Raw genomic sequence first — 115,000 nt, forward strand, 5'->3', positions numbered from 1 at the left:
CACGCGCTTTGCGCGTGTAACCCATGAATGTATTATTTCTTAAAAGATAATACTACTAAATAATAAAATATGTCTAATTGAGATTTCTTACTTTGTTTTACTACTAATTGCGACACTCCAATTTTCTGACCTCCAAGTGAATGCATCGAGATAATAATATGAGAAATTAATAAAATAAATTTTGTTTGTAAGTCAAAAAATAAGTTTGGAAAATTAAAAGGAAAAATAACAATTATCTAAATTAAATTTCTTGATAGTTCCGTTTTATTTGTAGAATAATGCTAGATAGTATAGATTAACTTTGAGTGAAGGAAAACAAAACCTTTCAACTTTTTTAATGAATGTGTTTTAAGTATTGAATTAAATTTTTATCCACAAATACTTTAAACTAATTAGTTAACTATAAATATTTAAAACTAAGATGTAAAAAGTTTTATCATTTATATTTTAAAAATCAGGATATTTATGAATAACTACTATTTTTATATAAAATTTAATTTTGTCATACATAACTTATCCACCATTAATCTAATATTATATGTTTCACCTTTTTTTTTTTCCATAAAAAGAAAAGAAAAGAGTAAACATCCTATTTTATCACATTCATTCTTAAAGATGAAAATTAATGTATATGTAAAAATTATAAGTACGGAGAAAAGAAAAAAAAAGTACACATGAGCAAGATAATTAGGCATTTTATTTTGTTTGTCTCTATAGTGAAACTGAACATTTGAGCATACAAAATATAAATATGAATTTAGAGCAACTTGCTAATAAAACAAGAATTCAACTATAACTATATGAAGAGAGACAAAAAAAAGTCTTATTATAATTCTTACTACAAATAAGTATAAAACTAACACATCAAGCTCCGAAGCTTCAGTAATTGAATTCTTATCTATTCTCGTAACTGCATAAGGGAATCTCACAACTTTCACCTCAAATTGTGACATTATTTCACATGTTTAGAGTTCCTAGATACAAGAATTGTAGGAGTGGTAAATAAAAGTTCTTCTTGAAAAAGTTAAATTTATAGAACAAAATTATAGAAACATGAAAAGTCACATGAATTATTGTTAAAATAAATATAAAAAGATAGAGATGAAATTTAATTTTATACTTAGACGAGTCAGCCAAAAAGAAAGACCACCAAAAGTAACGACCACCAAGATAGGCATAGTAATTCGATCTTTTGATCACCCTAGATACATGAATCTACTTTAATTTCTTGATAATTACTCATGTTTATTTTTATTTACATTTATGTTAGAAATTTTAAAGGTCAAGATTATGAAATGAGAATAAGAAGATTATATATATATAAATTATATAACTTTTAATTTATTAGAGGGGCAAAATGGTAATTCAACTTTTAAGTTTTGAGCTTCATGCTTATAATAATATATGATATATAAATTAAACTCCCACCCATCCTCCTCTAATAATGCGTGTAAATTTGTGAAAGTCTTTTATAAATATTTTATCTTAACGAATATTCAATAATTGGTATATGAAATTTAAAATAATTTTATCAGAAAGTAATCCATATGAAATCTCAAATCTATTTATATGAACCTAATTTGATTTATTTAAACCTAAAAATTAAAAAACAAATAACTATTTATTTTGATAACAACTTTAATTATAATCTCAACTCTATTTATTGATGTAAGCAAAATAGGACAACCCCCACCCCCTAACCAAAACACTCACAGAAATAGAAGAATAGAGTGATTGAAGTTGAGGCTTAGAGGTATACATACATATAGATAAACAAGGTGTGGGACAAAAGGGCCGGTCAACAACTCCCACTAGCTCACCAACAAGTGAAACGAATGTGGAAAAATGGGTTGTCAATACTGCTAAAATTATTAATCCATCTACGATGTTTCTAATCTTCCTTTTGTTTTAGCTTAAACCTTTTAGTATTCTGTTTGAGTCACCATTTTTATTATTCCTCCGAAATCTCTGACCTTTATCAACTCTTTATGGTCAAGTAAAATATACCTACTTTTGGATACCTTTGACATTTTTGAGCTTTACTAGGGAATACTCTCTCTTTTTTTTTCAGTGGAAAAAGCTCTCTTCACCTTCCCCTCTATTGCACAAAGCTATATTGGGAATGTGGGAGTAACAGATTTTTGGAGCAAAAGTGAGCATCTGCTACTTACACTTTCAACTCCTGGTCAAAAGGAGGGCTGCCTTTTCTTGTCCATTTGAGACTTTATGCAAAGACAAGTTGGGGGTTTTATTTCAAGCTGAGGTTTTTGAGGCCTGTTTTGGGTCTTTAGGACCAGTGGGTCTGTTTCCATTTTCCAAATATTTGATCTTTCATAGTTACCTGTTTGAAGTATGTACTGGTAAGTATACTCTGATCCAGTTTTGCTGTTCCCATTTACGAAAAATTGGTTCTTGATGGCTAATGGCAAGCTTTTCATTCACATTGAGTGAGCTGCAGATATGGATTTTGAAGGGTTTAGCACCAGTAAGTTTACAGAAAATAGAGTGACATCATCTAAACACACGCGTTCCAAGAGGTAGACTTTGGATTTATTCTTGTCTAGAATTCTCTCTCTTTCTTCCTTCATCGCTTTGGGGTCTGCTTAACTAGAAAAAATTGCTTATTGGGTGTGTTCCTCTTGGTAGATTTTGTACGAATAAAAACCCTCTAAATCACATCTGTGCAACTATGTGCTTGCTTGACAAACTGGTGTTTCGTGTACCAATGTGCTCTGCGTTACTGCAAAATTGGAAAGCTCTGTAGCAAGAGTGGGAAAGGGGAAAGGGGCTTTTTCTTATATGACATGGAGTACTGAATCTAAACATTCACGCCGTTTACTTCTGTTCTTATATCCTACTACTTCTTTAGTTCCTTTGCACAAAGCAATTTGTTTATTTTAGAAGTCTCCCGTGGCTAAATCTTTCCCACATGTGATTTGTTGAGTGCTGTCTACCGTTTCTTTCAATCTTAGTCTTTTTGTGTGATTTCTGCAATGGCAGCTTTCCAGTTAAACCAGAACAAAAGGAGAATATCGTGGATCATTCTGTAGGGACCTCTAATCGATTGAAGTTGGTAAGGACGCTTCCTTCTCGCGTTTTGATGTTAAAAGTAGCCCCTAAGCTATACTGTCACAATGTCACATGTTGGAAAAGGGAATAAAAGTAGATCAGAATGGGTGATCTTCTACCTAGCTTCCTATATTCCTTTTCCTTCTCTGTAGTCTTGTTTTCTGATATCTCTATGATCCAATTTGCTAGTTCTATCTTCTGAAAAGATAAAGAAGAACAAATCTCTCAAGTACCGAGCTTTTGCAACTGTCTGAGAATTTTTTTTTTATTTACACTAGGATACGAGTCACGGGAATGACTGTGACGTGAGCGAGAAGAAACAATCATCCTCGGCTGAAATACAAAGTTCTCTGAGGCAGGAGGTAGTCTAACATAGATGATATGTCTTCTCATGTTGGTAAATTGGAAAGATTCGTTAATGTTTATAGTGGGTAAAACCATATCACTTTGCAGATAATGCAGCTGGAGAGAAGATTACATGATCAAGTTGCAGTTCGATGTGCTCTTGAGAAAGCATTAGGTTATAAATCTTCTTCTCAAGATGTCAATGAAGTGACCGCAATGCCTAAGGTACCTCCTTCTGCTCTGTGTATTTTTAAAATGAACTATACTATGTTGTAATCTTTAGCATCCTCTAACGAAGCTTCTCACTTTAGTTGATCTCAAACAAGAACTAAGATATGCTATATATATGTGGTATTTTTCAAGAGGTTGATTTTAGATATGTGATAATGCACATATGTTAGCTTTACATATATGCTCTCTGAGTTAGTGTAAACTTGGGAACTTCACACATTAAACTCTCTGTGAAGCTGATTTAGTAGTGTAAGCCTCAAATAGTCTATTTTTCGTTCTGAGTTTCTGCTAGGCTCATTGTTGTGGTTGGGTTATTTTCGTATATCTTAATTGATTTGTTAACCTTATTTCTGTCTTAACTATTTCCAGCCAGCAACGGAACTCATTAGAGATATTGCAGTACTAGAATTGGAAGTTGGGCATTTGGAACAGTATCTTCTCTCATTATACAGGAAAGCGTTTGATCAACAAGTCTCATCCTTATCTCCTCCCACAAAAGATGATAAACTAAAATCTCCTATAAGTACCCCAAGGAGGCGTCTTGATTTCTCCAATTCTGATGTGATGTTGAAAAGGGAAAAATCTACTTCTCGAGTTGATAGTCAATCAGAACTATATCCACGGAAAGAAAACAATAGTATGGTGGAAGACAAAATTAACGAATCTGGAGTTCATCGAAGCCATTCGTCGTTGTCTCAGCGTTCAGCTCTGTCGAGCAGAGCTTCCCCGCCGGAAGAGACACTGGGCAAAACATTGCGTGCGTGTCATTCTCAACCATTATCTATGATGGAGGTAATTTGCAATCACGGAGATGAATTTTCGTTGCACTTTCTGCTATTTGAGGGACAGATTATTTTTATCATTGTTGCATCTAGATATATAATGACTCAGAAGTGTTTTCTTAAAAAAACAACTAACAGCTTAAAAATTTGAGTCTCTCTTTTACGATTTTTTTGCAGTATGCGCAAAATGCTTCTTCAAATGTAATCAGTTTGGCAGAGCATCTAGGCACCCGTATCTCTGATCACGTTCCTGATACACCAAACAAGCTGTCTGAGGATATGATAAAGTGCATGTGCACCATATATAGCAAGCTTGCTGATCCTCCACTGACAAATCCCGGTCTTTCATCGCCAACCTCATCCTTGTCTTCCATAAGTGCATTTTCCCCAAAAGACATATGGAGTCCAGGATTTAGGAATGATTCATCTTTTGATGTTCGGCTGGACAATCCTTTTCATGTAGAAGGGTTGAAGGAGTTCAGTGGACCTTACAGCACAATGATTGAAGTACAGTGTGTATATAGAGATACTCAGAAATTGGGCGATATTGAACCAATGTTACAGCACTTCAGGTAAGAACATATGAGATTCAGGCACCTCATGTCATGAGATTAACCTTTATTGACGTATGGTGCTCATTGAGGTGTCATATTGCAGGTCACTTATTTCTCGCCTGGAACAAATAGATCCACGAAAGTTGACTCACGAAGAGAAGTTAGCATTCTGGCTTAACGTACATAATGCATTGGTGATGCATGTAAGGTTCCTCATTAATTTAGAGCATCAGTGTTATAGTTTTATAATCTATGCAGTCAATATCTACTTTTAGCTGATGGTGGAGTATTACTATTTCCATGTAGGCATTTCTAGCTTATGGTATCCCCCAAAACAATGTCAAGAGAATATTTCTACTCTTGAAGGTTAGTAAATAAACCTTTTTATTTGGTTGAGTTGCATGGTGGGGATGTTGTCTTACCTTATTGCTTAATCAGGCTGCCTATAATGTTGGAGGCCATGTAGTAAGTGCAGATATGATACAGAACTCTATCCTGGGATGTCGAATGTCCAGACCAGGACAGGTATACTTCATGAACTATTTTCTTGTTGGATGTCCATTTTAGGTTAATGTACACATGCAACAGTCATGGCCTAAGCTACACAATCAATGAATCAATCAACTACCTACACCTGAAACATACTTTCTCCTCCAAGTATATCCCAAGAGCTTTAGCATCTTTATTTACTTCTGTTGTCAAAATGTCTGTACTCCAGCCTAGTGCTTTTTATTCTTGGCATATTTCTAGTTATGCTGGTCTTGGAGGATTTAATAGTTGAGATGCTGATAAAGTTCATTCTGGATGCAGTGGCTTCGCTTGTTACTTTCTTCTAAAGGAAAATTCAAGACTGGGGATGAAAGACAAACATATGCTATTGAACATCCAGAACCCCTTCTGCATTTTGCACTCAGCTCAGGCAATCACTCAGATCCCGCGGTAATGGCCATAATATTCTCCTCACTATCTTCTCCATGAGCATGTTATTATCACAATGCTAGAAATATTCTCCGTGGTAGTTGCTCTTGCTATGCAAATGCATTAGGCATTTTAAAAAAAGACGATAAATTAGTAGTGATCTGGAGGCCAATTTCTTTCTAACGGGAGTGAAATGTTTTTGTCAGGTTCGAGTGTATACACCGAAAAGAGTACACGAGGAGCTGGAAGTCGCAAAAGAAGATTATATCAGAGCTACCTTTGGTGTGAAGAAGGATCAGAAAATAGTGTTACCAAAAGTTGTGGAGTCCTTTGCTAAGGACTCTGGCCTATGTCCTGCCGGTGTGTTAGAGATGGTCCAGCAATCTTTACCGGAATCTCTTAGAAAGAGCATTAAGAAGATTCCACAGGGAAAGGGCCGCAAGAACATTGAATGGGTTCCTCATAATTTTGCTTTCCGGTATCTAATAATGAAGGAGCTGGTGAAATGATGATGGTATGTTAAGATTAATCGAAGAATGTGGTTGTTTCTTTCTTTTTTTTCTTTGAAAGAAGTCTCAATTCTTTTTCCCATCACTTGTGTATAAATGAATGGTAGTTTTCAGTTAGAATGGACGATGATCAAAGTTCCTGTAATTGTGTCTCTGTGGAAGTGCCCCTCAATTCTTTGGCTATTTCTATTTGAGCAAAGCCTAGTTGTGTGCTCTAAGAAGAAGCAAATTCTGTGTTTCAGGCACGTATATAAATCTAAATCTCATCTCCATTGGTTAGGAGTTCTCTTATTTTAATTTAAACTCTTTATTATCATTACTACACTAATTAGTTTCTCATTTTTTTTTATATGTCCAATAAATCTTTTATCTGGTAAGTTTAAAAACTTGAAAAATAACATCATAACTAGTAACAAAATGGTGTTATAAAATATGTTAAATATGAAATTTTCTCTAAATCTAAGTCATATTCATTGGACAATCCAATCTCAGAGCTGGGCCTTCTCTTATGTTGGTCAACTTACTTTTGAAGCCCAATTGACGGTGAATCCTTCGGCAAAATTTCATATTCACACTCATTTTTGCATTGTACAATATCAAAATAAAATGTATGTGCGCATATACAATATAAAATCTTAATCAAAATTGTGCGAATATATAACCCTAACTGAAATCGCGCAAATACAATATCTTTATTTATGTGTATTTCCAATCTTTTAAAAAGTCGAAGCTGAATGTATGTAAAGAAATCAATTGTATATAGAGTCCCGTAGATCCAATGTATATGTTTTCTTAAACTGTATGTGAAGTGTACAGGGAACCAACAGCTAAAAATATATGCTACTCGTATATTATACATGTGTATAAGATATTTGCTATCGTCTCTCTATTGAGAGAATGCTCATTGCTAGAGTTTATAAATACACAAATACATAATACCAAAACATTTTTTTATTATAAAAATTTAGAAAAATACCACTACAAAAAGTAACAAGGGATCAGTAACCGCTTCAGAAATTTTGTCAATCAATCCTTTTAGCATATCGAGGCAGGTAGTTTGACTTATCAAAAAAAGATGATTTTTGATAGTTTATATAAAAATTGGAGTCACATATAACAAGTCAAATATAAAACTTAATTTTGAGCTGCTGAAGTTTCTTTTCTGTGTGAGCTGCAATTCAAAACTGCACCATCTTATATTAAAGGCCCAACACATCCTTTCACGCTAACTACTAACTAGTATTCAGGTCATTAAATAAGTTCAACAGATATATTTCTTTGATTTTCTGATATAGATCGGAGGTAGACTCATTATCACTTTTATTTTTTAAAGAAATTGTCAACATGAGGTTATTTTGGACCGTTTAGTTATCGTAATGTATGTATTAAAGGTGTGTTTCATGATAGTTTTAATAGAAAACTCACCGTTCTAATACATCAGATATGAAGCTTTAGTGTTTTTGACTTTTTAACTGTTTTTTTATGTACTCATAATGTATCTAATAGATATTTACTAGCTAATTTCGACATTATTAATTCATAACATCACTATTCTTTATTTAATATTTCCTTCGTTTAAAAAAAAATGATCTGATTTGATTTGGCACAAAGTATTAAAAATAAAGAAGATTTTTGAATCTTATGATTCTAAATTAAAATTATGTTAAATGTACTAAATTGTTCTTCAATCTTGTGGCTTTAAACATGTCACATGCTAAGCTGAAACTAAAGTGTGACTAAAAAGGAAAAAAGTCAATTTTTTAAAAGACTAAAAAAGAAAAAAAATCATTTTTTTAAACGGATGGAATATGTGTAAACTAAACGGTCCGGATATGGATTGAACTACTGAAGATTAACCAGTAATTGGACAAGGACTTATTAGATATTTAATAGTAACTAAATATGATGACCTACAATTAATGTAGCAAATTATGAAGTAGGTGATTTGGATGGGAAGAAAATGAGTTGGTGTTTTGAGAAGATGAAATATGCATAAATTAACTTTATAATTTTATCAAACAAATTATAATTTAAAATTTATAAACTTCAAGTTTTGACGTTGATGGTAAATCATTTTTTTACGTATGTAAATCTAAAGTGTGTTCGCATATACATATGATATGATGTTTCAATTTACAAACATACCCAACTAATTAATATGAGAGAAATTGAAATCTTTTAGTTAGGTGTGGGATAAGGAAGGACCACCTTGTATATATTATATTTATACCCCATACTTTTGATGCAGCTAGCTAACAGGCACATAATGGCAATTAAAGTCTCTCAACAAGTTGGAAAAACATACTCTGATTCAAATCTTCACATTCATTAATAGTAAACATTGAACTGTTTTACGTTAAAAGAAAAACCAAAAAATACGACAAGACATGAAAAATATTATTATTGTTACTATTACAACACGGTGAAATAAAATCTGGCAAGTGAAAAGGATGTTTGATCCTTCAGACGCATTAATCTTTGGGACCAACCAAAGAAATTGCCTTCATTTCTATCAAGTAAAGTATGATAAAAACACTCCTATTTTAAGTATGATTGTGCGTTTGAGACACAAAAAACATTTGAAAAGATTATAAGATTTCGATGAGATTATATTCGATTTAATTATATGGTTACCAACTTGGACTGGATGTTATATATATCTCCATTTAATAAAAGTAGATATATATATATATATATTATTCGCGATAAGCACTAGAAACATTAATCATCGATCCCATCAAAGGCTCAAACATATAGTACCTACTTTACTATTATATATATATTCTCATGAAAAAAATGAAGTGTGACGGTGCACACATTTTTTGCCTTACGATTAAATTTAATAAAATAACCACAAGTTGCACTATCGAACACTATAACATTTACTTACAATTTCTTGGATTTTACTTTATTAATCTATGTATGGCATCAAGCTTGCAATCCGTGTTAAGCAGTATTTAACTGAAAATATTAGTTTGATGACATACGGATTTCTTATTCCGATAGCAGATTTGCAACAATTATTACTTGAGTCATCGATCGAAAAAAAAATATGTATTTCCCTAATAACCGTCATAATGTACTTACACATTATAAACATACTATTCATAATTATAAAAACATTTAGTTTAGACAGTAAGATTTATGGCAACAATCTAGATCTACTACGTGCTTGTGTGATTCACATGTTGTGTTTGTCCCAAAAGTACAGTGTTTGCACCACTTGTGATGGATTCAATGGTATGGGCCAATTGTATATATATAGAGTGAAAAACGTGCCATGAAATTTTATAAGTACTTTGAGTAAAATTGCATGGTAATAAAAAAAACTCATTTAGAAACCCCATCTACTTGAAATACGTGAAGCATTGGATTCTCCTAGCTGGCTTTTTGCTTCTAAACATTTGATCAATGGGATGTCATGATAAATAATACTTCCTCCGTCCACAATTGTTTGACAGGTATACTAAAAGTAGTTGTCCAAAATAAATTGTCAATTTAAATAATCAAAAAATATTTAGTCATTTTTTTTCAAATTTACCCTTAATGATAATGTAGTTCAATTGGAAAGTTAGGTAGACTTTTGATATTCTTGATAGGGTTATATTAGTCAAATTACACATTGTATTAAGTTTTTCTTGAAGGATGTGCATGACCTTAATATAACAAACAATTATGGACGGCGGGAGTAGAGTTAAGGCATATCAACAGAAATGGGTCCAGCTTTAATTAACCAACCACATTTGCTTAATTAAATTTTCTACCTATATTGTAGTGGAGTACTAATTAGTCTCACTACCATATTGCAACATGCTTTACTAATTATGTGAAAATATCTCATTTTAACGTATGTTAGTGAATAATATATTAGTTGGTTACGTACTAAAAAGTCAATATTTTCCAAACTACAACTTGTATGGGTGAAAAGTCATGTATTGTCGCATTGTTTGTTGCTTACTCACTCGAAACTTCAAATTATATTAAGTTATGGTAATTTTCCAATCAAAGGAATAAAACAACTATTAAATGTAGATAATGACATTGACATGGTTCCAGCTGTGAGAAAGTTAAGATTAGCTAGCCTGCTGAGGCAACACTTTTTTTAAAAAAAATAACTAGAGTGTTCGAAATTCATATTGAAATCTCATTAAATTGAAATTTATATCGAAAAGTCTCATATTGAGGAGTAAAATACTTCTTAATAAAAATAACTTTATACGTATAGCGATCAAACTCGAAATATCTGATTAAGGAAAAAGGAATAGTTTTAGTTTTCTTATTATATTAGCACGATAATTGTAGTGGTGGGAGAAAGTAAAATATAATTTATTTTTCCATGATAGTTTTTGCAAATCCACTTTTCATACAATATTTTTCTCTCTTTGACCCTACAAATTATTGCAATAATTCATCCCATTCATTTAGATTAGTTTTTTTATTCCTTCATCAATAGTTATGACTTGAGAATAAGGAACATAAAGAACAAGAGCACTGGAGTGAGCTAGCTAGCTTCATAACCTGCAAATTCAAATCGATAATTAATCGTAATTTATTTTTTAATCATTGAACTGTCCCTTCACAACATACATATACATTAGTTTAACATGGTTCAAAACATTCAAATTATTACTTTGTTAGCTAATTATAGCCAAATTTATAATCCTTGATTCCTTTTAATACCTGTGATGTTTACAATTCATGTGCTTCAAAGTCAAACTATGAAATCGCTTGTATCATCGACAACAAGATCCTCTTCATCTTTTTTCGTTAACTTCAAGTTAAAATTATTTTTCTCCGTAAATCATTTAAGCTAATTTTTGAGGTTCATTACACATTTGAAATACACTATGAATAACAATATTCCTCATTTTAATCCATGCTAGTCGTTATGATAAGTCAGACGATAGCGTACGTTGCGTAGGTGGTGTGGGTGAGAAAGTTCAGAAGACGCCAACCTTTGTCTTTTATCATCTCTTGATCTAAATAAAATCCTACTAATCCTTTTTTTAAAAAAATCAATTACTATTAATTAAGAAAAAGTATATTTTAGCTGTAGTACTTGATGATAATAAATGATGCAAATTAATGGAGATCTCATTTAGGTTTTAATCCAATATTTGCTAATCAATCGAGCTAGAGGTAAAATTGTGATACAACCCCATATTAACTGATGACAACTACACATTATTCTAAAAAATAAATAAAAAATTTGATGCCGAATTTCGAACTACTCACTAATTCGAGCAGATCTTGAATATTAACCTCAACTAATTTTCTACTATATTCACAAAAATGAAAAAAAACTATTAAAATGAACAGTTTGATTTTCCCCAAAAGTTAAATCTACTCAGGTATTGCAGTTAACCTCGCCGTAAACTTCCCTCTCCTCCCACTACCACCACTACTCCTCGCTCTTCTCAATTCCGCAGCGGCGGCAGCGGCGGCGGAATCGTTATTATCTCTCCTTTTCCCCTTTTTTTCTACTAAGAAATCTGAACCTTTACGGCGACAACCGTATTTCTCAGTACCACAATTGTTCAATGCAGAACTAGCTTTTACAGCTAATGCTGCCATTTCCTCCGCCTTAAGCCTACGTTTCAGATTGCTTAACGGCAACGCAAAGTAAAGTTGACCGGGTTGAAGCTCTTCATCAGCGCTTATGGCGGAAACTACATCACCGAAATCCATTTCATCGGAATTACATATGAATATTGACGGATCTTTCTGTAACAGGTACGACGCCTTTACTGGATAAGGAAACTCTTGTAATCTTCCGTCTTGTAGTATCAATTTTGCTGTAGCAATAGATGTAGATTCACAAGAACTGCAAATACCCATATTTGGTAGATCCGATTTGGATTCAATGGAGATGGAAAAAACTTGTTAGAGAAGACTGGAGGAGAGAAAAATGAGGGAATGGGAGGTATATATAAATAGGAAGTGATAATAAAATTGTACTCTCGAGTAATGAACCAGGAAGCCACGTCAGCATTTTTATTTATTAAAAAGAGAGAAGGGGAAATGGTAAAAAGGAAAATAAAGAGGTGACTTTTGAATTAAAGAGTTTGTTATATTTGGCATCATAGCAGCATAGGGCAATGCATTGCCAACCTGTAAACTTATGGGTGACAGGTTGTATACTTCTTCCGTTAAATTTTACCCCTATTTTCATCTTCAAATTACGCAAGTAGGGACTATGGATTTTTGAGCAAGTCTCGTTTTCCTTGCTCATTTCGGGAGTATTATTTTAAATGAATTACTTTGAAGTAAAAAAACAAACATAAGTTTAATTTTTAAACTTAATACTTATAATCAAAAGTTAATAAGTTTACTCAAAGTTAAATTAAGCCCTAAGAATGAAAAGACTTTCGATAATAACGCTTCTCTCTTAATAATTTTACTTGACGTACAGTTAAGTTAATGTGCTTCGAATATCTAAAGATATACTGATATTTCCTATACAAATTTTAATTAATTTGGACACTAGATATCAGATATTGAAAGTTATTCTTAAAGAAATAGCCGTCTTTAGATATTATCATCCAAATATTAATGATAGATGTATTTTTATTGTACATTTAATTTTACATGATATTTTTTTAAAATTTAAATTCTTTTAGTTTCACGTGTATTCTATCCATATTGATTCAAGTGGTAGAGGTACATATCAAACTAGTAGTAAAAGTCCGGATGAAGTTATATTTATTGAAAGATCAGTTTAACAAGAATTGTAACGAAAGAATTTGTAACGAAATGGTAAGTAATTTTTTTAATTAAGAATATCAAGTTCAGATAGAAAATCATTTTTGTTCGTCTTACTTTTAATGTGACCTATTTTTTTTTTTTATAAAGTTCAAACTTAATCAGACTTTTATATAACTGTGAAAAAATGTCAAATAATTTAAAATTAAAAAGCAAAGAAGATGGTAAACGGTGTACGGTCAATGTACTACTGCACATAGGAATCACGAGATGTTAAATAAAGGATGGAGAAAGAGCGTAGAATTAAAAACGGGAGGGTAACATGTAACCAACCACCCATCCATTTTCTTGAATAATGGTATGTGCAGGAGTTTTGATAAGGCAAAATTAGGACTTATCTGTAGAAAAGAAATAGCAAAGGAAGGTTCTTAATTCTTACTCATGAGATGACTACAAACAGATCAACAAGTAACCTGTGCATCTTGATAATGATATTTGAAGGCTACTATACAATAATTCAAAGAAGATTATCATGACACTTTTTCCCTTTTCTTTTACCCTTTTATCACTTTTTTGGCAAATTGCCTCTATATACTTTATATAAGCACATACATATTACCACCAACTAATTTTTCTCTACCAACACATAAAGATTATCGAGCGATAACTTATCTAGATCGCAAATGAATTGATAAACACAACGATCAAAATTCTCTAAATCGATGAATATGCACCGCCTAGATGCATGGCTCGATAAATATATGATGTAACATATAATTAATTTATTCAATTACGTAATTTTCATACTGTTATGCATACAATTAAGATGGAGGATTCATGTCTCAAATTATTAATTAGTATCCAAAAAAAGATGCCTACTTTACTATAGAAGAGGGAAAACTCAATTATGATTATGCTATGATGTTATTTCTTTGTTTATTAGATTAATTATAGAACCTCCCTCCTTTCTTCCTTTGTCTCTTCTTATTCCCTTGGAAGATTTGTTAACTATAATGATGAACTCTTACATTTATACTAATTTGGACTAATTGTTAAAGTAATACATTAATTAAATAGAGTGATCAACATTGATTGTGGTTACATAAATTTTTGGCGCACCTCGAGTAATTTTAGAGAATATTTATAACTAAGTAAAACCTATCAAGTAATTTTATCTGCCAATAATAGAACAAATGAAATAATTTTTTTTGTGTGTGTGTTTAATGAGATTTGAACTTTAAATTCCATAACTCTTAACCACTTTATTGATCACTACACAATATTTTTACGTATAATTGTGGATACATGTTTTTTTCTTAAACCATTGTTTTTAACTCGTGAATTATTAGCTAATATTTAATTTAGTTGATCGACTGTCTATTTTAGTCAAACTAAGTAAATTGGGCGGTTGAGCTGAAATAATGGGAAGATTAGAAGGGTAATATAGGTAAGAAAAGAAAGGGACGTGGCAAGGTGAAGGAGAAACAGAGGAGTGTGAATAAAAAGACACGTGGAAATGAAGGAAGGCAGGAGAGTGTAGATAAATAAATAAATAATTAAATAAATAGTAAATAAATAGCAACAACCCGACAAGAGCTTACATGTAATGATCTGTTTTTTTGTTGTGGTGTTTTGAATCGTGGAACTTCTACTAACTGTTCCACACAAACAAAACACTATCACTCTTCCATCACCTTTCTCTATTTTGTTTTCTTCTTCTTTTTCTAATTTTCACTTCTATTTTCCTCCCACCTTGGAAAATATATACATTCTTTATTCATTATTTTCTTGTCTCCTAGTTTATGTTTCCTTCAATTTTTTATTTATTCTCTTCTTTGACTAGGCATATCAAATTATTCAATACCTTATGATAAATATTATATTATTATTAACACTTTGATAGGATAATTGGTTTGCATTATTTTATAATATATCTTGTATTATTTTAATAAATAAAATTTTTGAGTATATTGTATATTCTCTATCATTACATAATATAATACGTCTCTAATTTGAATAATAGATCTAAAAAATGATAGAGTACGCGATAAAACTACTATGAAAAATATTACTATAAAGACAAAATAAAAAAAATTAAGATAAATACAGAATCACACCAAATCAGACTCCATTCGCTACATAAAATTAGTGTTTTCATGTTACCTAAAAGATGAATTAATATAATATCATACGATATAGTAAAATTTAAGTAATAATCAAAAACAAACATCGTATTAAAACTAATACAATATGATAAAACTGACAATCATCCAAACAAGATGTAATAGCTCTATATAAAATATAAATACCGAAATTAATTAACATTTCAATTTAAAATCAAACTAAAGACAAAAATAAGGTTAGACAAAGTAAAAGCCATTATTTTCATATTGGTTGACTTGGGTCATTTAAAAAATTAAAATACCAAGTAGTAGTATTATTTAAGTTGTTGAATATAAAAGAAAAAGAAAAAGAGTCGCTTTAATTTTCATCCTATTTTGTCCCTTTATTGCTTACGAAACACATGCTTAGTGCACAATAATAAAGAGATTCGTTTTCTCTTTTCCCTCTCCCCCTTCCCTTCCTGCTTAAGAAATACTACTTTTTTTCCTCTTTAAGTTGGTTGGCATTATTTGAAGGTTAACATCAAATTAAGAAAGATCATGACAACTCTTGTAAGAATATTTTCTCAATGTTCCACTACATATTAGCGTCAATTAATTCTTAATTATCGTTAAATATATATTTTTAATGATAATTAACACTCTTTATATATGTCATTAAAGCTTGTAGCGACATTGATTCTAATGACACTTGACTAATGTCTGTAAAGACTTTAACACTATTTATTAATGATAATATTTATTGGTGTTAAAAGTTATTTTTGTTATAATGTTGAAACGAATATTTAATTGTTCTATGACTAAAAAAAATGTTAACGTTCTTGTACGGACTTATAAAGATACAAATTGGAATTCGTTGTCACAGCAAGTGTTTAATTACTTCTTTTATCTTGAATTAGAAATGTTGTGATTGAGAAATTTTTGATGCAAATACAAATTTAATAAAGAATAATTTATGATAATTTAACGGTGTGTGGTGTTTAAGATAAATTTTTTTATAAAATAAAGACATTGTGAGATTATATATCAGAATAAAATAAGAAGTTACAAAATATAATAATATTACTTTTTTCTAAAATAGACTATAAAAAAAGAAAAAGTTATGTACCGTATATAAATGGATTGATAGAGAAGACATTTCATGAGTAGCTTTAACCTGCTTCTTTTTTTTTTTTCTAGTTAATTAATTAATAATCAATCTTTCCTAACTTTATTCTTTTAATTAAGTTATTACAATATAGATTTTGGGTTTCTCTTTTGGACCCATAAAAAAATAGAATCAAAGATTTTGATAATCATTGGCGTTATATAAATGATAATTGTAAGTTGGGACAATGAAGCTTCCCTCCACATAACATAGCCACCGAAACAGTTTATGTATACAAAAAAAATTTAAAAAATGGAACTTTTTCTTTAGACATAATTAGTCCAACATCTATTTGCTTTTTTAGGTCCCCATATTTTGTAGAATTGGCAAATATTCACATGGTTTTGCCTCTTTGATTTTGGACTTTTAAGGCCATTCTCCCACCAACTCTGCCCCCACAAAACTCACCGTCAACAACAGCAAAATTAATGTGCAAAACAAAAATTTATTAGTGGCTGGTTTTGAGTATTGGTTGAGGCTTTTTTTATTTTTTTGGTAATGGTTGAGGCTACTCATTATTCAGGAAAAGACTTATTCAATTGTTTGTTTGATAATAAATAAGCATGTAAATGTATTCCTATATTAATTTTACCATTCTCTGGGTAAATAGCTAGTTTGGGTTCATTTCAGACTTTTTAGATTATTTTGAGTGTTGAGAGCTTGATTAAGCTTTTGTCAGAAACGTTGGTTGCTCGGAATATCGATTTCGTTGAGATCTTCGTAAGAGTTAGGTGTTTTATATATTAGTTTATGTTTTATTTCTCAAGAGTCAAATGTTATGAATTTTAACTAATATTTCAAAATATATTTTCTCATCAAATTAACGTAAGAAAAGTTATTATAGTCCTTTGTTGTACTACTCATCAATATTTAAATTTTTAAATATAAAATATTAAAGTTGATCTAATTAATTTACTAATATATTTTTGAAAATAAGAAAAACATTACTTATTGATTACAAGTGGACTATGTATATCCCAACTGTGATGCCGAGTGAGAAAGAAACTATGCACAACACACAGCTTGTCAAAATAGACTGAAGATTGAAATCCAAAAACATGACAACAAATCAACTAAGTATAATTTGGTTCATAAACATTCAATCAAATATATTATAATATATATGCATGTCAATGTGATGCTTGTATTATTTTCCCCAAACAGATGCTCATAATTTTATTTTTTTTAATTTTTGGTGACAGAAACTGAACGATGCAATGCACGTGCATCTCATTGATCGAGCTGTTTAATAATTTTTCATTTTTTTTAGATTTGATGAAGCCGCATGTCTTTGAATCTTCTATTTTGACACCAAAAACCTAAGAAATAATTCTTGAGCTGAAGGTCTATCAGAAATAATATCTCTGTCTCACAAAAAAGGTATGAGTGTGGAGTTAAAAGGGTAAAAAAGATTGTCAAAAATTCCAAAAGGGCATATCAATTTTTTTTTAAAACCAAAACGGTAAAATCGCTAGCGACTTGTACCTTTTGAAAAAGCGAAATCGCTGCAATAGCAGCGATTTCTTAAATTTGCCTTTTCTTTTTTTTTAAAAAAAAAATTTAAACAAATCGCTCCACACAGAGCAATTTTCAAAATAAAAAAAAAATTCTATAAGTCGCTGCAGAAGCAGCGACTTCCATCAAAATTTTTTTATATTTTTTTTATTTATTTTTTGCTTTATTTAAAAGAAAAATTGATTCAATTTTTTTTTAAAAAAAAATTGAATCAATTTTTCTTTTAAATAAAGCAAAAAATAAATAAAAAAAATATAAAAAAATTTTGATGGAAGTCGCTGCTTCTGCAGCGACTTCCATCAATTTTTTTATTTTTTTTTTAATTTTTTTTTTTGCTTTATTTAAAAGAAAAATTGATTCAATTTTTTTTTAAAAAAAAATTGAATCAATTTTTCTTTTAAATAAAGCAAAAAATAAATAAAAAAAATATAAAAAAATTTTGATGGAAGTCGCTGCTTCTGCAGCGACTTCCATCAATTTTTTTATTTTTTTTTTAATTTTTTTTTTTGCTTTATTTAAAAGAAAAATTGATTCAATTTTTTTTTAAAAAAAAATTGAATCAATTTTTCTTTTAAATAAAGCAAAAAATAAATAAAAAAAATATAAAAAAATTTTGATGGAAGTCGCTGCTTCTGCAGCGACTTCCATCAATTTTTTTATTTTTTTTTTAATTTTTTTTTTTGCTTTATTTAAAAGAAAAATTGATTCAATTTTTTTTTAAAAAAAAATTGAATCAATTTTTCTTTTAAATAAAGCAAAAAATAAATAAAAAAAATATAAAAAAATTTTGATGGAAGTCGCTGCTTCTGCAGCGACTTCCATCAATTTTTTTATTTTTTTTTTAATTTTTTTTTTTGCTTTATTTAAAAGAAAAATTGATTCAATTTTTTTTTAAAAAAAAATTGAATCAATTTTTCTTTTAAATAAAGCAAAAAATAAATAAAAAAAATATAAAAAAATTTTGATGGAAGTCGCTGCTTCTGCAGCGACTTCCATCAATTTTTTTATTTTTTTTTTAATTTTTTTTTTTGCTTTATTTAAAAGAAAAATTGATTCAATTTTTTTTTAAAAAAAAATTGAATCAATTTTTCTTTTAAATAAAGCAAAAAATAAATAAAAAAAATATAAAAAAATTTTGATGGAAGTCGCTGCTTCTGCAGCGACTTCCATCAATTTTTTTATTTTTTTTTTAATTTTTTTTTTTGCTTTATTTAAAAGAAAAATTGATTCAATTTTTTTTTAAAAAAAAATTGAATCAATTTTTCTTTTAAATAAAGCAAAAAATAAATAAAAAAAATATAAAAAAATTTTGATGGAAGTCGCTGCTTCTGCAGCGACTTCCATCAATTTTTTTATTTTTTTTTTAATTTTTTTTTTTGCTTTATTTAAAAGAAAAATTGATTCAATTTTTTTTTAAAAAAAAATTGAATCAATTTTTCTTTTAAATAAAGCAAAAAATAAATAAAAAAAATATAAAAAAATTTTGATGGAAGTCGCTGCTTCTGCAGCGACTTCCATCAATTTTTTTATTTTTTTTTTAATTTTTTTTTTTGCTTTATTTAAAAGAAAAATTGATTCAATTTTTTTTTAAAAAAAAATTGAATCAATTTTTCTTTTAAATAAAGCAAAAAATAAATAAAAAAAATATAAAAAAATTTTGATGGAAGTCGCTGCTTCTGCAGCGACTTCCATCAATTTTTTTATTTTTTTTTTAATTTTTTTTTTTGCTTTATTTAAAAGAAAAATTGATTCAATTTTTTTTTAAAAAAAAATTGAATCAATTTTTCTTTTAAATAAAGCAAAAAATAAATAAAAAAAATATAAAAAAATTTTGATGGAAGTCGCTGCTTCTGCAGCGACTTCCATCAATTTTTTTATTTTTTTTTTAATTTTTTTTTTTGCTTTATTTAAAAGAAAAATTGATTCAATTTTTTTTTAAAAAAAAATTGAATCAATTTTTCTTTTAAATAAAGCAAAAAATAAATAAAAAAAATATAAAAAAATTTTGATGGAAGTCGCTGCTTCTGCAGCGACTTCCATCAATTTTTTTATTTTTTTTTTAATTTTTTTTTTTGCTTTATTTAAAAGAAAAATTGATTCAATTTTTTTTTAAAAAAAAATTGAATCAATTTTTCTTTTAAATAAAGCAAAAAATAAATAAAAAAAATATAAAAAAATTTTGATGGAAGTCGCTGCTTCTGCAGCGACTTCCATCAATTTTTTTATTTTTTTTTTAATTTTTTTTTTTGCTTTATTTAAAAGAAAAATTGATTCAATTTTTTTTTAAAAAAAAATTGAATCAATTTTTCTTTTAAATAAAGCAAAAAATAAATAAAAAAAATATAAAAAAATTTTGATGGAAGTCGCTGCTTCTGCAGCGACTTCCATCAATTTTTTTATTTTTTTTTTAATTTTTTTTTTTGCTTTATTTAAAAGAAAAATTGATTCAATTTTTTTTTAAAAAAAAATTGAATCAATTTTTCTTTTAAATAAAGCAAAAAATAAATAAAAAAAATATAAAAAAATTTTGATGGAAGTCGCTGCTTCTGCAGCGACTTCCATCAATTTTTTTATTTTTTTTTTAATTTTTTTTTTTGCTTTATTTAAAAGAAAAATTGATTCAATTTTTTTTTAAAAAAAAATTGAATCAATTTTTCTTTTAAATAAAGCAAAAAATAAATAAAAAAAATATAAAAAAATTTTGATGGAAGTCGCTGCTTCTGCAGCGACTTCCATCAATTTTTTTATTTTTTTTTTAATTTTTTTTTTTGCTTTATTTAAAAGAAAAATTGATTCAATTTTTTTTTAAAAAAAAATTGAATCAATTTTTCTTTTAAATAAAGCAAAAAAAAAAATTAAAAAAAAAATAAAAAAATTGATGGAAGTCGCTGCAGAAGCAGCGACTTATAGAAAAAAATAATATTTTTTTTAAATTTTGAAAATCGCTCCGTGTGGAGCGATTTGTTTAATTTTTTTTTTTTTAAAAAAGAAAGGCAATTTTAAGAATTCGCTGCTATGGCAGCGATTTCGCTTTTTCAGAAGGTACAAGTCGCTAGCGTTTTTACCGTTTTAGTTTTAAAAGAAATTGATATGCCCTTTTGGAATTTTTGACAATTTTTTTACCCTTTTAACTCCGCACTCAAAAAGGTATGCTATGTGTATGTATATTAGTAATTCCATTCTTTTTAGACTCCACTTGTGGAATATATTGTAAATAAATGTTGTGTTATGATTTTAGAGGTAAAATATTCCACTGCTATATTATTAATTAATAACGATATATGGAAACTTTAGACATATATATGTTTTTTTTTTTAAAGAGTGTGGAATTTAATTATGGCTTGATGAAAGCTGGCATTGACAAAATGAAAAAAGGAGTGCAGCAGCCGGCAAAATAACACTTTCTGTATTATTAATTAACGTAATCCATTGAACACGGAATTAATTAGTAATAGTAATGCACTTGTTTGAAATTTTTAGTGGACCAAAATGCCAGCCCATTCTATATTTATGATTTCTTCCCTACTTCATGAGAATAATGCACAGAATTTAAGTTTGAAAAATATAATAATGTGGAATCTTCTGCATTATTCTCGTTGACACAGTCATAGTATCGTCTCGAAATTATCTATTGTAATTTCTAAGATTAATTATTTTACATTTGAAACGGAGATGGTATTTTGCTTTAGAGAAAGGATTGAGCAAAAAGTCTTGTTTAAAAGCAAATATCCCATAAATCAATTTTTAATTATTTGAAGCATTACTTTACTTAACCTAATACAAAACGATCATGATTTATGGATACGCTATCTATTTATTTATTTGTACAAAAAAGCATAGAGTAATAAGGTATTTTTTTTGGATCAAATAGTTATATATTTATATATAATATTTCTTTTCTTTTTCGTCAAATTCGAATTTTATTAGAGAATCTTCTAATTATAATGGAGAAACAATTAATTATAGAACTAGAGTTGATAATTGAAGGTAATAGCGCCGAACTACAAAGCAAAAAAAATGTTACATCTGACGGAATGAAGGGATATTTTAATTCCAAAATGAGTGGATAAAATAAGTTTCACAATCTATAAATTTCTCATTGTTTCTGTCACATCATTAAGATCAAGGGATATTTTAATTCCAAAATGAGTGGATTAAATAAGTTCCAATGTATATAAATTTCTCATTAATTTATGCTGTCACATCATGAAATAATAATTAATCATCAACTTTTAAACGATTTTTGAATTTAAATAGGGGACTATATGGAAAAGGTTAGCCTTTTTGTTTTAACACACGATTAAATTAAAGGTATACATCCAAATAATACCTAGTATTTTCCTCCAAAACAGATACAGCTCAGAATTCATAAACTTTAATTTTGTGAAATGACCTATTCCTACATGAATTTGGAAATTATGTTCAGATCAAGTTAGGAAACTTTGTATTTTCATGTTCAGAAACGTCAACCCCTGCGTGAAGACGAAATGCTGAAGCAAATATACAATCCCTAAAATAAAATAGAACATAGAAGTAAGAACTAATCATGAAACTTTAATTTAAACTGCTTTCACCATATAATAGACTAACGCAACAAGGATGAAAGTAGATTTTGTACATTTAGTCCAGCAATGGATCACTGGTATTACTTCCTTCTATAGTATTGCATCTTTTATTCTCGACTTTATGCTTCATCTACAATTAACTTTATATCAACTCCAAGAGACTATACGGAAGTTGTGCCATATACAAATTACCTCTGGGTTATTCCGGATTTCACATTGCACCAGAGAGATACAAGTACTAAACGTTTAAGCTGGGAAGAAGCCAAAGATTGAAGAGGGACGACGAAAATGTCAGAAACCAAGCCAAGAAAGCCATGGTAGCCGAGAGTTGGTAACGCGTGCATAAAGTTCCCTCGCAGAATGAGCTTCTAGAATGAATAAGAAAGTCAGCCGCACTAGCTGTTGAACATGATGCAGCTAGTGCTAGAAATGATAGGACCTGTTAGATGCAACAACGAGATGGTATTTGATTAGAAGAAGATTATATAAGGTAGATTTTTCGGTATACTGAACAAGGTACATACCCAATCTCCTAATACGACAAGTGAGAGAATTCCAGGCAGGCGAGTTGGGAGTTTAATAAGAACTGAGAATGCATCCACCATTGCTAGTGTCACGCTCCACGCCATAAGCAAACCCATTACTGTCACCAAAAAGCTGCAAGCAACAAAAGTTGAAGTAGGTAAATTAGCACATAAATTTGCATCTTCACAGCTAGAAGATAATGTTCTGATACATCTTTATGTCTAAATATTTCTGTACCAGCGCAATAACTTATTTATTTCCGTCACAATCTGTTTTAAGGAGAATAACCATAAGCAGCAAATTGGCTCTTAATGCATCTGTTGGCAAATACTGGGATTCTTGTAAAAGGGCAGAGAATGAGATCATGAAGTGCAATCCCAACCCCATATCAACAAATGACTCATTACATCAGTTATAATTTGTTTGGTTATACCTATTACTACTGTGACCAAAGCGGTTCGAGAGACTATGTGCAAGAAACCCCAACTCCTGAAAGAACAAAAAAGGTAGAAGAAATGCAGGAATAGCACCTTACAAACAAAAGAGACGAACAAGTGTATGATCTGATATCATCATCAACCAATAGGAATACGGAACTGTAGCCTTAAAGATATGATGTCTATATTATTTTTAATGAACAAGAACATGAGTTCAATATGATATTTTAATGGGTAACAAATAAGGAAATGCTGACCCCAAAAACGCTTCCGACTTGCAGCTCTTAAGATTAACGCCAAAGACAGTATAAGTAAAAGCTGTTATTAGCTCTACATCTCCAAATGTTCTTTGGAAGATAAGAGAGCTACCAAATGTTAACTATAAACAACACAATTGTATATACACTCCACAAGATCTCAAGTATGTGTAACTACTTGTTCCCTGCTTCCCACACTGTAACATTGAAAATCAATCACAACATTTACATCTGACTAGCTTCATCCTCATACTTTTTGTATACATAAGCTAACTTCAATGAGTCATGTAAAGCACCAGTTAATAGCTGTCAGTTCTCTCACCTATTTATCATGGAAACTGACAACCAAAATCATTTGGCAGCCGTTCCATGAATGTAACTATTTCTTCTGGCAAAGTTTCGGTAAATGCATTACAAATAACCGTCCACCCAGGATTTGTTAACGAATTAATGTATAAAACTGAAGAAAGATACGCCTAGCCAAAACAATAAAACAACAAATACAGAGACCATATATGCAGCAAATGGCAAATAAAACACCAAAAAACAATGTGTCTCGTGTCTCAGCCTAACACGACAAAGGAAGTTAATATTCGTTGTGACAGAAACATAAATGATGATGAGGAGGAGGAGAAAGAAGTGGATCCATCTCAATCATGTGTCTCGTGTTTCACCCTAAAGCGACAAATGGAGTTGATATACGTTACAAGAGAAACATAAAAGATGATGAGGAGGAGGAGAAAGAGGGGGATCTATCTAAATCAACGTGTCTCGTGTCTCACCCTAACGCGACAAATGGAGCCAATATACGTTACGACAAAAACACAAAAGACAATGACGAGGAGGAGAATCAATGTGTCTCGTCTCACCCTAACACGATAAATGGAGTTGATATACGTTACGACAGAAACATAAATGATGATGACGAGGAGGAGAAAGAGGTGGATCTATCTCGATAATGAGTCTCGTGTCTCACCCTCATGCGATAAATGAAGTTAATATACGTTACGACAGAAACCTAAATGATGATGACAAGGAGGAAAGGAGGTGGATCTATCTCGATCAATGAGTCTCGTGCCTCATCGTCTCGCGATAAATGAAGTTAATATACGTTACGACAGAAACATAAATGATGATGACGAGGAGGAGGAGGAAAAAGAGGTGGATATATCTCATTCTTAAATAAATTTGAACAGTATCAAGCTCGTCTATAAATGCATACTAGTTGTCACCGCCAAATTGAAAACTGGACTTTCCTAGTCAGTAAATGGATCAACACGTGTTACAAAGTCACACAAACAACGTTTCCAGGAGAAAGAACAGCTGACATTCCAACAGCTAGTTGTTCTTCCATATCACAAACAACATCATCCAGATGACCTACAGAAGCTTATTATCTTATTGACCTATTTTACTCATTTTCACCTTGTTCTTTCCTTTTTCCTTTTTTTTTGGGGGGGCTATTTTTAAGTATTAGTTTCCCCTTGTGTTTTTCCTTCTAATCCTCATTCACCTACTCCATATCTATTTAATAGTTTCTTCTAGCTACTCAATTTAAAAGCAATCTGCCGCCACTCACTTTGTGGTCATCAACATTTCATAACATAACAATCTTCCAAGTTCCAACCAAAAAAGAGACTCAAACATAAAATTCAATTTTCGTTCTTCTTGTTCTCCTTTCAGACGTATGCTCGGTTAAAGCTGCCAAATGACTATATGATCATCAGTCAATTCTACCTCAACTCACCTTCTAATTTCAACTAAGTTCCAGTCCGCAGTGGCAATTGAGCTGTTAAACTAGTTTTTCTTCTGGCCATCAAGGAATTAAAAAATACCTAGTTGTTATCATAAATTGCAGGGCTAGGTCAAAAAGTGAAGACTATACCATATAAAGTACTTAATTCAATCTTTTATCGAAATGCACATGTAACATACAAATGCATCAACATAGAAGGTTACCGATCAGAAATCTCCTAAAACTAAAAGAAAGTAGCAAAAATTCAAGAATTGACACAGATTAAACAAAATAAAAAAATAAAAAAAAAGGAAATGGAGAAAGAGAAAATTACCAGAAAGCAGTGTAGCTATAGAAAGGAATATCGTAACACATGAATAGAAGTGAAGCAACGGAGAAGATAGCCTGTCCTAATCTCAAAGCCAAGCTACCACTAGAACCCAAAGCCCCTGGAAGTTCATCCATGTCGTTACAGACATGCCAGAGACTTGCACAAATTTGCTAATATAATGAACCGAGATGTTTGTCATATCCAATTCCAACTTTCTACGCATGCCATGCCACGTTTACATCAAAGAGGAAGAAGCAACCGAACAGAGGAAAAAAGGAAAACAATTTTGGGGAAAAAAATTAATGATAAGAAGAGGTAGTTGTGACGTATGAATGAGAAAAAGATTGATCTTTTCCTCTAATGTCTTTTGTTAAGCTTTTAATTTGGGGCAAGATGATCTTGTCTGGCTTCCAAAATAAACAGGTTCAGTGGTTGCGGGGATACAAAATTGAAGCGGTGGCGGTGGATTTTTATGACTTTTAAGTCCTATCTTTCTTCTCTTTTTGGCTTAGAATTTCTTTTTCTTCTTTTTTTCACACAACGATCATTTATAGATTTTACAGGAAATTTCAATTTCTCACTATTAACAACTTACATATTGGAAATGAAGAATTACAAGTAGAGCCAATTAGATATGGTGTCATTAATGAAATTGTTCTTACGATACAAATCTGAATTAATCAAACTCTAATGTAGATATCAGATATTTAATTAAAAAAAAGTAGAGTTAATTTGACTAGATTTACAAAGAAAGTAGACTAAAATTTTTTTCTTTTCCTAGCAAGTAAAAGTAGAGCCAAACTGAATCACGAACCTCTACTTTTTGTATGGGAATAGATTTCTCATTTGTACGATATAGTTTTATGATGATGGTAATCCTGGCAAGGAAAATTTTTGCAAATCCATCAAGGCTCCATTAGACAGAACATTTTAGGATCTTTCATGAATGCCATTTACTGGGCAGTGAGCTAAGTTCATTGTTACTACACACTCTCAGTGTTCCATACATTGCAGATTCAATGATTTTAGCAAGAGAATTTTGTTCTTGTATTATTAGGGAATAAAATAACACAGCTTAGTAATATGATCACACACATAAATACAAGTAAAATAGAGTTCCGATAATTGCAGTTCAGGAACTGAGTTAGCCTCCACTAATAGGAGGTATAATGGCCAATTCATCTCCATCTTTAACAGTGGTGGATTCGGCTGTGTATTCCTCATTCCGGGCAAGAAGCATGCACCCACGTAACTCTTCCAACCGTGGAAAGTGAGAAATGACCTTATTCAAGCAGTCACCGGCAGTACTACCATAAGAAACTTCCAATGGCATTTCAGTCATGCCAGTCAGATCTCTAGCACGGGCGAAAAAAAGAAACTTTATTTGAAGAGATCTACTCTCATCTCCATTCATGACAATTGCAAATAACCTGTCCAGTATATTCAACAGTAGGGGTAACGTCTATCAGTTATGCTCCGACAATGACTAAATCATACTATTCGCCCTCTAGAATTAAAGAATAACTGAGTATTTAAAAGAATCTGTTACTTTTTCCTAAGAAATTACAACTAAATAATTAAACAAACACAAGAAGTTGAAATCTATAAGTAAGTTAAACACTGACTATAAGTAGACTAACTAAAGACACAAAAATAGTATTGAATTTAGAACTATGTTAACATGGCCAAAAGTGACCAACATCTTATGTAATGGAAAATAATGCATTTGCAATTGACCAAAACCATTAACCCATGTCCACACACTTCACACTGAAAGAAAATGATGTTCCTTCTTTTACAACATTAAGTTCAATGCAGAATTAACAGTCATTTTAAAATGAGTCAAGAGAACTAAAAAGAAAGGGTAAATTCAAGCCAAGTTCACTACATCCATATGTACTTACATTATGGTTAAGATAAACTTGTAAAGAGTATAGAAGAGTTGGATTTCCAAGTAATGGCAGAAAGTCACAAACTTATTTAAGAAAGAAACGAGAAAAATGACACAAACTAAAAGAGTATAGAAGTATTGGATTTCCTAGTAACAGCAAAATAAAACTTAAGTAAGAAAGAAACTAGAAAAATTGGCACAGACTAAAAGAGTATCGAAGAGTTGTATTTCCTAGTAACAACAAAAATGACAAACTTACTTGAGAAACAAATGAGAAAAGATGACACAGCATATTCTTTTGGAAGCTAAGATCAATTTATATGATTCAGTCAAAACACAGCCCCACCCCCACCCCCACCCCCAAAAAAGAAGGAGAAAGCAAAGCAAACAGCTAACCACATCAGGAAGTAGATAGGTGTAACGATTCAAAAAAAAAAAAGAGAATTATATAAATAAGAATAAATAGGTATTTAAGGGCATAATTGTCCTTTCACGTTTTAAATGAATAAATAAATAAATAAATAAAACAGATTGGTATTTATTTATTTTAAATGTTATTTGACTAATTCTTGAATTAGTCTCCTAATCCAATTAGTTCTCTCTCTCTCACGCTTCTTAACTCCCTCTCTCACGTTCTCCATCTTCCTCACATTATTTCTGCCAAAACATCAACAGTTTTCATGCTTGAAGAACTAACAAAAATTTTTAAGCAAAAAGAAAAAGTAATCAAAACGTCAAGGCTAAGAGAGGTTTGTCGAGAGAGGTGTACGTTGAAGTGAATTGGGAGTGGTTTGGAGGAGTTTTCCGGGCAGCAACATTAAAGTTTGAACATCGATTAAGGTATGGGTTCCCTTCTCTCTTGGCTCCTTTCCCAAGAGGTCCCTTACGATTCAAACTATTCATCTCGAAACTAAGGTTGTTCCCCGTTGCATGTCCCTGTCACTAGCTCCCTATGATCTTAGGTTGGGTATTCTTGTTGATAGAATTTAGGGATACTTGTTTGTGGTGATAATCTCGTTTCGAGTATGTGTTCATGATGATGTGATTATATTTTATGTCTTTCGGAAAATATGAATGTATATATGTATGTATTTGTGCAAGATTTTGATCATGACTTTGAGTTTTTATTTAGCATGTTAATAGATTTGAGATTACTCGTGTTTTATGTGCAATTAGAGGCTCTTAAAATCGTAATATTCACATGGTTGAAAGGCTATAAATTCTAGTCAAAACAAATGATCAAATCATCCCCCTAAACTTGTCTTAAGAACATTAACGAATGTATAAGAAACAAATGCTAAATTAACCCGTAAAAATGATGTGCAAAATTATGGAGTAATGTCCCAGAACCTGTAAATAAGTTCTAGACGCATTCTGGAAAATTTGAGCAAAAAACGAATTAAAAAAAAATAGGTGAGGTCTTCAGGGATCGAACCCGAGACCTCACCAAAACATGCCTTAATAAAATAAATAAAGGGGAGTGCTGAAGGCGGGGCTCGAACTGGGGACAAGGGGGCTGGTGAAATTCGCAAAGAAAAAGAATGGGGTAGGGGGGAGTCGAACTCGCAACCTAGGGGGAGGAGGAGGAGAAAAATCAAGTAAATAAATAAATGGGAGGCGTGGGGTTCGAACCCACGACCTCCCAGAACGCGCGAGAAGGGAGAAAAAAAAATAATTAAATTTTGCGAGGCGTGGGGATCGAACCCACGACCTCAGCGCTGAAGGGAAAGGCGCAAATAATAACGTGAGGCTGTGGGGATTCGATCCCACAACCTCACTGCCATTCCCCTATTTAATAAAAAAAAATAGAGGGGCTGTGGGGGTTCGAACCCACCACCTCACAGCCTCCTCTTCAGCGAAAATGAGAGGAAAAATAAGGGGGCTGTGGGGGTTCGAACCCACAACCTCCCCAATGAGGCGAATTTAATGAATAAATTAAAAAAAAAAAAAAAGAAAAAAAAGGGGATTGAATTAGAATTCTAATTAAAATAGAAAATTAATTCTTTCATGTATTGATGGAAATTTAATTTAGAATTCTAATTAAAATAGAAAATTTATTATTTTATGAAAATGTTGAGATTTAATTTATAGTTATAATGTTAAACCTCCGTATTGATACATAAGTCATACGTGAGTAAAATATTCAAGAATAATGTAATCTACTTTGATCAAAAATCAAGATCTTGGTATATATACATGATACATAAGTCTTGTAATACATAATCTTAGGAAAATAAGAATCACTTAACGAACTATAAATGAAGCCCCATGGCTTGTATGTATAGACACATAAGTTTAACATACGTTCAAAAATAAGTGAACCTAAGATGTACGTAATGAAATGAAGAATGGGGTGACAATCATGATGTGAGGCTAACGTATATGAAGAGAGCAAATCTCAAATGAGCCTAAGTAAATGTTACCAATACGTACTCATCAATGAGAGTGTAAGATAATGAAGAGACCAGTCTCTATAAATACTTTAATGAAAAATATTGAGTTTAAAACACTTAATACTAATAATGAGATGAGAAATCATCTATTGAGCTATGATGCCCTCATACTAGAAGCCAGCTTCCATGATGTATGAGTTGAATGTAATGGAACTTTATACTGAGCACCGATAGGCTAGCTATGAGCGGTGATGCCTTCTTTCGGGAAGGGCGGAGGTTCACGTAACTCTCATGAGATGAGACTGTCCGGCTTGCCGGGTATGGGTCTCCATACATCTCCTAGTCTTTAAACCTATATTGCCACTATAGGGATCTGGCGGGGTTAAATTCCCATATACGCTAGCATGTTATTGAATCGCTTTGGCCGGTGATTCCACCTCTTTTCGGTGTGGGGAAGACACTGGATTTCATGATGCTCACATGATCTATGTCGGTTAAAGTTAAAGTTCCCAATGAATGAATGAGGCCAGCCTCCAATGAATCATATAAAGAAATGAATGATACCGAAGGTGTTAGGATAGGATAATCAAGAGGTGAGCTAGATTCAGGTAATGACATTAGGTCATTCCTGATCATTGCACAGCAAACCCGATGAAAGTCTTAAACTACATCCTAGGTATAGCTGGTGTTCGCACTGGCCTATGAATGAATTGAAATGAAATACGAATGAATGAGTGAAGCAGACTCTGTGTTTGCTAAAGAAGGCTCCCTAGTTGAGGTCCCATATGTTGAGCCCTCATTTTGGAAAGTCTTAAGGTTAAGTCTATGATAATAAGGTCTCATGGTATATGAATGAATAATATGAAAGAAACTATGTGTTATATGTTATGTGATAGGTGAAGATGTTATGTCTTGTGTGCAATACGATGATTATAATGATGCATGTCACTCTCATGGCATAACTTTCCTAATCTCATTTTAGCAAGTCCACTGACTTGACTTCCAAACATCATGTTGTTAGGGAAGAGCTCTTCTTTCTCATGCATGTCCCTGGTGTGTGCTTGCATATACCCATACTTAGTACAAGTGTGTACTAATTCCATACGAACATCTACTTTTAGGTGCAGGCACAGGTGGACGCTAGAGCTACAGGTTCGTTGTTGCAGCTATCCGGACGTCAGTATTCATCCGGAGTTTGGTAGGTCCTCATGCTTTCGAGGATGCTACTGTTTTACATTCTAGCGTAGTTTTAGAGTTGAGCTAGTGGAGCATGTTCCGCTAGCGTTTCTTTCCTGTTTTGGTTCAGACTTTGTATTGGTGCTATTTTGGCCGATATACAATTAATACTTAATGAATTATTTCTTTCAGTTGCCTATCTCTTAAATGTTAGATGGTTGATGATGAACGATTACGAAATGTTAAGAATGTTTAGCAAGTATGATTAAAGAATCAAAAATTTCAAATTTTCCGCTAAAATTAATCTATGTAAAGTAAGAATGACGTAAGTAGGCTTGTCTGCGACCTCTGAGAGGTCAACGACGCCGGTCTCGTCTGGGGTCTAGATTCCGGTCGTGACAAAGTTGGTATCAGAGCGCTAGGTTAAATTCCTAGAATAACGAGTTCACATCAACCACATTGAGTAGTTTCTAAGTCATGGTAGTGAAGTGCACCACTATCCTGGATTAGAGACTGCATGATGCGTAGGAAAGACTTCCCTTCTTCTGATCTTATTGTGCTTTTCCTAATGTTTGAATTCTTGGTGTTACGAACGTGTCTAACATCAACCTTGTTGTTTTCAGAGAATGAACTCTTGGGGAACTAAGGGTCGGAGGACGGGAGCAGCAGCAGCTAGGGGTAATCAGAATCCACCCCAGGCTCCAGCTGAAGGAGTGGCCATGCCAGTTAACCCAGCTGCGTTGACTGATGCGGAGGTGAGGGCATCTCTAGCCCAGATGGCACAGGCCATCACGATGCAGGCCCAAGCTATGACTGCCCAAGTCAACCGGCAGGATGTTCTGAGGGAAAACCCACCGGTTCGCAGCATAGCTGACAGACTGCGAGACTTCACGAGGATGAATCCTCCAATTTTCACAGGGGCTAAGACTTCAGAAGATCCCCAGGAATTTATAGACGAGTTGCATAAGATACTGGTGGCCATGGGGGCCACTGATATTGAGAAGGCTGAGTTGGCTTCCTACCAGCTCAAAGATGTTGCACAGACTTGGTGCAAAATGTGGCGAGATAGCCGTGTCCTAGGAGGGGTGCCAGTCACCTGGGAGCTGTTCAAGACAGCATTTTTGGAAAGGTTCTTCCCTAGAGAGATGAAAGAGGCCAAGGTTGAGGAGTTCATCAACCTCAAGCAAGGATCCATGACTGTCAGGGAGTATTCCCTGAAGTTTGTGAAGTTATCTAGGTATGTACTTCCCTTAGTATTTGATAACAAGAATGATGAGAGTACTTAACTTTGTTGAAATTATCCAGGTATGCTACTCCCTTGGTTTCTACCAGCAGGGAGGAGATGAGCAGATTCCTCACAGGAATCAATGGAGACCTGGAGGAGGATTGTCGGGCTGCGATGCTCCATGATGATATGGACCTTTCTAGATTAATGATGCATGTCCAGCAGGTAGAGGACAGCCGAAAGAGGAGAGGTGTACGTGATGTTAGGAGGCCTAGGCCTCAAGATCAGGCAGGTCCCAGCCATGGAGGCCATAGAAACAATTTTGGCGTCCGCGAGCAGCCCAAATTCAAGAAGGGGCAACAGAGTGCTGGAAATTCTGACCCTCAGAGAAATACAACGCCTAGAGGAGGCAGACCCGAACCCAAGAGGGGCAATGGAGGTGAGATGCAGCGTCCAAGGAAGACTTGTACTAAGTGTGGCCGAATGCACCTTGGAGAATGTAGACAGGGCACTAATGCCTGTTTCGGTTGTGGTAAGAGTGGACACATGGTCATAGACTGTCCCCAGAACAGAGGTCAGGCTGGGGGTAATGCTCAGCCTAGGCCTACCCCACATAATGCAGCAGCAGCCGAGCCTCCGAAGAGGAACAGATTTTATGCCTTGAAAGGTAGGGAGGAGCAGGAGAAGTCCGCTGATGTGGTCACAGGTATGCTGCAAGTATTCTCAACTTCTGTTTATGCTTTACTTGATCCAGGGTCTACGCTTTCCTTTGTGACTCCTCTGCTTGCCCTTACCTTTGAAATACTACCTGAAGTTCTGCATGATCCTATAGTGGTTAGTACGCCTTTAGGAGAAAATGTGAGAACCGATAGGGTATACAAGAATTGCCCAATAGTTGTGAGTGGCAAGGCTATGTGTGCAAACTTGATTGAGTTACCCATGCGTGATTTTGATATTATTCTTGGCATGGACTGGCTTCACAGCTATTATGCTTGCTTGGACTGTCGTAGTAGGGTGGTGAGGTTTCGCTTCCCTAATGGAGAAGAGTTAGTCTGGGAGGGGTACAATCCGATTCGTCCTAACCCCTTGGTTTCAAATCTCAAGGCCAATAAAATGATGGCCAAAGGGTTACTATGTCATCTAGTGAGTGTTAATGATTTAGATCATGACGTTCCTTCCATAGACTCGGTGCCTGTAGTAAATGAATTCCTAGATGTGTTTCCTGAAGATTTGCCTGGAGTCCCTCCCCTTCGAGAGATTGACTTTGGTATCGACTTAGAACCTGATACTAAACCAATCTCAATTCCTCCTTATAGAATGGCTCCAGCAGAACTCAAGGAGTTGAAGCTGCAGTTAAAAGATCTCACGGATAAGGGTTTCATTCAGCCGAGCATATCCCCTTGGGGCGCTCCAGTGTTGTTTGTAAAGAAAAAGGATGGGACCCTTAGAATGTGTATCGATTATCGGCAGCTCAACAAAGTTACTATAAAGAATAAGTACCCACTTCCCAGAATTGATGATTTGTTCGATCAGCTCCAAGGGTCTAGTTTCTTCTCTAAGATTGATCTTCGTTCAGGGTATCATCAGCTTAGAGTTAGGGATAGGGATGTCCCAAAAACAGCTTTTCGTACCCGTTATGGTCATTATGAGTTCTTGGTTATGTCATTCGGTCTCACGAATGCACCTGCTGCATTTATGGACCTCATGAACAGAGTTTTCCGTGAATACCTTGACTCTTTCGTCATAGTATTCATTGATGACATTCTCATCTACTCTAAGACCAAGGAAGAGCATGAACAGCATTTGAGACTAACCTTGCAGGTACTTAGACAGCATCAGTTGTATGCCAAATTCAGCAAGTGTGAATTCTGGCTGAGATCAGTGACCTTCCTAGGCCATGTTGTGTCCGATCAAGGTGTAGAAGTGGACCCCAGAAAGACTGAAGCCGTTAAGAAGTGGCCAAAGCCTCTTACACCCACCGATATCCGTAGCTTTCTGGGATTGGCTGGTTACTACCGCAGGTTCGTGGAGGGATTTTCTTCCATTGCTGCCCCACTTACAACCTTGACAAAGAAGAAATCCAAGTTTGAATGGACGGAGACTTGTGAGAAGAGTTTCCAGGAGCTCAAGGACAGACTCACTTCAGCCCCGGTGCTTACTCTGCCTAAGAGTGGCGAGAATTACACTGTCTATTGTGATGCATCTAGGGTTGGTTTGGGATGTGTTCTTATGCAGGCTGGTAAGGTGATAGCCTATGCTTCCAGACAGCTCAAGGTTCATGAAAAGAATTATCCCACTCATGACTTGGAGTTGGCAGCCGTGGTGTTTGCATTGAAGCTGTGGAGGCATTATCTGTATGGGGTACATGTGGATGTGTTCACGGATCATAAGAGTCTCCAGTACGTGTTCACGCAGAGGGAGCTGAATCTACGGCAACGCAGATGGTTGGAGCTGCTGAAGGATTATGACATGAATGTGCACTATCATCCAGGTAAGGCTAATGTTGTGGCTGATGCTTTGAGCAGGATGAGCATGGGGAGTACAGCCCACGTTGAGGATGAGAAGAAGGAACTAGTGAAAGAGGTACACAGACTGGCCAGACTGGGTGTGCGGTTGGTTGACTCTACTAGTGGAGGTGTTTCAGTTCACCCTAGTTCTGAATCATCCCTGATAGTGGAAGTCAAAAAGGGTCAGCAACTTGATCCTGTGTTGATGGAGATGAAGGACTCAGTGTTGTTAAAAATGAACGAGTCTTTTGCTTTGGGAGGTGATGGCATACTTAGATTCCAGAACCGGTTGTGCGTACCAGATGTAGATGATTTACGGACCAGGATTGTTACAGAGGCCCATGGTTCCAGATATTCCATACATCCAGGTTCCACAAAAATGTATCATGATCTTAAGCAGATTTATTGGTGGGATGGCATGAAGAAGGATATTGCAGACTATGTGGCTAAGTGTCCTAATTGTCAGCAGGTTAAGGCAGAGCATCTTAAGCCTGGTGGTCTGACTCAGATTATTGAGGTTCCGACTTGGAAATGGGAGGCCATTAATATGGACTTCGTAGTTGGTCTTCCGAGGACTAGGAGGCAGCATGACTCTATATGGGTTATTGTGGACAGATTGACTAAGTCTGCCCACTTTATCCCTGTGAAGTCTACTTACAGGGCCGAGGATTACGCGAGACTCTACATTGATGAGATTGTGAGATGGCATGGAATTCCTTTGTCTATTATTTCAGATAGAGGAGCTCAGTTTACTTCGCATTTTTGGAGATCTTTCCAGAAAAGCTTAGGCACGCAGGTGAAACTTAGCACTGCCTTTCATCCTCAGACAGATGGGCAGGCAGAGCGCACTATTCAGACATTGGAGGACATGTTGAGAGCGTGTGCGATTGACTTTAGAGGTAATTGGGATGACCATCTACCTTTGATAGAGTTCTCGTATAATAATAGCTATCACTCCAGCATTGGGATGGCACCGTTTGAGGCATTGTATGGTAGGAGGTGTAGATCTCCAGTTGGGTGGTTCGAGGTTGGAGAGTCATCTATTTTGGGTCCAGAGATCATTCATGAGGCCTTGGAGAAAGTTAGAATGATTAGAGACAGGTTGTCTACCGCTTACAGCCGACAAAAGTCATATGCAGACAACAGAAAGCGACCCTTAGAATTTAACGTTGGTGACCAGGTTTACTTGAAGATATCGCCTATGAAAGGGGTGATGCGATTTGGTAGAAAAGGGAAGCTTAGTCCGAGGTATGTGGGGCCATATGAGATCCTACAGCGCGTGGGTGAGGTGGCCTATGAGTTAGCATTGCCTGCGGAGCTAGCTTCTGTTCATCCAGTCTTTCATGTCTCTATGTTGAAGAAGTGCCTAGGTGATCCAGCATCAATCCTACCTGTAGAAGGTTTGGGGGTTGGTGAAGACTTGTCCTATGAGGAAATACCTGTTGAGATCTTAGACAGACAGGTCAAGCGGCTGAGGAACAAGGAGATTGCCACAGTGAAGGTATTGTGGAGAAACCATCTTGTTGAGGGTGCTACGTGGGAGGCTGAGGCCGACATGAGATCCCGATATCCACATCTTTTCAACTCTTGAGGTTAGGCTTCCTACTCGTAAGACTATAGTTCCTTATCTCTTCGTATTTGTTGCTATTGGCTGATTGTACATAGCAATTAAGTTATGATCTCATTGGCATTATGAGGTGTAATGGTAGTGTCATTCGGGGACGAATGTTCCTAAGGGGGGGATAATGTAACGATTCAAAAAAAAAAAAATAATATAAATAAGAATAAATAGGTATTTAAGGGCATAATTGTCCTTTCACGTTTTAAATGAATAAATAAATAAATAAATAAAACAGATTTGTATTTATTTATTTTAAATGTTATTTGACTAATTCTTGAATTAGTCTCCTAATCCAATTAGTCCTCTCTCTCTCACGCTTCTTAACTCCCTCTCTCACGTTCTCCATCTTCCTCACATTATTTCTGCCAAAATATCAACAGTTTTCATGCTTGAAGAACTAACAAAAATTTTTAAGCAAAAGAAAAAGTAATCAAAACGTCAAGGCTAAGAGAGGTTTGTCGAGAGAGGTGTACGTTGAAGTGAATTGGGAGTGGTTTAGAGGAGTTTTCCGGGCAGCAACATTTAAAGTTTGAACTTCGATTAAGGTATGGGTTTCTCTCATGGAATTCTTTCTCCAAGAGTACTTTCTTTCGAACGTTTCTTAAACTCTTGAAACTAAGGTTGTTCCCCTTCGTATGTCCTTGTCCTTAGCTCCCTAACGAATTTGTAGGATGGGTATGTTGTGCTGCTAGATTTTTGCATGAATGATGTGTTTAAATTTTGTGTCTTTCGGAAAGTATGAAAGTATATATGTATGTATTTGTGCAAGATTTTGACCATGACTTTAAGTCTTTCTTTGGCATGTTAATAGATTAGAGATTACTCGTGTTTTATGTGCAAATAGAGGCTCTTAAAAGCTTGATGTTCACTTGGTTGAAATGCTAGAAATTTTAGTTAAACAAATGACCAAATCATACTTTTAACTTGTCTTAAGAATCCTAACGAACGACAAATAAAGAGGTGCTTAAAAGTCCCGTAAATTGCTTCATAAAAATGTGTAACAAAGTTCCAGAATCTGGAAATTCGCTACAGGTGAATTCTGGAAATTTTGGGTGTCAAAAAAATTAAATAAAAATAGGCGAGGTCTGCAGGGATCGAACCCGAGACCTCACCAAAGTAAGACAAAAAAAAAAAAATGTGCCAGGCGGGGCTCGAAATGGGGGCTGGGACCGGCGAAATTCGCCAAGAAAAGAAATAAAAAGGGGGCTGGGGGGGATCGAACTCGCGACCCCCAGCCACACGCGAAAAAGAAAAAAAAAAGAAAAAAAAAACGTGAGGCGTGGGAATCGATCCCACGACCTCAGTAGGAGAAAATTAAAAAAAAAATATATGAGGTTGTGGGGATTCGATCCCATAACCTCACTGTAGATGCTTTTTTTTTATGAATTAAAGAAGGAGGGGCTGTGGGGGTTCGAACCCACAACCTCCCTATTCAAGCGAATTCAATAAAAAAAAAATAATAATAATGATAAATTAAAATTCTAATTAAAGTTGGAAAATTAATTCTCTTATGTAAAATATTGAGATTTAATTTAGAATTCTAATTAAAATAGAATATTAATTCTTTTATGTAAATATTGAGATTTAAATTAGAATTCTAATTAAATTAGAAAATTATTCTTTCATGTAAATGATTGAAATTTACTTTAGAATTCTAATTAAAATAGAAAATTTATTATGTCATGAAAATGTTGAGATTTAATTTAGAGTTCTAAAGTTATAAATGTTGGAAATAAAATCAATGAAAAATATAAATGATATCCAAATAATTCAAGATTTGGGTTCCCGTGCCCAAAACCTCCGTATTGATACATAAGTCATACGTGAGTAAAATATTCAAGGATAATGCCATCTACTTAGATCAAAAATTTAGATCTTGGTATATATATATATAAATACAAGATACATAAGTCTTGTAATACATAATCTTAGGAAAATAAGAATCACTTAACGAATTATAAATGAAGCCCCGTGGCTTGTATGTATAGACACATAAGTTTAACATACGTTCAAATTAAGTGAACCTAAGATATACGTAATGAAAGGAAGAATGTGGTGACAACCATGATGTGAGGCTAATGTATATGATGAGAGCAATCTCAAATGAGCCTAAGTAAAGGGTACCAATACGTACTCACCAATGAGAGTTTAAGATAATGAAGAGATCAGTCTCAATGAACACTCTAATGACAATATTGAGTTTAAAACACTTAATACTAATGATGAGATGAGAAATCATCTATTGAGCTATGATGTCCTCATACTAGAAGCCAACTTCCATGATGTATGAGTTGAATGTAATGGAACTTTATACCGAGCACCGATAGGCTAGCTATGAGCGGTGATGCCTTCTTTCGGGAAGGGCGGAGGTTCACGTAACTCTCATGAGATGAGACCGTCCGGCTTGCCGGGTATGGGTCTCCATATATCTCCTAGTCTTTGAACCTATATTGCCACTATAGGGATCTGGCGGGGTTAAATTCCCATAAACGCCAGCATGTTATTGAATCACTTTGGCCGGTGATTCCACCTCTTTTCGGTGTGGGGGAGACACTGGATTTCATGATGCTCACATGATCTATGTCGGTTAAAGTTAAAGTTCCCAATGAATGAATGAGGCCAGCCTCAAATGAATCATATAAAGAAATGAATGATACCGAAGGTGTTAGGATAGGATAATCAAGAGGTGAGCTAGATTCAGGTAATGACATTAGGTCATTCCTGATCATTGCACAGCAAACCCGATGAAAGTCTTAAACTACATCCTAGGTATAGCTGGTGTTCGCACTGGCCTATGAATGAATTGAAATGAAATACGAATGAATGAGTGAAGCAGACTCTGTGTTTGCTAAAGAAGGCTCCCTAGTTGAGGTCCCATATGTTGAGCCCTCATTTTGGAAAGTCTTAAGGTTAAGTCTATGATAATAAGGTCTCATGGTATATGAATGAATAATATGAAAGAAACTATGTGTTATATGTTATGTGATAGGTGAAGATGTTATGTCTTGTGTGCAATACGATGATTATAATGATGCATGTCACTCTCATGGCATAACTTTCCTAATCTCATTTTAGCAAGTCCACTGACTTGACTTCCAAACATCATGTTGTTAGGGAAGAGCTCTTCTTTCTCATGCATGTCCCTGGTGTGTGCTTGCATATACCCATACTTAGTACAAGTGTGTACTAATTCCATACGAACATCTACTTTTAGGTGCAGGCACAGGTGGACGCTAGAGCTACAGGTTCGTTGTTGCAGCTATCCGGACGTCAGTATTCATCCGGAGTTTGGTAGGTCCTCATGCTTTCGAGGATGCTACTGTTTTACATTCTAGCGTATTTTTAGAGTTGAGCTAGTGGAGCATGTTCCATTAGCGTTTCTTTCCTGTTTTGGTTCAGACTTTGTATTGGTGCTATTTTGGCCGATATACAATTAATACTTAATGAATTATTTCTTTCAGTTGCTTATCTCTTAAATGTTAGATGGTTGATGATGAACGATTACGAAATGTTAAGAATGTTCAGCAAGTATGATTAAAGGATCAAAAATTTCAAATTTTCCGCTAAAATTAATCTATGTAAAGTAAGAATGACGTAAGTAGGCTTGTCTGCGACCTCTGAGAGGTCAACGACGCCGGTCTCGTCTGGGGTCTAGATTCCGGTCGTGACAATAGGATAAAGATACACCAATTTGTTGAAGGCATAACACCCGACTATGCTATGTTATAGATACAATCAGACTACGCTTCCAGATTTCACACATATACTAATCCATTAACTTGTTGAATTCCAAATAAAGTTTCAAGCTTAATTTACACAAAATTTGGTCAAGAAACATTTCAAAAGAAGACATGAATATTTTTCTTCATTATAGATATCACTGTTAACATATCAATCAAAAGTAACGATAAGGAATACACCCAACTGTGTCACTTTTCGATTTAAAGATATTAAACAATGCTAGACACCATCCTACAAATGATTATATGAATACAATTTTCATGAGTTTTAATAAGTCAAATACACTTACCTATTCAATTTAACTTTGATTTGGATTGAAAGAAAATATAAGTTCGATAACTGTCGTAAAGAACTAATCATCCTGGTAAGGCTCACTGGGTACGTTGTTGTTGTCATCCTGATAAGGCTCATGTCTGCTGTCCTTGTTTATAGATCAATGGGATTCATGGCAGGCTTCACCTCCCCTCAGCCCCCACAAACCTCCCAAATAGGGAAGTAAACACTAAATTAAGAGAGCACCGAAAAGATTCTCTTCTTAGTTCTTAATTTATTTTTTATTTTCTTTTAATCTGTTGCCTAAAACCGAGTATATGTGTGTTTATCAGCTAAGACATTCGCACAACTACCTACGAAATTTCTGTTCCAATCTGATGATCATCTTTTCGATTTCTTTCCTTTTCTTTTCAATTTCTTTTTTTTGGATGTTTTGTCTCAAACTGGTAAATAGATTCAAGTTAAATCCATAAACAATCTACGTGACTCCTCAATGAACATTGTATTCTCCAAGTAACTGGAACATGTAATTCTGTTTTAGGCATCTAACTATAAGCAAAGTATATAATAACAAGAGAGTAGTTAATTAGCATCTTTCAGAATACGGTCAAATTCTCTGGAACATGTGATTTTAGCAAATTGTCCAATTTTCTAAGAGCTGAATCAACTTATAGAGCAATTTTCATTGCCTCTTCGTATGATAATTTGAGAATTCACCCAAAACCAAAAAACTGTATTCACATAAGAACTGGTCAAAGAGGAATTACAGAAGGTCGAATATACCTGAACCCACAAGTAGAAGAGGGAGAAGCCTCAGATGCTTTTCTCTCGAAGACTCAAGCAAAGAATTAGCCCTAATTTCCGATAGAATTTAAAGAAATCCGCAGAAGTGAGGGAGTGGGCAAAATTGAAAAGAGGGCACAAAAACAATTAAATTAAAAAAAAAAAAATGCTTAGGGATACTGGAGGCTGGAGCAATACCTTTTTTATTGGAGAAACTTCTAAACGGTAAAGTGTCTAAGATGAAAATATATATACTTATATTTGTATATAAATTTATACAGATACAAACATATTTTATATGTTAATTTTTATATTAAAAGTGACTAATTATATACTGAATTAGATGATAAAAGGATAAGATGTTTTCTGCGAATTAAAATTAAAATAAATTATAAATATAACATTTAATTTAAACTAATAAGTTGTTATCTTATATAATTTTCATTTTTTATTGTCTCAATCACTACTATTTCAATCTTTTTTATTCAGTATTAAATAGTGAGTGTTAGAATTTTCCATTTAGTTCAACTAAAAAGAAAATTTAAGAAATTTTAGTGAATTTAAAATTTTATATATTAGAGAAATTATTTTTTAATCATTTTATCCAACATAAAATCAACTAAAATCAATTTATATATAAAAAAGTTCATCAACCAAAACAGGACTAAAGTTTAACCACTTTTGGAGGCTATATAATTAAGATATATATATATTTTAATGGGTTAATTTAGCTTAACGAGCTTTTAAGAAAATCAAAAAGTTTTAAAGTTTGAGTCTAATAGAAACATATTGTAATTCAAATATGTAAAAAAAGAAAAAGAAATTCACTATCAGGTATAAGAGACTTGTCATTGTATTTTGCCTAAATTGACTTACATGAGTTTACACTTTTGGTCTCATTTTAACCGTTGCCTTTAGTTAGTTTAGCGTTTATTAAAAAAATATGGGATAATGCACGAGTATTCCTTTAATCTATGTCTGAAATTTCAGAGACACAATTATATTATACAAAAGTCCTATTATCCATCTGAGCTTATTTTATTAATAATTTTCTACCTCTTCTCAGCCTACTTGACACTATCTTGTGGGCTCAACGCTGGTTCATTTTTTCTTTCAAGCTAGTGCCACGTAGGCCAAAAAGGGATAGAAAATTACTTATAAAATAAGTTTAAGGGGGTAATAGGACCTTAGTATAGTATAAGTGTGTCTCTGGGATTTCGAGCATAGGTTAAGGGAATACTTGTACATTTTCCCCCAAAATAATAAATATAAGATATATAGTTTACTGAATTATTTTTTAAAAATCAAATATTGTGCATATTTCTTAATTTTTAGGCATGTAATTTTATAAAATAGCTAATTATTTATTTAAAATAAATTTTATAACCGCAATTTCATTTTATTATGTAGCAAACATTTTATTATTGGCCTCTCCTTCCAAAAATCTCACTCGCCACTCTCCCTTGCTTCTCTCACCTTATTCAAATATAAATATATAAACTATGTTTGCATAAAACAAGAGAAAACTGTATATATAAATGCAAATAAATATCTCTTCGTCCTATACACTTATAATTATCCAATACATCAATGTTCATTTTTCTTTGGTTTTTCTCTCTTTCTCGCTTATACAAACACAAATTATACAAAATACAACATATAATTTGTGTTATATAAAGCGAGAGAGAGATTTAATATACATACATATACGTTTTAATTCGATTCAATTGTATACAAATTCAAATTTAGATATAAAAACATAATCGTTGGTACATATACATAATAATTACGTATATATAATTATCTAACCAAAATACATATATAATTATTGCATTTTTATTCAAACAAGCTGTCTGCAATTTATACAAATAAGATGATCTATAGCAAATTATAGGGTGTCAATATAATTTTTATGATTGCTGAGCATAAAATTCTAACTCTTAACTTAATATTGAATTTCAAAGGAGTATTATATTTGGAGAGCTAAAATGACGCTAATGTGTAAAGTTAATAGTGAATTTGAAAGGAGTATTATTTTTGAAGAGCTAAAATGATGCTAATGTCTAAAATATAAGAGGTAAATATATTTGATCTTAATTTACAATAAACATATCTACAAATGAGTGACAGGGATATTTAGTGCAAGTTATCCTAAAAAGTTTAAGCCAAATAGGACGGGAGCCTTATCTTCGTGTGGCTGAAACTGTAGAAAGCTTGTCTATTTCACTGTTTGTTTTTAATTAATTATACATTAATTCTGTAGTTTGCAGTTAGTTGAATGGGGAGTACTGCTGCATATTGTGGTGGATTGCTATGTTGTTCGCAGTTACGATCGAGCAATTCAAGGATAGTTTCGGGCTTATCGGTGTTGGAACAGGTGGATAAGGAGTTGATGAAGGGAGATGAAAGGGCTGCTTTGTCTCTTGTCAAGGATTTGCAGGGAAAACCTGGTGGCCTTCGGTGTTTTGGTGCTGCTAGACAGGTTCGTTTTTGCAATGTTCTCTTCATCAACATTTTTTTCTTCGGATCAATTCAGTGGGCACAGTCCCTACAAATTCATAATTCGGAGGATATATGATAGGTTTTCACTGTTTTTATTCGACCTATTACAAAGTTTTAAGCCGATGGATCTATCGGGAATAACTTTGGTATGGGTAAGGTCTGCTTATACACTACCCCACTTGTGGGTTACACTGACTTAGTTATTGTTCTAATTTTAAGGCATTGTTGTATAAATGAGTATAACCTACTTTCCTTTTGTTGATTAATCTTTTTGCATTTGTTATAAAGTTTTTAGTTATATATAGATATAAATGGTTTGTAAGAAAGGGTGAAATCTTACTTAGTTGTTAGTGATTAGCCGGGCTTAGTGGTAAACTACATCTAGTTAGGTTGAATAATTAATCGTTATGATTTTATTGGACAGACATTGGTCTTGTTATTCTCAGAAATCTGCCTTAAGTTTACAAGTTTATTGAAGAAACATTTGCCTTGTTTCTCTGAGCTTATGTAGGAAAACTGGTTTAACTTTATGTGTAGGCTCATGCAGGTACCACAGAGGCTGTATTCCTTAGATGAATTGAAGTTGAATGGAATAGAAGCCATATCTCTTCTATCACCAGTTGATGCTACCCTTGGAGCAATTGAAAGAAATCTGCAAATTGCTGCTATATTAAGTGGTTCTGCAGCATGGTATGCGCTTGATTTGAGCCCACAACAGATCCTTTTTGTTTCTCTGGGGGTTCTGTTTCTGTGGACTCTGGACTTGGTAAACTCTTAAGATGCCTGTCAGTTTGTCTTCTGGAATTTCTCTATGGCTGTTCATAGAGCAATTTTTGTATCTTTTCGTTAGAATTTTCTTGAAAATTTGTTCCAAAGGTTAGAGTCATGTTATTCACCAAGCAATTGATTTGCTGTGAGTTTTTCAAGATTGATGGCTGCTTTTCTCCCATAGAAACTCAAAATTTGGTTTTACTTTAAACAAATTGCTAGGAACAAAAACCGCATTTCTAGTAGTTACCAGCATTAATTTTCTTTTATAGAAGATATTCTGAAAGAGATAAATCTACAACAGAGAGGTTAAAAAGAAAATCTACATCAGTAGAGGGCAAGAAGTGAATACCAACTGACATAAGAAAAATCACCAATATGAGCAAATTCTCCAATATAGTGCTCCGATAGCTTTACTCCCAAAAGGGTTGTCAAAGACTAACTTGTCACATGCATGTCAATTTATGAAATCACTCTGTAAGAATTAAGCTTTCATGAAACAGTTACTATTGACATATCCATATAAATAACACTTTTTCTTTCCCTGTGTTGCCATTTCTCTATGATTGAAAATCACACTGGGGACATGCTCGTGATAATTTGCTAGTTTCATGTTGCGTCATATTTCAGGAAAATAAAGGAGAACATCTTACCCCTGTGATAACAGTTTACACTCTTGTTTATGTATAATTGACTGTTAGTCTACTTAGTGAGTCAACAGAGGTGAAAGTAAGAAGTGTAAAACATGGAATTATGTCTTCTGAGACATTTCAAACATGACTACTGAGTTATCCATATTTGTGCATAGGTTTCTTTCAATGGAGGAGTTGGTACTTTGGTCCTTGACACAATTGGCCATACATTCAGTCAGAAGTACCATAACAGGGTTATTCAAGTGAGATTCATCACTCTCATTCTCTCTCTGTCTCCCTCTCTTCACCTACGCATACGAACACACACTACAGAGTATTTAGTTTTCAACTTTTTCTCGAAAAAACAGCTAAATAGGTCCTAGATTTCAACTTCCTTTGATTGTAACATCTTGCAAAAGACTTACAGATTGATTGATATTCAGAATTTGTTTCTTCATTTTCACTTTCTTGCTTTTCTCAAAAGAAAAAATAATAATTGATGTTCCTGCTAATTGCAATGTCCTTGATACATAAGTATTTAATTTCCTTATCATTTAGCTCTTCTTTTTACTCTCTGAAAGTCATTATTAGTTTGGTTTTTTTTTTCTGTGACTTGTCTTGTAACAAGCTGTTCATTCCCCAATTCTGATCTAGCATGAAGCTGGGCATTTCTTGATTGCCTACTTGCTGGGTATTCTTCCCAAAGGGTATACACTCACCAGTTTGGATGCTTTGAAGAAGGAAGGATCGTTAAACATCCAAGCAGGAACAGCCTTTGTGGACTTCGAATTTATTGAGGAAGTAGGTAGTCTCCTATCAATTTTTTAACCTCCAGTAAAGCTTTTCAGTGTTGGTTGTTCCTTGAATATTACTCTTTCTTCTCCTTTAAGCTTTCTGGGCTGGGCAATAATCATTTGTGTATAATTATTCTTTCTCTAGTTTGACCCTGATTTATTGCCGTGCAGGTAAATAGAGGAAAAGTAACAGCCACGGTATTGATCTCTGTCATAATTATCACGTATGTTTATTTCTGTGACCTGGTATATGATTCCTTCACTAATAATGCACTTCTAACAGATGCTGAACAGGTTTTCATGTATTGCGCTAGCAGGTGTAGCAACTGAGTATCTTCTGTTTGGGTATGCTGAGGGAGGTCTGTCTGACATTAATCAGGTTTATGTTATTCCTATGCCTCCTATAATCTGAAGAAAATCTAACTTTCTAGGTTTATTTTGCTCAGTTCATATCTCAACTGAGTGGGACATTTAAAGACATCATATGGTACACTGAGAATTTTACTATTTGAAGTGCAATAAACAGCTACTGCAGTTCTTATATACTCTTGTTCTAAGAAGAATAAGAGCTATTAATATGAGAAACTGCTATATTTCCATTAAACAATAGTGCTCCTACCTAGATTTATCGTAGATTGTTATTCACTTTCATGCATAAAGAGCTCGGTCTTCCACCTGCTACTTTTTCTTGATGCAATTGTATAAGGCTGAGATCCCTACATCCTTTCTCTAGATATTGTGCATTTGTTCAGTTTTCACCAAAATGATTGATTTTATATAGAAATAAATAGTGATGAGATAAAGTTTTTGTATCTTGTTTGGTTGTCATGTTTGGGATAACTTATCCTACCATTTATACCATAGTGATGGGATAAGGTGGGATAAGTAGTCCCAGGATGACTTATAACTTATCCAGGGATAAATTGTTCCCAACCAAATGGCCCCAAATGTTAAACAAAGGCTAATAAAATTTTCCTGCTTGACAGTTGGATGCATTACTGAAAAGCTTGGGATTTACACAGAAGAAAGCAGATTCTCAGGTGAGATGGGCTGTATTGAACACAATCCTCATTTTGCGACGCCATGAGAAGGCACGATCGAAGCTTGCAGAGGCAATGACTCAAGGGAAATCTGTGGGCGTCTGCATTGACATCATTGAGAAATCCATCAGCGATGATGATTTGTAGCTTCATATTTCTTAAGATCCACCATATAATTCTGATATCCCCTATGATACTCCTTCATTCTCTATATAGATTATAGAGTGACCTTTTGTGTGAAATTAAAATGAAGTTATTGCTTCTCGCTATAATTCTTCATACGCAAAACCTTGCTCGAGAAATATGCTATAGCCAACCAGTAACTTCACCTGAGCGCTTATTCTTTGTAGGAATGTATAAATATTTGTAAATGCTTTGAGAACATGAGAACGACAATAATGCAACTTTAGATAAAAGGCATTTTTTTCTGAAATACTAATAGATATAAAAACTATAAGCTATATCTAAAGTTTATGCGATAAATGGTATTCCATATGAAATTAACAAGATAACTGTTTCATGGAAATCCATCTTAAAACTGTGAATTGAACCGTGCTGTCCATTTCATAACCTTATCTGGATGTAGTAGTATTTGACATCTCTCAACTGGATGGCTAAGTGTTTGAGACTCATTAGATGTATCACTCAACAATACTTACCGCTGCCAAATACAGAGACAGATTCGACGATTATATCAGAGTCTAGGCAATATAGTTTGCATACAATTTTTTACTTTCTTGAGATGGAACACTTTGCAAATCTAAGTACATATCAGCATTTTGCAACTCAGTATCTTAATGGATTATTACTTATACTTGATAATATACAGGAAGATAGTTGTCTCATTACTTATCCAATTGGGTCATAGAAAGTTGAAACCTTGTAGTAACTTATAACAAAATCAAAAACGAAGAAATGATCCACAAAGTCTAAGATCTGTCTATGATTCAAGCTGGGCATACCAGATACCCTGGATTTTTACATCCTTAGGAGTCTTTGCCCCCAGATCAGTATCAGATGGCTGAATGCTCTCAAACACTCCAATCACCTCACCAGTCTGTGGGTTGCTCTTGGTAACAGTAAATGTGATCTTTCCTGTTAAAGACGCGGTATTCTTTACGTTCTCTTTCTGGAGCTCCTCCTCATCTCCTCTGCCTCCAGCTGGCAATGCAACAGCATTGTCGTAACCAGTGGATCCACCCCTGCCTTTTGGGTCAAGAAACGATGAACCTCTGTAGGATGGCACAAGGAAGTCACCACTGAAGCTCTCAGGCTTTCCAGATGCCACAAGTTGTTTGATGGTGAAGAGGAAGGGAACACGCTCACCACCAGGAAGCTGGACAGTAACAGCAGCGTAATCAATTCCATCCTTCTCCTCAAATTTAACAGTGCCATCAGGAGATACTTCAAAGGGTCCCTCAATCTCATCCAAAGTGTAGGTTAAGCGAGTCATAAGCTTGGTCTTTTGGAAGTCTGGGGCTGAATTTTTGCTTACGCCCTCTGCCTTGACGGTGAACGATGTTGGCTCTAAGCAGAACTTCTTGGCGTTGTATTTGCCTGGCTTGAAGGCAAAGCTATCAACACCTCCATCTATGGTAGGGCACTGGTTGGCTGTTCCAGTGCCCTTTACTTCCATGTATGTCTTGCTCTGAATCTCATCAAAGGTTAGACGTTTTGGAACTCCTTCAGCATTAGCTCCCTACATGATTAAGTTGCAAATTTCTCTCTTAGACACAGGACATCAAAAGAAAAAGGGACACAAAACTAAAGGAACATGAACTATAATAGATCACAAGATAATCATTCCAAAAATGAGCAGTTTTAACAAAACACTATTAACTTACTGAGACAACAAGGGCAGAAGTGGCAAGGGCAAATCCAGCAATCTTGGCAGCATCAGTGCATTTCTGAGCAAAATCTTTAAGATCAGCTTGCAAAGAGCAAGAAAGCCTGGATGCAGATGGTTCAAGACCAAATGCCTTGCTCACACTTTGAGATGACCTCAATGGCAAGTTGTTTCTGGGAGAGCCACCACCAACCTTAGTTGGTTGCATAAGAGTAGCAGCTGCTTGTAGAGAGGCTGCCATTTTGTTTTGTTTTTCTGATCAGTTCTCTGCTGCTGTTTGTTTCTGTTTATTAGAAACTAACAAGTGTGACAGTTGGATGGTCAGATTGCAGAAATAATTTTTGGTGGTTTTGCTGTGAGTAAGATAAGATATAGGATAAGGTTTTCTTTCATTGGTTTGTTGGATTGCCATATGGCAAAATTAGTACTTAGGATAAATCGATACACACTCCTTATACATAAAATAAACAGTAAAGAGGCAAAATTAGTACTTTAGGATAAATCTACACCACACTCCTTATACATAAAATAAATAGTAAAGAGTATAAATGAGAAGCAATTCAAAAAAAAATTATGGCCCATGCAGGTCTCGAACCTGCGACCTTCGCGTTATTAGCACGACGCTCTAACCAACTGAGCTAATGGGCCAGACATTCAAAATACTATCGTATTACTATATTACCAATAATCAAGAGTACACTTCCGTTTTTTATGACCGGTGCTTCGCAAAATGTCATAGTAGCCCACCTTCCTTCTCAGCCTGCCAAAATAAAACGTGAACCAAAATATAAAATTATCGTAGCATGGTGGTTTATCAGCAGCACTTATGCGAAGTTTGTCTAATAATTTTTTAATATTCAAATTTAATATGAATTATTCTCGATAATTTAATTTTGAATGAAATTTCACTATGCGTTTAAACATAAACTTTGATAGTGATATTAGATTATTTTAAAAATATGATTTATATTTGTAAGTTCTATAAATTATTATAAATACCTTTTTAACTTTGTATTGTTAATTTATAATAAATATGTTACCTTAAAAAATAACTTTATAATCAAATTGACAACAATCAACTACACCAAAATAACAATATGGACAAGACTCAACCGCAATACATCAATCACATATTCAAGCTTGTCACGATGAATTATAAATCATTAAAAATATATTATTTTTTTTTGCCATGTTTTACATAAATAACAAAGATGAACGGTTATTAGTTATTAATGGAGTAATATGGTAGATAAATACTAGTTGAAATTAACAAATGATGAATTTTCTTTTATATAAAATATAAAAGTTTGGAATATTTTTTAATATTTCCAAGAGAAAATAATTAATTTTCGTCCCTCTGTTATTGTCTTATATTGGTTTTGGTCCCTATGATATTTCACTAATCATACTTAACCATTAATTAATTAAAGTAAGTGATTTCAGTCCTTCTACTAACAGTGAATGTTAATCTAAACAGATCACTTATTGATGTCAAGGGTAATTATGGTATTACAACAAAAAATACTTCTATGCAGAGAACAAAACCTAAAGCTAGAACAAGTTTATAACTTCTTCCGTAATATCCTTTCTTATACACAACTATATCTCCCTATTGCCTTCTTCGATTTTAATGTGGATTTAATCCTCTCATACAGTACTCTATGTTTTCTTTTGTTAATGAACAATTTTTCTCTTTAGTTGTCTCTCCATTTATATGAAAATACAATCCAGACACACCTGCAATACTGAAAACAACTCATCAGTATAATTATTAAAGAGAAATCGGGCTTGAAGCTCTCACCTTACCAACTAGCCGAGAGTTGATAATTGTTGATCTTGATGTAAACATTAAAAAAAAATCAAACTACCAAATCAATTTTGTCTACCTTAAACTTAAGCCACCTTGTACGATTTTTTTTTGTAAGCAAAAACTTCATATATCAAATAAGATAAACCATTAATCATAAAGTTTAATCGTAAATTCAGATAAAAACAACCGGATTTAAGAAACAGAAAGGCTGAACCGAAGCTTGCAAGAAAAAAGATCGAAAAGGGATGAAAAAAATACCTTTATCTCAAACCGAAAATAGTGAAGAAAACTCAAAAATTAATAAAATCTGAGCGAAATTCCTTCCGATATGAGCTCTGCCTCGAATTTTCTCTTAAAATTTCATCAACAACTTGTTGAGTTCATCCATTCTAAAGCTAAGAATGAAAAGGGAGGTAGATAGAAATATCATGTTGAGAAATGGGTTTTATTTTGAACCTTCACTTTACCTAATGAATGACATTACTTTGGGAAGTGCCATTCACTCTGAAATAGGCTAATTTAGGTGAACTCTGACAAAAAAAATTTATTATTTATATATATGATTATTGTAATATCAAAATTATTCTTGACAGCAACAAGTGATTTGTTTAAATCAACATTCACTGTTAGCAGAAGGACTGAAATCGCTTATTTTAACTAATTAAAGATTTAATATGATTAGTGAGATATTATAGGAACCAAAACCAACATAAGACCATAACAGAGGAACAAAAGCAATTATTTTCCCTATTTCCAAATATTAGAACTTGACAATAATGCTGAAGTTTTCCCTAGTATTTCGGTATTTGTGTTTTACTTATTCACTAATAGACAATAGTTTTTCATGTTTATGAAGAATCAATTGGAAAGAAATGTACTCCATGACTGTATATTTTAGAACTATGAACAATTGCAATTTAAACTACAAATGACTAATTATTTTAAATATATAATGTGTAACATCTTAAATTATTGTAATACTCAATTATAAAAAAAATAATTCAATTTATTGTTGCGAAGCACAAACTGTTTTATTAATTTAAAAGCAACTTTCACATATAGCAAACACAAAATTTATATTTGTATAATTCGCGATACATATATAAAGAAATCGACTGTATAATTCGATATACATATATAAAAGAAAGCAGTTGTATACAAATTGTAAAAATTTTGTAGGTATAAAACGAGAAAGAGAGAAAAACAAAAGAAAATTGGGAAGGGAAATATTTGAATTGTATAATTATAAGTGTATCGGACGAAGAGATATGTATTTGCAACTGTATATACAATTTTCTCTCGCTTTATACAAACAGAAACACAATTTATACATTTCGTTTCTGTTTGTATATGCGATAGAGGCGAGGGTGGCGAGCGAGATTTGGGAAAGTGGCGAGTGAGATCTGAAAGAGGGGAGAGAGGGAACAAATATATATATATATATATATATATATATATATATTCTCGCTTTATACAGATACAAACACATTTTGTACATTTGTGTGTTGTATAAAAGTGAGAGAGAGCGAGAGTTCGAGGGAGAGAGGTGACTGACAAACAGTTTGCTACAGCGCACACTTAATCAAAGTGTGACTATACTATTTAATTTGATTTATTAGTTTGCCATTATATATAAATTTCCCTAAATTTAATATACAAATTATTTGAGCTACATTTTATATTTAATATATAAAAAAATCTTTTTAATATATATAAAATATTAATTTATAATCATTTAAGTTATAACTTATGATTAAAATTTTGAATGATAAATTTCACTGAATTTATTTATGAAAATTACACAATTAAAAATATAATTTTATATGATAACAACAAATTTCACATTAACAATGTAATATATATATATATTTTTTTTACAAAAGTAATATACTTTGTGCGTATTAATTACCCCCGCGTATCAAATACGCAAGTTTTAATAACTCTATAAAAGAGCACGCATTTTTAAAACTCAGCAGTCAGCACCATCTATAGGCGGAACTTGCACGCTACCGGGCGAGTTCTCCACCGGATTGCCGCTCTTAACCGTCCCGGCGACTGATATGCGTTGAAAGACTAAACCCTAAATCAATTATCCCGATCTTTATTGGTATTTTGCTGTTCTTCCCATTATCTTCTATTCTCTCACAAAAAAGAATAAGGAAAATTCAAGAACTCGATTGAATTTTTTAAAAATTCAAAGGAATTGTTGTTTTTCAAGAAAATTTAATAAACCTTTTTTTTAAAAATATAAGTTATGTTGCCACCCTGGCGGTGGTAGTGTAGTGTAGGTTAAGGATGTTCTAGAATTTCGAATGGCTCTAGCAGCAAGTATTTATACAGTGTCGCGTGAGAGGAACTAAAGAATATTTCAGAACAAATTGAGGCCAGTTGGTGTTCTTATACGAATGATTGTCGAAGAAATTCACGTTAGAGGAGGAAGGAAGGCAAAACTAGTTAGTGCTTTGAATAGTCTAGATAACTATCTATAGCTAGTTTGAATGTGATGAATGATTTGATCTGTAAGGCTGGGGCTGTCCATTTGAATTTTCTTTGTACTTACATGGCTCTTTGGTAATAATATCTACTATTTACCCAAAAAAAAAATTGTTATTCTTGAAGGCCTAATCGCACAAATATAAAAGCATAAGTATTTTAATTATAAGTAAGTTGTGATTTGTAGTATTTTAAATGAAGATAATAAATTGGACAGAGTTTCATAAACCCCCAGTGGCCATTTTCCTTTGCATGGTTTAGACTTTGATTTTGATTGTTTCTTAAAAATGGAAAATTGTGCCACGTAAGAGAAGTGAATTATATGGTTCGTCTTCTCTTATTTTTGTTAATGTTTGAATCAGTAGAGGTGGGCTGCTTATAACATCATAGTTAGGTGACAAACGATGGCAAGTCGTGCTATTGTTTTGATTAATTGCACCTGCGAATTTGTTTACTACTTGCACAAACAAACAGTCACAGCCTGTTGAGGTTTTTCAATGAATTCTTGTGTTCATTTGTTTGCTACTTTTGATGATGCGGGCATATGCTTTATATGAAAATTGATACTATTTTTTCTCCCTAGTATGTTGCTCCATTCTAGTATCATTATTTTCTTCCAAATAAATATTTCAATATCGCTACCCTATTTCTTTTTTCCATGAAATTTACTTCCTTAGGACTGTTCGTTTTATGTTTGAACCTAACCTAGTTTCTACCAGGTATCTCTCCAATTGGCATTGGAACCTGCTATGTTAAGGTGGATGACAATGGTAAGTTTTAGTTTCTTTTACATTGATCTAATGCATTTTGATGAGCAGAAAGTTCAGTTCAATTTATTATTTTACTTCATCACCGAAGTTGTAATTTCTTTTAAAGGATCCAGTATCTCACGATATGGACTGGTGCTGATGGGAGAAAGATATGGTAATCTTTTCTATTGCATTGATGCTGCTGTACATAATTTATTTTGCCTGATTGCTATGATGTTCATCACTTGGAATGGTTGTTTAGTCTGTAGGATATTGATCAAATGATAGACTGTTTATTGGTTTGTGTTCATTAATATTTTGTTACAGATGTTCTTTTATCTTTAATGTTGTGTTTTTACCTGTAATTGAGGAAATTTGTATAGCTGTAGCCTGTAACAAAACAAAATATTAAGGCTTACATTTTGGAGATAGAGAGATGAAAGATGTTTGTTGTTGATCACTACTTTATGTAGAGGTGTTTTGATTATTTATTGTGGTTGAAGTTGAGTTGGAACATACATATTGGTGCTAAGTACTTTATGCCCAGCTTATGGAGACAGTATATGTTTCTGTTTCTTTCATCTTCTGTCTTCATTTTTGTCTGACCATTTTAATATGGTTTCTTATGCTTCATTTACGCTAGCGACATCAAAATACAGCCATTCAGACGACATTCGTACTTTCCTAGCAAGCTTTGGCGTTAAAGGAGAGGTTCAGAGCTCTATTTCTGTCGTTCTTTGGTGGAAATTGTTGCTAAAACTCACTGGAGACGAAATGAATATCGTAAGGTTTTGAAGGTAAAGTTCTTTTGAGATTTAATTGGTAATATCCATTAGGATATGTATAAACTACTAACTTGGTCTTTGTTCTTGCCATTGTTTACAAGACAAGTAAAACTACTGCTCTTCCCGTACCTTGGTATTCTTCCATCCAATAATAAAGAAAGAAGGAAAATTTGAGAACTCATTGTTATCATATTATCTTGGAATTCTTGCATGTATTCTCTTTAAGAAAAATTCCAGAACTTCATGGCTTTTTGAAGTTACATTGGTATTCTTAAATGCATACTTTTAAGGAATGAAAAGAAATTTTAGTTATCAAGAATATATTAGCATTGCACATATAAAGGAAATTTCACATAATATGATAGCCGAGCTTACTCTTTAGTACACCTACTTAATCTTATGTACTCATGTGTGACATCTGATGGACTCATCTGTTAATTGGGGGCGGATGTTATATTAGTTCCGGGAGGGTTTGGTGATAAAGGTGTGGAGGGTAAAATAGTTGCTGCCAAATATGCCCGTAAAACAGGATACTTTACCTGGGCATATGTCTAGGCATGCAAATTGCTGTTATTGAGTATGCTAGATCCATTCCTGGGTTGCAAGATGCAAACAGTACGGAGTTTGATCCCAACACTCACAGTTGTTGTGTAATTTTTATGCCGGAAGTTTGTTTCTGATATTTCCCTGTCATCATGATTTTCCCTCACGATCTTCATGTGTTTTAGCTCTCATTTTAGTAGCGGCTACATTAACCTGTAGATCATGTTCACAGGGTTCAATCACACATATGGGTGGTACCATATGTCTTGGATCAATAAGAATGTATTTTCAAGTAAAAAATTCTGAACCTGCAATACTGTAAGTGCTTCCTTTCCTCCAACCTCACTGCATTGGCTGTATCTTGATAATTCTGGATGATTTCTCCAATTGATATTACCAAGTGGATAAACTATATCTTTTCTCAGATTTGGCAACCAGAGCTTTGTAGATGAGAGGCACGTCATAGATATGAGGTTCAACACTTTTTTTTCCTTTAAATTTGGAACTGTGGTGTAACTATTGCACATCTAGGTGGACTGGTTTTATAATTATATATGGACCATGTGATAGCTTTAGTAAGAGATGACTGCTAAAAACTTATCCGGTGCTGTGTAGGTGAATCCTGTTATGGTGTAGCAATTTGAAGATGCTGGCCTTTCTTTCACTGGAAAAGATGAGTGTGGTTGCTGCATGGAGGTGAACCTTTTATGTAATTGAATTATGAAGTCATGATAAATACTCGTAGTGTTGTTATTGGTTTAATTATAATTGAATTATGAAGCCATTGAATGGAAATATGTGAAGTTTTTCTTGTTTAAGGCCCCACTCACACAACTCTAAATAAAATTAAGTAGTTTAATTTTAAGAAGTTGTGATTCGTAATACTTTGAATGAAGACACTTAATTGGACAGACTATCATATACACCCTCAGTGGTCATTTTCTTTTACATGGTCTAGACTTTTTTTCTTCTTTGAAATGAACATGGTCTAGAATTTTTTATTTTGATTGTTTCTTAAGAGTTGAAAATTGTGTCATGTAAGAGAATGGGGAATTTTATGTTTTCTGATTTAATTAATGTCTTGAGGATCAATAGATGTGGGCTGCTGAGGATATGGCAAGTCGTGCTTTAATGCAATGTTAATCACTTGGACTAGTTGCACAAAAGGTAGTGATCAATGAGGCTCTTTCATTAATTCTTATGTTCCTTTGTTTGCTAGTTCTGATTATGAGGGCATATGCTTTATATGAAAATTGATATACGTTTCCTCCTATTAGCATGATGCTCCATTCTAGTATCGAAGTATTTTTTCCCCAAATGAATACTCTTATATCACAATACTATTTCTTTTTTCCATGAGATTTACTTCCTTGTAGGACTGTTCTTTTGATGTTTGTTATTCTTATAAGTTGTGTTCTCCTAGGTGAACTTTAAGATGGATGATAATGGTAAGTATTAGTATAGGCGACATGGATCTAATGCATTTTGATGGGCATAAAGTTCTGGCCAATTTATTATTTTCCTTCATCCCCTGAAGTTGTAATTTCTTTTGAAGGATCTGGTGTCTCACAAGATGGACGAGGAGAGAAAGATATGGTAATTGTTTTGCAAAATATTGGACTGACAACTCTTATGTTCATAACTTGGAATGGTTGTTGTAGTCTATGGGGTTGCATGCATTACTCAACTGATAGGCTGTTGACGGTTTGTGTATGTTAGTATCTTTTTGCAGATGTTCTTTTGTTTATTGTTTTTCGGTTTTACTTGTAATTGGGCAAACTGGTACGGCTATACGCAACACAAAATATTGATGCTTACATTTTGTTTTTGCTTTTACTGTATGATGTTCATGTACTTCGCATTCCTAGTGCCTTGTTTGCAATAAAATACTTTCTTTACCTATACCCCGCATATGTGTGTGATAGTATATGTCCCTGTTCCTTTCATCTTCTTTTGTGTTTCCTTGTTGTCTGGCCATTGTTTCTACGTGTCATATGCGCCTTCACAACAACGACATCAAAATACAACCATTCAGATGATTTGCATCCTTCCCCAGCAAGCTTTGGCTTTAATAGAAACCATTTACGTGGAGCTGTTCGTTGCACAGAAGCCTGATACACGATGGATCATCTTTGTTTATTCCAGCTAACTTGAGGATATTTCCTGTCTTATTCTCTTCAGATTTTGTTCATTTGAATGCAATGAAGATGACCTTTGCACACGTGCTTGTCCTTCTCTGTTTCTGCTGTTGTCCAGTGGGTTCGGGTGTCATCTGAGTTCCCTTAACAAATTGAATGCAAGTGATGGTTCATATAAACTCTCAGGATATATCTCTGGTATATGATTTTGGAAACCTCGAACGTAATCTCTTGGTCCCTGCCATAAATAATTTGGAGAAAGAGGACTGCCAAGTGTGATCTCAATCTCATGGTGAAGAGATTCTTAAGAATTATTTGATACCACGAGCAATGCTCTCCTCTAGGGTGGATGGTGACTCACATAAATGGATTGATGCTGGAAATCGAGGTAAAACAGATGAGCTTATTAGGAAGAAAAAGAGTATAAAAAGTCATTCAGCTCCTCCATTTTACCAAGGCAAGAAGAAGTTCTTTGCCACGGCTGAGTGTTCAAGAAAGGCAGCAGAAAATAAGAATATTATGACTGTTCATGATGTGCCACTCATGCCAGGTAATTTTTCCTTGAGTGCTTGTTTGTGTTAATAATGAACGATGATAGAAAATGTGTGCCTAATTAATGTTTTTTCTATCGCGCGTAAAGCTGTAAGGAGACTGCATGATTCTGTAGAAGCTATCTGCTTGGAGCTTCACGACAGTCATCCCATCAATGTGATCAATCTTCCACCCCAAGTTGCGGTGACAGTGAATTCTCTGATGAAAGGTAATGTTATCAAACTTCTTGGGAGGATTAGATTTCTTTCTGATATTATCTTAATCAAATATGTAAGTAATTTACACCGGCTGATGTTTCTCTCTTCAGTTCAAGTGTGAAACTGAAACTTGTGGACATTGGAATAGCAAATTACAAGCTCTAGGGGAGTGCACAAGCACACGATGGGGAGTCAAATAAAGTAAACTTATCCTGCCATTTGTTCCTGACATGAATAAGAGAGCTAAATTTTTCTACTGCATGTTTAAGTTAGTAGCTTCATTTCTTTCACCCACTTTTCAAGATTATCTTAGAGCATTTTATTGATCCTTAAAGCATTAGAGATTATGTCTTTTTCTAAGTCTCTTTCAAATGCCATCTTGCTTATGTTCTGATCTTGTAATAGAATTGTCATGCCTGACATTTTTTATTCAAATTTTCTGAATTTGCACCAACGATAACTGAGTTTCTTACTGAAGGAAAGGAGTGATATAGGGTGCTTTGTCTTTTGCTTCATCACTTTGTGGCTGTCTGGCGGGGTTTATTCTTGTGTAGAAACTTGGGCCCATGTTGAAATAAATGTGTGCCCCTTTTTACATAGTCAAGGATTAGGATCTTTTGTTTGATTCTAGCATTTATCTTCGTTGAACATTATACTCATTGTCATGTTCTTCATCAGGCTACAGATGACTGAATTCGTTTGGGAAGAACTGTGTGAGAAGGTAATGATTGTCTAAAAACTCATTGAAGTGTCATTTCAACTTGGAGTCCGGAACTGACTGCATTATCAGGTCTTTCTGGAAAAATGAGGACAACAACCTATCTTGTTTCTGAGCAAGAATTCTTATCTTTATTTTGATAAGAGGTTTCATTGGTTTTGAGTCTTTGACCATGCAGGTCACTCCTGAAATTGGTTACCAATTACTACACAACTATGCGGACCAAATTCAAAACTGGGTTGGATCTGCAACATTCATTCTCAAGCTTCAAGATCATTTACCAGGTAAGTTGCGATCTTTGTTTAGATTTTCATCACACAGCCGGTCTATGGAACTTGCTGAAAATGCCATTTACCAAAAATTCCATTGCACTAAATTTTGCAACATTCATTAAAGTTAAACCTGACTCCTGAGCATGAAGTTATATGTTTTGGTTAAAGCAGTATCCACAAGCAGCCAACATCTCCCACACTTCTTGCGGTAACATTCTCTAATACTTGTCTCTGTCATATTATACATTCAAAAAGTAAAGTACATGCAAACCATATTTGCAAATCAGTCTTAGAAGGGAAAGGTATTGCAGTACTAATTGTAGTTGTTTATACATAAGTAGTTGCTCGATTCTCAAACCTTTTACTCCATTTAATTCTAATCTTGCTTAAGTTCTTGCTTAAATGTCGTGTCATGTTCTCTGGATAATGTATTAGCTTGCTGATACAGATGGATCATCAATAATTAGATTCTCTCTCCCATGTCCTTCTGTCTCCTAGCTTGGTCACATCAGCGAGCCAAAATACCCCATCAGTGAATATGGTCCTGAATAACAAGGCTTGCAAGGAGTAAGTTAATATTACTATTTAATTTATGAATTTGGAGCTATTTTGATGCTCTCTCTCCTCCACCCACCCCCACATAAGAAGCAAAAGAACAAGGAATTAGAGCCAAAATTCATTTGAAATATTTTTCTTTATTCCTGATGTCTTTGAAGTCATGGCATCGAGCATCGGCATGAAATCAACCTATAATGTGCAGCGTAGCGACTAAGATCATCTGTATCCTAGTTTGGTTCTATGCCTACCTACAAAGCACTAATTTTGTGCTGAAGATATGTAGTCTCTAGTTTGCGATCATAACATTGAAGGATAATCTGGATCTGGAGCACGGTACATCTATACAAAATCAAGAAATAAATTGTACAGTTGCTTTTGGTGGCAGCAACTCTCTCCCTCTCTCCCCTCAAAACAGACACATACATACACCCACGGAAAATAGGAAAAGGGAACGGATTGTACAGTTTCCATGTAAAGCCAGAGTAACAAATTGTGTATAGAATTTGAGCTAAATGAAAGAAAAAAGGTAACGCAACAGAAACAAAATCCTAAATAACCTTGGAAAACATGTTATGCTCTATAAATACAGCATGCCTCTTTAGAGCTTTGCATTACAAACTAATTACTCTGCTACTACGTAGCCCATCTTCTCTTTTCCATTACTCATTCCTGCTTCTCAATGGCTTCCCTTAGCAGCTGTCATTGTTTGTTGCTCTTCTTATTACTCTATACCTGTCTTCTTTCTTTCTCTCTTGCCAAAGGAACTGTACGCTTTGGTCCCTTCAATTCTATATACTATTTTGGAAATAATGGCCATTCCTCTTCATCAGCCCCTGATCATATTGCTGCAATCCTCAGTTTGACTTCTCCACAACCATTCACCCATCGAGGCATCTTGCCTTAGCTACCTACTGTCATGGGACCCTTTTTCTTCCTCAAGAATGGCATCCCACTGCCTCCGCCGTCTCATGATCTAACACAGATTATCACATTCATGAAGTTCTTTTATAAATACTGCTCCTTTTTATAGGATTGCACCAAAAACAAACTTCTTCAGAAAGTCCCTCGTCTTTTGATGGATCAACCCGGCATCAACGACTACAAGCATGGCTTCTTACATGGAAAATCTATTTTTGAGGCATCCCATCTTGTGCCTGAAGTGGTAGAGACCGTTAAGAGTTCAATTGGAAAGACCTATCAAAGAAGCTAGAGCTGAAACTGTTATGTTATCGAAATTCTACCCTGGGCTGCTTTCTGGGTTATCCTCTTATCGGACTGAGGACGATTCAATTGGAAAATGCAGATGCCACAAGGGATTGAATATGTCATCGAAGCTTCACAGTGATCACCTTTGGCAAGCAATTTTGGAGCTGCGTTTGAGACACCCTGATGCTCACGTCATATAGGTATATTACTATAAAGCGCTCACGGCTGTTCTCTATAGCAGTGGTTTGCATTGACTTTTTTTTTTTTTTTTTTGAGTTTGCATTGACTTATTGCGGAAGTCATGAATTTTGTTATGTCAATGTTTTTTATCTTGCTATGTAATACAAACCTATAATTAATATATTTTTTCCAAATATTACGGCCTAACACAAAAAGAATTATTCAAAATTTTCACCCAAATAATATTTGTCAAAAAAATTTAAAAACCTAACATTAGGCAAGCTAACATTTCTCCTGTCAAGCAATTAACTATTTACTAAATGAGAAAATGGTCTAAAACCTTCTGAATTTATATTCAAAATCTCTACACACTCCAACTTACGGGTGTCCTATCAGGTGTCCTATCACCTCTCTAAGCTATTTGAAATTGAAATTATTTGCTCCCTGAATGCTTAAGTGGTTAGAGTGTGTAGTTCACTCTCTCAACAAGTGTGGAAGACAAAAAAAAAATTAATTAAAACTTTAATATTTTCCTTATTTCCTTATTTTTTTAAAAAAATCTTTATGCTTTCTTTTATTTATTTGTTACTTTTTAGTTTTTTCTCCATTCTTCTTCCAGTAACTACACCAGCACTAACAGTAACGGCTTGGTTGATTTACCAAGTGAACTTGATTTCTCCACTACCAGGTCTCCTCCCTCATAGTTCTTCAATCACTAAACTCCCTCTCATTTACGAATTACACACTTCTCATAGTCGCTCTACTAAAAATTCATCACAAATGATGTCTGTTTTTCCACCATGTCAGAAGACACTCATCAACGACCAGTTCCGATGTAAATCGCCATCACCACATACTTCGTTTTTATAGCTTCAGGGGATGCAAATTCAAGCTCAAACACCAATTTTGCAAGTAAGATGGGTTTTTTTTAATCTTTTTTTTAGATCTAAAACGATTTTGATTATCAAATCTACAACTAACAGTATATTATACAAAAATCATACTAAATTTTCATTTTTCAACATTCCTACTAAACTAATTATAGCTAAAAACTTGTGTTGGGAAAAACGCGAACAAGCACAAAAGTATATATGGTAAAAGTAATGAAAATAAAATGGGAAAATAACGACACCAAGAATTTTACGTGGAAACCCTTCTGAATAAGGGAAAAAACCACGGGCCAAGAGGAGCAATTGATATTACTATAGTAAGGAATTTTACACTGTGTAGTCACGAATACAATACTCAAAGTGACTACTACACACTCAAAAGGAACAACACTCTTTTGGTTTTCGTCTTACTAAAATATCGCTCACACTCTATTTTTCTTCACAGACTATTTTCTTGTATAGTCTATGGAATACCTCACTTTGCTCTCAAAATGATTTTTCTTTCTAACTTGGTGTATTCTACAAATGAGCAAGAATGCTCTATTTATAGGAGGATAAAACCATGTCTATGTCACTAATGACATATGTAAACATAGCAAAGTCAAGAATGGTTGCAAATCTTACCAATTTGCCAACTACCAAATCTTTTATTTTCAACTCCAATTACTATTCCTTTTTAACAATTGCTTGTACCAATTGAATAGCTAAAGTTGACTAAAAAATGGGATGGATTCAACAACTTGAACCCTAAAATTGATACAAAGAAATTTTTGGGCGTTGATTTGTTAATGATTTTGGGTTAAAATTTCATTAATCAAAAGAGAAGAAAAAAAAAAGATAATACAAAAAAAGAGAATTTGATGGTTGAATCAACTATTATTAAAAGAAGATTGAAAATTTCCAAAGATTGAATTGAGATGAATTTAGAAGAAAACCCATGAAAAACGGCTTATCATCAGGTTGATGAAGGGCCAATTTCTATTCAACGAAACTCAAGGCGGCAAGAACAAGTGGAAAAGACAGAATTTTCCTTTAACAATATCTAGTTTAACTAGTCAATTAGAAAACCTTGATATTCTCTTGGTCGATTGAGTTTTTGAGCTTGGGTTTGATTGTGTCTTTTTTTGGTGAAGAATCTTGATAAATTGGCTGTAGAATAAAGAAAAAGAATTAGTGGAAGAACAAAGATTACATTTGATATTGATGATAAGAATTAATTTTTTTCTCTTAACAATATTTTAACTTAATTTTCTAAAATACTTTTTAGAATAAAGAAAAAGAATTTTTTTTTATTTTAAAAAATGTGATGTGATGTGGCCGGAGGTGCATATCACTGCTCAATGAAAATTCTGTGAAGTTGGAGTATGTAGTTGGAATTTCAAATATAGATTGTAAAGGTTTTAGATCTTTTTCTCTTATTAAATTCTAACATTTATTTGATTATGGGATCCCACATTTTCAAGCTAATTAAGTAGTCCCCTCTTACGATTATATTTGTGGTCATCTTCATTCATTTATATTTGTATTGCCCTTCCATTGGAACTTGTTTTATAAGTATTAAATCCAGCTGCTGTAGGGATAACCAGCGCCCATTTTAAATTGATATATGAAAGTTATGATGTTAAAACACTCACACAAAACAAATAGTAGCTAGTTTAAATTCAAATTATGAGAAAGACGAGTTTTAGAAAAAATCTTAACCAAATATTAATAGTAGCTAGTTTAAATTCAAATTATGGGAAAGACGAGTTTTAGAAAAAATTTTAACCAAATATTAGTGTGATGAAGGGAAGTACATGATCGAATTATAATGGCTCTTTAAACATACGTTTTTTGGAGGGAAGCCCGAAAATCACCCATTGAAAGCACAGATCTCACAAAGGTTTAAAAGGAAAACATATTTGGAATTGGTAACATATTACCACGCATTTCAAGCGCAAATCTTAATCTAAACTCAAAAGGAACGACAGAATGAAACTTTTAAATCTCTTTTTTAAAAAATGAAAACTTGGTTATATAAACAAGGAATAGACTAAATTAATCAAGAGTGATTGCTATACCAGATTTAAAATCTCATAAACAACCAAAAACCAAAAAGCGAAGTAGTAATAACGAGGTAGAAGTAGCAGATAGGATTTCCTCTCAGACAAATGCCTCGATTGTCTTCATTATTTTTAAAGAATGGATTATCAGACTCGTCATCTGTTTGTTCATCATTGAGGAACTAATACTTCAACATTCTCGATTTAAACACAAAAACAGAAATAAAAAAATATAATCATATCCCTAATGCAATGTATGAGAACTACTGAAGAACAATTACCTCCTTGGCAGAAAAAGTAGGTCATTGATATAATGAAGCTGTTCTACTTATAGGCATTGGTAGGTTTAGGGTTTAGCATTAGGGTTCCCTTATATTAAAGGGATAGGCTTCAGGCCCAATCTATACTTCTTCTTGGAGCCCAACTGACTACTACTGGGCTTTTTTGTTGTCCTGGCCCAGTGAAGAAACTAGCTTAGACATTGTCCCAGACGGACCAATGCACAAATACTCGTTTTTAAGGCCTCTTTTTAATTTATAATCGATTTTTTGCAAAAAAATTATCGAGTTTAATGAACACAATCAAAATGAAAATATGTGTATAACCATGGATATTTTACTGAAGACATGGTAAGGCTTTTTTTTATCGATATTGTGGATTCAGATATTTTGGCATGTATCAAGACATATATATGTCCCAACGTTAGACATAAATGACTAACAACCAAAATATCAATTGAAGAAAAATTTGAGAATAATCTGAACAGTACACACACATTTTTCTTTTTAGGTATCTGAATTTTAGATATAAATATTAACTTAATGTCTTTGACTTGATTGTATATAATAACTTTGTTATTTTACTGATTAGAATTATATGATGACGGGTGGTGTCGCCCAAGGAGCAGACTTGTCTGAAGCTCGTTAAAATTATGGGGCTCGTGAAATTTTTACTGTTGTCCTTAGGATGACCAAAAATAATATTATATTTTTTTTGGTTAATATACATGGCATTGTTTGATTTGATAATTAAATTTACATGTTTGAAAAATATGTATTACAAGTCACAATAATTAACAATGCTTACTTAGCATTTCTCATAAATAAAACTTTTAGCTCATACTTAACAGCTAGCTAGCTCTCTAATATGTACTCCAGTACATAATTTTTACTAATTGAATGACCAAACCAAGAGTGAGTTTCTTTAGTTTCACTGCACAAATTAGGATTCATTTTTTTTATCTTTCTACGATCTCTATTATTCTGTTTACCTTCTTTCATAAAGTTCAAGTGAAGTGTTGGTTCTCAGTGGTGCATGATAAAATAATTGAGCTGCTTTTCGATTAGCAAAGGCAAATGAGAAAGATAAATTGTTTTAAAAGGAGAAGAAACACTTTATCCTTCTTTAATGAAAGGGATTCGTTCGACACATCTTTTCAGGACAGCAATGCTCATTTTGTTGCATTATGATGACATAATGGCTAACTGTTGGGCCTTACTGGACCACCCGATGATTAAACAGTCCAACACGAATTTCCCTCTCCATCAAAGTTTTTTAGTACCATGCAACAAATAATACTGCTATTGCACTCTTTAATTTTGCTGTCCAATCAAAACTCCAAATTCCCAAGGTAAGTGAACTCTATTAGTATATATAAAGCTACTTTAAATTTCATCAAAATAAAAAGTAGTTCATCATCATAGTCAGATTAGTAGATACGTGGAGTACTATACGTAGTAGTTCCCCACCTAATTAAGAGCAATTTTTAAGGAAGTGGTGAAATTCAAATTTTCAAACACGTTACATTACTGAATTTAATTCTCCAACTACCTTTGTCATCATTGAGAGCTAAATATAGAAAACAGCAACAACTTACAAACAAAAAAGAATCTGTTCACTAAAGAATGGAGTAGTAAGTTGGAAAAAAAAAACAAATTTCTCAATTACGGCACAACAGATGTAGTATAATTTAACACTAAAAGTAGAGACCATTAGGTAGAAGAAAGAAATTGATTTGTTTCTTATTGTTGATGTTGATGACGCTGTCCCCGTCCTTTCTTGGCCTCCACCACCGTTGGCTCATGCGAGTCACATACTTGTGTCTTGAATTTACATCCCAACTTCTTTCTCCACCCACCTCCTCCTTCTCTGCTGCCGTGTTTGCCTACCTTATCTATCTTCTGGATTACTTTCTTCATTGACGAGCATTCGCGTTCTAGTTCTTGTACTCGCGTCCTCATGCTATCCATATCCAAGCGTAGCACTTGATTCTCCCTCACTGTTTTCCTCCACGTGTTACTACCTTCCTGTGCACGTCCCGTTCCAACTACTCCTGTCCTTTCCTCTTGCTCCCCACCTTCACCCTCCTCTTCTCTCACGTCCATAATTGACAGCCGCGGGATTTCTTCTGGATTCACATCGGCGACCATAAGAGTTCCAGCAATTGCTTGCCGGAGTTGGAGTTGTTCGAAGAATAGTACCTGAACTACGGCTCTAAGTGGAAGCCGTTCATTCTGAGCTGCGTGTGTACACGCTTCTAGTGTTAACTTTTGGCAATCCATAACTCCGCATATTTGCTCCCTCTCCGCTTCCGATATCCATGGATGCGCCTGCATAAGGAATTAAGTTAACAATATTAAACACAAATTATTGAACTAAACAAGTGTATAACTTCTATAATTAAGAAAATGTCATTACCTTGAGATACACATCGACAGCTCTGTATAGGCCATCATCAAAGAGTCTTGCTTGGTCCGGCAATGCAACAGCTAATTCACAGAACTTTTCCGGTAGTAAATTATTATCAGAAGCGATTTCTGATAAGTAACCGTCGATTAACTTCCCGACTAACATTAACGCCGTGGATCTGACACTGATGTTCTCTTCTTCGCCTTGAATTCTAGCGGTAGACCTCTCTTCCAATCCGGTTAAAAAATATCCTAATATTCTCTCCACACAAGCGACATCGTATAACGTTTCATTCAGATAAGAGTAGCTTGGAATGAGAAGATCGTCTAATGTGGCGTGCTCCAGTTGAGATCCGATTTTCCGCTCTAGTGCAGCTCGAGCAGCTTCCGAAGCATTTAGTATGTTTGCTGTTCTCAATAAGCCGAAGAGAATCCTTGTGGTTGTTGAAGTTCTTGAGCTAATCTCTGTAGGAAGGTTGGTAATTACAGTCTCCAAAAGCTCTCTCTGTTCAGTCTCCGATGGTATCGAAGACGACGATGTCTTCCTACTTGAGCGTGAAATTCCTGGAATGTACTTCTTCGCATAATACATTAGACAGCTCTCGATAACTTCTGAACTCAAATCTCTACTTTTCATTGCAGAAATCAAACGCTTGAACAAAGGCAAGCTCAAGTGCCCTAGCTCTTCGAACCATGAATCCATACCACCTCCTCTGTTGGCACCTTTACGGCGAGTACTTGCTTCAACTCCATTTCCAGGGCCGTGATCATTCACCGGCCAGCCAAAGAGAGACGGATCGGCAGCTGAAGCTCTAACAGCAACGGCATCAATGCATCTCTGAACAATGCCGAGTGTTTCTGCTAACGGCAAGATGTTCTTGCACGAGTTTAGGGTTCTAATGGAGTCCTTAATACTCTTTAGCACTGTCTGTGAAAGAAACCTCTCCGTCTTGGAAATGAGGTTATCCTCAGAGTACTCTTCAGTCATCTCCAAGTACTCACCCGCACAGCGGAGTGGAGCAACGTTCAATGCAGACAACTCGATTTTCACACCATAACAGAACTTGGCAGCCGTCTCAAATGTCTCTGAACCGCCCGGGAAATCAGGGAACGAAATACAGTATTGCTGGTCCTCCTCATTATCCTCTTCTTCTTCAATCTCCTCATCACCATCACAATCGTTGTCTCGTTCAGCAGATTTTTGGATTTTACTGCTACTTGCATTTGTCTCTTGCTCTGTTATCATTTCATGAAGCTTTCTACTTTTTGACATCAGGGGAAACTGAAACAACCGACACAAAAATAAACAAACGCATATTTATCATTTCAGAATCTATTCATTCAACACACAACTGACCAACCTTGTGAAGATGGAAGGTCATATCTTCCACTTCAATGATGATATCACTGGGTAATCCTGTAGTACAAAACCTGTAAAACAGTGAATCTGAGTTAACAATACGTGAAGAAGAAGAAGAAAATGGAAAATATACTATTGTTACTCACCATGCTTGGCCTTTGGTGGTGGGGTGCTCAGTGTGCGCCATTTTTCTTCAATGTAACAAAGAAAGTTGAAACTTCAGTTATATCTTTCACCAAGGAAGTAGGACTATGATAGATCCATGAAGATAAGTTGTTTGTAAGAAAGTCTAGGTGAAATGATTATGTAGGTTGAAAAACAGAAAAAGATATATTGATGATGATGAAATTGATGTGTTTTCTTTTCCAAAATCTCTGTCTTCAAACTTGTATCCACTTTCCTTTTGATGATGAATCAGATCAGAATCTTCTCTTTTTTTTTCTCTCTCTAGGGTTTGAAGGAAGAAGAGGATTCAAAAAGCACTTTGAAAATCCACTTTGTAAGAATACACACAAGCAGGAAAAATTATTACTGTCATCATTAAATTGTTCCCTTTTTTCTCTGTTTATAAGCAACAAAAACACACTTTGCTTGCCAACTATTGTTATTGCTTTTTTGCATCAACACTACCCTATGATATTACTATAATGTATTTGGGTGGGCCTAATTAGAGATTATAATCATACGCAACTTGATTAAAGGAGTATTCACGTTGTTGTCATAATTAACATTTAAATTTACTTCGTTTCATTGGACGGGTATGCTTGATTAGACATGAATTGTATCTCATTCTCAAATTAATTAAAGCAAACATATATACAAGATCTCTACTTAAAAAAAGATTAATCTCATCCACTTCGCCACACACGTTTAATAATAATAAGTTAATGGAGTTAAAAAGGTGAAAAGGAGACTAGTGAAACAAACGATTTCGAATCAAGATTATGGAGTTATAATGACTTAAATATGGATGGTCCCAAAAGGGGCCTCCAGCTAAAAGGTGGCCCATATATGCTGTGTCCAGTGATCGTACCTTTTAAGGATCCATGACGATTTGAATTTTACTCAATATAAAGCCCACATTTACTGCTCAAATCAAATTAAAAAATAGCACAACAAATTTATAACAGCTTGAGAGCAATTTGACACTCCAGAGTTAGGTAGCTCACATGTATACCATGATGTAATTCAATTTCACTTTGATTTCCTACTTTCTATTCGATATTTACATTAAAACATCGATTAATTTTGATTTTCACACTGCATAGTCTTCTTCAATGTGGAAACCAAAGTTTGGTTGGAAAACTGAGACATGAAAATTTTAAAAATGGGCAACTGCCTGCCATTAATTAAAACATACCTATATTTATTAGTAGGGCAATAAATGGTGTCGACTTTATGAGGTCCACGCAAAGAGAGGTTGCTCAATATTAATTCTTCTATCTAACATTTCAAATTCAAAATAAATAACACGACAATAATATATTCTATTTAAATATTAGTATAACGAAGACAGGAGATCTGATTTTTATATTATGGTACTCTATTAATTATTTGATCTTACTGCAGATGATGATGACTTTAAATGGTGCAAATTGGAGACGTTTGCTAAACAACTAAAACATTCTCTTACAAAGACTCAAGACGTTGGAGAAGGCTTTGTATTACCGTTAAAAATGACTAAATTAATTCATGAAAATATAATTGATTTAATTTGTTTAAATTTGGAATGGTTAATAACTCATTGATGTTTATTAACTCGATCTATTTTGTACATCAAATTCAACTCATCTAAAAACCAATTAAGCAAGTATCTGATTCATTGTTTAGCTCATCTCACCTTAATACATTTCTGCACTTACCTATTTAACATTCCTAATCATATCATTAAAATGCTACTTGTATAAAAAGACACATTATTTTATACAAGTGCATCCATGAAATGTCCTCCCCTAAAACTATCCATGTTCCAAAGTGAATGACAATAAAATGCCATGATTATAGCCATATTAGGTGGGCATTCTTTAATATTAAGTGACTAATAATAGGACTATTAATTGACATATGTCTTTAAGGAAGATGCTCAATTGACACTCGATTGATCGAACTGGTCCCACGATGTCCAAATATTCATATCATAGCCCATGTGGCCTAGGTGAAAAATAAATAATGATAGGCTCAACCTCTATATGTATAAATGTAAAAGGCAAAAACTCAAATCTTCCATATATATTAATTTATATACATTAGATAAATAGATTACCAATGTAATAAATCAAATACTAAAATTTCTAATTTGAACCTATAATATTCAAATTCAAAAAGTAAATTTGAGAAAGAAAAATGGAGGCACAAAGGCCAAAACATTACTAGCTTCTTGAGAATAATAAAGAATTAACCCAAAAGCGGCACAAAACCCACGATTAATTACTTATATTTATTGAATAGATAAAAATTTACAAAACACTCAATTCTGGAAAACGGATTTATTTTACAACTTCGTAAGCAAATTAGAGTGTTCGGTCTATGTGTATTGACTTCAAAATTCGCATTATTTTTATTGATTTATTACAAATGACTATTATTATATATTATATAATTGATTAATAATATACTTTATTTATTGGTCTCCAGAAGCAGTTCAGCTATTACCCAACGGCATCATCGCCTCATTGAGTACCTGAAAAAACAACAATTATTATGAAATCAATCAACGATTTTAGATGGCTTCGCCTATGTAAGCTTTCTCACATTATCGATTCAAATCTACGTAGTAGTGTAATTGTCAATATACACTGATCCTTATAAATCAGCTTTAACTTATTTTTTGTTTAATATGATGATAATGATGTGAGTCGGACTTAAATGAAGCGCGAATCTAGTTAATATTACGTTTTTTCGAATCTAAGGATTAAAAAAGTACATAATAAACTATTTGATAAGATTAATCTATAAGCACCATCCTTGTTTGTCTCCAATCCAACAAATAAATCACTTTCTTGAAAATGAAGTATCTAGAGAAACGAAGAAATAAATTATAGCTTAAATTTTCGAATCGTTTTCAATAGAAAAAGTATGAACAAAATTGTCAAAAGCTGTAAACACTACGCAAATGTTGACGCTGGAGAATTTCCGGTGTCTTCGGATAGTTATTTAAAAATATATATATTAAAAAAAAAGACTTTAGGAGAGAATTTCCACTTCCCTTTTTTAGTTGGCACTTGACATATAATGAGACCATCACAAATTAAAGGTCTACCAAACTCTAGAATAAACAAAAAAGAAAGTGGCAGTGTACTACTTTCTTATTGAAGCGTAAATTTTTTAAAAAATCAAACTTTTTTATTCTTAATATTTACATTAAATCGAGTCGTAACGTATTACGAAAAGACGTTAAGTTACGAGTTTAAATTCTAGATTTGTCTATATACCTGCTGTGGTGGTGGTGGGAGCACATTCGTTTTGGGTAACAGTTTCTTTGTTTTGGGTGATGGTCTGAGAAAAGGGCATGACAACTCCAGGCCAAGGACGACAATTACAATGATTGCCTTGTTGGATGCTACCATAGAGGGTGTTCAAATGTTTACCACACCCACCCCAGGAGTACTTGCCGCATTTTTTGCAGTCAACTCTATAACACATTTTTTCTATCTCACAACTCTTTGATCAATTCTGGACCAATCCACTATAAAAACAAGTTCCATCAACTTTGGTGGTAACGACCAATCGTTAAAAGTTCCTTTGATGGTATCGTATTGGTTCTTTCTGTCACGGAAAGATTCACCTACAATGTTTTTCTATACAAAGTTACTAGGGACTTTTATTAGCCCTAGGGTACCATATTGGCATTTGGTGTTTGTCTGCTTCCATAGAGAATCCATACTATCATCAGACAAGACATGCTATGGTACTCAGCACTAAATCATATTGCTTAAGAGCATCTTTAGAAGTATATAAACGACACAGAGCAGGTTTACTTCACATGAAAGTGCGCTTAGTGTCGGAAACATTCGTACGACTTACCTGCCAGAGGCATGTTGTCTTACAATATTCTACCACTGAACTGTCTTTTATTTTCCCTAACCAAATATATTCTCGAATAACATCACAACATATTATGGATAATGGTGGTGTCTAGACGCACTCGTCAACTAATCCATGAAATACTCACTACTCTCGACCCACCAAGCAACGAAAAGATCACCTAATGTCACTTCTACTGAAATAAACTTCTGTTCTAGCAAAGATGAATAGCAAACTAAGACTCAAAAAAAGAGTCATGTTATTTTGAAGCATATTATGTCTGTTAAATGATGTGAAAGAAGAACAAATTCTTGCTCAGAGCCAAAAATTTACTGGAAGAAGCACACATAGGTGAACGACTGTTAATTTCAAGAAGGTAGTGTTAAAAATAAATACACAAATGTATAAAATACTTGCTACTTCCCATGATGGTTAATTAGCAGATTTTCAGAACCAATTAGCCTAGACAGTGGTTACTTGTTCAATTACTGGTCTGCCAGCACAGCTATCATTTTGTTCAAAGAAGTAATCAACTTCTGAGTCTTTACGTAGATTATATATATATATATATAAACATACGGCAGAAGAAGCAAAGCAACACATACTGAATAGTCAACATGCATACAAGGTAATTAATTTAAAGGAAATAAACTGATGCGATCTGTGGCAACACACTTCACAGCTAACCAACAGAGAATGCAACAAACTAAGGTAATCCACCAATGTTATCAATAAGCTAAATTTTAATGTTAACCGTAACTTAATTGAAGCAGCAACAATACATGCTTTAAGAGGCAGTGCCATCTCCATTATCTGACGGCTGCTCAGATGCAGGTTTTTTCGCTGGACTACATTCTGTGGTTGTGTTTAGATGCACCCTCTTGACTCCTCTTCCAACTACTCCAAGATGGGTTATTCCAGCTGCACCATTTGTGTGGGCAGTGGAAATAGTTGGAGAGTCAAAACTTCCGCTACCACTGGTACCAACACCCATCTGTGAGGAGTTCACAGCTACAGAAGCATCAGCATTCTCTAGACTTCTTGCTTTCGCAGACACCATTCCCAAAATATCGGAGAGGATAGATGATGGATTTGACATACACTGCTGCAAATCTTCAAGCTGCAAGTGGAAGAGTCACAATTATAAAATAAGAAAGAACTAAGACATTACTAAAAATTCATCTGGTGATACTTGCCTTCTTCTCCAATTCTGCAGAAAGTTCAGTGAGCGTTTCAACTTCAGCTTCTTTAGCAGATACAGAGTCAGACTGTGATGTACTGGAAGACTGTCTCGCAATCTGATCTACATTGGTAGTAGCTAATCTTTCTGTTGATTCTGACAAAAGCTTTATTTCCTCAGTGAGTCTCTGCAGCCGCGACTTGCAAGTTAAAATAGCTTTTTGGCAGTATGGTATGGCTTCCTGATGCTTAGAACCAATTTCCAGGCATAAGCATATCCTAAAGTTGCTGTAATACAGTTAAGATCACAAGGCAAGGAAGAGGAAGCAACACTTAAATGTTGGCACTTAAAGAAATCATTATAAAGACTTAACTACTTAGATGTAGGTCAGAAAACAATCCCCTTAATTTAAAGATAAGTTACATGTTACTAAGGATACAGCGCAGCAATATGGCGACTGTCAGGTTCAACCAAGCGTTCCAAAATGGACAATGCCTTCAGGTAATCACTAAGGGAAGTTTCAATATCCTCTGCAAAAGGAAAAGGACAACACTTACAAATCTAATAGCATGTGAAGAAGAGAAATAAACATTTTGTTTCTACTAAAAAGGCAACTAAAGGTCCCAAATCATTTGCAATTGGTTTGATCAGTTTGTTTAGGTCATTTTCATTTCAATCGTTAAATCCATTTCCAGTCACCTAACATTTTCAAAAACAATTCATTGAAAAAGCAGCGCATAACAATCTAGAATGTGAATACAAGATTCCAACTAAAAACGCTAGCAAATTGTTGAGCTAGATTTTAATAGGAGGAACAGGGGCTTCGTAACTCATAGTCATGTAATATTGCTCAAATCCTCTAAATTGTCATCACACCCATATGCCCTCCCTTTAGAGGATCCAACATGGGTACAGTGACATTTTGTGAGGATATAAGCAACATAGATCGTGTCCCTCTTATCTCTCAGTCGCGGCATGGAGTTCCACCAGTGTGCCAAGTCACTAACATCACTTCTCCATCCTTGCTCACCCCAATATTTGCCTCCAATACCCCTCAATCTACCAGTCACTCCCTCAATCTCAGTCCACCTCTCAACACAGCATGTTCCACAACATCTATAACTCACTGATGATAAAACTAGAGTTCACCTCCATTTCATATGTCTGGGTAGTCAGATTACACCCCTCAATCTACCAGTCACTCCCTCGATCTCAGTCCATCTCTCAACACAGCATGTTCCACAACATCTATAACTCACTGATGATAAAACTAGAGTTCACCTCCATTTCATATGTCTGATTACACCCCCTCGTTTTGCACTTGTAGATAAGAAACTTTTTAGAACACAAACAGTCTCTATCTATCTCACGCTCTTGATAATAGTGGTCCTGGGCCAACTTGTTTGCACCTCAAGTAATTCACCCGATACTTGCTACATCCCACCACCACAAGTATATTAGATTACTGTCACCAAAACTTAGACGGGTGGACAGAAATTACCTAGCATTTTTTAAGCTAGACCTCAACTTTTAATACTTTTAACAGTCATCCTTTTATCTAGTTCCTGCAGTTATTTCCATTGTTTCGAACAGTTTTGAGTTAGAGAAACTATTTGCAGCTTGGGATTGCAATTCAAAACAACCAAAATGCTGGAATATGATCAACCGAGTTATTCATTGAGATGAAAACTCAAGTATCAGTCCGGTTAACAGTACATATTTTAGTTTACAAGACAAAAAGTGGTTGATAGACCAACGGACATTTCAACTCCCATACAAAAAATAAGTGTCTGACTTCACCATTCTAATGAGGTAATGGAAGTATTGTTTAATGGAGACAAACCTCTTTCCAAGGCTACCTCAGCCAAAGCTGATAATACATCCACTTTTTCCATTGTGTCACCAGCGTGCTTTTCAGCAATTGCCCTTGCAACATCTAACAGTTTCCAGGCCAAATCCAGGTCAGTTTCATCCTCATCACCTTCAGCCAGGTCCTCGTCATCACTTTCTTCTTCATCTCCTTCATCTTCGTTTTCCTCTGCAGCTGTCCCATAACAGTGTAAGCCACAACATGAACTATCATATCTAAAGAGGATAATTGATTTCAATCACTGACAAAATAGTTGCAGGTAGCTGATTTCTATTAGTAGGAAAACAGCAGCACCACATCTTTACATTTCTATAATGTCTTTCCAGAAACTTCTTTATAAAGGACGCAGCAGTAATCAGTAATTAACTAAAACTGACATATATTGTAGGCAATTGCATATGACTCTATAGCAACTCATATATTTATGGGAATCAACTGGGTACACTGAATTTCCTCTCTGCATCCCCACCCCCCAAAAATATAAAATTGTAACAGATTGTGTCTTTATAGAAAGATACGCAGTAAGAAAAAGAACCATGGTCATTCAAACAAAAATGAGAAGCTAAGAGCCTGTCACTTAGGAATGAAGTGCACATTTACAGAAAATATAAATATTACCAAACATATATGAATCTAGAACTTCTTTACAAGGATATATGAATTTAGTACTTATAACATTGCAGTGCCATTAAAGCCACTAGTTTCAATGTCCAGTGTACAATTGATACTAACTAAAATTGAACATCTTTAAAATATTATGTCAACAAGGTCACAGACACATGATTTTGGATGCATAATTGATTTCAAACTTCCACAACTATATAATTTTGAGGAAAAAAGGAATTAATTTGCAACATGCAATTCCATAATTAGTTACTCTAAAATGTATTAAGAGAGTAAAAGAGAGAAGCTCAAAATGAGAAGTTGTAGAAGAATAGAACTCAAATCTTTACCAGATAGAGAAAGAAAAGTCATTGTTTGAAAAAATGAAGAATCGAAAGAAACAGGGAACTGGAAGCAGTAAAAGGTGAGATTTTACAAACTCAATAAATGAAGTAGACAACGGATAAAGAGAATGTCAAATGCTGATGGGAAGGAGTACTAGCACTAAAATAGCAGGACACTTCCTCTCTCTCTCTCTCTCTCTCTCTCCTACTTAACCTTTAAAGTGAAGTTCAAAATGAACTGTTTTTGCTGGATCAATTGCTCACTCTTTTTTGTTCTATAACCATGATGTACAGGCCAGATTGTGCACACCTCGACTAATTTCACAAGGGGTTGCTACTAGAATAGCTATACCTTTGAGAGATTCATTTTTTTAATCACTTTGTTCCTTGCTTTTAAAGTGATGGACTTCGGAGAAGCTCAATGTTCACCCAAGAAGTGATAAACATTTTTTGTGACACTATATTCCTCACTTCTAAAGTGATGGTCTTTGAAGAAGCTCATTAAGACCCATGAAGTGATGAAGTTCTCTTTACCCTTCTATCTGGATCAGTAATCCCACTAGGCCAACCCATTTTTTTGTGATTACTCTGTTCCTCACTTCTATAGTGATGGTCTTCGAAGAAGCTAATTGATTCACCATGAGGTGATAAAGTCCTTGCTTCACATTACTATGTCGCTCAATATATTTTAATGACACATTCTGCGTCGATGCTAATTTTGTTAACTACTTAGCAAACTCTTCAATTCAGTTATTATGTTTTGAGAGAATGTCACTAATAGAAAGCACGAGTAATGTTGTTGAAAATCAAATGAGAATATAATGCAAAGGAATCTAACCATCATCTTCTACTTTTTCCTTTCCATTCGAACTTCCACCAGGTTCAGCAGTGCTTGAGATAGAAGACTCACAACTAACAACACTTTTAACAGAGCCATCTCTATTAGAATCTTGTTGAGACCCGCTGTCCTTTTTTGGCAAAGAAACCAAAGGATCAGCCTCATCCTGAGCTTTGTACAGCAAAGCACACCCATATTTATAATATGCATTGATACATTCAGGAGCAAGTTCACCAAAATGTGCGACCCTGAATTTTTTTCAAAAGAAGTCCATGTGAAACGAGAATTACTAGAAATGGCATAATTACATATAAAGCTAATATATAGGGAGAGAAGAACTCTAAAACTATGCATATTGTATGACGCAAAGAACAACAATGCCCTAGAAACAACTTGAAGAACTCTTGAAATATCTCCTTTCTACCCACACATTCATGTAACAATGAAAGTTAAATTCAAGTAAACCAACAGCATTGCAATTGTAACAGAAGAAAGAAATGAAGGTGCATAATGTGCAGAGACATGGATAGTAATTCCAATTTCAATTGGTCCACTAAAAAGCTTGGAAACAGATGTCCATGCTGTCTTTAGCTATAGAAGAACGCACCAGCAAAAGCCAAGAGTCCACGAGGGCTTGTAAATCTCAACCCTATACTTCATGTCTGCAACTCAATCATTCCCAAATGGAAAGGATTTGAACAGCACACAAAAAAAAATACTTTTTCCCGTTTTTGCGCAGTGCACTTCATAAGCAAGTAAAGTAAATGTATGAAGAAATTAATTATCTGATAATCACTCAAAAGAGTCTGTACTGTATCTGTGTATTAGTGCCATGTTAACGAGATATTCTGCACATCAAAACTAAACCACAAAAAAATTCCAAAATCGCTTGAAAGATGGACCACTCAACCACCCGGAGTAAATTAAACCCTGAACCGTAATATCTTTACCGCCTTATTACCAAAGACGCCTAAAGATCTCTTCTTTTTTTTTTAACATTTCCATCAACAACAATTAACTCGAAAGAAACTAATCAAACAGTTTCGAACAAAATAAAACAAGCAAACAGTTAAGTTTCCTTGATATTAAAAAGAAAGGTGCGGAAATGAAACTGGTAAACCCTAACCGAATTTCCAGGGCACGGCTAAAGCATTCTACGGCTTCTCCATAATCTCCATCTTCAGATGCCTTGGAGCCTTTTACCACTAACTCATCCGCGTACTCCAGAGATTTTTCACGGTTAACATCAGAAGTAACCGCAGAACTCTCAGCATTATTATTATTGTTGTTGCAAGTTGATTCTGTGCCTCCCTGAACACCAGATTCGATGGTGGCGTTCACCGAGTTCTGGTTTTGCTCCGCCGTAGGGCTTGTTACTGAAATTACTGCTTCCTCAGCCATCGTCTCTTTGATTAGAAATAGCTACTCTAAGCGGAAATTTTATAAGCCCCTTGATTTTCCCTCTCTTTTGAACCCAAAGGAAAAACCCGTGTGGCGCACAAACGTAGTAGTATAAATTTCATGTTGAGAAACAACGACGCCGTTTTGGTGTGAGTGACCCGAGATAAACATAACTCTCCAATTTATTGTTATTTTTTTTTGTTATTCGATCATGCAATGAATTAGAAACATAATCAAATTTATATTTGCAATTTGTATATACAAGTAAAACGAAAAATAAAATATTGAAGAGTATATCAATTATAGATGTATAAACATAAGCTAAATCATAATGAATGACATTAACGCACATTCTCTAATTAAGTTTTTTTTCTATTTTTTTATTTTCTTTTTTTTAAATTCGTCAATAATCAAATGAAAAAAATCAATCTGAATTAAAATTCAATTTGATTTGATTTTTTGAATTAATCCAAACAATGCACACCTTAAGTCACTATTAAAAAATTATTTAAAACAAAAAAGAAGATACAAATAAAAAATAATAATTAGAAGTTGTAAAAGAGAGTTTTTGGCCAAAATAATGGAGTATTAAAAGAACTTAAAGTACATTCTTCTGTTATATAAGTGAACAAAAAACATTTTTAAACTATCCAAAAAGTTGCTAGATTCATCCTTTTATCTATTTTTTTTTAGAAACTCGCCCCAACAAAAAATGTGTCAAGTCGAACTAATATATGTACATATGGTTAAGCAAATCAAGTTAAGTGTTTTTTTTTTTAATTTTTCGAAATTGAGATTTTAAATTATATTCAAATAAAATATATTCAAATTCTAAATATTATTTGAAAGAAACAAATACTACTCCAACTTTAAAAATTTCAAATAAAATAATTATTTTTTATTTTAATAACTACACCTAGGTAATTTCACTAAATTTCCAGCATTTCTATACATTGTATAAAAAAATGTGAACTTTGTATATATAGTATATACCCCTCAACATTTTACTAAAGAAAATCTCTGAATAGGTGGATGTGATATATTTGAAATTATTTTTTACATAATCTTTTTAACATTCGGAACGTATGAATATTTCAAAACTTATGTATTGCAAGTCAATTTACTTGATGATGCAAAAAAACATACTTTATAAATTAACAACACTCGAAATTTAAATTTAAGATTCATTTCCTACTTTAATCTTTTCGTTGTCAAGACGTGATCAAATTAAAAAAAAATTTCTTTTATTGGTTCAATCAGTGAATAGTATAAGAATATTTTTTGCTCACTTAGATAATATAAAAGGGTACATTACATCTCAGGTTGAGGAATATTTTAGCCAAAAAACTCTTGTAAAAGAAGCCAATAACATTTATTTTTAATTTTCTGGTCCGAGTTTTAATTAATTAATTTATTTGTATTTTCTCTTGTCCGTTCAAAAAAAATCAGTCCACACACTTCTTTGTGATTGTGGTGTCAAGGAGTGCAAACTTCATTTTGATTGCACAGAGAGCATAGCCATGTCTTCCACCACTACTTCACTTACAGTAAGGACTTTCCCACTCCGTTGTGTGCTGAATGCAAACACGAATCCCCCTACCAAACAGGCAGCGGTGGCTCTCCCGGGGCGGAGGCAGTTGATCTCTCTGGTGACGGCGACAACGGTAGTGAAAGCGCTGGAGATGCCGTCCAAGGCTGCGGACATTGGCCTCTTTGGACTGAGAAAGAAGCTTAAGAAAGTAGAAGATGAGGCAGAAGAATTAGTGAAGGAGGGATTCGAGGCGGCAGACAAGGGAATTGCAGCGGCAGAGAAGGGAATTGAAGCGGCGGAGAAAGGATTAGTGACGGCTGAGAAGGGGATTGAAGCAGCGGAGGAGAAGATCGAGAGTACAGTAAGTTTCGGTGGGTTGGCGCAAGCTGGAGCGGTGGCCGGAGCTGAATTTGTCGGAGTTTTGATTGCCGGAGCTGTAGTCAATGGTATTTTAGGACCTGAACCTCAAAAATCTTGAAGAGATTATTTCTTGTCATGCAATTTTTCATTGTTGTTATTTGCAAATTAAATTTGATCTGTGTTTAGCTAAATTCAAAGCATGATCAATTCTATTAGTGTAACAATTAATCCTGTTATATAATATGTATTGATAAATTATTTAACATGTCAGGGTACTCAAATTCTTGAAGATGATGTATGACGTAGGATTATAGTCGTTGTAAATAACAGAAAAATAAGGAACACAACGATTCAAATTCATGGCATTGCAAATACTATTTCACATTCTATAATTCTGCGTATGAAGCAATAAAATTTTGATACAAGGAGAAGTGCTCTAATACTCTTTGATATTCTCAGTAGATTAGAAGGCAGGAAAAGGAGGTTATACATTACAGGTGATCCCCCTCAGTTTTCTACCTAGAGCAAACTTCTTTTTTCAAGTCATCATCGACCAGAATTACCTAATAATCGATTTGTTGAAGGGGGACTCTCTTCACTTAACCAAGGATCCTGTACAGAAACAGGGGAACTATCTTTTATTTCCTCCATGATTGCCAGTGAATTCGCTATCTTCTGGGGAACAATCAACCTCCTACTCCCTACTCCTTTCTTAGTTGTTGTACTACGAAAAGATGTCTCACTCATACTACGGGGAGATGAGCAAGAGGAATTCACTGATGAAGTCATGCATACATTGTCCTCCAATGATGCCCAACTGCTGAGCCTGATCTGTTCTAGCTCGTCTGCTACTTCTGTCATTGAAGGCCTCATATCCCTATGAAATGCAAGGCATCTAAAAGCAAGCTCCGCAACTCTATGAACTGATGATAGAGTCCATGCATCTCTGTGTGGCTCGAGAAATGGATCGATGATCTCATCCACACGACCCTTACCTATTCTGTCTATTGCAAGTGCAGCCAAATTAATCTCACTGTGTGATCTAGAGAAATCAACCACTTTCATTGCTGTTATGATTTCAACAAGAACCACCCCGAAGCTGTACACATCACTCTTATCGGAAAGATGGTAATTCTGATGGTACTGAGGATCCACATAACCTGGAGTACCTTGTGGTGCTGTAGAAATGTGGGAATCATCTGTCATGCCAAATCTGGAAAGACCAAAGTCTGCAACTTTTGAGTTGAAGTTGTAATCCAATAGTATGTTACTTGATTTGATATCCCTGTGGTATATTGGTGGATTCATTGCTGAGTGAAGGTGAGCAATTGCATGAGCAGTTTCTGTTGCGATAGTGAGACGTATTGTCCATGGAAGTCCTGAACCCCTTTCTCTCTGTAGATGCTGAGCTAGAGTTCCGTTGGGCATAAATTCATAAACAAGAATCTGTTCACCATTTTCTATACAACAACCTAAGAGGCGGACTAAGTTTGGATGACTTACAGAAGACAAAAGCTTAACCTCATTCATCACTTGTTCAACACCATCCGGATCCCGGTGTCTTAGTTTCTTAATTGCAACCCATTCATCACTGTGGAGCTTTCCAGCATAAACTGTGCCATAAGCCCCTATGCCCAGCCTCTGTTTCTCAGAGAAACTATTTGTTGCCCTCTCAATTTCTTTGTATTGAAATACATGAACACTGTTGCTGCCTGCAGCTTCAGAGAGAAGGCGTCTTGCGCTCATTCTTTTCTTGAGAGATGTAGAACGTCTTCGAATGCAGTAGCAAAGAACAGCCAAAGCAGCCATTAAACCAGCTCCAGCAATAATCCCTGTAGGTGGTCGAAATATCATTAGACCAGGAAAGAGATCAAACTCACTAGTTATATTAAATCAAACGGCTGTAAAAGTAAGCAGGCTTGGAAGTTTAGTGATGACTGATCAGTCAGCAGCTCTTTTGCAAAAATCTTCGTACATATGAACACAGAACCCATCTGTGATAAGCTTGCAAGCTCGTTTATAGAAAACTAAAGAGTGCGCATTTAGTAATTGAGGTGTTGCCAAATTTAAACAGAGGAGCAGGAGATGCAGAACTGAACACTAGTGCATTAAACGAGTTGAGAAGTGTAACATTTTCTGAATAAGTTAACCCAAAAAAGAAAGAAATATACCTCCAACGAGCACACCAATTCTGGTAGTTCCACCACATCGGCCAGAGAGGTATCTGGAAGGATTACATCTTGAAACTGATCGAAAGACAGGTATAAAGAAGAAGTTAGTATAAAGACGACATACTGAAGATAATCGTAGAGAAAGGGGTAGAAGGAAGGAGCATATGGCAAAATTTTAAGGGTGGAGGGCGGGGATAAAATTATTTCTTTTCTGGGAAATAGAATTGATTGAATATATAGATAAAATATCTTAGAACATCGTCAGAATGAAAATGTATGCCCTCCCAGAGTCATGAAAAAGCACATGATCAACATATGAAACCAATTCACTGAAAACGTGGAATCTCACAAGCACTAGTCAGTTAAGTTTTTTTAAATCTCCAAAAGTCAAGATGTTGTCTTTACAGATAGTTTCCTGGACATGGAATGTACTGGTAAAAATGAAGATGAATCAGTTTCAATTTTCATCCCTTCAAATTATGCCATTGATTCAGGTGAAGTACGAAGTTATTTAAAATTAAACTGGCATACTAATGAACTGTCTCATTTCACGTTTAATTTAAGACTTGGCATTGATTCCAGTTAGGGTTACCATTATCATAACGCTTACTCAACAATAAAATATGAAATTAATCAACAATCCAGGTCTTGTTCATCCTCTGACTTTCACCCGTTCAAACATGAGGACCATGTGCTGTCCCTTAAAATAAACTTACAAGGCAAGAAAATCATTGAAATCTGTTGACCTGGGGATTGTCCAATTGATAATCTACATCATCAATCACATTCACCATCTTCGAGTCAGAGAACAAACAAGTAAATGCTTCTTTATTGTTTTAAAAAGTTAAGATCTTTGAACGTGTCACGTAATATGCAGTTGGGTAAGATAACTAATTGAACTGCTCAACTCTTCAAGAAAAACGAATTCATTTGAGAGCTCAATTCAACTAAATAACAATAATTTCTGGCTATCGAGCTCAAACTTGTCATTTGATAAGTTACAATACCACCACGAATCGGCAGAGTCTCATAAAGACTCAGATCGGTTCTTAATCTTATTAAGAAAGACCAGACATGGCACATTGGTGACTGGTGAGAGTAAATATCATTGTACCGGCAACTACTTTATAACAATGTTACAAAGTCAACACTCTTCCTTTCTTGTATATGGAAGAAAGAATGACACATCTTGAAGAAAAAAAAGAACTGCTATACATTAGAATCCTCATATTAATGCTAACAACATTATTTTATATCCACAAAAAGGTGCATTTAAAATCACACATCTTTTTTAAAATGCTTCTTATGGAATCAAATATCTTCACAAGAATAATATTATTTGTCTTGGATCCATGTGCAGGAGCTAGGAAGAAGAAAGGAAAGTGTAAGGTACTGTGAGTAATACCTAAAAGCCTAATACGCGGAAATGCTGGCAGGCTGAAGTTAGGAACCTAGTGGGGAAAAAGTTAGTGAGACCAAGTCCCAATGTCCCACATGACCAAAAGAATAGAGATCAAGGGTGTGTTTACTGCACAAGAAAATTATTTTTTATATTACTCCAAATATATCTTTTTATGAATCAATTATCGTAAGAAAAAAATCATGATACATTCTTCAAGGAAAATCAAACTTCGTTCGAAGCGTTTATGTACTTCATTCTTCTAACAATAGTTAATTCGTTATTTATTATTTTAAAAATAATTGTCTAATTATACTTATTCAATCTAAAAAATTAAGAGATATTTACCTAATGTGTCAATTTTATCTTTGTCATTAAATATTATTTATCATGTAACACATTTTTTAAAATATTAAATATAATAAAATCAAAAGTTAATATAGAAATATTATCTTTATTATTTATTGTTTCTTAATAGATGTACCAAATCAATAGTGAATAACTATCGTTGTAGCTTGAGAAAGTATAATCTAAACTAATTTGTAGGATAATGGGAATGGAAACTAGTGGTGAACATGAAAGGGTGAGGAGAACACAGTAGGCCAGAAAGTCAATTTTTTAACAAAAAAAAATTCAATTCTTTTGATGTAATGTGAAAAAGTTAAATATACATTTGTTAAAGGTAGTTTGTGTTTGAAAACTCAACCTTCCTTTTTTTAGTTTTTATATTTTTGCATTGTATAGATATTCTCATTAGTAATTTTTTTTTTAAAGACTATGCAATGATCATAAAATATCTATTTTTTCATATTCATTAATTACTAGAAGTTCATTATTTCATTAGGAATGATAAGATAAGCCTAATCTTCTTTATCTGTACTTATTTATAAACAATTTTTTTTATTTGTTAATAAAAAACCACTGAAAATTATAAAATCAAATAAGAAAAGAATATCAACACATCCCGGGTCGCACGAGGAGCTCCTATAGTAAACATTCAACAGTCGACAGCTTAGAACCCAAAATTCGACCATATCAAAATCAAGAGAAGGCTTTATTGACTACACCAGCCGCATATAACACAAGTTGTGGAATATTTGGATTTCCTAAATAACTTAATCACACTAAAATATCATTAGTTTAATCATAGTCAATTCATGTAAATGTCCATTGAAATTAACAACAGCCCTTCTTCGTGGCGTGTTGCTACTGGTCAAACCAAATATAATAAAAACTACTGGTCATCTTATCATCTCTACGTCACTTTTTGCCCATAGTCAAACAATAATTAGGCCATCTAGCAATTAACTTTGAATTTTACCCCTAAATATAATAAACGTTGTCTCTATTGAATTGCCATTTACCAAATTCAGTAGACATTTTGAGTTCGACGGCATTTCCATTAATGATATGTCTCCGAGTACTAAAATTTAAAATATCTACCTATGAAACTTAATTCATTTGGTTCAATTGAAATTAATAGCGCTAACACTTGTCACAAAATATATATAAATAAAACACAATTTATTGAGTTCAATTGAAACTACTAACACTAATACTTGTCACGAAATATATGTTATGTGAAACAAAATTAAGATTTAATAAATTTTTAAACTTTATATTTAACATCTCTATTTTAAACTTACCATCTCTTTTTATTTATTGTATGTAAATAAAGGTGTTTATCTCTAAAATTTAAATTAAGATGATGCTCACAATTTAACCGTGAATAATGTTGCAGTGAACTGTTTTAACATTTGAAAAGAATAATTGAACTAACCTTTCCGGCAGCCATCACCGTCGCTGAAGCCATCACCGACGAATCCATCTTTACACCGGCACCGGAAACCTTTACGGTTCCCCGGGAGAGAAACGTTGGTACAATTTGCATCGTTATGACATGCACAATCCCCTTCCAATCCCCACGCTAATTCCATCGTCTGAAACTCGAGAAACATGGCAGAACTCTTCATTGTATCATTATCCATACCAATCAAGATGGACGAAACCACAGTTCCACACCCTGTATTCTTCAATTTCTGGTAATCTAAATAATCCGCCCTCGCCTCAGAATAACAACTGACATTCTCCTTCTTCGAATCACATGACTGTATGTTCAAACGCGTGCTTAAAATTTCCGATGGTATGGTACATTCGCTCTTCGGTACTTTGCAATTGTGTAGAAGCAGTCCATTTCTCCAAGTCATACCAAAGTTGGTTCGATCAAATTGCTGTAGATCCTCAATCGGACGGCTGCAATTCATCGAGAAGTTAACCATCAGAGTCTCTGAAGTCACATTCTGTATTATATATTCCCCAATTCTGATTTCTCCAGTACTTTCAGTACAGTCTAAACGAATCCCACAACCCTCTGAGAACCCAAATGGATAAGAAACACGCGGACCATAAGAACCAGCAGCTCCACAGTACTGATTGCACTTAGTTGAATTAGTAGCCTCAACTGACGATGATAACCAACCCAATAAAATTGAGAAAACGAATCTAATAATAATGATGTGATGAAAACCCATGGCTCGAAATTGAATTAAAGTGAACAATCATCTGCTTCTGCAAAGAGAAAATGAAAATGAGGGATAGCAAATTTACCCATGAAAAAGAAGAAAAAAAAATAGAAAAAGAGTTTGACTTGTTGAAGACCATTAATTGAGGAAATTAAGGGGGTGCAGTTGATGTTGGTGGGGAGTTCATTGTTTGTCAATAAATGCTATTTTCCGAATTCCATAGAAGGGAAAATAGAGTAGAGAGTAGAGAGTACCTTGGACTGGTTTCATGTATTAATGTCTTTTACTTCTCTCTCTTCCTTCGTCTGCAACTTTTCTTTTCTTTGATTGGAAGCAAAATAGCAATTAAGAGTCCAAAATTTGAAATATCTCAACTCCAAAACAGCTCTGCAAAAACAGGGTTTCGTAACAGTAAAGCTATCAAATAGTAATCGGAGATAGAAGAGCCGGGAAGAAGCTTCTTTTTACGCACACGCAGCGCATATCCATTTACAACTTTGGTATTTATACATTTTAAAATGAATTATAATGCGCCCTGTGCAAATTGGTGCCTTTCTCACTTTCCACATCTACTGTCCATTACGTTTTCCATTTCTTTATATAGGTACTTAATATTTAATAATATAATCATAAGAGCATTTATTTAATTATCATACTGTTAATTTGGATTGGAGCATAGTTAATAATTTGAACCCCGTGACATTTGTTCTATGTTTCATTTAATTTACTTTTCTGTTTTACATACCATCAAGTTCATGTAGACAGTAATGAACTAGTCAAAGATCATTAACTTTAATGACCTAGATTTAAATTATGATAACAAGCTAACGAATTATCCTTTTGAAAGTATAACGTTCGATAACTCTATAAAGGTTAATAAAATTCAAACTCGTGCATGGTAACTTAAATTATGAATATTTGCCAGCTAACTTATTCCGCTAAAAGCGTATTTTCCTAGTTTTAATTTAGGCATAATATATATATTACACCCTAAATTTGGTTTTAAATTTTAACTTTGATCTCCAACTTTCATAATGTAGAAATAGACACTTTAACTATCCAACTTTTAAATAAATAAACGCATGAGTCCTACATGGCACAATACACGTAGGAAACCACGTAACACAAAAAATGACATGTAGGACATGTGTGTCTGTTTGTTAAACTTTATACAAGTTTAACTGTCTACTTGTGCATATCTAAAATTGAAGGACATAAATGTAATTCAAAATCAAGTTAAATGATATATTTAGATATTATGCCTTTAATTTAAGTCATTAAGATGTTTATTTGAAGCAAAGGCAAATAGAATTGATGCAAATAAATAATAAAATTGGATCTTAAAAAGGAAAAAAATAAAATAAAAAAGGGGAATCAATGAGAAAGTACAAATTGAACGCGCAAAGGCAGCTAGGCAGCGAGCCAATTGCCAATTTGCCATTGTGCGTAGGTCTTGACTTTGATAAATATGGTTAACCGTGGGACATAAATTGATTTTCACGTTTTTTCTTTTACACTCAATTATATTAATTTTTATGACTAAATTAAATTAAGCTAACTAAAATTTCAAAATATAGAAAAGTATAACAAAATGCAAATTTCTCATCCCAATTGGATGGATGGGAAATAATATAGTAGTAGTTTAAATTGTTGATTAAGTTCACGCAAAATTGACCCTTAAAAAGCTAAACACAACTACTAATTTAGGACGGATATATATTAGGACGTAAATTTATTTAATAGCCATGTAACACTTTACCAGATTTTTGGCCAAAGTTCCATTTTTTTTAAATTGAGACAAGGCACATTGAAGACTTATCTATGATTATTAGCTTATTACCTAGTAGCTTTTTAAGACATTTTAAAAAACCTTGAAATAACGAGTAAGATATAAAGGTGCTGTATAAAAATAAAATAAAATTATGTGTTAACAAATGCGGTCGTTAAATTCATATGTAAATTGTAATGCGAACTTTACAAAGTGTTAAAAGGGACCTACCAAAGTTGACTATGTAAAATAACTTAAACATTCAACTCAGTATCTTGAGACATTTCAACTGAAAATGTATAGGCTACTTTACAAAAAGAATATTTAAAAAATTAACGAATGAAGATACGTAAATTGCTCTAAATTGATTATATTTCTACAAACAAAATTTTAAAAAATTATTAGTCAATTGTACTACTTAAATAACTATTTATTCTAGTCTCTTAATAATCGAATCAAGATAATATTATAGACCAGAATATGCTCTAGCTATGATTACAAATTGCAATAGGAGAATCAAATTTTTGACTTTTCAATTAAATTATTCAGCGTAAATTATTAGAAAGTTCATTGAAAGAAAATGAAGTGATAGGCTTTGATTCGAAAAATATATTAAATTTGCAATTTGTACGCTATTGCTGTAGCAGACTTCATGTATTTTACACAATCATTTTACATTAGTCAGTAACGAAAGTAATTAAATCATTGCTGTCAAAAAAAAAGGGGCAGTTCACGATAGGGTGGACACAAACATCGGAAAATTAAAATATCGAAGCGAATCGAATTTTTTTATAAAATTTCAGTTTTGATATTTTGATTTTTGATTCGGTATTCGATTTACTATTTTGAATTTTTTGATATTTTGGTTCGATTTTCAATACATATTATTTTGGTATTCGGTATATCGGTTTAAACCGAAATATTATACTATAATTTATATTATATTAATTAATAATTACTAATGTTAAATAATCTTTTTTTTTTAAAAAAGTATCTGAAACCCTAGTAATGTCCCTATTCCTCTTTTTCTTGGAGGCAGCACCTCTTTCTATTCTAGTCTTCTTTCTCTTCTTTTTCTTTCTCTTTCAGGCAGCAGTAGCAGCAGCCGCCCGCCAGGCGCCAGCAGAAGCATCAACATCCGCCAGATATCTATTTTTGATGTATTGTCTATTTCTACTTTTAAGCCCATTAAATTGAAAAATCAAACAAAAAAACTGTAAAGTTTAAAATTTTAAAAAGCCTACTAAGCAGGCTCATCAAAAAATTGAAATAAAAAAACCGAATCGAATTACTAAAAACCGAACCAAAATAACAAAAATCGAATCGAACCAAAATATTTTATTGTTGCTTCAACAATAAAAGTAATATATCCGATATAATTTTATAAAATAAAATCTAATAAAAATATAGTGTACATATATCTTTGCTTTGTGGCAAAAAAAAAAAGGCGCATTTTTTCTTTTTTTTTTTTTAAAAAAAACAAACTCAAGCACAACTGATCCTGTCAATATGACACAATGAAGCAACTGCAACTCATGCGTTTAGTTTCTGTCTTTTACTGATCTTTTCTCCTAATTCATCATTTTCTTCGTCCATTAAAAAAAATATTATAGTAATATTTTTGTACTTTGTATAGCACAAGTTCTTATGAGTTACCTTAGGACAACTTTATAATATTGTCAATAATCATGTTCGTTATAATATGAAATTAAGTACGAGTGGACTTATTGCCATTTGTCTCTAAATTTAAGCCGAAAAAAGTCAAAAGTGTTGATCTAAGCTTTGTATATGCTATATACCAGCATTATTACTCAAATAAATGGTATATGTCCTATTCTAACAAATTTATTAGTAAGATATTAATATCAAATTGATAAAAATATATGGCAAAAGACATGACACTCTTATTGCTAAATCATTGTACTATTTAATTAATGACTTTGTTCTTAATATTTTCTTATTTGGTCATAATAAAATAGAAGAATTTAGTGTAAACGACGCGATGCATGATATATCTTTATCGATTTCTAATTATCATTGTCCTATCAAGATAATGTGGTAAATCTGTGTGGATGGTCAAAACCAATGTAATTCTTTCCCTAATTTTCTGCTTAGATTTGGAAATATGATTTTGGGATTTATGCATGAACTCAGATTTAACCATTCAATGCACAATCTCAAGTCAATGCATGAAAACTTTTTGCCAAAAATTCTTATACCTATCCCATAATCATATTATTTCAAATACTACAAAAGAAATGTAGAGAAGTCAGAGATTACCATGCAAGAATAATTGGGCGCTGCCAGAAGCACAACTAAAAGTTGGTCAAAACTCAGCTAAAAAAGAATGTAAAAGGAATATTTAAATTTGATTTGTGAATTAAATAACCCGTTATCTACTACTGTATTAAGGAGAATTCGAATCCTAAAGGGTATAAAATATTAACAAAAATTTCAAAATGGAATATAAAATTTTATATTAATCAAAACAGCAAAATTGTAGGAACAACAAGGATTTTTTCCATCAGAAAAAGCAAAATCGCAGCAGTAGCAGCGATTTTGCAAAATGTGATTTTTTATTTTTTTTAAATTCAGATCGCTACCTAATCGCTGCGTAGGCAGCGATTACTATTTTAAAAATAATAAAATAAAATTTTTAAAGAAAATCGCTGCCTTCTTTAAATTTTTTATTCTTTTAAAAAAATGAAAATCGCTGTGATTTTCTAAATTTTTTTTTTAAAAAAAAATGGACAATCTCTCATTTGCATATAAAAAATAAAAATATTTTAAAAAAAATCTATAATAAAATAAAGAATATGAAGAAGGTAGTAAACTCACGAATGAAGCTAATGATCGGTGATGAAAAAATATGAAGATTAACATTATATGACATTGTGAAAATATAAATAAAAGAGGTTAAAAAGTTAGAATTCTATTAGAACTCAAATATCATTTAAATTTAAATTCAATATAATATCATTTTTTAGAAAGAAAATATTTTTGTTACCTTACTTATTTTTAATTTTTTTAAAAACAATGCATATTTTCTTATAAGCTATATATTCGAATTTCAAAAAAATATTTAAAAATCATTAAAATTTGTTTTTTTTCTACGATTTTCTTTTTAAAAAATTTATTTTCTTAATTTTCAGCGATTTCCATTTTTTTTAAAAAAATAATTTTTTAAAAAGAAAATCACTGCTTTTTTTTAAATAAATAAATAAATTGAAAATCGCTGCCTAGGTAGCGATTTGAATTTTTTTTTAAAAAAAAAATTGTATTTTGCAAAATCGCTCCAGTAACAACGATTTTGCTTTTTCCGGTGGAGAAAATTGCTGTTATTTCGGTGATTTTACCATTTTGACTAATATAAAATTTTATATATCATTTTAAAATTTTTGTTAATATTTTATACTCTTTAGACTCTAAACTCGTATTAATAATTACAAATTAGCCGATAGAAATAATGTTGCAAAAAGCTATACGAACATCGTCATTAAGAAAAAAAATTAAATTGAAATGGACAAAAGAAATGTCGTTTATCGAAGACAGAAACAAATTAAACTAACGTTAGATAAGGTGTTGACTTGGTCTACTTTGTCGTGCTATGACTAAATCTCAATTTGGAAGCTTATAAAATGATTTATCAGTTTACTTTTACTTTGTTGAAGATTTGGCACGCACTTCACGGGTCGATTTGAATTTGATCAAAATTAAAATCAAATCAATTTAATTGAATTTAAAATTATCAAAATTAAATTAAATTTAATATAATATACATTTATCGGTTGATTGTAATCAATTTCAATTTAATTTGGTACAGTTATTCAATTATTAACCATATACATAAAATTAAAAAGAAATAATTCATTCAAAACGTGCAAAAAAAAAAAGTGATATATATAGTAGAGTAAACTTACTTGGCATGTTTATTACGAAATTATAGTAGAGCTCTTAATATGAATAGTTTATCACAATTTATTTTACTAATATTTATTATTAAATTCTTAAAATTATTTTTAACAAATATATTGTTAATGCTAAGATATATATATTTCGCGTAATATGCTAAAAAATATATATATATATTTCTAAGCTTGTAAACAAATAGAAATAATCAAGAATATATTTATACTCAAACGTATATCCTTTTAGAGTAGAAATGAACCTAATCCAAATATGCGCCAGAGTCCACATATAAAACAAGGGCATGTATAACGCCAATAATGTGAGACACCACCCATTTTTTTTTTTAAAAAAAATTCATAGGAATAAAAGGTTCAATTATAACCCTTATAATTTAATTATTCTCTTGTATATATTATATAAAATATCAGATCTAATGTTGGTAGGTTGGATATAATTCTTTTTAATTTTTTCTTCATAATGGATCATAACATCAATTGAACCGATTTTGTCGTCAAATAAACAATTATTAACACGGGTTGCAAATCAAGAACCTCCAAAAAGAACATTTTGTACCTACTTACTTTTGATTTGTTTTAATCACATAAATCATCTTCACAAAATAAATATATTGGTTTTATTAGTGATGATAAATTTGGTTCTGTAATTTAGAAAAGTTGTTAAACGTCCCATAGACAAATGAAAATTCTCTAACTTTACTATAAAAGATGTCAATGGTGGTAGGTGTTTACACAACAAAAGTACTGCACATACATGTTAAAGATGTACTGCGTATAATATATAAGCATTTTTTTTAAAAAAAAGAAAGCATGCATAGTTTACCTAAAATATAAATGTTAGATACTCGTGTCGGTTCATGAATTATTGAGGATCAATTTCTAAATTAATTAATTAGTGAAAGTGTGAAAGTATTGATGCTTGAAGGAGGAAAGAGTAATTTCCTCGTATAGTCAATCATGTTTAGAAAATTTCATAAGAATATCATTTTATGTTTGTTTTATGATTATAATATTATTCAATTTTGACTAATTTTCTCAAAATATATTTGACATAAAAAATACATTATTTCTCTCCTACTAGGGTGCCATGTCGTATTTTTTAATTTATTATTAATATTTTTCTAATTCTTTTAAATAACAAGAAGAACCCACATATTTTCTTAAAGGACCGGAGGAGCTCATATGACAGTTCTTAATGTAATTTTTTTACTGGATATAATATGTGGGTTTGTCTATTTTTTTTTAAAAAAAGATCTATCTATATCTAATAGGAGAAGTAAAAAGTGTCACATGTCAGCACCACTAATATTTAAGAATTTTAATTTTTCAAAAAACATTTTAAATATGCTCTAAAAATATAATTAAAAACAGAAATTTTAATATAGTTATTTTAAATAGAAAATAAAAGTTGTTTTGCTAAAAAAAATTGTAAAGACAAAAACTGGATGATTTTTAAATGCCTCTAATTTCAATTTTAAAGGGAAAAAAAATTGAAATTGAGCTATTTAAAAAAAAAAAACAGTAATGACTATTACGGGAAAAAATAAAAGATCTTTAAATACTTCAAATTTCAATTTTTAAGGTTAAAAATAAAAACTGAAAAAGTGAATTATTTTATAAAAAAAACTGTAGTGTCTATTTATATTTATCGTGATTTTAGGAAATGCTCTAAAAAAAATAGAATGTAGAAATACCTATCTAAATAGGAGAAGAAAAAGTGCACCACAAAAAAAAACTATAATTATTATTTAAAAATTAATTAAAAAATTATAATAAAAAAATAATAATTATCATTAAAAAATTTATTTTTAAAAAATAGTTAAAATAGTCCATTAGTAGTTACTTGTAGAAATAGGATACTTTTTTCATTCATTTATAAAATTTATCTTTATATATCTAAAAGATAAAACATTTTCAAAAAACATAAATAGAAAACAATATTTGTTTTAAAAAAACATATTGCAACCTAACGTTTTAATAGATTCGAAGCATTTTTTTAGTAATAAAAAATTAAATCACGTGACATGCCATCCTAATAAAAGAGAGATAATATATTTTTTGTATCAAGCACACAGTTTAAAAAAAATAAGTAAAGTTAAGTGATATTAAAGTCCTAAAACAAACATAAGTGATATTCATAGGTAATTTTCGAAACAACTATTTAGGAAAATTACTCAGGAGGAAATGATCAAGAGCCTAATGATTGGTCACCTACTCATTATTCACTTAAATGACTTACGTAAATGGTAAATCAGCATATTCTATGGCTGTTGAGATCTTGCTGTGACTTAGTCGTTTCACTTGACACTTGTGATACACTTTTACTTTAATAGATGTTCTGCGCATAAATGAACCAACTTCGGAGTATGTTGTAACTTGTAATCATACGTGGCTCAATTTCTTTCATTCCAATTTATGTGAAGTACGTAGTTTAATCAGAACACAACTTAATTTTATTTGAAAGAGCAGAAACACGAGAAAAGTGCATTATTATATAAACAGAAAAGGAAGCGATATTTACATGTTCAACTTATTACTGATATGTTACTAAACCTTCAAGATGATTGCAATATATTTGATGTTAAAACTGAACTCATCATTACTTTAAATCTTAGGCGCAGAAGACAAAAACAGAGAGAGAGAGGGCCTAGGGGGAGCAGAAAACGTCGCCCTGTTCTAACCACTTGTGCTCATAATAATCATAATTCCTTGTGTCCAATAGACCCTGCAACTTTGCACGAACTTTGTGAAAACGAAGTCTCCTCAACACAACATTTTTGTCAAGATTTTGGTGATCAGTCGATGATTTCAAATAGAGCTCACTACTTATTACAGAGTTTCCATTCGCACCATCTTGATTCACATTCTGGGACTCAGAGAACGAAGGTTTTTGCTCTTTCGATATCATTTTTCTTTTTTTTAGAATGATTTGGATAACAACTAATCTATAAATAGGAAGGTAGATGCAAATATTTCTGTGGGCAACTCTTTTGTCTTCTTATGTATAGTAAGTAACCGTCGGACTCCTCCGGTTTTATTTTAAGCTAGTAGTTTTTACATACTGGATCACCCTTATAATAATAGTAACTTCTTATTTATCCTAAATGTGTCTATCAATTTATGGAGTAACAAAATAAAGTGTCAGCACCATATATAATAATAACAAGTGTAATAGTTATCCTCAAGTGGAAGAGGATGAGATTGAAGGTCAATGCAAATAACAGGGGAAACAAAACAGTGGGCTGCGCCACTAGTTTTATTCAAACCAACTGCGGATTTTATGCAAAATGAATCTCTATTTAAGTTATAACCCAAATTCGTAAATTTTTATGTACAACTCTATATTGATTTCTACAAACAAAATTAAATTTCTATAACCAGTTACTAATGAAATCAAAACCATCGCTCTAACTTATTTATTTATATATATACTGGACTTATCCGATTTTTGACATAGATCGAAAATACATTAGAATTTCAAATAAATATGAAAATTCGAATTCATAACATTCGAAAAAGTACAATGTGTTCGATACTAAAAACCTTTTAAGTCACTAACTTCAAATCCCGTCCTTGACTCGGTCTTCCAGGCCATGATTCATACATTTTGGAGGGATGTATATAATACGTGAATTCGATAGAAATCAGTAGCTTTGATTTCATAAATTCATAAGGTTCAAATTTAGGCTCCGCCCACAGAAACCCAAGAGACAGAGAGGTAAGGATGTGTGGTACAAGGAGGGAAATATATATGCTAAGGGGAGCAGAAAACGTCGCCCTGTTCAAGCCACTTGTGCTCATAATAATCCCTTGTCGAAAAACCCTCCAATAGAGTCTTTAAATTTCCACGAACCTTTTGCAAGCATTTATGGTGACGAAGTCTCCTCAGCACAACATTTTTGTCAAGATTTTCATGGGACAATGACTTCAAATAGAGTTGGCTACTTATTACTCTCTCTGTCTCGTCACTATCTTGATGATCACTGCCTATTTTCTCTTTGGATATCGCAAAAGCCATATCTCTTTGTATTCTCACAACATAAAAAGTATAGAAATGTTGAAGAATTGTGAGTTGTGACTATATCTATAAATAGCATTCATAATCCAAATCTTTCTGTGGGTATTATGTCTTCTTCTATATAGTTAACGCATATTTGGGTTCCTCTGGTTTTATTAAAGCAAGTGGTTTTTAATTTTTAACTACTCGAGTAATAGCAACTCCCAAAAAATGTGTCTCTCGATCAATTGATAAACAAAACATAACATAGGAAGGGTGGACTATTAACCATTTATTTAACTTATCGAGTAGCAAATGAAGTGTCAGCACAATGTAATGCTTATCCTGAAGTGGAAGAGGGGGGGACAAATTTGTTGAAAATTAAAAGGTTGAAAGGGAAAGGAGAATGCAAATTGGAGGAAACAGTGTGCTGCATCACTCGTTTTACTCTGATCATTTTACATCTATGGGCTCATTTAATAATCGTTTTTCTTTTACAACTTTGATCTTGTTAATATTATGAATAAATTCACACGAAAGAGATTTAACTCACTAATGTAAGCACGCAGGCATGGACTTCATACAGTGTTCCGTAGAATGTAGAAAGTTTCTGTGCTAAATTCTTGTGAAGGCATACAGGAAGACAAAAAAAAAATTTACTTATTTTTGCTTTGTTATATACATTTAAAATAAAAATGAAAGGGGAAGGATCATCTATTATCCTCTCATATGAATAAAATGCACTTGCTATTTATTCTTTTTTCCTAGAAAAAGCTTTAGACAAGAAAATGTTATTCATTTCTCTCCAGGAAACTTAACAGGAAGCCACTAACAATCCTTCTAGCTATAGGATTAGATATATAACGACATAATCGTCCATCGACATATGCTAGAATCCCTGATAGAACAAAATTTCCAAATCCCCATTTCCATAAAAAATCGAGCTTTTGTCCAGATGCAGGTACAATGGCTTTCTCATCATCACCTTCCACTTTCTGCTTCCAATTCACTTTCCCAACTGCTATACTAGCTTGCTTTCGTAGCATCCGAATTGCAAAACTCACAAAAAGGTGTTCACACAAGGTCAGCACTGTTGGTACTACTCGCCATTCCTAAAGCAATAAACATTAATAGCAGTGTCAAACCAACAGAATTGAAGAACAAGTCGTCTTTCTTTGGGGCCATATGTTTTTTTTTTTTTTTAAAAAAAAACTTGAATATGAGAATATAGCAGAGAGGTCAAAATTCCTCAATTTACCAAGTAAAATATGCTTAGTGCAAAGAGTGCTCGTAAATTGGAACGACTGATCAGTAATGGAGCACGGAGATAACAATGCTATATCAGGAAAGTTCATATGTTGATCACAGAAATCGTTCAGTACACAATTATCTGGTCATAGAAGAATGAAAGGGAAAAAAAGTAATACTCACACGTTCCCCCCTCATGTGACGCAAGGGACGAGCAGCTGTTGAGGTATCTCCTTTCAACAATGTTTTGCTAACAAGAAATCCCTTCACACGTTCCACAATCTCTTCTATAAGAGAACTGCTTGGTGGTAGGTTCTTCAGGATAACCTTCACAATATAAAGAACATAAAAGCCATTTGCAATTTATGTTGCATTTTGAGAATGGCACCACTACATGTGGAACTTAATTTGCTATGAACAGAAATTAGAGCTAAGCAAGCTAGATAGCCTACTGTATTACTAATTTTACTGAAGTTCTGACAAAAAATTTCAGTCTCATGAAGAATGTAATTACAGTGCTAGAAGTTTTCAGCCGCGGCATATTTATAAGTAAATAAAAAGCAGTGCTACAAGTTTTTAATTTTGGCATATCTTTGAAAAGGGCAAACCACACACGCACAAAGAACATAATTTTTAGTTACCTGGTTGTCAATGACTCTGACTCTCAGGTATTCTTGCTTATACAATGTATCTAACATGGCTTGGAGATACCCTTCAATGTATAGCTGCATTACAACCGAAAGGGTCACTAAAATTTTGATGCTTTAATATGCTAGAATAACTATAACCTCACAAACACACACTAGATATGAGATGACAGTAACCGCAGTGCATTGAAATATTCAGCACTACATGTTTGTAAAACCCCCAAAAACAACAGGAGAGAGAGCACCAACTAAACTGTCACACCGACAACAAGAGCAATAACGACAGATATGTAACAGAATTAGCAGGAGATATTCATTGTTAGCCTGACAACAGGCCCTCAGATAGAAATCAGATGCTTCGTCAACAACTATCTTTAAAATTTCCAAGCTCTTCAGAGCCATCTAGCTATTTTCTTTCATCCAAAGGAATTTGGATCCCTGTAAGCCATTTTCTTTGATAAGAAACAGATTATGGTTGATCTTACTTAGATTCCTGTAGGCCATTTATTTGATAAGAAACAGATTATGGTTGATCTAATTAGATTCCTGTAGGCCATATTACAACTTTTAGGCCTACAGAAATGATGAGTCGTTGCACCTGAAGTTAATACCTTGTAGTCTATAGCTGATAATTTTTACTCCATCAACAGTTATTTGGTTCACCATTATACAGGTTTTATGCAGTTTAAAGTGCGCTTATTCAATGTCGTATAAACTGATCCCTTCCATGATAAAAATCGTCCTCTTCCCCTTTTACAAGATAGATGAGTCACGAAGATCCAGGGGGAATGGCAAGTTAGACACGAGTTAAAAGCTCACTGAGCTGCACCAAAACCATGCCAGTTATGTCAATCAACACAACCATCTCAGCTGAGCTTTGACCAAACTGTCCGAATATTTCCGGATGGCACATTAAAATGTAGCATTGATTTATCCCACTCAAACAACAGAAGTTTGCATCCACCAGCATCTGTTATCTCTAACAGAAAGAAAATGAAATTGATAAGAAATCATCCGTGAATGTGTTGTACCTCATCAACCCCAGGACTTCGATCAAGCCCAATTTTTCGATCAGGGCCACCTTCCAAGAAAGCACTCCCCAGTAACGTAGGTTCCATTGCCAATTTAAGTATTCCTTGATGGAAACCATTCACCTGGAAAGAACACATCAAATCGATTCGGTTGACAGCCAAATTACAATCTGAAATAGTACCTAAGTAGCACTAGATCAAGGTTGAACACTTCAAGTTGGCACTTAGTAGTTACAGTATTTGTAATGCTATCAGATAAGATGTTCTTACCATTCCATTTAAACCACTAGCTTCTGCTCCTTTCAGAACCGAGTCTGATATTTCAGTGACAGCAGCAAACAGGATATTTGATCCTGCTGACTTAAACTGCATATGAAACATCCTTTGCAGCGTCATTGACAATTGCAAATCAACCATGAACAGAAAAATCAACAAAAATATATAACTTACAGTTTTCCCTAGATCACCAAAGTATCTTTTTGTTCCAGAAAACTCTTTACCATCAATACACTTACGAATGAGTTTGAAAGTACCTTCATCCAAAAGGTAAGCAGAGACTTTGATAAGGAAACATACATAAATAAAAGGGGAAAAGTCATACTTGCCAGTAAATTCCAAGAGACCTGCAGCAAAGATTGTCATACTAATTCTTCATCATAAAGCAAATTGAACCGGAAAAGCAGCTGATATCATTACTCTCATGAGAGTTGGGTATAAAGTACTGTATAGAAGTCTGACATCCTATAATCTATTTGCACTGGAATTCAAATGTTCGAGCTGTTTTATGGTTTGAAAACTCTCCTTGATTCAGATTTATCTAGTTATCAGCTTGGATTGGATTAAGTTACAAATTATCTCATTAAACATTAATTCGAAGAACTTTCTGCGTCATAGGCGCTCAAGAAAATGGGCAGAGTTAGCAATGCACAATTTTGCCTTGACATACAAGCTGTTTTCACTTGCCTATGCCTAATACGCCACTTCAGTATGATAATGTTGCTAAAAAGGTTTCAGTTTTGACAAGATTTATGGCGTACCAAAACAGCCCCCAACACAAGATCATTTCCACTAAGAAGCACACCTTGCAAAGGCACGTTAACCCAAAATAAGAAGACAGTAATATTCAAATAGTCTCCCATTAAACACACAGTTTTTCTTAAATTTCACATGAAGTATTCGTTTCCTGGTATTCTGATGCAAAGGCAAATTCAGTAGGGGCTGGAACAAAAGACCCCGTAAAAGCATCACTGCATCAAAGGAGATTAGCCACATAAATGCTTGTCCATGGAAGTACAGGTCACGTAACTGAGCAGTACTCATCTTAAGTCTAAACATGGATGCATCAAGCAGTAAGCCAAGGATTTCGGAGTTTTCATGGGCATACCAATTGTGAGGCCAGGAAGATTAAGATGGCCAGTAGAAGGATCAAAGAAAACATCCAGAGATGATGAAGCTAAGTCGTCAAATATAGAAGCAAAAGCTGGTGGCAGCAAGGGACTTCCCTTTGCAATGTATACTGCTCTCATTGCATACCTAGAGTGAATGGCAATTTTCAGCTACTATTGAGCAATAATTATTGAGAACACAAGCCAAACAAGTAAACACAGGCTTACCAAGAATAATGTTGGGCACATTTAATTGACAACTCCCGCAAAGTGACCAATGCATGAGTTACAAGGATGCCATTGAGCTCTACAGTCATATTTTTGACGGGAGGTATCTAAAAATGCAGATATCGGAAACAGAATGTTACACCACAGGTATAATCAAGAACAGACCTTTGCTCAAATAGTAAGTATGAACAACTGTAATGAATTTTAATATTCCCTCATCAATTGACATTATATCCTTCCATCCTGGGACAAGTTGACATCATCCTAGTAGTGGCTTCCGCAAGAAATTCACTATATATTCATAATTATTGGAAGCAATTATAGATATAATGACAAGAACAGTAAATTAGCTTCATTTTTGTTTTCAACTATCACAAGTTTCAAGAGTTCAAATTTTGAACTTTAATATTGTGTTCTCTCTGAAACTAACTTTTCAACTACTATCTTAATGTGATATAGAAGCCATCTTAACATATTAAACTCCATTCCACTCAAATGGTGTCACGTAAAAGGGACAGAGGAAGTACTATGTATCAGACCTTTATAACACTGTGAAGTAAAGATCTTAGTGTCTCTTGCGTGGAGCTATGGTTAGCATAAGATTCCCCCGGAAGAAAGCTTGCCACAACCTTTAGGAACATTATTAGGAAAGAAAACGCGAGTTAATTCTTGGTGATAAATTAACTTCCTTGGAGAGGGGGGCATAGTGAAACCAAAGTTCTGTAGACACCTTAACAGGATGTATCTCAAAATGATCAATATAATACTTTTGACTTGGAGTATTTGTATCTCTGAGGGACGTTCTCCAGAAAGGAACAATTCTCATTAATGTCTCTTCATCGAGGTTGAAATCAAGGGGCTGCAAAGAAAAATCAGCGGTATCAAAATGGAACAAACAGGATATGCAAGTATAACAAAAATATGACAGTGATCCAGCCACACGTCAATTCCTTGTAGATCTTGGAACATTATGTTAAAGGCCTATAAATGTCCCTGCCAAAACAGATGGATCTTGTACAAGAATATGATAGTTCCAGAAGAGAGATTCATACAGTATATGTGTACAGCACAGTATACCTGGAGCACAATTGATAAGTGTTGGACATGTTTGACACTAGAACTTGATGCAGCTAGAACAAGTCCAACACGGAGTACACGGTCATTTGTGTCGATATTTTCTACGTGGTGCCTCCGAAGCATTGATGCAAAAGGAGCTCCAATCCACTTAGGCTCCACACTCAGTGACTGCATCATGATTACAGAGACATTGGCAGTTTGAGGTTGAGAATACCATCAGGCAAGTCATTAGAATCAGACTTGGGACAGATGAGAACCACCACAGAAATGAATATAAAGCACCAGAATAGAAGATTACCTGTACCCTGAGATGGTTGAGCTTGTGCTTTTCGGCAAACACGGCATCAAAGTCTATCCTATTCAGTCTTGCCAGAATGATTGGATTATAGATCAATGCATTGCTCTTATCCTTGTCAACTCCATCCTTCAGTAGGTTAAAAGACGAATATGAACATCAGGTAAATGAGCTACTCCCTCCGTTCCAAAATACTTGCCACAATGATATTTTTAAGAGTCAAACCATATGAACTTTGACGAACATTTTAAAATTTATTTTTTCAACATATTTGATATAAGAAAAATTACAATTTATAGTACTTCTATAGTTTTTTAAAAATCTAAATTTTAATTTTAAAATATTGAATTAATTTTATCTAATTTAGCTTTAAAATTAGTCAAACTAACTCTAGAGAAGCGAAATATGACGACTATTTTTGGAACAGAGGGAGAGTCTTTTAAGCAATTGAGCACAATTAACCAGGCTGCAATAAAATGCCACATGGAAGCCAAGCTGAGTTTGTTATTGGATATCAAATATACACAAGCTATATGATGAACTCTGATGTCAAATTTCTCTCTTCCTTTCCATCTTACTTGATCACGAAGCTGAATCATAGCCCACATTCTTAATGACAAAGGAACAATCTCCTCGAGCTTGCTTTGGGAAGTTCAGCACAGTACTTCAACAGTTTGGCATGACTCGTAGTGGAGCTGATCACTCGATGTTTTATCGGCATTCTGCACAAAATCGATGTATCTATTTGGTTGTTTACGTTGATGATATTGTTATCACCGGTATCACTGATTTGAAGTAAAATCTCTTTAAACATTTCCAAACTAAAGACCTTGGCAGATTGAAGTATTTTCTAGGTATTGAGGTTGCTCAATCTAGTTCAGGTATAGTTATTTCCCAACGCAAGTATGCCTTTAGACATTCTTGAGGAGACAGGAATGATGGGATGTAGACCTATTGACACTCCTATGGATACCAATGTTAAACTCCTTCCAGGACAAGGGGAGCCACTTAGTAATCCTGAAAGGTATAGACAGCTCGTCGGAAAGTTGAATTATCTCACAGTTACTAAACCTGACATCTCTTTTCGTGTGAGTGTTGTAAGTCAGTTTATGACTTTCCCTCGTCGAAGTCATTGGGAAGCTGTGGTTCGTATTCTGCGATATATAAAGTCAGCTCATGGGAAAGGACTACTCTTTGAGAATCAAGGCCATGAGCATATCATTGGATATATACAGATGCTGATTAAGTAGGATCACCATCTGACAGACGTTCGATATCCGGATATTGTATTTTAGTAGGAAGTAATTTGGTGTCGTGAAAGAGTAAGAAACAAAATGTGATTGCACGATCTAGTGCAGAATCAGAATATCGAGCAATGACGACAGCAACTTGTGAGCTAGTTTGGATCAGACAGTTACTGGGAGAACTAAAATTTGACAAAATTAATCAGATGAAACTTGTATGTGATAATCAAGCGGCTCTTCATACCGCATCAAATCCAGTGTTCCATGAAAGGACTAAGCACATTGAGATTGACCGTCACTTTGTCAGAGAAAAAAATACTCTCAGGAGATATTGTTACAAAATTCGTGAAGTCAAATGATCAGCTTGCCGATATCTTCACCAAGTCCGTCATAGGTCCTCGTATTAATTACATTTGTAACAATCTAGGTACATATGATTTGTACGCAACAGCTTGAGGGGGAGTGTTAGAATAGAATAAGTATTTCCTACTTAAAATAGGAATAGGAATAAGAATAAGAATAGGATTCCTAGTCGGAAAAGGATTCTAATCTAGTGTCTATAAATAGGGTCTCAATGTAAAATTTACATACACAATTCAATAATATTTTTCCCCATATATTTCTCACAATGTCTAAACCACATCTTATTACTAAGATATTGTATCTAAGATCTGAATATTGAATTAATAAATGGCTTCTTTTCTCAACTTTAGAAAAGAAAATTTACCTTTAGTTAAAATAACAAATATACAGAGAAGAGAAACTGCAAAAGGAGATCAAGAGGGATGATAGAGTTCTCAGATTTTCATTGAAGATATGAACTTAATAGACCTTCAGCTGCAAGATAGCAGTTACACTTGGTTCGAAGGGGACAATCAAGACACAGCTTCCAGGATCGACAGATTCTTGCTTTCAGAAGAATGTGATGATTGTTTTAGCAACATAAAGCAGTCCCCTTTGCAAAGGTTGACGTCTGATCACATTCCTTTGGTTTTACAGGGTGGTTCTTGTAAAAAGAGAACTGTTTTAAATTTGAAAACTGGGTGGCTTGGGACTACAAGCTTCAATGACAGGATCAAAGAGTGGTGGAACTCTTTCAATTTTAAAGGGAGGCCTGACTTTGTGCTATCATGTAAATTGAAGGCACTCAAACATAAACTAAAGGAATGGAGCAGAAGTGAGGCTGGCAACCTAGTGATCATAGAAAACAAACCCTAGAACAATTGGCTGAAATGGATCTGGAGGCAGAAGTCAAGGTCCTTATGGTTAAAGGAAGGCGATAGGAATACCAAGTTCCTTCATACAGTTGCAACACTCATAAAAGGTTCAACTACATAGACCAGCTTACAGGCAAAGCAAATTAACCGAGAAGTCTACAAGAAAAGAAAGTGCCATTATTGACTTCTACCAAAAGTTGTAATCAGAGACCACTCACTAGAGACCTACCAGTATGCTCAATAATTGTCCCACTCTTTCAGTGGAAGACAAGGTGAAATTGCAGGACAACTTCACTGAGGAGGAAGGCTTAAGGTGTCTGAAATTGTGTGCAGGAAATAAAGCTCCTGGTCCAGATGGTTTCTCCATGGGTTTCTTCATCAAACGTTGGGAGATTGTGAACCTGGACATTATGAATGCCCTTTTTTGAAAGAAGCTTCAATGCAACATTCATAACTCATCCCTAAGAAAAAAGGTGCTAAGGAATTAAGAGATTATAGGCCTATTAGCTTGATAGGAAACATCTATAAATTATTCTCAAGAGTGATAGAGGCTGGAAGGAGTGATTTGCAGTTTTAGTGGCAAATGAAGCAATAGACTCAAGAGTGCAACAAAAGAAGTCTGATATGCAAACTAGATTGATAAAAAGCATATGATCATGCAAAACTGGGAGTACTTGCTATCTATGCTGAAGAAGTTGGGTTTTGGGCAAAAATGGATACACTGGATCAGATTTTGTATATCCACAATTAGTTATTTTGTGTTAATTAACGGATCACTTGCTGACTTCTTCAAGGCTCAGAGGAGTCTCAGGCAAGGATATCCTTTGTCTCCTTTTTTGTTTATCATTGCCATGGAAGGACTGAACATTATGTTCAAAACAACTAATTTGTATGGATGCATAAAGGGATTTGAGGCAGCTAGGGCAGAGAGAGAGAGAGCCTAGAGGTGACTCATTTGCAATATGTTGATGACACCCTCATATTCTGTGATGGTGATAGAAACCAATTGAGACATCTCAAAATAATTCTAGTGCTCTTCGAAGGCATCTCAGGCCTTTACATAAACTGGGATAAGAGCTTCCTTTACCCCATTAATGATGTTCCCCACATGAACCTGTTGGCAGCTATTCTTTTTTTTTTTAAGCAGGTAACTTTGTATATTACTACAACCAGAACATAGGCAGTACTGAGCCATATTTACAATAAGATAATCAAATCCAGCTATCTGAACCTAAATCGAGTCTGGTACATCAATTAGGGAGATAGTGTCGTTTGAGTATAATTGATTACACCAAAAACACAGTAGCAACAAGCAATTAAGCTTGACTTTTGGATGCTATTTTCTATAGTATCAGAACATCTGGAATTCCTCTCCTTCCATATTGCCCATCAAATGCTAGCAGGGATAATTCTCCATCTCTCTCTGCTCTTAGACTGCATTCCAGCTTCTTCCCAAATCTGAATGGCTTCAGTGATCTTGCTTGGCATTACCCATGACATGCCCTTGAGATTTAGGAATAGTCTCCACAGCTGGCTAGTTACTCTACACTGTAAAAAAAGATGGTTAACTGTCTCAGCAGTTATCCCACAAAATAGGCACATTGAGCACAACGGAATCCCTCTCTTCATTAGGTTGTCTTGGGTTAGAACTGCTTCCTTAGCCAATAACCACACAAAACATGATACTTTGAGGGATATTTTGGATTTCCAGATTCCTTTTGAAGAACAGTTACTTGTCAACTGGTAGGAGTTGTTCAACTAGTAATAAGCACAATTCAACTTAAAAATACCTTTTTTGTTGCCCTTTCACCATAAAGTATCCTGACCACCCTCCAATCTCTTGAGTAGACCAATGGTGTTGTAAAATCAGCAAGTCTCTGAATCTCCCAAGAACCTGTTGGCATCTATTCTAGGAGGAAAGGTAGGGTCTTTGCCAACCATTTATCTGGGAATACCTTTTGGGGTCCAAGTCAAAGTCTACTGAGACTTGGGATACTGCTATTGAGAAATGTGAAAAGAAATTGGCAAGATGGAAGACCCAATACTTGTCAAGAGGAGGTAGACTGACTTTGATCAACTCGGTCTTGATTCACTTACAACATTCATGATGTCATTGTTTCCCATTCCAGACATGAGTCAACAAGAGATTGGATAGAATCAGGAGGAACTTCATATGGCATGGTGACAGAGAGGAAAGACCATCATATGGTCAAGTGGAACTTAATAATTTGTGGAAAAAATGAGGTGACTTGAGTATTCAGAACCTGGAAATCCAAAGTAAAGCTCTAATGATGAAGTGGTTGAGGAGTTCACTAAAGAAGAACACCTATTGTGGGGATGATTGACTAAAGCCAAATAAGAACAAGAGGATAGCTGGATGACCAAGGAGGTCAATACTCCATATGAGGTCAGCCTATGGAGAAATATCAGTGTCCTTTAGAGTGAATTGAAAAACCCAATCAAGAATCAAAGTGGCAAATGGAAACAAAACTAGGTTTTGGAAGGATAATTGGCATGAGGTTGGTATCATGGAACGGGTCTTTCCGGATATCTTCAACCTAGCCCTTCACCAACAAAAAACTATAGCTGACATGTGGACATCTGACGGGTGGAGCTTGAATACTAGAAGACATTTCAATGATTGGGAGGTTCAAAGAGTGGCTGATTTCCTCAGCAAACTTGATCAATTTCCTGGGGTTCAAGCTGGTGAAGATCATATGGTGGCAGGGCAACTCCAACAATATTTTTAAGGTCAATGCTGCCAACAAAATAATGAACCAGTCCAACCACCAGATAGCAAACTGGTCATGGAAACAAATTTGGAGGATAAAAGTTCCCCACAAGGTATCAATTTTGCATGATTACTAGCAAAGGAGGCCAATCTAACAGGGGACAACTTGATGAGCAGAGGTATGAAACTGTGCTCAAGATGCTTCCTGTGTAACAGCTGAGACATTTAACCATCTATTTTTACATTGTCCATACGCATCTCATTTGTGGAGAATCATCCTAAACCTTAAGGATATAGCATGAATAATGCCAGGAAAGATAACAACGGCTCTTAGCAGCTGGAAAGGAACATGTTCACTCGCTCTAACCCAACAAAAAAGGGCATAGTTCCATTTGGTGGGTGTGTCTAGGGTGAATGTTAAGGATAGGACAGTGTTCTGAAAGGCATCGTTGCCTTTTACTGGCGTGGTGATGCGATTTTGGAAAGACGATCAATAGCGACCTAAAGGCGAAAGGCGACACGGCGAGGTGAGGTGAAAGGCATCGCCTTTTTAATTTTTCTATTTAAAAGGGTCTGATTTAATAATTAAATGGCAAAATTAGGGTTTTTTTTTGGGTGCTTTTGCAAACCTGGGCTCCTCTTCGCTCTATCGTGACCTGCACTCTTCTTCTCCTCTTCCTCGTGAGTCGCGACTCTCTGGCCTTCGAGAGGACGAGACCTTCGCGATTGCTGCTCAGGTACAAAAGTTCATTTTTTTTTCTTCTTTATCTTCTTCTTCTGTTCTTCTCTTCTTCTCTTTTTCCTCTTCTTCTTCTCTACTCTGTTTTTTGGTGGTGATGGCACAGTGCTCTATTTTTAGAAAAAAATTGAAGCTACTGTTGAACAGTGAACTGACTGCCTATATTTTAAAATTCAATCCTTCTATATTTATATCTTCCCTACTCAATTTAGTTTTTACTAATTAATACAGTATTGCTTGTCAATTGTCTCATGAATTATTGAGTCATTCAAGTTCTGGACTTTTCTTATCTACCATTAGCTTTTGAATTGAAATATTTGCTAATATATGTTATTTTTATTGAGATTTTTGGATACTTATATATACAGTAAATATTTTAAATTTTTGGTATTAATTCACACCTCAATTCAAAAAGGTGAGTGCCTCGCCACGAGGCGAGGCGAGGCAGACCCTTGTCGCCTTTTGTCGTCTTTCACCGTCCAAAACACTGAGAGATGCAGAATTCTCCCAGCTTGTACCCAGTGGACAACTTGGAAGGAGAGGAATTCCAAATGTTTTGAGAGCTTCGAGAATGATGTGCAGAAGATCAAATTGAACTTCATCTTACTGCTAGGTATAATAAGATTTACTCTAACGATACTGTGTCTATCATAGATGTTCTAGATTCTTTATAGCTAGAGAGGGAAGACACTAGAGCTCTATTGTAAATATGGTCTCAGTACTACCCAAGTACTGTTTTGATCCCTGATATGACACCAAGTTCCTGATTCAAAAATAAAATAAAGTATAGAATTCGAATAAATTAACAATAATTGTTATATCCACAACATACTAGAGAAAATATTAATTTACGTGGTGTTGTATAAACTGTTTCTTTAAGGAACCACACTCTAAAAGTCAGTGATGGCGGTGGTCAGTAATGACGTTTTGGCTAGTGGTGGTCGTTGTTGGATGAGTGTTGATATTGCATGCCTACAAGAAACTAAATGGATAGGGACAAACACTAGAGAGATAGTAACACATGTTTAATTAAATTATGATATCGTGGGGTAAAAAGAATAGGAATGGAGTGGAAATTATTGTAGAACCAGGACTAAACGATAAGGAGATAAGATAAAGCGAGTTCCCACTAAGTCTTACATGGAAAAATGAAACAATCAATATTATCAATGCATATGCTCTACAAATAGGATTATATACGGAAGCTAAAACTAAATTTCAGGAAAATATAACACCCTGGTTCAAGCTATTCCAGGCTACCAAGATATCTTCACTAGTTGAGATCTAAATGGTCAGGGGGATAAAGATACTCATGGTTTTGACAAAGCACTATATAGAACTGGAAATGAGGAAGGAAAAGCTATCCTGCAGTTCACTTTAGCTTTGATTTAGAAGAAGCTACCACATATCTTAAAGAAAGATATTCCCACAACAAAGCATACCCAATGTAATCCACAAGTGGAGTCTGGGGAACATTGACAAATAGGGTTGTCCCAAGTACGAAGGGACAGAACCTCATAAACGGACTGTAAAGTAGTACTAGGAGAAGTGCTGACTACCAACCTAGACCACCCAACATAGGTTTTGGGTGTAAAGCGTAAGGGTAGAGTGAGAAGAAGAAAGCTGAGAATTCAGTGGCCGGCGATAAATTTTTCTAAACAGTTACCAATTTCAAGAAAAACTGTGGAAGAAGGGAGTATTTGACTTGATGGGGAATGTAAAAATCCCGTGGAAGATGATACACCATTACATTTCATCACAGGAAAGAAAATGAATTAAGACTGATCTCAAGAAACAGAACACAAATAACCTCTAGTCTGTGATATTACTAAAAGAATGTCCATTTCCTAAGTGCAAAACCTCCTCAACAAGAGAGTCAGTTTGGATGTCTATGCAGATGACCCATTCTTAAGGGAAATTTCCAATCGAAGGGAACATGCTATTTTCATTGTATAACTTATTCAAGATTAGCCATTAGGTATTAATTTTTTCAGAAAAAATCAATTCACTCAAGAACATTGAAACTGTTAGTTTGAAATAATCAAACAGCTATATGAAAAATGGTTAAGGACGCAGTGATGGCAAAAAAACAAAAATACTTGATATACTTACTTGCTTTGCACGTTCCAGTAATTGAATTGCAAAACAGGATATTCTTAGCTGCATCTTTGTGCAGGAATGGAATGAAGTGTCCCCTCTTCGTCTATCAGAAAACTCACAAATTCTCAGAACTCTAGTCAAGCCCTCTGCATATACTTCAAAGCCTAGCTTATTGATCTCCAAGCCAGTTAATTGCCGAAACCAATTTTTCTTTGGATCTTCTGGCTTCTTTTCCAGAGGTAAATGAAGCCCTAAACCTCTCTGTTGCTTAATCCTGTAAAATGGTTTCCATTCACGCACTTTATCCAAGTTTATTTCACGTTGTAGATGTAAAGCTGCAAGATAAAAACTACCAAAATAAGATTATACAGTCATCCTAAATTGGAAAAAAAATGCATGCACATGTGAACAAGACAAGTACTTCCCAGCACAAATGGTAAAAACAGTACCTCCAATCAAACAGAAAGCACAGCTGATCCTCTTTTTTTTTAAAACAATACATACACAAGTGAACAAGATGCGCACTTCCCATCATAAAAGGTAAAAAACAGTACCTCCAATTCAACAGAGAGAGCACAGCTGCTTCTTCATTTTCCTAGATATAATTTTTAAGCAAGGAAATGGTCTATATAGACGATATTAACTAATGAGGATTAAGGCCTAGTTGTCGCTGCGACTGTTGCACTAAAATTCCTTTTGACCTGGTTAGAGACTTCAATGGTAGTGTAAGGATAAGTGTGAGCATTAGCAAACGCCTGGTTATTAGGAACCCCTAATTTTACTTAAACGACATATTGTTAAGCATAGCAACAACCTGGCCTAAATTGAATGAAACGAATATGAAGGATGCATATATAGGTCACCCTAACTAGTTTGGGACTAAGACGTATTAGTTGATTTTATTGATAAATTACCATACCTTTTCACAGAAATGTATCACCTTTGAACAGAACTTTGAAATTCAATTTTTAATGTGAATTCTGTGAAAACACTGCTTTAGCACTTGACTAATCAAATAATTCCCCCCCCCCCCTTTTTTAACAGCTAAAACTTTTGGATTAAATGGTTCACGCTATTCAAAATCAATGCATAAAATACAACAGACTAATCTTAACTGAAAAAAAAGAGACTAAAATAATGAGTGTGCATCATTAATATATGCAATTAAACTTATGTAGTATCTGTTCTAGTGAAAGCTTTAAAACGCCGACAGCTACCGTCAATCTGGACGACAAGCTTATGGTCAAGTCTCAGGTCATCCCAGACATAGCCAGCAATACTTCCAGATGCCAAAACCTCCGGCTCTGGTAAACCCTGCAGGTTCACCAAGATAAAGGAACACAATAAGAGTTAATTGCCTGAGAACAATATGTTGCAACTTGCAAGGTCAAAGCATTGGAAACAATGAAAACATATGCAAAACCTTCTGATAATATGTAATAGAAGTATTTTCCAAGTGGTTCTCAATCCGGTAAGGCAGGTCTATATTTGCTGGCCAACAGAAGCGTAATACAATTGTAGGACCATCTTCTACCACATGAACAGTGGCAAATTCATAGATGTCTGAGTTATGCTGCGTTGCAAGATCTGACTGTTGAACAGAATCAGACGACTTCTTGAATTTAAGAAAAAATCGTCCAAGTGAAGCAATACAAACTGGTCCTGACCAGGAGAAATTGGCCTTATTTGGTTGAAATTGAACAAAAAATGATGAGTCATTATGGGGTTTTGCATGTTTTTTGAGGAAATTCTGTAAGAAAGGGTTTCTTTTCATTGTTGTTATCTCATTTCTACTCCTCAAAGTTAATGCTGTTCTCTGTTTACTGTTGAGTGTAACAACTGTGTCAGTGCCATCCTCCTAAGACAAAAATGAATTTAGTCCTCAACTCTATCAGTTTAACACAGCAAGTGAAAGCTTGGATCAAAAACTAAAACAAAGACTAACCTCCACGAAACATTGACGGACAGTGATGATTTCGTCCGACTCATTTAGTATCACATATCTGGGATGCATTGATACAACCTGCAGTGGAACTGCTTTGCTAGCAGATGGTTTCAAAGAGACTCCTAACTTCGTAACAGTTTTGGAACCATATTCTCCTTCCACTTCAAGGTTCAACCCTGTAAGGCCTGATAAAACATCCAAATTCAAGGGTGCTTTGGAAGCTCTCTCATCCAATAGTGTGATGTGCACCTTGTGGCATCTAGTAATGGTAAGCAGGAATCATGCAGGGTCAAAAATGTTATGTCATAACTGCTGATAGATGGAAAAGGAGAGACAATATGGACTCAATTAAACTAGTAAAAATAATTTACTTGCTGAGCCATGATTTTATTGATCTGGGAGGAAGATAAGATCCTAATTCTGGAGACACTAGGGAAGCAATATTTTCCCCGGCATGCCTGGATATAATAGTACATTCAGCAAAAAACAAAACTGAGCCAAATGAAAAAATTACAAATCATCTTGGATTGAAGATTACCTAGAAACAAGCTTATGATTTGCAGGAAAACAAAACAAGGAAAATTCGGTATTATTCTCCAAGGTGTAAGAAGTAAAAACAGCAGCCTGCACACACAGAGGCAAATTTAACACCTAGCCATAAGGTAATAAGCAGCTCAGTAGGAACATTACCTCCAATATCCCTCTTAGTCCACGAGATAATCTCAGTAATGCAAAATACTTCCCATTGTCAAAATCTAATTCGATATCCAAAAACTGAACTTTAGTTTTGCGCTTCTGCAGCCTTCTCGCACTGTCACTACTATTGATTGGTTTGCAGCTTGTACCAAATGAAGTTAAGGTAATAGTGAAATAAATTGCAGCAGGATTTGCATATAAGTTGACAGCCGACCCAGAGTGAATAGTAGCCTCATTGCATACGCAGTCAACACTATTAGTAGATGGCGGACCTGTACAAAAGCAGCTGTCAGTAATAAAATGCATCAACTAACATTTGAACCAGATTTAATTGGCTATCACCTGTATCATTGAGTTTCACATGAATCTCCATATCTAAGAAGTTGGTGAAGCGAACAGTAGGAAGCAGAAATATTTCTTTCTGCTCTTGCAAGGAAACTGGTGAATTTTTATCTGCACGCACATATCCAAAGTTATCTGGATATATGATAGGTACATCTTTCCCAATGCTTTCGACCAGAAAATGAATGTTTGCAACTCGTCTATCCTCTGACACAATAGCACAATGTGCCGTACTTAAGGAATATTTGATTGGTTGAAAAGAAAATGCTTTCCGCACTTGGTAAGTTAGTTTATCAAATATCCCAGATAGTCTAACAGGCTTTCCACCTCTAAGATCATCTGACCAGCAAGCTGATGGGTTTTCAAAATTTGTCAAGACATCTGTAACTTCAGGTCTAAAAGAAAGAAGGAAGTTACCTGCAAATTAATTTCCAACATCATGAATTTCCTTGGTAGAAGCATATTCAGAGATTATGGGGCATCAGTAGCTGGCTTGAATAAACAAGTGCTACTAGCTGTAACAGAACATCAACTATTTCCATTCTATGTTGCTCGGACTCTTCAAAAACGTCAATGGTGCATGTCAGATTCTTCAAAAGTAGTGTGTTTTTGGAGAATCCGGCTAGCATTCAGCATCGAAAGTGAAGAGCTCATGCAACATAGGTTCAAATAAGTACAATAGTAAGAAAATTTGACATTGCACATTTACTACAGGGGAAGACAGAAATATAGTATTTTACGACAGGATCAACAGAGTCTTAGCAGATTTCTGTATTTGTTTTTATGAGAAACTGAGTTTCTAACATCATAACCTCCGAAGCACCTTTAATCTCTCTGTTAAACCATCAGATCTGTCATGGTTTCCAGAAGCAATTGAGCCCTTAAATTTGACAAAGTTTTAGGTGATTAGCTAATAAGAACAGAACATAATAGGAGTCATTTGCAATATCAGTGTTATGAAAAGACATCCCTTTGTTGCTTAAAGCAATGAAGCAATATGAAGCAAGGAGTTATCACCTCATGAGTGAAGCCATGTGTTCAAACAATGATGCGCAAGTGATCCAATTGAGAAGTGTTTGGTCCTTTGACTAGAGTTGGGTAAAATTTGCCTTTTTGTACTTAAATGTTGAAAATAGTTATTTTGATTGAAAGCTTTGGTTATTATAGTACAAATTCACATATGTTTGGTATTTTTATTTTTTGTAAATCATGTGCTTCACTCAAAGAGGTGGCGCTTTCCCTTCTCACTTTTTGCTTCAAGCCTCAGAGACGCCATCGCTTTTTTGCTTTTCGCTTTAAGAGACACAGAAATACTCAGGTACCACTCAGCAATTTTTAATCTCAGAGTTCCCTTTTCTGCATTTAAGGTTCCCAAATTTTCTTACATCAGAACAGAGCACAATTTATATAGTTGTAATAAGAAAGCATGAATTTACTAAGAGCTAAGAATATGTCATTTTTTGGGCCATATGTCACATACCATTCATCTAGTGTTCCCTGCCAAAGGAAGACACACAATTAAGCAAAGGTCATATACACACAGTAAATTTGTTCCAAGAATATATTCAAGCAAAATGATGAGCTGATATAAAGTCTAGTATCGAACAGCTGAATTCTAGCTCCTGCTACCACTCTATGTGCCTTGAACAGCTTCTAGAATCTGATACATAGATACGAAATTCATTCTTAGGCTAAAGATCTTCTACAGAAGTGTCATGCACAGAGCCAATAGCTCAGGTTAATCTCGATTACTCGAAGTAAAAACCCGTCCAGATTACAATCAAACTTTTGACGGTTGTATATCTTTGTTTTGTGATGAAAAGCTTGGGTTTTTTTACCTATTTAAGTCTGTATTGTTCTCATTCAATTTCAAGGGTTTCTAAAATTTCAGTTAAGAGCTTTTATGGACAAATTTTCAGAATTTTCAATTTGCAGAAATTATTAAAGATAGCAGATTTTATCCCTGTTGAGAATCTAGACAAGATATCCCTCATCTTATCTGAGAGTCTAAGAGCCTGTTTGGAT

At 34.0% G+C, this 115,000-nt stretch overlaps 13 protein-coding genes, 1 long non-coding RNA gene and 2 other non-coding genes across 33 annotated transcripts in view; 5 read left to right on the forward strand and 11 right to left on the reverse strand.

Moving 5' to 3' along the window:
* The first annotated feature begins 1,750 nt into the window (after nucleotides 1–1,750).
* Nucleotides 1,751–6,705, forward strand: LOC107012009. Of its 2 annotated transcripts, XM_015211714.2 has the most exons (12): nucleotides 1,751–2,360; nucleotides 2,459–2,537; nucleotides 3,001–3,073; nucleotides 3,348–3,431; nucleotides 3,523–3,639; nucleotides 4,015–4,437; nucleotides 4,605–4,999; nucleotides 5,085–5,184; nucleotides 5,288–5,347; nucleotides 5,420–5,506; nucleotides 5,792–5,920; nucleotides 6,106–6,705. In XM_015211714.2, the coding sequence occupies exons 2-12, from the start codon at nucleotides 2,461–2,463 to the stop codon at nucleotides 6,406–6,408; spliced, it is 1,848 nt and encodes a 615-aa protein (XP_015067200.1). In that variant the 5' UTR covers nucleotides 1,751–2,360; nucleotides 2,459–2,460; the 3' UTR covers nucleotides 6,409–6,705. The 2 variants fall into 2 exon arrangements, with proteins under 2 accessions (XP_015067200.1, XP_027770790.1); XM_027914989.1 differs by lacking the exon at nucleotides 3,001–3,073 and having other exon boundaries at nucleotides 1,752–2,360.
* A 4,779-nt stretch (nucleotides 6,706–11,484) lies between these two features.
* Nucleotides 11,485–12,375, reverse strand: LOC107010349. The gene has a single exon (XM_015209627.2). The coding sequence runs from the start codon at nucleotides 12,244–12,246 to the stop codon at nucleotides 11,752–11,754; it is 495 nt and encodes a 164-aa protein (XP_015065113.1). The 5' UTR covers nucleotides 12,247–12,375; the 3' UTR covers nucleotides 11,485–11,751.
* Nucleotides 12,376–22,429: 10,054 nt separating this feature from the next.
* On the reverse strand, nucleotides 22,430–26,279 carry LOC107009414 (CASP-like protein 5C1). The gene is made up of 3 exons (XM_015208748.2): nucleotides 25,749–26,279; nucleotides 22,985–23,117; nucleotides 22,430–22,899 (listed from the first exon to the last, which is right to left on the reverse strand). Exons 1-3 carry the CDS (start codon nucleotides 25,877–25,879, stop codon nucleotides 22,699–22,701), a joined length of 465 nt encoding a protein of 154 aa, XP_015064234.1. The 5' UTR covers nucleotides 25,880–26,279; the 3' UTR covers nucleotides 22,430–22,698.
* A 382-nt stretch (nucleotides 26,280–26,661) lies between these two features.
* Nucleotides 26,662–41,558, reverse strand: LOC107009130 (molybdopterin synthase sulfur carrier subunit). The gene is made up of 2 exons (XM_015208405.2): nucleotides 41,356–41,558; nucleotides 26,662–27,175 (listed from the first exon to the last, which is right to left on the reverse strand). The coding sequence occupies exon 2, from the start codon at nucleotides 27,157–27,159 to the stop codon at nucleotides 26,890–26,892; it is 270 nt and encodes an 89-aa protein (XP_015063891.1). The 5' UTR covers nucleotides 27,160–27,175; nucleotides 41,356–41,558; the 3' UTR covers nucleotides 26,662–26,889.
* LOC114076019 lies at nucleotides 31,188–39,824 on the forward strand. Its single transcript, XM_027914227.1, has 4 exons — nucleotides 31,188–31,227; nucleotides 31,829–32,442; nucleotides 32,511–33,136; nucleotides 39,773–39,824. The coding sequence occupies exons 2-4, from the start codon at nucleotides 31,832–31,834 to the stop codon at nucleotides 39,793–39,795; spliced, it is 1,260 nt and encodes a 419-aa protein (XP_027770028.1). The 5' UTR covers nucleotides 31,188–31,227; nucleotides 31,829–31,831; the 3' UTR covers nucleotides 39,796–39,824.
* A 1,926-nt stretch (nucleotides 41,559–43,484) lies between the features above and the next one.
* On the forward strand, nucleotides 43,485–47,421 carry LOC107010929. Of its 2 annotated transcripts, none has more exons than XM_015210189.2 (7): nucleotides 43,485–43,837; nucleotides 44,405–44,623; nucleotides 45,434–45,520; nucleotides 45,912–46,058; nucleotides 46,223–46,249; nucleotides 46,335–46,430; nucleotides 47,038–47,421. In XM_015210189.2, exons 1-7 carry the CDS (start codon nucleotides 43,634–43,636, stop codon nucleotides 47,236–47,238), a joined length of 981 nt encoding a protein of 326 aa, XP_015065675.1. In that variant the 5' UTR covers nucleotides 43,485–43,633; the 3' UTR covers nucleotides 47,239–47,421. The 2 variants fall into 2 exon arrangements, with proteins under 2 accessions (XP_015065675.1, XP_015065676.1); XM_015210190.2 differs by having other exon boundaries at nucleotides 43,486–43,837; nucleotides 44,395–44,623.
* Nucleotides 47,422–47,868: 447 nt separating this feature from the next.
* LOC107010928 (oxygen-evolving enhancer protein 1, chloroplastic) lies at nucleotides 47,869–49,260 on the reverse strand. The gene is made up of 2 exons (XM_015210188.1): nucleotides 48,936–49,260; nucleotides 47,869–48,790 (listed from the first exon to the last, which is right to left on the reverse strand). The coding sequence occupies exons 1-2, from the start codon at nucleotides 49,176–49,178 to the stop codon at nucleotides 48,032–48,034; spliced, it is 1,002 nt and encodes a 333-aa protein (XP_015065674.1). The 5' UTR covers nucleotides 49,179–49,260; the 3' UTR covers nucleotides 47,869–48,031.
* A 251-nt stretch (nucleotides 49,261–49,511) lies between these two features.
* TRNAI-AAU lies at nucleotides 49,512–49,585 on the reverse strand. Its single transcript has one exon. It is a non-coding gene; the product is annotated as a tRNA-Ile (tRNA).
* A 3,133-nt stretch (nucleotides 49,586–52,718) lies between these two features.
* On the forward strand, nucleotides 52,719–57,871 carry LOC107009230. Of its 13 annotated transcripts, none has more exons than XR_003577002.1 (10): nucleotides 52,719–52,854; nucleotides 53,960–54,010; nucleotides 54,117–54,164; nucleotides 54,633–54,786; nucleotides 55,550–55,635; nucleotides 55,743–55,790; nucleotides 55,933–56,013; nucleotides 56,413–56,765; nucleotides 56,873–56,913; nucleotides 57,499–57,871. XR_003577002.1 is itself a non-coding variant. In XM_027915066.1 (5 exons), exons 1-5 carry the CDS (start codon nucleotides 55,565–55,567, stop codon nucleotides 57,591–57,593), a joined length of 315 nt encoding a protein of 104 aa, XP_027770867.1. In that variant the 5' UTR covers nucleotides 54,796–55,564; the 3' UTR covers nucleotides 57,594–57,871. The 13 variants fall into 13 exon arrangements, 1 of the variants encoding a protein (XP_027770867.1); XR_003577001.1 differs by having other exon boundaries at nucleotides 56,413–56,484; XR_003576998.1 differs by having other exon boundaries at nucleotides 56,413–57,031.
* Nucleotides 57,872–59,394: 1,523 nt separating this feature from the next.
* LOC107010739 lies at nucleotides 59,395–64,695 on the reverse strand. The gene is made up of 3 exons (XR_001455746.2): nucleotides 64,352–64,695; nucleotides 63,097–63,177; nucleotides 59,395–59,738 (listed from the first exon to the last, which is right to left on the reverse strand). It is a non-coding gene; the product is annotated as an uncharacterized LOC107010739 (long non-coding RNA).
* On the reverse strand, nucleotides 64,166–64,250 carry LOC114076196. Its single transcript, XR_003577074.1, has one exon. It is a non-coding gene; the product is annotated as a small nucleolar RNA SNOR75 (small nucleolar RNA).
* A 1,152-nt stretch (nucleotides 64,696–65,847) lies between the features above and the next one.
* LOC107011764 (BTB/POZ domain-containing protein At5g66560) lies at nucleotides 65,848–68,751 on the reverse strand. The gene is made up of 4 exons (XM_015211392.2): nucleotides 68,264–68,751; nucleotides 68,119–68,188; nucleotides 66,768–68,039; nucleotides 65,848–66,679 (listed from the first exon to the last, which is right to left on the reverse strand). The coding sequence occupies exons 1-4, from the start codon at nucleotides 68,302–68,304 to the stop codon at nucleotides 66,092–66,094; spliced, it is 1,971 nt and encodes a 656-aa protein (XP_015066878.1). The 5' UTR covers nucleotides 68,305–68,751; the 3' UTR covers nucleotides 65,848–66,091.
* A 3,965-nt stretch (nucleotides 68,752–72,716) lies between these two features.
* On the reverse strand, nucleotides 72,717–78,468 carry LOC107011759 (NASP-related protein sim3). 2 transcript variants are annotated; one of them, XM_015211386.2, is made up of 6 exons: nucleotides 78,102–78,468; nucleotides 76,976–77,223; nucleotides 75,164–75,358; nucleotides 73,760–73,850; nucleotides 73,337–73,607; nucleotides 72,717–73,260 (listed from the first exon to the last, which is right to left on the reverse strand). In XM_015211386.2, exons 1-6 carry the CDS (start codon nucleotides 78,374–78,376, stop codon nucleotides 72,928–72,930), a joined length of 1,413 nt encoding a protein of 470 aa, XP_015066872.1. In that variant the 5' UTR covers nucleotides 78,377–78,468; the 3' UTR covers nucleotides 72,717–72,927. The 2 variants fall into 2 exon arrangements, with proteins under 2 accessions (XP_015066872.1, XP_015066871.1); XM_015211385.2 differs by having other exon boundaries at nucleotides 75,164–75,364; nucleotides 78,102–78,467.
* Nucleotides 78,469–79,788: 1,320 nt separating this feature from the next.
* Nucleotides 79,789–80,532, forward strand: LOC107011526. The gene has a single exon (XM_015211061.2). The coding sequence runs from the start codon at nucleotides 79,897–79,899 to the stop codon at nucleotides 80,383–80,385; it is 489 nt and encodes a 162-aa protein (XP_015066547.1). The 5' UTR covers nucleotides 79,789–79,896; the 3' UTR covers nucleotides 80,386–80,532.
* An 85-nt stretch (nucleotides 80,533–80,617) lies between these two features.
* LOC107011525 (wall-associated receptor kinase-like 14) lies at nucleotides 80,618–86,945 on the reverse strand. The gene is made up of 4 exons (XM_015211060.2): nucleotides 86,614–86,945; nucleotides 85,618–86,405; nucleotides 82,439–82,513; nucleotides 80,618–82,099 (listed from the first exon to the last, which is right to left on the reverse strand). Exons 2-4 carry the CDS (start codon nucleotides 86,366–86,368, stop codon nucleotides 80,814–80,816), a joined length of 2,112 nt encoding a protein of 703 aa, XP_015066546.1. The 5' UTR covers nucleotides 86,369–86,405; nucleotides 86,614–86,945; the 3' UTR covers nucleotides 80,618–80,813.
* Nucleotides 86,946–96,689: 9,744 nt separating this feature from the next.
* LOC107011015 overlaps nucleotides 96,690–115,000 on the reverse strand; it is a 41,100-nt gene continuing 22,789 nt past the window's right edge. For 2 of the 3 annotated variants that reach the window (XM_015210325.2, XM_015210326.2), the window contains exons 17-36: nucleotides 112,976–113,392; nucleotides 112,628–112,905; nucleotides 112,476–112,561; nucleotides 112,309–112,395; nucleotides 111,938–112,196; nucleotides 111,416–111,850; nucleotides 111,210–111,306; nucleotides 110,005–110,327; nucleotides 101,965–102,090; nucleotides 101,667–101,834; nucleotides 101,320–101,448; nucleotides 101,129–101,218; nucleotides 100,590–100,696; nucleotides 100,361–100,509; nucleotides 99,427–99,509; nucleotides 99,247–99,342; nucleotides 98,977–99,099; nucleotides 97,940–98,023; nucleotides 97,482–97,625; nucleotides 96,690–97,162 (exon numbers count right to left, since the gene is read on the reverse strand). In XM_015210325.2, coding sequence (XP_015065811.1) covers nucleotides 96,842–97,162; nucleotides 97,482–97,625; nucleotides 97,940–98,023; nucleotides 98,977–99,099; nucleotides 99,247–99,342; nucleotides 99,427–99,509; nucleotides 100,361–100,509; nucleotides 100,590–100,696; nucleotides 101,129–101,218; nucleotides 101,320–101,448; nucleotides 101,667–101,834; nucleotides 101,965–102,090; nucleotides 110,005–110,327; nucleotides 111,210–111,306; nucleotides 111,416–111,850; nucleotides 111,938–112,196; nucleotides 112,309–112,395; nucleotides 112,476–112,561; nucleotides 112,628–112,905; nucleotides 112,976–113,392 — 3,602 coding nt within the window. In that variant the 3' untranslated portion in view covers nucleotides 96,690–96,841. Of the gene's footprint in view, nucleotides 97,163–97,481; nucleotides 97,626–97,939; nucleotides 98,024–98,976; nucleotides 99,100–99,246; nucleotides 99,343–99,426; nucleotides 99,510–100,360; nucleotides 100,510–100,589; nucleotides 100,697–101,128; nucleotides 101,219–101,319; nucleotides 101,449–101,666; nucleotides 101,835–101,964; nucleotides 102,091–102,340; nucleotides 102,684–110,004; nucleotides 110,328–111,209; nucleotides 111,307–111,415; nucleotides 111,851–111,937; nucleotides 112,197–112,308; nucleotides 112,396–112,475; nucleotides 112,562–112,627; nucleotides 112,906–112,975; nucleotides 113,393–115,000 lie in introns of those variants that run through there. The other variant, XM_027914824.1, reaches the window with a different exon arrangement.

The sequence above is a fragment of the Solanum pennellii genome, chromosome 2 (assembly GCF_001406875.1).
Source record: "Solanum pennellii chromosome 2, SPENNV200".
Classification (NCBI taxonomy): domain Eukaryota; kingdom Viridiplantae; phylum Streptophyta; class Magnoliopsida; order Solanales; family Solanaceae; genus Solanum; species Solanum pennellii.

Excerpts from the sequence above, each read along its gene's own strand:
- LOC107012009 (XM_015211714.2), top strand. The coding sequence starts at position 2,461 with ATGGATTTTGAAGGGTTTAGCACCAGTAAGTTTACAGAAAATAGAGTG. Across the intron at positions 3,432-3,522 it reads AAAGTTCTCTGAGGCAGGAG|ATAATGCAGCTGGAGAGAAG; the intron begins GTAGTCTAACAT and ends ATCACTTTGCAG. Across the intron at positions 5,348-5,419 it reads GAATATTTCTACTCTTGAAG|GCTGCCTATAATGTTGGAGG; the intron begins GTTAGTAAATAA and ends TTGCTTAATCAG.
- LOC107010349 (XM_015209627.2), bottom strand. The coding sequence starts at position 12,246 with ATGGGTATTTGCAGTTCTTGTGAATCTACATCTATTGCTACAGCAAAA.
- LOC107009414 (XM_015208748.2), bottom strand. The coding sequence starts at position 25,879 with ATGGATGAACTTCCAGGGGCTTTGGGTTCTAGTGGTAGCTTGGCTTTG. Across the intron at positions 23,118-25,748 it reads TATAGCTACACTGCTTTCTG|CTTTTTGGTGACAGTAATGG; the intron begins GTAATTTTCTCT and ends TGTTGCTTGCAG. Across the intron at positions 22,900-22,984 it reads TTGTCGTATTAGGAGATTGG|GTCCTATCATTTCTAGCACT; the intron begins GTATGTACCTTG and ends TGCATCTAACAG.
- LOC107009130 (XM_015208405.2), bottom strand. The coding sequence starts at position 27,159 with ATGAATGGAGATGAGAGTAGATCTCTTCAAATAAAGTTTCTTTTTTTC.
- LOC114076019 (XM_027914227.1), top strand. The coding sequence starts at position 31,832 with ATGAACTCTTGGGGAACTAAGGGTCGGAGGACGGGAGCAGCAGCAGCT. Across the intron at positions 32,443-32,510 it reads AAGTTTGTGAAGTTATCTAG|GTATGCTACTCCCTTGGTTT; the intron begins GTATGTACTTCC and ends GAAATTATCCAG. Across the intron at positions 33,137-39,772 it reads GTCCGCTGATGTGGTCACAG|GTGCAGGCACAGGTGGACGC; the intron begins GTATGCTGCAAG and ends ATCTACTTTTAG.
- LOC107010929 (XM_015210189.2), top strand. The coding sequence starts at position 43,634 with ATGGGGAGTACTGCTGCATATTGTGGTGGATTGCTATGTTGTTCGCAG. Across the intron at positions 45,521-45,911 it reads ACCATAACAGGGTTATTCAA|CATGAAGCTGGGCATTTCTT; the intron begins GTGAGATTCATC and ends ATTCTGATCTAG. Across the intron at positions 46,250-46,334 it reads GAGGAAAAGTAACAGCCACG|ATGCTGAACAGGTTTTCATG; the intron begins GTATTGATCTCT and ends CACTTCTAACAG.
- LOC107010928 (XM_015210188.1), bottom strand. The coding sequence starts at position 49,178 with ATGGCAGCCTCTCTACAAGCAGCTGCTACTCTTATGCAACCAACTAAG. Across the intron at positions 48,791-48,935 it reads CTTCTGCCCTTGTTGTCTCA|GGAGCTAATGCTGAAGGAGT; the intron begins GTAAGTTAATAG and ends TTAATCATGTAG.
- LOC107009230 (XM_027915066.1), top strand. The coding sequence starts at position 55,565 with ATGGGTGGTACCATATGTCTTGGATCAATAAGAATGTATTTTCAAGTA. Across the intron at positions 55,636-55,742 it reads AATTCTGAACCTGCAATACT|ATTTGGCAACCAGAGCTTTG; the intron begins GTAAGTGCTTCC and ends ATCTTTTCTCAG. Across the intron at positions 56,914-57,498 it reads GACGAGGAGAGAAAGATATG|ATTTTGTTCATTTGAATGCA; the intron begins GTAATTGTTTTG and ends TATTCTCTTCAG.
- LOC107011764 (XM_015211392.2), bottom strand. The coding sequence starts at position 68,304 with ATGGCGCACACTGAGCACCCCACCACCAAAGGCCAAGCATG. Across the intron at positions 68,189-68,263 it reads ACCACCAAAGGCCAAGCATG|GTTTTGTACTACAGGATTAC; the intron begins GTGAGTAACAAT and ends ACTGTTTTACAG. Across the intron at positions 68,040-68,118 it reads TGACCTTCCATCTTCACAAG|TTTCCCCTGATGTCAAAAAG; the intron begins GTTGGTCAGTTG and ends CGGTTGTTTCAG.
- LOC107011759 (XM_015211385.2), bottom strand. The coding sequence starts at position 78,376 with ATGGCTGAGGAAGCAGTAATTTCAGTAACAAGCCCTACGGCGGAGCAA. Across the intron at positions 75,365-76,975 it reads GGAAAAAGTAGAAGATGATG|CTGCAGAGGAAAACGAAGAT; the intron begins GTTAGATTCCTT and ends GTTATGGGACAG. Across the intron at positions 73,608-73,759 it reads AGTCGCCATATTGCTGCGCT|CAACTTTAGGATATGCTTAT; the intron begins GTATCCTTAGTA and ends ACTGTATTACAG.
- LOC107011526 (XM_015211061.2), top strand. The coding sequence starts at position 79,897 with ATGTCTTCCACCACTACTTCACTTACAGTAAGGACTTTCCCACTCCGT.
- LOC107011525 (XM_015211060.2), bottom strand. The coding sequence starts at position 86,368 with ATGGGTTTTCATCACATCATTATTATTAGATTCGTTTTCTCAATTTTA. Across the intron at positions 82,514-85,617 it reads CGGTGATGGCTGCCGGAAAG|TTTCAAGATGTAATCCTTCC; the intron begins GTTAGTTCAATT and ends TCTTTCGATCAG. Across the intron at positions 82,100-82,438 it reads AATTGGTGTGCTCGTTGGAG|GGATTATTGCTGGAGCTGGT; the intron begins GTATATTTCTTT and ends GACCACCTACAG.